At 48.5% G+C, this 130,915-nt stretch overlaps 1 protein-coding gene across 2 annotated transcripts; it reads right to left on the reverse strand.

The window, feature by feature from the left end:
• Positions 1–50,555: 50,555 nt before the first annotated feature.
• Positions 50,556–121,562, reverse strand: NUAK1 (NUAK family kinase 1). Of its 2 annotated transcripts, XM_040637417.1 has the most exons (8): positions 121,296–121,414; positions 119,829–119,887; positions 89,438–89,558; positions 72,065–72,216; positions 69,332–69,397; positions 60,059–60,178; positions 57,959–58,091; positions 50,556–55,159 (listed from the first exon to the last, which is right to left on the reverse strand). In XM_040637417.1, exons 3-8 carry the CDS (start codon positions 89,508–89,510, stop codon positions 54,006–54,008), a joined length of 1,698 nt encoding a protein of 565 aa, XP_040493351.1. In that variant the 5' UTR covers positions 89,511–89,558; positions 119,829–119,887; positions 121,296–121,414; the 3' UTR covers positions 50,556–54,005. The 2 variants fall into 2 exon arrangements, with proteins under 2 accessions (XP_040493351.1, XP_040493350.1); XM_040637416.1 differs by lacking the exon at positions 119,829–119,887 and having other exon boundaries at positions 121,296–121,562.
• Between the last annotated feature and the right edge of the window lie 9,353 nt (positions 121,563–130,915).

The following is a 130,915-nucleotide window of genomic DNA, read 5'->3' on the forward strand; positions in this document are numbered from 1 at the left end:
GGCTCTCCCATAGCAGAGGAGGGAACAGCAGGGGAAACAGAGAGGGAGCAGCCAGAGAGACAGTAAAAGCAAGAGGGTAGTACTCTGAAAGTCAAGGGTGGAAGTAACTCGAGGAGAAAGTGATCAGCAGTGTAATGTGCGGTTGATAGGACAAGTAAGACAAGAACTAAGTGAGCCTGGGATATGGTCTCAGGTTGGGCATCGGGGACCCAGCCCACAGTACTTTCAGTGGAACATGGGGCAGATCAGAGTGGGCTTAAGAGAAAGTGAGAGAAGAGGAGGTGGAGACAGAGTATAGACAACTGTTCGTAAGAGCTTTCCTGCAAAGGGAAACACAGAATAGAAAGGCTCTGCAACAGGAGTCACCGGAAGTTCACGTGTTTTTAAGATAGAAGAGATAAGGGTACGTGTTGGTGGGTTTGATCTAGCAAAGAGCAAAGATTGATGATGGAGGGGCAAGAGGGGCGAATCACTAGAGATACTGTTGAGTGATCGGGTTTAGACAGAAGCCTGAGTAGCTCGTGTAGCGTAGGGACAGGGCAGGTGAAGAGGGTGGGTGTGGACCCAGAAGCAGCAGGGACGGCAGGGCAGGGAGGGCACAGAATCGAGGGCTGGGTGTGAACAGGGACACTAGCTAAACATGTTATGGTATTTATGGATAACGCGTGTACCTACTTAAATCAAAAGCCCAAAACTATAATAAAAAATAAGATTTATATGGTTTCACAAAAACGTATGATAAAACAGTAGTACTGAGGAGAAGAAGAATCTGGCTCTATAACTTCAGTTTAAAGTTGAAAGAAAAACCTAGGATGTAAGTGGTGAAGGGAGGCAGAAGAAGAAAAGATTCAAAAAATCCTTACGGATTCAGGGATTGAAAGTAATTGGCCCTCAACTCTGATAATTAGATGACTATGGATTTCAAGTATAATATCATTTCAGAGATAACAAAAGCTGTAGTAGAATATAAAACAAGTATTTGAAATCCAGATGCCCTAAACATCTGAGAAGTCTGGTCACTTGTCCCTATACGCCACGTGGGACAGGCCAGAGCCACACCCAGAAGGCGGCCCCAGCGGTTGGACGGGCTCCGTTGGAGAAGCAGAGGCTGAGAGGCTAAGCAGCTTACTTCACTTTCATTTTTCCTCTCAGGGGATATGAGTCATTTGTGAGATTTGCAAATTTGAAGGCAAGCAGAAACTCCCACACATCCCTTAGGTACAATGGACAGGTCTGTCACCTGTAGCCATCATCACTGTCATCAAGGAGCATAATCCTGGGACGTCCACTGAGGGCTGACTGCAAGAAGGTCTCTGCTCCTTCTTAAAGACAGGAAAAAGCCCATGCTCCTAATCTCTGCACTCTCCCAGAGCCCTGCTCCACCCATCCTCCCTTCCTCCCCTTCTCCCCCACTCCCACCCCTCCCTACACACACACACACACACACACACACACACACACAACACCCAGCCCCACTCCTCCCCAGCACACAAGCAGCTGTGTTCTCATGACTGGAATGATATGAGGTCTATTTATTTTGGGTTAAGAAGAAAATGTTTATAATTCACAAAGTCAATGAATGGTTTCCTAGCAACTTCTTGTATAACTATTGCGAAATAATATTCTCTCGCTTTTTTTTTCTCTCTCTCTCTCCCTCTCTCTCCCTTTCTCTCTCATATCTTCTTCCTGACCACCAAGGATTTTTTTTTTCTGTTTTAAATAACAGAACACATTGAAGGTTTGATAAAAACTGGGACTCTCTCCCTAGGAAATACATGTGAATACATACATGTTCCCTCACAATTCAGCTGCAATATATTCAATTCTATATACAATTCAAGGAGTTCATACAATTCCTGAAACCTACCCATGGACCCCAGTTAATAAAACAACTTTTCTCTGGATCTGGACCTACGCACAAAAATTTGATGGACTCAGCTCACTTCAAAACATGTTTTCCACCCTTCCCCAACATGACACATTCGACTCCCAAAGCCTCAGTGGTCCCGCCTGGAGAGATCTGATCTGCCCTCTTCTGCCTACACTCCCCCAGCCGGCCAGCACTTGGGAAATGTGAACAGGCTTTACAATGGCCTGAGGAACATGCCATTAAGATAAGGCAACTTGAAAGCATTCCACAACCCAGCAGAAATGGCATCAGTGGTCTCTTCAGCAGGCTTCATTCTAGGCTCAGCCACCACTGGACATGGACCATCTGTGAGCACCCAAGAACCAAGGCCAAGTGCAGATGCTGAGTCGCCCTTCTCTCCCTCATCCCTTAGCACAGCCCGAGGTTGACTTCATGGTTTCATGAGGCCCAGGGGCCTCGTAAATGTCAGTTGGACGGGAGTTAGTCTTAGTTCCTTGATCACATCAGTGTCACCAAGTTGGAACATCTTGACGGAGTCCTTTATAAAATGAAAAACACATTGAATAAAGGAAGATATTAACCATGATCTTCCTTAGTCCTCAGAAACAACCTTCTGAAGTATCACTTGAAGGAGTCAATATGTCTCGGGAATTGAACAGGTGGCCTCTAGAGACAGAGTCACTTGGTTGGAAACTCCTTGCCATCACATATCAGCTGTGTGACTGTGGACAAGTTGTTTCCTCTCTGTGCCTCATTTCCATCTGCAAAAGGAGAGTAATAATGTTGAAAAATATCTCTGGGATAGGATTGTCCTCAGGATTAAATGAGTCCCTACATACAAGATATCTGGAACAACCTCTGGCAATAGTAAGTTCTCAGTAACCGAAGCTGCCACCGCTCTTCCCGTTTTAAGCATTAGAGACTGAGGCTCAGAGGGCAAAGTGACTCTCTCAAGGTCACACCCATAAACGGAGTCTTTAGCAAGTGATTCTAAGGACTGGGATCATAGCCACTCAGCAATGCTTCTGACCTTCTTGACCTTCGAAACCATCACCTTTTTCCAATTAGTCTTTATGACACTGCATTATTCCTGGGATATTCCTGTCCAAAATGCAAACCTGTATCTTACTATAGAAAGAAACATCACACAACCCAAATTGAGGGCCATTCTAAGAAAATAACTGGCCCATACTCTTGAAAGATGTCAAGGTCATGAAAGACAAAGCCTGAGGATTATTCCATATGGAAGGAAATTAAAGAGATAGAACAATGAAGTTTAAGACAAGATCCTGGATTGGACCTAGAACCAGAAAAATGGGGAAGGGTTTGCTATTAAGGACATTATTAGGTGAATCGGCCAAATTTGAGCAAGGTCCACAGGTTAGATACAGCTTTATACCAACAGAAATGGCCTGGTTTTGATTATGGTAAGAGAATGCCCTTGTTACTTGAGAAAATACACATTGAAGTATTTGAGATAAAAGGACATCATGTCCACAACTTCCTCTCAAGCAGTTCAGAAAAAAATGATATTATATATAGAGAGAGAAAGAGTGATAACATAAATGTGGCAAAATGGCAACATTTGGAGAATCGAGGGGAAGAAGTTAGGGAATCTCTGCTATTTGTGCAACTTTTCTCTGGATCTGGATTTACTTCAAAATAAAAACGTTTTGGGAGGGACGCCTGGGTGGCTCAGTCAGTTAAGCAGCCAATTCTTGGTTTCAGCTGAGGTCATGCTCTCAGGGTCGTGAAATCTAGCCCCGCATTGGGCTCCAGGCTCAGAGTCTGCTTGAGATTCTCTCTCTCCCTCCATCTCTGCCCCTCTCCCCACACTCTCTAAATAAATAAATAATCCAAAAAAAAAATAGTTTTGGGAAAAGAAACACAAAGACTCAATCTTCTCACTGCCACTGACGGCCCCTGAGCCACCAAGTCTAGAGCAGAATTTCTCCTCAGTGTCTCCTACAGATGAAGCTTCGTTCCAGAGAAGGCCTCCTTGTTGATGTTAACACAGTAGAATTGTTTTTCCAAGAGGAAAAGTACTCCGAAACCACTGAACCCTTAAAAAGAGACATTTTAAAATAAGAAGATATCATTCTCTGTTGTCCAGAGGACATAGCAATTTCTCACCCCTTCCCCCACTCCTAAAAAAAAATGTCCATGGTTACACTCATCATTTGACACCCACTCACAAAACCCTTTTTTGTCTGCCAGATTTTCACAGGCTTCTAAAGAATGCGGTGAATCTGCTGTTCCTGAATGTGGTTCGTTTGCGCAAAATTCCTCAACCCCTTTTCCATCCACGCTTTCACCAACCATGCCCTTTTGTCCGGTAGGCCAATTAGAAACAGCACCACGGAATGAGCGGATGGCCCGGGCTCGAGCAGAGGCCACAGGTCGCTCCGCCGGCAAGCATTCATTTAGTGAGCACCTACTAGGCCCTGCCTACCGAGCCGGGACCCAGCAGGGATGGAGGCCCGCCTGCCCCGCCCTCCCAGAGCCTGCACTGGGGAACGGAAGTGGCCACGGCTAACCGAAGCCTGGAGGGCGTTGCAGAAGGGGAGGTACGGGGTGCTGGGGGACCTGTACGAGGGGAGCCAACTTACTCATAAAAATACACATCCATACTTTCTTGAAACAAAACAAAATAGCACCAGGGGTAGAAAAGGGAGTGATTCTTCCTTACCTTTTTAACCCACCGGGATAGACATTCCCACACTCGACTTCCCCTCCTGCCTCCCTGCCAGCATCAGGTCACCCGGCTGCACCCAAAGCTGGGTGGTCAGTGGAAGGAGAGCACCTTGGTTGGCACTCACCCATCATGGCTCATCCCAGGGCTGAGTGAGGGCTCAGCCCTTCCAGAACAGCACAGCCACCATTACGCAAAACCACATTGTTGTCCTGGTAGTGAGTACGGTGACAATGGGGCCGCTGGGTAGGAAACCAAAGGTGCCTGCCATGTCCCAAGCCTGCGTCTCTAGCCTTCCCTCACAGCTCAGACAGCCTCGGGGCGGTGGTTCTCCAACCTAACCACGTATCATTGTCACCTGGGGACAGAAGCTTCTATGCTCGGGACCCTTGCAGATGTTGGCCTGTGTACTGCTCGTCCGGCTGGTCATTTGTATCTTTGATAATGAGATAGTAATCGCGAGTATAGCCTATTCCTGAGTTCTTGAGAGAATTATCACCCAGGAGACGGAAGCGAGTCATGGGAATCCCCGCATTTGTAACCAAGTCAGACAGCAGCCCAGTTTTTGTCTGGGTACCTGACGCATCCCAATGCAGAGATTCTAAGAGCTGGATATAGTCTCCTCCGAGCTCCACACTGTTGCTCAGTCTTCCCCTTGGAAGAATTTTAATCAGTTATGCAATATGAAACCAAGGTGGCATGGCCAAAGCCAAACCCACCCACAGCCCCACTCCTGCTTCCTGCTCTTCCTCCTCCGTTCTCCAAGTCAGCAAGCTGGCGAATGCCCCGCCGTCCCCCGAACACCAGAGCCGGCAAGCTTTGGCACATCCTTGCTGCACTTTCTCCTTCATGCCTCATCTCCTGGTCACCATGTCCCAGCGATTTCTTCCTCCTACAGGATACAAATCAGCTCCTCCTCTTCTCTCTCCCTGCCTAGAAGATACCCCACTGCATTTTTCACCCAGGCCAGCTTACTAACAAGATTTTCTGCCTTCCTCCTTCAACCTTACCCGTATATGCCACCCTACGGAGGCAGACGGTGTGTTCCAAAGATGATGACAACACCATCTCCCGCGTCACCTGTTCTAGAATCTTGCCACTGTTCCATAAGAGGTAGGGTCTCATTCCCCTTCTCCTAAATATAGGTACATTTTTGTGACTGTTTTAATCAAGACAGTATGCAGAAGTAATGCGACATGATTTCTGAGGCTAGTCCTGAAGGTGACGCGGAGAAACCTTTGCCCACCGTGACACTCGCTCTTGAGACCTTTCGTCTCCACCTGTGCCTCCATGTCAGCAGTCAGCTGCCCTGAGACTGCCGGGCTGGGAAGAACTCCAAATTAGCCCACACAGAGAGGCCACGTGGAGTGGCTCTGAGGTGACCCAAAGGAGAAGAGACGCCTTGCAGGCCCTCAGGGGCTCCAGCCACTCCACTCTTCTCCAGCTGCCATTTGGCTGCAACGGCATGAGAGCCCCCCAACCAGAACTGACCCGCTGAGCCCTTCCCAAGGTCCTGAGCCAAACAAATGATGAGAGATGATAAACTAATTGTGAGGTTTTAAAAAAGATTTTATTTATTTATTTGAGAGACAGAGAGAGAGAGAGAGAGAGAGAGAGAGAGCGCACAAGCAGGGGGAGGGGCAGAGGGAGAGGGAGAAGCAGCCAGAGGTGGAGCTCGATCCCAGGACCCCGGGATCATGACCTGAGCCAAAGACAGACACTTCACTGACTGAGCCAGCCAGGCGCCCTCCAAAATAATTATGGTTTAAAGCCAGGAAGTTTCTGGAGTGGCTTTTGTATATGGCAACTGTTAGCTGGGGCAACCATCAATGGGCACCCAGTGGCCGGAACGGTATGAAGCGAGGCTTCTCAGAGTGTGGTCCCTAGCCCAGGGCTGGACTGTGAACTGATTGCTCTCAGTCCACACGGATTTTGAGAGTCAGTGCTCTTAACAGGGTGATTTCCTCTTTGCTGAATCTTGTCATAAAAAAAGGAAACAGAAGGGGGAATGAAGCCTGAGAGACTATGGAATCTGGGAAACAAACCGAGGGCGTCGGAGGGGAGGGGGGTGGGGGATTGGGATAGGCTTGTGATGAGTAGTAAGGAGGGCACGTATCGCATGGTGCACTGGGTGTTATACGCAACTAATGAATCATGGAACTTTACATCAAAAACTGGGGATGTACTGTATGGTGACTAACATAACATAATAAAAAATTATTATTAAAAAAAAAGAAACAAAACAAAACTTGGACTTGTGCTTTGTCTGGACTTGGGCATACCTGGGTTTAAAGAAACCGCTTTTGCTGGGTTGATCAGACACTGCCCCTCTTGGAAACTGCGCTGCATTGAAAGGACGAAGAGAGGCCATGGGGATGGAGGGAGAGGAAAAAGCACACTGGGCAGAGGCGGTAGTATGGGGCCGTGGGGGGGGCGGGGAGTCCCTAAGGCAAGAAAAAGCGTGATGTGTGCCTGGGACTGCAAGGAAGTGAGGTGCCTTTACACAAGGGCTCACCTTGGGAATCCCTTTAGGTGCAAAGAGTAGAAAACCCTGCTCCAGTGGCTTAAACAAACAAAGGTTTATTTTTCTCCTTGTATCAGAATATCCTCTTGGCCCTGGACGACATCTGCGCACACCAGCCCGTCTTCCAACTGCCCAAACTTGCAACTCTTTAGGGGCTTTCTCCCAAGTCACAGAAGGTCACTCTGCCACTGGGGGGGATAACTGAAGGGTGTGTTCCACACTGGCTCCCGCCACCCCCTCGCAGGACGAGGCTCCAGGTGCCCACAAAGGATTGTACGTAATGATCACCCTTTATTGCCTTTCTCCCCATCTTTGTCTCCTGTCGCCTCTCCCTTTTCAGCATTTCCTGGGACCATTTGCCAAATCAACTACTTGCATTCTATGAAGCTAAAGCAGCCGAAGCAAGATGGAGAATGGCAGGTGCTAATGCAGGAAAAGGAGGCAGGGACCAGGGAGGCGAAGGGTCAGGGACTTGCCTAAGGACACACAGAAGTTAGTGGCCGCGCTGGAATTGGCCCTCACCCCTGGGGCGGTGCACCTGTCCATCTCCGGCTGCCCTACGCTCACTAAGGTATCAAGAAACAAAATCACAACTGCAAGTTACTCCAGAACAGTCTTGGGGGTTCTTCCTACAGATGACGTCACCTGAACTCTTCTTCTCGTGGCTTCCTCCCACCAAGCAGCACCGACTGCAGAGCATTTCTCTGGTAGTGAGACTATCCGTAGACCAAAACCAAACCAAAGCAAAGACTCCGTGGGAGCCGGGAGTGCCTGACAAGTGTCTCCCCGTCAGTCAGCTTAATGTGAAAGGAAGGGCACTGGAAGTCAGACGGCTCCGTGTACATGCCTCCTGCACCTGCTAGCTGTGTGGCGAAGCGTAATGTCGTAACCTCTCTGTGCTTCCTCTGTAAATACAGGCATGCTCATCATGCTTCCGTACTGGATCATTTCAAAATAAAACGGATAGTATGGAAAAGTGCCTAGATCACGCCTGACCGCACTATACACTCTGGAATAGCCAGGCCCCTCTCATCTCTTCCTACACAACAGAACGGAAGACCGAGTAGGGATGTATTGGCCAAATAATCAACTCCATTTGTCTGTAGTTTCTCGGCCCACTTGCTTCACCCGATTATTTCAATGAGGCTACTACCTCATTACAATAACACAGCACTCGAATACCAGTGGGCCCATAAACAGAGGCCCCACTAAAATAAAACCATTATAATCAAGGCTCAGATTTAATCACTGGCTAGTGGGCTCCCTGGTGGTTTGACCAAGAGCCAGGCAATAGTCAAATAATCAAACTGCAGCTGCTGTGATAGCAAAGAAGCTTAAATTTAAGCGGTGGCAGAGGCCCAGACTGCAGCGGGGAGAGAGGGGAGATGGGGGGTGCGGGCTTGCACAAGGTCGGAACTTCCCTTCCGTGGCCTCCCAAGTTAATTGGCCCATAAAATAACCAGGCTTGTTAATGAATAATAGGCTCATTCCGGAGAGGCTCCTAGGTCAGGCAGTCACTCTGGGCCCACTGGCTGTCGACTCTGCACTTAGAGCTGAGAGGGATCCCGAGGGTGACATGAAGACACAAGCATTATGATCTCCATCCCACGGGTTGCTCACGGGCACTCGGCTGCTTGGGAAGAGGAGCCAACAGTGAGAGGGAAGGAGAGCCAGAGGAGTTTTGGTGGGCTGACGCTTGGACAATTTGGGAGCCCTCTTTGAGAAAAATAAGACAAAAACTGTGCATATAAAATATTTTTGACCATCCGGTACCATCTTGCATGAAAGAGTGGTCACCCCAACACCAGCCAACCCAAGGAGAAGGTTGAGGGAGGGGAAATGGAGTGGGAAGAGTTAGCAGTCTTAGCCCACCTTGCAGTTCAAATATCCTACAAAAACACGGGGCCACGTAAACATGCAGCTGGAGCCACTCCTAGACAAGTGGGGGGCTCTGAAGCTTCCGTAGCTTCGTGGGAAGCCCACCTCAATGGGGAATTAAGACCATGAACTCCTGGGGCGCCTGGGTGGCACAGCGGTTAAGCGTCTGCCTTCGGCTCAGGGCGCGATCCCAGCGTTATGGGATCGAGCCCCGCATCAGGCTCCTCTGCTATGAGCCTGCTTCTTCCTCTCCCACTCCCCCTGCTTGTGTTCCCTCTCTCGCTGGCTGTGTCTATCTGTGTTAAATAAATAAACAAATAAATAAATAAATAAATCTTAAAAAAAAAAAAAAAAAGACCATGAACACCTGAGTTGTTCACATTTTGCTTCCTAATGTCATTCCGTGAAACCATGAACGCTGGTGCTATCTAACTTCAGAGATGGGCTGACGTCACTAAGAGCGTGGTGAGCAGAGTCTATCCCAAGGCCAGTGTCTGAGAGCACATCAGGCTCTTTCCAAAACCAACACACCAAGGGCTTTCGAGTCCCCGGGTTGTAGTTCTCTCTGCTATCCGTAAGAAGCTGTGTCTTTAAAAACTAGGTGCTTCATGAAATAGGCAGACCTCGAAGCCCAGGGAACCTGGACGTCCAAAAAGAATTGCTGTTCAGACCCTCAGCGGGCAGGGTGTCAGTGGCTGGACACATCATGGCTAAGATTAAATTCAACAGATTTGGGTTCGAGTTCTGGCTCAGCCACTTGGGGCTCTGTGACCTTAAGTAACTTACTTAACTGCCTTTGACTTTGATGACCTCTTAACATAAAATTGAGGTAATGAAAATATCTGTTTCGTGGTGCCTGGGTGGGGCTCAGATCATGATCCTGGAGTTTAGGGATTGAGCCCCACATGCGGCTCCCTGCTTAGTGGGGAGACTGCTTCTCCCTCTCCCTTGGCTCCTCCCCCCACTCATGCTCGCACTCTCTCTCTGTCTCTCAAATAAATAAATAAAAACTTTAAAAAAATTATCTGTTTCATAGAGGTGGAAAAGGCTAGTTAAGGTCATTCATTTAAGCCATTTAGCCTCACTTCTGACACTTAATCCTAGGATCCTGAGATTCTCTGGGATTAAGAATAAGCCTTAATTTTAATCCTTAGCCTCTGCCCCCCCGCCCCCCCCCCCCATTCACACATTGAAGCTCCAGCCGCCAATGTGACTACATTTGAAGATAGGACTTTTAGGAAGGTAATTAAGGTCCAGTGAGGTCATAAGGGTCAGTTCTCTGATTCAAGGTGATTAGTGCCCTTATGCGAAAGGACACCAGGGAGCTCTCCACCCCATGAGGACACAGGGAGGAGGCGGTCATCCGTAAGCCAGGAAGAGGGCCCTCATCAGAAGCAGATCTAGGATTTCCAGCCTTCAGGACTGTAAGAAAATAAATGTCTGTTGTTAAGCCACTCATCTGTAGTATTTTGTTACGACAGCATGAACAGACTAATACACTTCGCATCTGTCTCTTCCCTAGATACAATTACTAGCCAGTAGACCCCGTATGTCCTGTCAGACATTTGCAGCCAGCATGGAACTTTCTCTTTGCACATGAGATCGGGCCAGAAGGAAAGCACCATGCAGGGACACTTTAGGCTGGTCCTTCCAGACTGGGTTCGCAGAGTCTCAAGAAGGAAGCAGACATGCACACACAACTTCCAGTCATGGCCTTCTTGCAAGGAACCTTGCAAATGGGAGGTGGACGGAGAAATTGGCACACTGAACATCAGCAGGATGATAACTGCATCTTACTCTTCTACTCTGAGATGCCTTCAGCATGACGGCAAGCACTGCCCACCAAGGCTCAGAAAGCAACTTAAGTGAAGGGACCTGTCTTCCCTAAACTGAGCCGTCACTTGTTCTTTCTATAATAAACACAAATTTTGATTATTCAGGATCCCTCCCAGGTGTGGATACACTCCTCCCCACTCCAAGTGCTCTGTGGGGACAGCCAATTCCCCCCCCCCCGCTCCAGCTCCAGGATGACCCATCAGAACACTTTATTTGCCTCTCCAACCACAGTGATCGCAAAAGAGGTAGACACATGACCTGAGCCAAGTCAGTCAGTCTTCACTGAGACTTTTCGGCTAAAGCAGTCTGGGAAGATGGCTTCCTGTTACAGGAGTGGATGTGAAGTCATGGTGTCTAGTGGTCATCTTCCTCCATCACAGGGAGTAACCTGTCTGTAGGAGGAGAGAATGAGAACCATGCAGAGAGTGAGGGAAAAGAGCAAAGAGATGAAGAAATAGAGTACTCTCCGAAGATGGCTGAGGCCTGGATCCAGCTATGCCTGAAACCTATGCAGACTTCCCAGTCTGTAAACCAAAAAGTTTTTATGTTTTGCTTGAGCTAATTTGACTTGGTTGTGTTGGTTCTTGGTGGTGGTTGTTGCTTCTGTCATTTCTATCAAAAACAGTCTTAATACATTTCCCACAACACACAACATGACTAGAAAGTTCTGGCACCATTTGGTCAGGTGGGTCACTGTGGGGTGGCAAATTTCTCACATCACTTCATGCTGAACAGTGGCTAAACTCTCTTGCAGCCTCTTCTTCTGTCTCCCAGTCTTCAGCTGCCAGCTGGCATGGGTGGCATCACACCTGCAGACCTAGGAAGGCGTGCTGCCAGCACCACAGCAGGGGAGGCAGAGTGGAAGCTATTCCAGGCACCTTTATATCTGCAAATCCAGTTTTAGTGGAGTCTGCCAACCGAGCAGGGTCAGCCGGAGGGAGCAGCTGAAGTTTTTCTGTCATCCAGATCGATGGCTTCCAAAGCGGGCACCCCATGTCCAGTGTTTGCTCTGGACAGAAATGCAGTTTATCTGCCTTGGCTCGTCTGTATGTTACGGAGAGCAGAGGGAAGGAGGAGCCGGCACCTCCATCCACAGGACACAGAAGTGAAGTCAGCTTGCATTTGAAGATCAGCCAAGCACTGTGACATGTGACCAGGGCACCAAAGCACATTCCCACATGTTTATTTGACAGCCCAGGACATACAAAACAGAACTGCTCCTGGGCTGCCACGTCACCGGCCCAGCCTTGTTGGGGACAGACAGCAGACCGGGAAACAAGAATCCAGAGCCTGATGGCATTTCCTTCCCTTATGATCTGTGAGGGGCTTTCACAGGCGTCGGCTCCCGCCAAGTTTGAGGACATGCTTTCCATGGAGAGACGGAGTTAAGTGAGATCAAATTGCTTTCTCAAAGCCAAACTGTCAGTCCCGTGCCTCACCCTCCCTTCCTCAGCCTGTCCCAGCTGTACCTCATCTTGGCCTACTGGTCTACCCACCCACAAAACGCATGAAGGAAGATTTAAGCAATCCTGCAGCATCCTGCCTGACCAGCCTGGATGGAGGCCAAAATTTCTCCAACACACACACAAGCAAACCCCTCAACACACACACACTCTTACACATATGCATATACACATGGGCATGCCCTCACTCCTGCATTCACACACGTGTACATATGCACTATGCATACATGCGTAGAGGCTGTCGCAAGCACACGTGCAAACATCCGTGCAAATACGTAACAGAAAGACACACCCACACATTCACCTCGGGTGGAGGTTAGTTACCTGGCACATTTTTTAGTCAAGTTCATAAAACCGATGGCTGCATTCCTCCATTGAGCCGAGTCACTGAGCCTGTAAATCCCTTCCTTACACCCCCCCGATTCCAGTGATTTCTTCCGGGATGAAGATCTGAGTTTTTCTTCACTTACAGCCTCTCACTGATGCTCTGAAGATACAGTTCTGTCATGACAGCCGGATCAAAATCTGTCACTAACATATGTGGAGATGCAACAGAGAGGAGGTAGGATCCCGTGGAAAGACCGGGGACTCACTTGTGCCAAAGCTAGACAAGGGGAGCACACGAATAAAAAACCATAGTCCATATTCACCAAAATAAATCATAAATTCCCACTGAATATGAACAGATCAGACTCAGCACTCTAATAATAGAAATACAAGAATCGTGAATAAGACATCTATTATTGTAATTCACTCCATTAACATTCAAAAATATTTATTGTGTTATTTGAATGCTCATTCTTTGCCAGTGTAGCATTGGCTCAATTACAGAGAAATAGAGCAGAATAGATGGATGAATATGCTTGATCCTATAAATATATAAATGGAACAGGAGATTCCAGACGCAGACCCATATAGAGGGAGCAACTTTAATGGTCAAGGTGATAATTTAATCAGAAAGAAGAAAGGAAAGACCATCCAATACGTGGCACTGGCATAACCCTTCATTTACAAGGGGAAAAATAAAATTAGATCCTGCTCAACGTCATTCAGAACAATAGATCCCAGATGTATGAAGCTTCAACATAAAAACCCAAACCAGGAAACAGACTTAACTGTAGAGAACAAACTGATGGTTACCAGCGGGGAGATGGGAGGTGGGTGGGGGATGGGTAAAACAGGAGAGGGGGATTCAGGAGTGCACTTGTGATGAGCACCGGGTAATATACGGAAGTGTTGAATCACCCTATTGTACACCTGAAACTAATATTACACTGTATGTGAACTAACTGGAATTTAAACAAAAGCTTAAAAACACAAAACCAAAAAACCCCAAACTTCCAAGTATGCCCTATGGCAAATAAATTCCGATAGTTCCCCCTTCAGCATGGTAACACTGACCCCACATTTTGAGTGATAATACTTCCGGCCCCACTTCTAGCGTTATGATGGGGGTTTAGTACACTCAATGGGAGAACATTCTTACAAGTTTAAGATGCGGAGAAGCTCTTTCTAAGCAAGATGCAAAACTGGGGAGCTGCAGAAAGAAGACCGACAGATGTGGCTAAATCAGTATTTAAAGTTCTATCAGGGGCTGGCTCAGTCGGTCAAGCGTCTGCCTTCGTGTCAGGTCATGATCTCAGGGTCCTGGGATCGAGCCCCGCATTGGGCTCCCTGCTCTGCTGGGAGTCTGCTTCTCCCTCTTACTCTCGCTCTGTGATCTCTCTCTCTCTCTAATAAATAAAATCTTTAAAATAAATAAAATAAAGCTCTACCAAATGAACACCAAGTGAAAGTTCAAACGTGAAACACTGTAAACATTCCAAACATTTTTAATAGAAAAATCATTAATAAATGTGATTACGTCATTTATTAAAAAGCCATTTTATGGAATCTTACATAGTGCTTACCAAAAAAGATGCAAAGTTGTATGCACAGCTTTGGTAAAATTTCCAAGACACAGAGCTAAGGGTCCAGAACAAGTCCCAGAACTGGCTCCATAGACAGATGGGTCCCGTTCATGTTTAAAAAGTGCACGTGAAAATCATCATAAAATTTCATGGAAAATGGACTATACTTACCTATAATGAACTGTTCGTGGTGGTTTATCTCTGAGGAGGAGGATGGGGTCCGTGGGTGAAGGATGAATTTCACTTTCTGGCCTATAAATTTCTGAACTGCTGGGTTTTTACAAAGAGAATGGATTCATGTGTTTCCTTTGTGTCGTATGTAAGAGACAAAGCAAATCATCACATTTGGAATCAGATCGTCAGGCTGTCATCCTGGCTCTCATAAATTTGAGCTTTGTCACCTGTGGCAACTGGCTCAGTCAAACCCAGGCAACAATACCTGCCTCCTAATAATGCTAAGAGCACTGAATAAGATAAATTATAACTACTGTTTATTGAGCACCTACTGTATATCAGGCTTTGTAATGGACCATTGCCTTTTAAATACACTATCGCGATGATCCACAGTGGCAGCCTCCTAACATAGCTATTGCTAGTGATTTGCATGTAAGGAAACAGAGGCCCAGAGAGGTGAACTAACTTGTCCAAGGTCACACAGCAGGGGATGGGGGGTGGGGACCTGGATCTTTTTGACTCTAAGATCAAGCCAGTTCCCCCATGTTCCCCACTCAAGGTCCTTTTGTTTTCTCTCTCAGAATGGTGCTGGCACTGGGCTTAGCCTACACCCTGGAATCAACCTTAGGCCAGGTCCCACACAGCCCCCAGGCTGGGCCCTGGAGAAAGGGGACCAGGAATTCCTGACTCACAGCCGCAGCCGATTGCTCACAGGCCGTGTCTGGAAGCGCCCATCTCCCACTTCCTCTGAAATAGATAACAGCGATTTTAGCCTCAAATGCTCCCGGCATAAACACGTGAACAGTAATAAATCTAGGCTGAAAAAAAAAAAAAGCCTCCTTGTAAAATAGCAGCCAGGGACTTGCATTATAAAACTCTCTACCCCACTACAGCCTGCTGGAACCCTACTCTGAGGACCCCTGGCCAAAGAAAGGGAAGGAAGGAGAGAAGATCAGGAGACAGGTGTCACAGTCAGTAGGGGTTAATTAGAACCATCAGTGGCAGAGGCTAAACGGATGCTAAAAACAAGGAATGGATAATTGGGTATTTGAATTGTTTACAGCAGTGTACGCAACCTGATTTCTCTTTGTAAACCTGAACTTTTCAGTAAAGCCCCCTATACCTACAAATATCAGCTAAGCCCTTTTAAGGGCTTACTATGTGTCAGCAGCTCTTTTAGAAATTTCCACAAATTAATCCATTCCATCCTCATGACAACTCATTATCCCAATTTTCCAGATGAGGAAACGGAGGCCCAGAGAAGTCAGGTAAGGTCCCAAAGCACAGACAGTCAGTGTCTGCACCCCTAACCACCACTTCGACTGCCTCGAAAACGCCCGGCATGGGGAAATTGCTTGCATTGAAATCAAGGAAGGAGCTGGAAGTCGAGTCTGGATTTACATGGTGCGGAGAGGTTAACCTCAACACAAAACTGACCTTGAGTATATCAAGGTACTCAGAAGTCTGGAGAAGAGAGTTGGACTGCCCAGGGAGTGGAATAAGCTTTCAAGCTGATCTGATCTGGATGGGAGGATTCCGGAGACCCAGCTCTCATCTGGGTTATGTTTCTGAAGGATGTTACTACTTCCTCTCCCCCAGATCACTCTCAGGGGTCAAGAAGTCCTAATGTGTGCTGAGCCCGGTGTCCTCTGGTCCCTGGCCGTTGAGGTCCTCCGGCCCAGTTCTACTATACCACTGTCCTTGCTTGGTTGCACTGGGACTTAAAGGAATCAATCTCACCTCTGCCCCACTGCCCTCAGGGCAAAATACATCTAGAACTATAAACGCAGAGGTCAGGTGGGGGGATCAACTGCCAGCTCCATTAGTGGGATTGCCTGAAAGGAGAACATGGCTGATACTCCCCCGCTAATGGGTTTCCGTCAACTTTCCCGGAAGTGGAGCCCACTGCCGTCCAACAGAATTTTCCGTGATAAAGAGAATGTCCTGTATCTGCTCTGTCCAAGAGGAAGCCACAAGCCACGTGTGGCTGTTGAGAGGCTGAAGAGTGGCTAGTACAACCGAGGAAGTACATTTGAAATTTGTACTCAATTTTAATTCTAAGAGCTACATATGGCTAGCGGCTACTGTTAGGGACAGCACAGCTCTAGACGCTGGAGCACACCCTCTGGGGAAGAGCCAGAGACTGTGACGGCAAGAAGGGGAATAGCAGCCTAAGACCAACGGAGTCTGTACTTGTTTCCTATTGCTACTATAATAAATTACCAAAACGTAGCGGCTCAAAGCAACACAACTGTGGTACTCATGGTCCTGGTTGTCAGAAACTCAACACATATTTATTTCACTGGCTAAAACCATGGTGTCACGGGGCTGCATCCCTTCTGGAAGCTCTAGGGGAGAATCTTCTCTTCCTTGCTTGGCCCATGGCCCCTTCGGCCATCTTCACAGCTAGCAGCACCATGGGTGCAAGTCTCTTTCTTTCCTTATCACATCCCCTTCCCTCTTATAAGGATGTTGCGATGACATTGGGCCCAACCGGAGACTCCAGGATAAGCTTCTCATCTCAAAACCCTTAACTGAATCATATCTGCAAAGCTCCTTTTGCCATGTAAGGTAATATATTTAGAAATTCTGGGAATTAGGATGTGGACATCTCTGGAAGTGGGAGGTCATTATTCGGCCTACCACAGAGCCCTGTACTAGTACAGTGAGAAATGGACTTCCAGATCTGCCTCAGAAGACTGCCTCTGGGGCCTGATCCAGAGGTGTTTACCTCATTGGGGGCTGAAACTGGAAAAGAATGCAGGGCACCCTGCTTAACTCTAGGGGATGCTATTTGCTCCTTTTATGCAAATGAGACCTCATGGAGTTTTGCAGTACACAACCTGAGCAGATGTACATGGGGCTCTGGGAGAAACTTCTATCCTGCAAACAGGCCCTCGTGAAAGGAGAGAGAGAAGAAAGGTAAGAGCATACATACTCAATTCCTTCTCCTGGTTTGGCTAATTAGATTAGGCCTGCTTCATCTCTTGGTGGAAGATTCAGTGAACAAAAAGTAGGAAATGCATTTTTTCCAAATACTTTTCACCTCCTAGAAAATGGAGTAAAAGTTCCTCATAGAAACATGAGGATAGGAGAAGTTTCCCCTAAAGGGCTGTCTAGCTCACAGCATCCAGCTCCTAGTTGGCAGGAGTAAACATTCTTCCCCACACCACAACACATACCCAACACCTCCCCACCCCAAATGTTCCTGGACCGATGCAGCCAGAAGACTGATAAGACCAAAAGTCCCTCACTGGCAAGGATTGCCCTTTATAGCGGGCCCACAAAAATGTCCTGTGAGGTTGACCTTTCCCCACTGTGGAGAACTGAGTGAAATCAGCATTCTTTACAGCTCTCTCTGCTTTAACCATACCCCAGCTCCCTTAAAGAAGAGGATTTGTCATTTTAGCCACAATTTCCCCCTCCACCTAGTACCAGTAACAGAATTTCTCTGGCTCTCTCCCCACACAGATGGGGAGAGCTCCAACTACCATCAGACTCCCGGCCCAGGGAGTTCTGAAACTCTTTGGGGTTGAGGGGGGCACTCACGTGTGCTCACCAATGTCCCCTCCCAGCCACCAGGTAGCATGGGACATTCTTTCTCTGATGGTCCAGCAATGACATCTCACCATTCCTCTGATGGTCTGGGTGCATTTCAGCCTCTGCGACTTCTCTGATGGTGTCTCAAGCTGGGCCACTTACAGCCTGACCACTCTTTGTTCCAGTCCCTCCCACTAAGGCCACCACCAGAGCTGCCTTGAGTCACCAGGACCTGACGAGAGCTAGCGGCATTGTTCCCTTAACCTTGCCTCCTACTTTGTTACCATGACCTTTTTCCGGGGCTCTGCCTTAGCGATAAGTGTCAGGAAGATGGTGAAACACGGAGATAAGTGTGTGACTTGAGGGCCACAGGAGGGCAATTTTAACAGAGCGGGCATAACGTCTTCTCTGAGGAATAAGATTTGAGCCCTCCCTTAACCGGAAGGATGAGAAGAGGCAGCCGTGCAAAGGGCTTGGAGCAAGAGTGGCCCAGGCAGAAGGAGAGGTTGTGCAGAGACCCCGAGGCCTGGGCACACTGGCTTTTGTGCGAGGACCAGAAAGAAGAGCAGTGTGACTGGAGCTAAGTGATCAAGGACAGAGGGCCCGCAGACCAAGTGAGAAAGCGCCAGAGTAGAAAGTGGTCAGATCATCAGGGCTTTGTCAGCCATAGTAAGACATCCGAGGGGCTCATAAATTTGGGGGTCTCCAAAACTAGGTAGATGGGGCACCATTCACGGAGGTGGTGAAGTGGGAGAAGAGAGGAATGGGCTCATGAAGGGTGTGAGGTGGAACTAGACTTTCCGTCAGAAGGAGGTAGCAGGACTGTCCGCCAGGAGGCTGGACGCTTGGGACCGTTTGCCCAGTACAAGAGATGATTTGAGCAGGTTGCCCAGTGTCTGCCCAGAGATCTCTCTGGAAGTGGCCAAATAGCCTCCCAGCTGCAAAAATAGAATGAGACTCACAGACGCACTGACAAATGACATTCCCACTCCCTTCATTAATCCCACCCTCACTGAGTCAGCTAACGGACTACTGTGTAAATCAGCCACAACTTAAATCAGGTGGTCTTGTGTTCCTGCTGAAAATCTTCTATTAGGCTCCCATTATATTTAACGGAAAAAAAAAAAATTCATGCTCCTGATCCAGGTGTTAAAGCAGGACTAGCAGCTGGATCAGGCACGTCCCCAAATCTCAGCAGCCAAACTCATTAGAAGGTGACTTCTTGCATATATGCTTTGGACTGAATGTGTGCCCCCAAAAGTCATATGTTGAAGCCATCATCACCATTGTGATGGTATTAGGAAGTGGGGCCTTTGGGAGGTAATTAGGTTCAGGCGAGGTCATGAAGATGGAGCCCTCATTATGGGATTAGCGTACTTCTAAGAAGAAGAGACTAGAGTTCTCTCTCTCTTGCTCACTCTCTCTCTCAGCCGCAAGACGATACAGCAAGAAGGCAGCCATCTGCAAGAGGGCTCGCTCCTGAGCTTGGACTTCCCAGCCTCCAGAACAGTGAGAAATAAATGTCTCTGTTAAAGTTACCCAGTGTGGTATTCATTATAGCAGCCCAGGCAGACTAAGGTAATACATAAAGTCCAAACAAGTGATCCTGATGAATGGGCAGCTGACCTTCATTAGTGATTCAAGGATTCAGGCTCCTGCCCTCTATGGCTCCACCATCTTAAACAGGTTGCTTCTAAGGTCACTATATTAGAGAAAGAGCAGCAAGCACTGCGCCATTGGAGATGCCATTGGCTAGAACTCAGTACGTGACCAATCTAACTGCAAGGAATGCTGGGAAATGTAGTCTAGGTCTGTGGCCAGGAGGGTGAGGCATACAATACCTCATGGGCTCTGCCCTCCATGCTTACAGAGTCCCTCACAATCTGGCCCCCGTCTACATCTCCAACGTCATCTCCCACAATTCTGTCCTCACCTGCCGTGCCTCAGCTTTCTTTCTGTTTCTTGCACATCAAAACCCAAACCTTCCAAGCTTTTTCCTGTCTCAGAACCTTTATACTGATGGTTCGTCTGACCTCTCACTGGCTGATTCTTCCCATCATTGCTCCCCTTCATTCAGAGATCACCTCCTCCACCCCACGAGACCCCAGCCTCCCCCATCAGTTCCCAGCCCTTTACCTGACTTTGATTTTCTTTATTCCATTTTGTGCTATCCAAAACTATATGATCTATTTGCTTATTGTCTCTTGCCTATTAAAATGGAAATATCAAATTAGTATTGTTGTCTGTCATACTCTCTGCCAGAACAGAGTAGGGGCTCAACAACTATGTGTTGAACAAAGGGATGAATATCCCCAGGGTTGCCTCTCTATCAGTGGTCCCCTCTGCAGTTTCAAGGCAGTCTGGACTAGGGCTTAGCAACCAAGCAGCCGGGAATCAAGTCTCATTTCCACATGATCTGGGATGATAAATACACACGCCTCTAAAGTCTTAGTTCCCTTAGCGGTAAATCATAATTATCCTGAGGATTAGAAATGATGTCTCTAAGATGCCGGAGACTTCATAGGAGCTCAAATAAGTGGTAGCAGCCTGCCATGGCAAGTGTCGAGAGAAATAAGTTGCTATTTTAATTACCTTTTATAGAGATCCCACTCCATGCCAGCCGCTGGGCTGGTAAAGGCCATGAGTGATGAGAGGGGGGTGCTGCTCTTTCCTCTGTACAAAGTAATAGGGTTGCCAACTTTAGAGAAAGAAACACAGGATACTTGGTTAAATTTGGGTTTCAGACAAATGAACGATTATTCAGCATAGGCATGTCCCATGCAGTATATACCTACATACATACCCGTGCTGTAAAAAAATGAAGCACAACAGTGTAACTGTGTTTTACATTGAAATATGCATTGCATATCTTACAGATGCCAGGCATGGTCCAGTAAACCAAGGTAATAAAACAGAATCCCAGCCCTGGAGGAATAATGTTGCCCTTGCTGAGAACATATGGGTCAGTGTTTTGAGGGGAAATTTTGCAATGAATGTCAATGGTCTTAAAAATATTCTTATTCCTTGACCTAGAAATCCCACTGCATATGAATTTCTGAAGTATTCATTGATTTTCTATGTCCTTAGTATATTTCATAATTTTTTGGCACAGGTTACATCAAGCTTCATCAAGAAAAATAAAAAAGAAATGATTGGAAACAAACTGAGGGCTTCTGGAGGGGAGGTGGGGGGATGGGGTAACCGGGTGATGGGCATTAAGGAGGGCATGTGATGGAATGAGCACTGGGTATTATATACAACTGATGAATCACTAAATTCTACCTCTGAAACTAATAAATAAATGAATAAACTTTAAAAGAAAAAAAATGAAATGATCCAGACTAATGCTCTTATAGGAGATTGGGAACTATTATGGATTGAAATAAGAGTCTTTACAGAGACAATAAAGGTAACAGGAGATCATTAGGATGGACTTTAATTCAATATAACTGGAGTTCTCATAAAAAGCGAGACCCAGAGACAGACACAGGAGAGGGCTGATGATGGGAAGAGACGCAGGGAGAAGGTGGCCATCCACAAGCCGAGGAGTCTGGGGCAGGTCCTTCCCTCACGGTCCTGAGAAGGACCAACCCTGCCAACACCTTGATTTTGGACTTACAGCCTCCAGGACCATGAGACCGCAAACATTGTCTAAACCTTTCTCTGTGTGGTATCATGTTATGGCAACCCTGGCAAACTAACACCAGAACATCGTAGCTCAATTTTCAATTTCTGGGATGAAATAGATCATGAGTTTCTTTTTCTTCTATTTTGTTTAATTTGGCACATGATTTGAAACCTGTCTTCTCCTTGGGTTAAACGAATTGAGGTGCGATAGAAAACTTCGCAGCCATAGCTATGAACAACAGATTAGGACGGCAAGATATTCCCATCTATCGTCAAATGAAAAAGGTTCGGGGTGAAGCTTCCAAGATTCAAATACTGGCTCCATCACTCATGGGCCGCCTTATTTAACCTCCCCCTGACTCAGTTTCCTCATCCCTAACCTGGGGATGGTCATATTCATACCTACCTCATAGTATTATTTTGGAAGATTAAGCAAGCTAAAACACACACAGACATTAGAGAAATACCTGCACATGGAAGGTCCTCTATAAATACCAGCTTTACAATTAGTACAGTTTGAACCCATATTTGGAATCAAAAATCACTTATATAAATTATATAGAGGGTGTCAGGGAGATTATATATATATATATATATACGCAATATATATACATATATATATTCTAGATAAATAACAGCTAATCGTTCTGGATGGTGGGGTTACAGGTGATCTCTATTTTCTTCTTTTTCTTTATATTTATTAACTGTTCTACAAGAAGCATGTGTTGCTTATACAACACATTTTAGGGAATGTTTTTATTATTTTAGAAATGTTCTTTTGACATTCCTAAAATTATATTGCAACACAGGGATATACAAGGAGTTGATCGACAGCCAGTTAACAAAAGAACATTTCGTCCCAGTGACCTGAGCTTGGGCTTTTGGTGGCAGGGAGAGAAAGGACTACACGTCTGTCACTGGCCGAGCTTAGCTCTTCTTCCCGCTCTGCGGCTGGTTAGCCCGCGGAGGAGGGCTGCGAGTACAAAGGAGAAGGGCTCGTAGACCACAGCCCGTGAACAGAGGGAAGAGCTAACCTCTGCTGGTAGGTGACCTGACCTTTGCTGAGTGCGTCCTCTGTCTATGGTGGGTGTCTCCACGAACAAGGCTTCAAGCGTTTACCCCCTTAGTGCATTCTATTTATGCATATTCAAGAAGCATTAAGGAAGGCTGTCCTACACGCCAGGTCCTGTGGGAAGGATACAGAAGAGGACCCAGAGGTAGTCCCCGCTCTCAGAAAGCTCTCACCCCAATGCCAAAGACAGATGACAGATGCTACGCCATGAGCGGTGACAATACGCACAGATTGCTGAAGGGATGACCCACGGGGGAATGCAGACCCTCAGCAAGGCCCCTTGAGCCACAGAAGCTGTGGCCCCCAGCTCTTCTCCAGGACCCCTTCGGAGCCCGTCTGGTTGATTTGGCGTTGTTAGGCCCCCTATCGAATCCCCGGCACCCCTAGCCCAGGGGAAGGGTCAAACATCACCCTTGATGTTTTGTTCTTTGACATTTACACAACCAGCGGAGGAGAGGAACCCACACATTTGAGAATGAAAAGCATTCCAGTCCCACAAAAAGCAAACGTTCCATTTTCTGACGCAGGTGTGCCCCTGCCAGGTTAATAATAGCTAATAAAAAACATTGGCAAAGCGCTTTGCAAATTTGATAAAAGGCATATGAAAGATCCTGGTCAGTGTCGAGAGATATGTAAATGTTCAATAACAAGCTGTAATAACTGGAGAGCATTCTGTAAACTCACTCCAGAATCTCGGGCCTTGGACCAAGAAAATGCCACTGCTTCATGTCACCGTCTCCGGGGCCCTGCCTTCCTCCCAAATGCTGAGCCGCCTCCTTCTAAAAAGCTCGCCCTGTGGGTTGTGCTCTTGGCAACCTGCACTCCCTGCTACCCTCCAGATGCCTGCAAAGACCCAGGGAGGGGCTCTGAAGCTGACGTAGGTCAGAAAAGCAAACAAAGATCTGAGCTTGGGAAGGAAGGAGGAGATTAGTGAGTCCTCCTCATCACCACCAAGGTCAAGGCCACCTTCACCATCATCATCCTCTCCTGGAGGAGATTTCATTGAGCACCAACGCTGTGCTCAGCATTCCTGGGGCTACAGCGTGAGCGAGACGGAGATTTCTGCCTTTGTGGAACTCCCATGCTCGTGGAAGAGGGACAATAAAAAGTTATCAGAAAATTCCAGACAATGGTAAATGTTTGAGAAGAGGTAAAGCAAGGTGGTGTGCTAGAGAGGAGCTCAGGCAAGGAGAAACCTCAGTAAGGAGATGAGAGACCTGTCCTTGGAGGGTAGAGCCTAGTGGTAAGAAGGGGCCATGAGGCCAAAAACCCATGAGGAGAGGTCTCAGTGCAGAGGGAACAGCATGTGCAAAGGCCCTGAGGTAGGAAGGGGCTTGGCATGTTTGAGGAGCTGAAACAAGACTGGTGTGCTTGCACAGTGTGCAATAAACTACTAGAAGAGGGTAGAAGACAGGGCAGGGAACATACACAGGGCCAGACTATGTGGGGTTTGTAGACTGTGACCAAGAGACTGGGTTTTGCTCATAGCTTTATTGTGTCCTACAAGGCAAGAAACAACAAATGTTGGAGAGGATGTGGAGAAAGGGGATCTCTCCTACATTATTGGTGGGAATGAAGCTGGTACAGCCACTCTGGAAAACAGTGTGGAGGTCCCTTAAAAAGTTAAAAATTGAGCTACCCTATGACCCAGGAATTGCACTCTGGGTATTTACCCCAAAGATACAGACGTAGTGAAGAGAAGGGCCACATGCACCCCAATGTTCATAGCAGCACTGTCCACAATAGCTAAATCGTGGAAGGAGCTGAGATGCCCTTCAACAGATGACTGGATTAAGAAGATGTGGTCCATATATACAATGGAATATTACTCAGCCATCAGAAAGAACAATTACCCAACATTTGCAGGAACATGGACGGGACTGGAGGAGATTATGCTAAGTGAAATAAGTCAAGCAGAGAAAGGCAATTATCATATGGTTTCAATCATTTATGGAACATAAGAACTAGGAAGATTGGTAGGAGAAGGAAAGGAAGAATGAAGGGGGGGTAAACAGAAGGGGGAATGAACCATGAGAGACTATGGACTCTGGGAAACAAACTGAGGGCTTCAGAGGGGAGGGGGGTGGGGGACTGGGATAGGCCAGCGATGGGTATTAAGGAGGGCATGTATTGCATGGAGCACTGGGTGTTATACTCAATGAATCATGGAACACTGCATCAAAAACTAAGGATGTACTGTATGGTGACTAACATAACATAATAAAAAATTAATATAAAAAAATAAAGTTTTGTTTAAGAAGTTCTTCCCCCAAAAAACAAACAAACAAAAACAAACAAACAAACAAACAAACAAAAAAGAAAACTATTGTGTCCTAGGCCTTTTAGAGACACTATCTCTTTAAATCTCCATGTTAACCACCCAACGTTGACATAATGACCACCACGTTAGAGATGACAACAATATGACATAAGAGGTCACAGCATGTGTTTTATCTCCCACAGTAAATGGCAGAGCTGGAATTTAAGTCCACATGTGTATGACTCCAAAGCCCATGCAGCTAACCACTACCTCATGCTTGGTAAAAGGGTAGGATGTTAGTGGTGACAGCGCCTCTGTGGGTTCCCCCTCCTCCCTCCTCTTCACAGCCCTCCAATGCCTGTCCCTCCTCGTTTCCCCGCTCTTCCCCTCAGACATCTGTGGTATGCGAATAATTGGAGGGCCAGGGCAAGAGAGCCTCCCTAGAACCTCACGTGACTCCCAGAGCCCAGGACTCCGCATCCACGCACAATCCTGATGTTTCCCTCCATTCAGCGCAGGAGCTCCCCTAGGGTAACTCTCTCAGCTTCCCTGGACCCCTCTCTCCCCTCCCTCCAAGGAAGAAGGGGTGACTTAACATGCTTGGAGAGGTGGAAAGGAAGCCCCTTCCCCTTTCCTTCCCTCCTCCCCCCTCTCCATTCTCCTTCCCTTCCCCGTAGGACCACGCGGCTCACGTGCAATATTCGTTCTGTTCTCCTACGTCGTAGGCTCTGACCGCACCGGGGAGGAGGTCCAGAGCTGCCTGTGGCTGGTGGGTAAATCTGTCTATTGCAGGGTTAGTTTCAGGACACACGAGTCTGCTCTCTGATTCACAGCTAACCCACTTCCGCTGCTTCCTGAGGAACAGACAGTGTAGTGACAATTGATGTTCAAGGATGCGAGGCCACTATGAGGCCGCCAGTGCCTGCCACCATCATCCACGGGCCTCTGCTTAAGTCCCCTGAGCAGTGGTCCCATAACAGGAACAGCTGAGTGAATATCTTAGCTCTGCTTACCTGCCTACGTTACTGTGAGAACGAGCCAGAACAAGATAGTGAATGACAAGGTGGCCCTTGAACCAAGAAGGCCTATTAATAAGGGTAGAGGGAGAAGAAATGATTAGTACAAAGAGACAGACATGCTTGAAGTAAAAGGATCTCCAAGCCAGGAGTAGCCAGAGAGTGTGATGAGGAGAGAACGTGGGGCAGCATGCCTCAGTTGGACCTAGCAGAGGGGCAGGGCGTTGGGGTTCAAGATATGGGTCAGAAGTTTGGTAGCTTCCCTGACCAGCTGTGACTTAGGCAAGTGATTTAACCTCTTGGTCTAAGTCTCAGTTTCTTCATCTGTGAAATGGGTGAGGCATCTGTTCTTCTGCCCACCCAGCATCCATGCCCCTCTCCTAGTAAGAAGTTCCTGATTTTCCTTGTAAAATCACCTGCCCCCACTCTCAGGCCATGGTCTAAAGCTGATCTCACCCTCAGGCCCAAGGTGGGCATTTGACAGAGACCTGAACAATTTGAGTAGGAAATTGGACTCATAGCCAAGGTGAGGTAGCTCAGAAACAGACCCATGAATGTATTTGCATTCTGAGACTTTTATTGACATCCTTAAGAAGAGGGAATGTCTTCTGATCGTGAAGTAGGGGGATTACAGACCTGGAGCTGCTGGAAGAAAATTTGTCACAACAGGCAGCCTGATTGAGAAGCAGATCCTAGGACTTGATGACATTTTCTGAACTCCTGGATCTAGCCATACCTGAATCATGAAACTTTTCCAATGCAAATAAATAAATTATCTTTACTTTGATGAAGCCAGTTTAAGATGTCACCTGTTACTGAAGGTTTCAACTAATAGAGCATTTAATTTAGTAATAGATTCCAAGTGCTTTAAGCCACGCCTGGCACACAGTAGCTCCTCAGAATCTGAAAGCCATTATCCTCACGCTCATATGAGTCCACCTTGGCGATAAGGCCTGAACCGAAGGTCTTAAGGAGGCTTAAGTTAAGTCTGTGTTATAGAAAGCAAAGGCAACACTGGCCCCCTTTACAGCTCCTTGCCTCCCGCACGGAGCCTGTGAAGCATCTCTGATACTGCAGCCTCTGGCTGCCGACCGAGTACTGCCACCCTAAAGTTCTGCCATCCTTGGGGCACTGAAGGAAAGGTCCCACCCCTTCCCGTACCCTAAAGCAGAGCCAGGGACTTCCTTCCTCAGTCACATCTATGTCAGGGTTTCTTAACTTTGGTGTAATTAACACTTTGGGCCAGATAATTCTTTATTATAGAGACCTTCCTAGGCATTCTAGGATGTTTAGAACGTCCCTGGGCTCCATCCCCTGGGTATCAGTAGCGCCTCTAGAACTGTGACAACCTAAATGTCTCCAGACCTTGACAAATGTCCCCTGGGGTGGAAATCATCCCTGTTGAAAACCACTAATTTAGACCAAAGCCATGAATGTTCATTCCACTGAGAGTAAGCTTGGTGGTGAAATGTGAAACGCAAAGACCCCACAGTTTTCAGAGGCACAAGCTGTGTGAGGTTTGGAGAGTTTAATGGATGGCTTAGAAATGCAAATTACATGATAGTGATGAGAACAACAACATGGGTAAAAAATACAAAAACGCTTCTAAAGAATGGTCATTGTCTGACTACGTGGGGACCCAACAAACACATAGCAAGAAATGGCTATCACAGGGAAGCAGACACGTCTTAAGTATCAGCACAGAGATGTGGAAGCAAATAATATATTAGGAATGCTCGACGCGGGGCGCCTAAGAGGCTCAGTCAGTTAAGCCTCTGCCTTCAGCTCGGGTCATGATCCCAGGGTCCTGGGATTGAGCCCTGCATCGGGCTTCCTGCTCAGTGGGGAGTCCGCTTCTCCCTCTCCCTCTGTGCATGCTCTCTCTCTCTCACTCTCTCAAAAAAATAAATAAAATCTTTTTTAAAAAAATAAATTAATTTTTAAAAAAAAGGAATGCTTGATGCAATGTGTTACATAGAACACTAAGGAAATAAGACTAGAAAGGTCAATTGGGGAACATGCTAAGGGGCCTGACTTTATCCTGAAAGCCAGTGGTTCCCCAACTATTTTGCTTGCACACCCCATCAGTAGCAAACTTTTGTTCATGCATCCACCCCTAATGTGTATATATATACACATATTTGCTTATGTATAAATTAAATTATACCAAGAGCTACTATTGTAATATGCTACACTCATTAGGAAACAAGCACTAAAAGACAAATGTTAGAAGATAAAAATGAAATAAGTAATATTTTCCCCCAATGGAATTATTTTTCATTAATTAATATCTATTAATATCTATTAATGTGGACCAATGTTATCGATCAATAACTTCAGTAACTTCCATAATCAACAAATGAATATACTATGCTTCTGTTGCCAAAAAAAATTAAAAATAAAGGATTGTCATTGTCACCGTCATCGTCATCATCACAAACTAGCATGTATAGGGTGCTACCGGGCACTTTCCACTTATTATCTTTTATAATCTTCATGACAGCACCATAAGAGGGACAAATATTAGACATAAATCACAGATGGGTAAACAGAGCTGTAGAGAAGTCAAGTAACCTGGCCGAGGTCACACAGCCAGCAAGGGCAAAGGATATGTCTGACTTTACAGCCCAAACTTTTAACCATGATGCCATCCTTAGATTTTTTTTTTTAAAGATTTTATTTATTTATTCGACAGGATAGAGACAGCCAGTGAGAGAGGGAACACAAGCAGGGGGAGTGGGAGAGGAAGAAGCAGGCTCCCAACAGAGGAGCCTGATGTGGGGCTCGATCCCAGAACGCCGGGATCACGCCCTGAGCCGAAGGCAGACGCTTAACCACTGTGCCACCCAGGCGCCCCCCATCCTTAGATCTTGTCTGAGATTCCATCAACTGAGTGCTGAATTTATTTGATAATAATCATAGGTGACATCTAAGGAATTCCTGAGACATAAGCCTAGATAGATAGACAGATAAATAGATAGATAGATGCATAGATAGATGATAGATAGATAATAGAATCAGAAATACGGAGCCCGAAAAGGTGCTAGACATCATTACGGTCTGAGTCCCATCCTGGAGTCTGGGCATGCCAACTTACCAGATGCTGATTAGAAGCCCCATTTGGCTATCAGAGGCATCAGAAGAATTCCTTAAATGTGATTTCATTATATAATCAGAAGTATTTCTGTATCTGAATCATAGATGGCAGGAAAGAAAATTGGTTTCTATTTAGCAAATAGCCCAGAAGACAGTATCTTTCAGAACATGGGAAGGAAAAGAATCAGGAAAAAAAAAAAAAAGTCCCAGGTACTAAAAAGTGTGAGACCCTGCTCCAGTCCAATCTTGTTGCTTCCCATGAAGGTGGGAAATTATGTGAGCCAACTCGGACAAAACCATGAAAGGAAAAATTCAATTTTCCTAAATTCGTAGTCCTGAGGACACTGTCAGAGGAAGACGTATGCATACAAATGTATTTCTTTTTTCTAATTCTATGTAGATGGAACTTTCCAAAGAACTTCTTGCTATGGCCAACCAGTTGGCCAACCTCTCTAGAAATGGAAACATTCCCATAGAGCCTCATAAGGTGATCATGTGACCAGCAGGTGGATCTGGAGAAGGCAAAAGAACAGAATCACCAGCTTCCTGCATCCTGCCCAGACTGGGGCAAGAGTCGGAAGAAAGCCTGGCTTGTCCAGTTCACACAGACCATCCACGTGACACATGCACATCTATAGTTGGAAACTATAAATCTTGACCGTTTTGCCTATTTACTGATCTCCCCTCTCGAGGACGATTATAACCTCCTCTTGTATCTCCAGTGCCCAACACATTTCTGGCCATACAGTAAGCATTCCATAAATGCTGGCTGAATTAAGTCATCTGTATAGAAATGTATATCGCATTAGTCAACAATGATTAATACGGACTTAAAAGCCCTGGGTTCATTGGGGCGCCTGGGTGGCACAGCGGTTGGGCGTCTGCCTTCGGCTCAGGGTGTGATCCCGGCGTTATGGGATCGAGCCCCGCATCGGGCTCCTCTGCTATGAGCCTGCTTCTTCCTCTCCCACTCCCCCTGCTTGTGTTCCCTCTCTCGCTGGCTGTCTCTCTCTGTGTCAAATAAATAAATAAAATCTTTAAAAAAAAAAAAAAAAAAGCCCTGGGTTCAAATCCTGACTCTTACTTGAAAACTTTGTGATCCCATCGAGGCCTCATTTCCTTATCTGTCAAATGGGTAATTCATAAAGTAAAAACTCGACAACATGTTGGTGGAAAGGCCAAGGATTACGGACGCGTCAGGAGGCAACCCGCCAGCCCTAAGTGAGATGAAACGTGTGCATGTCCCGCTGCACACACACATCCCAGAGAAAGTCTGGCTTATGGTAATGGGCGACACCAGGGGAAAGACAAAGTTGAATGTAATGAATACGGTCTGTGGGAAGCAATGGTGCAAAAAAAAGCAAGAAACTAGACATCCCTAGAGCAACGTGCAGAGATTTCCGCACAGTATTAACATGCAAAGCAGGCAAGCAGCCAGAAACACATGGAGAGACCTACACAAATAAATAGAATGGAAGCGACCTAAATGTCCAACGACAGGAAAGGGTGGAAGAAACTATCGTGCTTTGTCCCAGTGGAGCACCAGGCAACTGGAAAAAGAACGAAGATCTCGATATACCAATTTGAAATAACTCCGGGATCTATTGTTAAGTGAAAGAAAAACTAGCCTAGAACGGTGTTTATACATCCAATATATTTCCTAGAATAAGAAAGAGGAATACGAATATATATACATATATATGTAGATGTGCTGCTTTTTGCCAAAAATCATCACCACAAAGAAAAACCAATATTAATAATGGTTACTCTTTTTTTTTAAAGATTTTATTCATTTATTCGACAGAGATAGAGACAGCCAGCGAGAGAGGGAACACAAGCAGGGGGAGTGGGAGAGGAAGAAGCAGGCTCATAGCGGAGGAGCCTGATGTGGGGCTCGATCCCATAACGCCAGGATCACACCCTGGGCCAAAGGCAGACGTTTAACCACTGTGCCACCCAGGCGCCCCAATAATGGTTACTCTTAATGGGAATGAGAGCCAGAAAATAGGATCGAGTGGGAGGGGTGGAAGGAAGATACCTCCAAGCGGAATTTGTAATTTGCTTTTGTCTTTTCAAAAAACTATGTGTTTTACATAGTCAAGAAATAAATAAAAAACGTGGGGGAGACACACTACAAAATGGAACGCAAGCCTTTAACACAATGTCTTAACTCTTCATCCTGAGTGGGCTCTATTCTAAGAACCATAACAAGAACCCAAGAATTTTGCAAAGAAATCTTAAACTTCACTCAGTAGCTTTATCGTGAGTAATAATATTTGTGTTTAAAAAAAACACAACATAGTATTGGGTGAGAAAACAAGGAAAGAAGATTTATAGCATAATGCCATCTGTGAAAGTTAGAAACACATACGCTGGTACTATTTTACAAGGACACACCCCTATTTGAGGATGGAGTTTGAGGGAGTGCCATTGTAGGAAGAGAGGAGGTCATGGGTGTTAGGAAAAAGGGGGGAAGTGGAGCAAAAGAGTCTTTGCAGGGACTAAGGGTGACAATGTGCTATGAGCTGAGAGGAGTGAATTGCAAGAGTCTCTGAGCACGAGGAGAAAGGTAGGACGGACATGAAATCAAGTGAAATGAATGGGCTGGCTTGAGTATTGGCAGGAATAATTTCTCTTTGCTCTCATCTAAATTTTAAATAAAGAAAAATTGAGAAGACCATGAACTACATGATGTCATTCTTTTGCTTCCAGACCACAGCTGCTCATGAAATGTACACCGAGGAGATGCTCGTCAGCTATGACTTGCACTCGACTGCCACGTGGAAGATGTCCAGAGGTAGGCAGTCCGGGACAAGTATGGTGGATCCCTGGTCATGAGGGACACACACATTCATCTTTCTGTTCCACTGACCCCATCCTATAGCTTTTGTCCTCAAGGTCACTTCATGGTCCAATATGCATGCCAGAGTGCCAGCCATTTCATCTACCTTACAGGCCAGATAAAGAGGGAAATGTGAGAGACCAAAAAGAAAGAACAGTTTGTCCTTCCTTTTTAAGGAAACTTTTCAGAAGTACTAAACAAATTTGTCGTTACATTTCACTTGATAGAACTTACTCACTTGGTCGCACCTAGATACAAGGGCCCAGTAAGGGAAGTTCGAAAACCTAGTCCCTCATTCTGGATGATGTGCCCAGCTGGAAATCGGGGTTAGTTACTGAGGAAAGATAGTGACAGCTAACAGGAGTTGGGTGGGCAGCCAGTCGTCTCTGCCCCCGGAGAAGGAAACAAGACTTTTCGAGTACCTACTACGTCCCAGGTGTTTAACAGAATTTATACGCCTATCCCACGGCCGTACTGCCTGGGAACACTCACACTAAAAAAGTCTTGTTTATCTGAAATCCAAGTGGCATTGGACAGGCTGTATTTGGTTCGCGGAGGCTGGCAGTCGTATACCTTTCGGGTGTGGTGGAGGTTAGCAGTTGACTGGGCGGCGTGTGGCTTAGTGTTAAAGCGAGCAGACTCCAGTTCCAATCTGCACTGATGACATGCACTGGAGTCATTTCTTAGCTTCTTCCTATGCTTCGGATTCTTTAAATGCAAAATGAGGGTAATAATAGTCTCCATCTCTTAGGGTGTGGTCGTTAGGATAGGATGAGCCGTGTGAGCAAAGGACCTAGGACAGACAGATGCAGGAAGTGGGCTTGGGACAGTGGACCCCATCCATCATCTTGTAGTCCTGCCTCTAGGACGCCCCAACAGGCTGTGGTCCAGGTACCACCTGTTACCGTTGACCTATACATTTCACAGTTTTTACTATTACTAGTAATGATGATTAATCATAACAGCAATTTTAATCATCCATCCACTGCACTTTGCAATGTAGGAGAACAATCTCCCTCGCATCAGCTCATGCCCTCAGTCCCCATTTTACCATCTATGAAACATCAGGGGGACATCCACTTCAGAGGCTGATGCGACGAGTGGAGGAGAACCTGTGTGCTGAGTGCCTGGCACGTAGTAGGTGGTCAGCATTCAGCAATCCTCGGGCTTCATCCCCACACGCTACCGCATAGCCCTGGGTGTGCAACAAATACCAAAGATTTATATATTGGATGTTTCTTTTCTATGTTTCACTATTAAATGTATATTTATATGTGTATTGAATATGTATGTATATATTAAATATTTACCAAAAATAAACATCTAAATGAGCCCGTTCTTGCCAGTGCTACTAGTCACCCTCGCAGATGACTTTTATTGGGGTTCCCCTACTGGGAGTTCTGAGCGTGGCTTGTTTCCATGTAGCCTGGCCCTCACACCAGTGTAGTTAACTCACACCTCTTCTGATCAATGGCTTGTGCCTGGACGTGCTTCAGAAACCCCGAGTCCGGAAATAGGAGGGCTTTTTTGGTTCTTTGTGGTGCTGGCCTGGCTCAGAGCTAAGGGAACATAGGGCAGAAGGAGAGAACGGCATGAAGGTTGTCAGACGATGTCCAGGGCGCTGGACGCACCGTGATCCACGAAAGCTGGGATTTGGTCCCGTCCGGCCCAGGCACAATCCCGGCTGAGTGGGCTTCTCAGGTCTCCATCTCACCTCCTTGGCAAGGCCAGGTGGAGAAGGACAGTGAGCAGGGGAGGAGAGCTGATATCCAGTGGGGTGGGCGGGACAGAAAGAAGGGGGAGCCCTCCCCATGGCAGTCTCACCAGAAGGGACTCAGACGTCCCTTGTCTACCTGTGGGGTTGACAGAGGGCAGGCCGTGTCACACAATACTAGTAACAAAAGGGGACAGACTCAGAGTACATGTTAGAAGGTGTATTTCACCAAATAGGGAAAATCAAGCTCTGCCATGCCCGGACCTCACAAGCAGACGGGTCAGGACCCCATTCCTTCCTTCTCCCCAGAGTCCCCTGAGCCAAGGACTAAACGGGGTCCACCTGGCTCCTCTTTCCTCAGAAGGGATCTGAACCTTGACTTTCACCAGCTGAAGTCACAGCAGGGCCATCCCATGTGATGAGCTCAAGACTCAGGTGAGCTGGGTTCAAGTAGCTTTACCACCCCAAGGGGACTCAGTTTCCTCCCCTATTAAATGGGGATAATAAGAGCCCCCTGCTGGGTCATTAGGTGGATTCAAAAAGATGACATTGATGATTCATCATTCCTTGTGGGTCAGTTTTTGGCTTCCCAGCATCCGAAACTTCTAAGTCTATGACCCAGGTCAGAGCAAGCAGACACTTCTGCCCAGGATTTCAAATCTCAGAGTAAGGATCCCCGGAAGCAGGGTAAGGGAAGGGTTCATTTTGTCCACTCTGACCTGGGCCGTCTCATTGCCTAGGGCAGGGGTGCCCCGTGGCCAGAGGTCCGACCAGGCCGTGGTGGCAAACAGCCAAGAAGTTACTAGTGCTGGTCTTCCCAGCACATGGGCTCTGTGGCCCGATTTTGGCTCAGGTCTGGCCACTTGCTTTCTTTATATTCCCAAGCCTTTACTTGCCAAGCCTTGTTTCCCAGACTTTCTGGAGATTCTGGGGAGTTGCCTCATATTCTTTCATAAATTCCTTTTCTGTTGAGATCATCTGGAACCCCTTCCTGCTGCTTGGCGTTCAGGGCCCAGTCTGGCCCAACAGTGGGAAGGACCGGCCACGGCGCCTGGTCAGCGGCAGGTGCGCTGGGCACACTCCTTTCCCTGGGAACTGGCCTTCTGTTTGCATGAGTTAAATTTAGGAGCTTAACACAACACCCATTCGCTATCTCACAGCTCTGTCGTTCCAACGACTGGCTTGACGCGGCTGACCTCTCTGTTCACGGGCTCACAAGGCAGTAAGCAAGGTGCTGACAGAGCTACATTCCTTTCTGGAAGCTCTAGGGAAGAACCCACTTCCGAGCTCATTCGCAGTGTTGACAGAACGCAGTTCCTTGCAGCTGTAGGACTGGGATTCCCGTTTCCTTGACCTGTGGCCCCCTCCATCTTCGAGCCAGCCATGGTGGCCACCGAATCCATCTGGTACTTCACCTCTCTGTGGCTTTCCCTTGGCCCTCCTCGGCTGCTATGAAGGGACCGTGTGAGGGTACCGGACCCATTTGGGTGGTCCAGGATCATCTCCATATCTTAAGGTCAACTGATTCTCACCTAAATCACATGGGCCAGCTGGAATCTCGTGGGGGCCCCCAGGGTGCCCACCATACCCTCTTTCCCAAAGTCACTCTGCAAGGTGTCAAATTTCCCTCCTTGCTAAGACTGTTGGTGTCACCTAGGAGATATTTTGAAGTGAGGTCCAATCTGTGTTTCTGAAAGACAGCTCCCAAGGCGGCATGCCGGAGAGAGGGGAGAAGGGGCACAGCAGTTGAGGAAACAGCCCCATGAAAGAAGGTAAGGGTGAGAATGAAGGGTGGTGGCAGTGTGGAGACAGAGAGGGGGAGGGGAGGGGAGGCAAGGAAGCAAGGCTGGCTCTTCCCAGGCTTCTATCCTGTGCCTCCGGGGCCATGAAGCAAAATGGGAAACCGACAAGGACGGGGAGCAGGTTTGCTGAGTGGGAAGAAGTGATTCGGATCTGAACGTAAGGAACTGGAGAGGCCTGACGTGTATCAGCGTGCACATGCCTCCCCAAGCCCTGGGGGGCTGCAGGCGAAACTTGAGAACACCGAAGCCAAAGCAAGAAAGAGTAGAAGCAAACTGAGGGCCTCAGAGGGGAGTGGGTGGGGGAAATAGGATAGACTGGTGATGGGTAGTAAGGAGGGCACGTATTGCATGGTGCACTGGGGGTTATACGCAAGTAATGAATCATGGAACTTTACATCAAAAACTAGGGATGTACTGTACGGTGACTAACATAACATAATAAAAAAATTGTTATTAAAAAAAATTTCTTGCCAGCAAAGAAAGAAAGAAAGAAAGAAAGAAAGAAAGAAAGAAAGAAAGAAAAGAAACAAAGTGGGGAGGGAGGAGGAAGCAGGAGAAAGTGCAGCGAGGCAGGAAGGAGGGAAAGCGTCTCAAACATATGACAGCGCTGCTGGGGAGTCAGATGCTGCTGGCGCCACCGACATGGGACTTGAGGCTCCCATCTGCTGCCGCACCGGGCATGCGGGCCTCTTCCCGGAGCACACGGCTCAGCTCGTAGGCTTCCCTGGGAAGCTGAAGCCTGGCACGGCCTCTCCTGATTTTGCAGGAATAAATGCTGCTTTGGAACTTGATGGGACTCCAGATGGCACTCTGGGATTCCTGCCCACATGCCTTATGCTTCCCAGGCCTGAGAGCATCGTCACCACCTGAATTTCTCTCCATTCCTGCCGACCTTCTCCAAATGTCCCGCTCTCCTTCAACTTCATCTTGCTCTCCTTCCCCCTTCCTCTCCCTCCTCATGCCCCCGCCCCATGATACAATGGAAAGACTGTGGGCTCTGGAATCCAATAGACCTAGGTTAATACCTTACCTAACCAGCTGTGTGACTTTGAGCAAGTTACTCTACCTCTCTGAGACTGAGATTCTTCACACATAGAATGGAATCCGTAATACCTGTCTCAATGGGCCTCCACAGGGAACCTGCCTAGGACCCTGGCACAAAGCAGAAACCCAGCTGATGTCAGTATCCATCCTCCAGCCGGGCGCACAGGCCTGTGGGTCTCTTGGCAGAGGCGAGAAGGTGCAGCCAGAGGCCCCAGGGCCAGACTGACTGGTGACTGCGAGCTTTATAGTGAGGGGAACCCGTTGCCGTCTGTCTTTGCCGCTTCCTACAGATACCATCTTGGGCTTCCTACAGATACCATCTTGGAACGGAGACGAGTGGGCCAAGGTGGTTATTTCCAAATCTTCCCCCTGCAGAATACCGTGCACCAGCTCCAATCCCGGCAAGGACTCGAAACCCTTCAGCCCACGGCATCTTGGTATCGGAGTTGCAAGAAGAGCACAGAACAGCCAAGTACTGGATGGAACAGGGCTTTATGCACACGGAGAAGAAACAGAACAAGGTCAGCTTCCATAGCGGGCATGGGTCCCTCAGGGCCAGTAGGTCTCTCCCAGTGGCTGATACAGGGAAACTGGCCTCCATGTGCCCCTCTGTGCCACCGCAGAAGAAAACTGTCCCCTCCCCTCCAAGGACAGATAACAACTGTGGGGTTGGCCACATGCCACAGGACACACATGCTTTGGACAAAAGAGTAGCCATCGTGCCTGAAGCCGGGAAGATATTCCCACACAAGGTGATAACCGGGCACAGGCTGTGTTGAGTCCTTATCTCTCAGGAAGGAAGCATTCCAGGCCCGAGAAGTTTCTTCCATGGCGAAGTGGGGCCTGAAAAACTGCTCAGGAGACAGCCTTTCCCCATGGTCACCTCTGGCCAGCCGCTTCGCCTCATGACAGCTCCTGTCAAGGAGGCCCTGCTGACACAGCTGTGTCCTTGCAGCCCAGGACCCGCCCCGTCCTCACACCTTCCTCACCATCCCTGGGTACCGTGTCTCCCTGGCACCTGCCCTACTTCCTGCCCATCCCTTCGGAAATTGTCCTTTTATTAAAATCTCCCCAAGTGATCCTATTTCATGCCAGAACCGTGCCGGTGAGGAATGAATGAATATATGCCAAGGGCTTAGAACATTTGCTGGCACAACACACTAAAAAATGTTCACTCTGATTGTGTTATTTCATCAGGTTTTCACGAAAATGCAATGAGATCACTTTTATAAAGTGCTTAGGAGCATGTCTGACGCAGAGGAAGATCCCAATTAATGATGGTACCAGGAGAGCACTTATTGCTTCTGTTTTGACAAAGGAGAGAGAATGCCCTTCTTACTCAACAGAAGTGAATATTTTTAAGAGGGGCGTATATTGTCCTTCTCTTTATTCCTGTCTCCTATGGTGCACAGTGATTATCTGGCTAGTAAGACCAGAAAAGGGGAGTAGAGCAAGCTCGCCGGGAGCCATTTTGGGTGACTCTTTGGCTCACTACTTACCCACAAGACTTCCAGTTTCTTCCCTTGGTCCCAGGGGACACCCAGCTTCTCTGCCTCTCATGGCTTTGCTTGAAGAGAGAAAAAGCAAAGATACCCGTATGGCTTGGGGTCCAAGCCATAGTCTCTAATTTTGCTTTATCAGGAATAAAACTAATAATGAAGCTAACACGGGGTTGGTTTCTCAATAGACTCGGAGCCTAGAGCAGAAAAATGAGATGATTCATTACCTTATCAATCTTAAACAGAAGTTGATTTTACCTCGTGGTTATGAGGATGATTCTACTAAAAGGTAATTTGCAAGCAAGAAAGAATCAGCATTTGAGATGTGGGCTTCATGAGGAAACTGGCCACATGAACCCACTTTGCAAAGCTTGTCCAACCTGGGTTTTCCATGCACCATACTTAGCTGTTTTTGTAGTTGGGGCTGAAGATGGTGTGTGCTTAAACTTAACCTTCCCTAATACGGTCAACAATGTGGGTATCTGTCACCCGAGCTGGCTACCTAACATTTTTAAGGCATGTCCTATGTCCAAAGAAGTTCCCGTCTTATGAAGCATAATGCAAGGTAGAGGTTACTAGAAACCAGATGGTCACTTCCCTTGCCACCAGAGTGCAGACATGGAACCCAGAGCCCACCAATGAGACAAATCCATGCTTACCTTTGAGCCAGAGCCAGACCCCACAGAGGGGTCTACTCCGGGAAGGGTATGGTGGCTACCTCCAATTTTCAGAGTCAGCCACTGCACCAAATACTGTTATCAGTGGCCTGTCCCCAGCATCACCCTGTCAGATGTTGGCAGTGCCGGGGGCAATGTCTGTGACCACTGGGGGGAGCCGGGGATGGGGGATCTCCAGCTGACAAGTTCCACAACAGAATTCTGTTTCTGCACCTGTAGTCTCAAAGTCTGCTTCTGTGCTTACTGGATAGCCTTCAAGAATTTCCATTTCTGCAAAAAAGGAACTGCAGAACTTGTGTCTGCAGTGTCTAAACCTGAAAACCCGGACTGACAGAGCCATTGAAGTGACAGCCCCTGGGACCATGAACAACGTGAGGGCAAGTTATCTTCACCACCGCCGTACTGCTTACGAGTTTCTCTTGGCTTTTTATTCCATGTTATGTTCAGAAACCATATCAGTCAAGAATCCTTTGGTTGCAAGGGACAGAAACCCAAATCAAACTAACTGAGCCAAACAAAACAAAACAAAACAAAATCAAGGGCTAAGTCTCATAACTGTGAAGTCCTGGGTTAGTGTTTGCTCTAGGGACAGCTGGACCCAGAAGTTCAAGTGAAGCCAGAGTGCACTTTTAATTCACTTTCTCAGTCCTGCTTTGTTCTTTCCTGGCTTCTTTCTCAGGCCATCTTTCTTATCACCTGGTGATAAAAACGGCCGCCATCAATGTCTCTAGGTTTACATCATTCTCGTGGCAATTTCAGAAAGAAAAGACAGAAGGAAAAGAACACAATCCCTTCGCCCCCGACATCCACACCTAATCACCCAATTGGCACTGGTTGGCCTTGTTCGGGTTTCGGAGTAAACCCAGGACCTGTGGCTGGGGCCAGGAGAAAAAGAAATCCAACCGATTAGGGTGGGTGAAGAGTTCATTCCTACAGGGCAGGAGGTGGTTACAGCCAGGAGATGCCCCACTGGAGCCCCCCTGCGTGGGGAGCGCTAGGTCCCCAAAAGAAGTGGTGCAGAACCAACAGAGAGAGCAGATTTCTACTACTGTCAGCGAGAGCATTATTCAATAAAAGTTACTAGAATGGAAACTATAAGGGGTTCTCCTTCTAAGATTAATACCTCTCTCTTTCTCCTCTCTGTCTCTCTCTAGGTGTCTCTCCCTCTCTTTCATTCTTTCTCTGTCTCCCTCCCTCCCTCCATCTCCCTCCCTATCTCTCTATGCCCCCCCCCACCGCCCCCATCTCACATACGCAGACAAGGAAGAAGTTTCAAACAGCCCCTGTGGCACTAACAGGGAAATGGCCGTGAGGAGCCATCCCAGTATTACTCGGGGGACAGAGCTAAAGTCTCTGGTTACATCAAGAGGAAAAGAAAAATCATGAACTGAAGCATAAACTTCCGAATTGTAAGGACCGTGATGGGCGGGCAGACAAAACCTCCTGGTTCTCCAACAGACCATCACCTCCAGGAAGCCTTCAGTACATAACCTGCTACTTTGTTTGACATGAATAAAGTGAGAAGAAGCGAGCTGTGCTGCCCCAGGAGAGGCTGAAAGAGAAAAACAAAGCTCGCTTCTGGTATCTCTTCGCGTCCCCCTCCAATCCAGACACTGAACTTGAAGCACCACCACGAGCCAAGGATCATATTCTCGAAAAATCTGCCAGACATTCCTGCCATTGCAGCTTTATTGAATTACTATGGAGTGCAGGCTGAGAAATATAAATCACGGGGAAGCAGGAAGTGCGTTTATTTCATTAGCCCACGTAGCCTCCATCTGAGGCCGGCCGGTGCCTCTCTGAGAAACAGCCTTGCAACCGCGCCCTGCAAAGAGATGGCATTTTGCTCTCCAGCAGCAGCAGCAAGCCCGGGGCTTTGTTCCTGCTTCTCCTCAAACGTGCTCTCTGCCCAGTTCCGTTGCCCAGATGTTGCGCAGAGCTTTAAGATGACATCTTCGCGTTCTTTCGTTTCTCATCTCTTGGTCTCCCCGGCCGCCGTTGGCCAGACCTGCTTTTCACCTCCATTCCCATCCGCCAGCCACACAGGGGCCACAAACATCTGGAGGACATGTGAGAGCCCTGAGGACCTTTGGCGCAAAAAGCAGCGCTCTGCAGAGGGGCTGCCCATGCAAACTGCTTCACGAGGGCAGGGGTGAAGAAGGCAGAGATCGTCTGGTCAAAGCAAGCGACTCTGCACGCTGAGATGACCCAGCGGAATGAGGGTGGGAAGCCCCGGAGTCAGACGGACTGAGTTCAGATCTGAGCCACGCACTTACCAGCTGCATGACTTGAGCCCCTGACTTCCCTCCTCCAAGCATCCATTTCCTCAGTGGTATTAAGGTTTACTTCCAGGGAGGATTGAGAGACAGCCGCAGGGACAAAATGAATGTGTGTGTGTGGGAGGGGGACCTGTAACCTGCAAAATGTCACTCACCTTTGTCGCTGTTATGACCCCCAGACCAAAGAAGGCGAGAGTCAGATACTGAAGTGGCTCAGCATGAGGCAAAATCCCCCTCTTACCTTGTCACCTTCTTGTGCGAATTCCCTGGCCTTCACATCCTGTCCTGTCACTGCCCCCCTCCCAGGCCTGTGCTGTTCTCCATTCTTACTCCCAGTTCACACTTAATGAATCTCTCCCGAAATGTTAATGGCTGTCCAAGGTTTAGCTGACAATGGCTTCATGTGTGATTCCTCCCCAGGGTACTGGAAAGAGCCCCTAACTCTGTCTGAACCACTCAGAAGTCCCCCCCTCCCCAGAGTCCAGGGAGACATCTCTAAAATGTCACCATCTGAGCCCTTCCCACCTGATCACGTTGCAGGTTTGGGAGAGCGAGCCAGGAGAGGGGGAAGATAGCAAAAGAAGACCTTTAGGAGTTTCTTCTTTCCCAACGTGCAGAGAAGCCTAGTGCCTGGAACGCGGTACGTGTTCCATAAATAAGCGTGAGTGGATAGATAAATGATAGAATTAGTGAATGAGTCAGCAAATAAAGGAAGAGCTGCCCTGTACTTTCTCCACTCACTCACAAGGAGAACTCATTCACTTCACCTCTGAGAAGTAGCCCAGCGATAACAGCACATTCCCCAGCTAATCCTTTTTACTGTAATTAACAACAAGTAGAATAACCAATTTGCTTTTCACTGATAGGGTTTTTACCTGACTTCTTTCTGGAATGCGAGATTTAAAAAAGAAGAAAAAGGTGTGTAAGGGGGAGAACAGGATCTTGATAAGAGTGAAAAGCATAGGCTTTGATGTTTGTCATATCTGAGTTTAAGACCGTGTTCTGCCATCACCCATCTCTGTGATTGGGCAAATGGCTTAATTTCAACTTTTACTTCTATCCATGAAGGAGAAACTCCTATGAAATGCCCCCTCCACCCATTGAAAATACAAAATACAAGACAGAACAGATTATATGAAACAATTACTGTTTTAGACAACAAACAACGTAGAACTAGGATCCCCAATAGAAAGGAAAAAAAAAACAAGGGAAACCCTCCAATTGCATCAGCTTATCCTGGGGGCAGTTTCTGATGAAAATCTTTTCACCAGAAGAAGGAACCCAAACAGAGATCATGGAGGCCAAGGTCAGCCAGATTTGGGGACACAGAGCACTAGAAAGGAGGGCACTACGTTAACAAAGAGCTCCAGAAATCTACATAGGGACACTCTGAGTCTTTAGCTAAATACTAATCCGCTCATGTATAGGGAGAAAGCTGATGAAGCTGTGCAAAGAAAGAGAACAGAAAAAAGAAGAAGGAGGAGGAGGAGAAGGGGAAGAAGAAGGAGAATCACTGGGGAACTGCAAGCTGAACAATTCCGAGAGCTCACCCAGGGCTGGAAATATTCAAGTTCCCACCAGCTAGAGTACAGAGGCATTGCTGAATGCATATGTATACCAAATGGAACTTTTAGGGATGAAAAACACAATATATGAAATACAATTTCACTGGATGAGATTAAGAGCATATTAAACACTACCAAAGAAAAGATTAGTGAATTTGAAGACATACCAAAAAAAAAAAAATCCAAAATGAAGCACAAAGATAAAAAAAAGACTGAAAAATGTTGACGCCTTATCGTCAAAAATGTCAACAATATTAAGTGGTATAGTATGTATGTAACTGGAGTTCCACAAGGAGAGGAAGGAGAGGAATAAATATTAAAAGTATTTGAATACACAATGGCAATTTTAAAAATCCAAATTTTGATGAAATCTATAAACTTATACATGTAAGAAGGTCAAAGAACCCAAAGAAGGATAAACACAGACCAAAAAAAAAATATCAAGAGAGATCATAATCAAATTGCCAAAGGAAAAAAAATGATAAGTGGAAAATATCAGATGTTTCACAGAAAAAAAAATGTTATGCACAGAGAACAAAGAGAAAAATTACCAGGGACTTTTAATCAGAACCTACCCAAACCGAAGATAGTGGAGTGGTAACTTCAAGGAACAAGAGGTAAAAGCTGTCACCTAAGATGTTATAACCAGAGAAAATATCTTTCCAAAATAAAGTTGAAACAAAACTTTTTATTTCAAACAAACAAAAGTTGAGAGAAGTTGTCGCCAGCTGACCTTTACAACAAGAAATGTTAATGAAAGTTCTCCATGAAACAGGAGAACAATACCAAAAGGCAGCTTGGAACACAGTGAGTGAGAACACAGCAAACATACAGTTATGCATAAATATGAAAGATACTGTCTGGTTTTCGATTTTTTTTAAAGAAAAGTGGATTTCTTTAAAGATTTTATTTATTTATTTTATGAGAGAGAGAATGAGCACAAGCAGGGGGAGTGGCAGACAGAGGGAGAGGGAGAAGCAGGCTCCCTGCTGAGCAAGGAGCCTGATTCAGGGCTTGATCCCAGGACCCTGGGATCATGACCTGAGCGGAAGACACATGCTTAACTGACTGAGTCACCCAGGCCTCGCTGATTTTCAATTTTTAAGATAATTCAATTTTTTACTTAGTTATTTAAAAGATAATCTGAAGGTTATTTAAAACCAAAACAGTACAAATGTATAGTCTTCTCAACAAATTGCACTCCAACAGCTGAAGATATGTGTGCAGAAAAAATGAAACTCAACCCTTTTCCCACATGGTAAACAAAAGTTACTTCAAAATGGATCATACCCCTAAGCGTAAAAAATTAAATGTAAAGCTACTAGAAGAAAACAGAGAAAATGAGTACAACATTGATGTAGGAAAAAATTTCTTAGGACATGAAAAGCACAAACCATTAAATATTTTACAAAATGGATTTTGTCAAGACTCAAAACATCTGCTTCTCTTTTACTCTGTCAAGAGATAAAAAGGCAAATCCGCAGAATGGGAAAAAATATTTGCAAATATATATCTCAAAAGCCTGTGTCTAGTATATATAAAGAACTCTCACAATTCTATAATATGAAGATGATCAACCCAATTTCTAAAATGGTGGGCACAATACTGGGGAGACACTTTACAAAAGAAGATATTCAGCCCAAAAGCACATGAAAAGATACTCAATATCATTAGCCATCAAGGAAATTTACATTAAAACTGTAATGAGATACTACATACTCACTAAAATGACTAAAATTTAAAAGACTGACAACGTCAAGTGTTGGAATGGATATGGAGCAACTGGAACTCTCCTCTGTATGTTTTTGGTAATAATGTCAAATGGTACAACCACTATGGGAAACTCTGTGGTTCTTTTAAAAGTAAGCATCCTTGTCCCATATAATCCAGCAATTCCACTCCTAGGTGTTTCCCCGCGAAAATGCTAACATATGTCCACATAAGGATTTTTATACAGATGTTGAGAGAAGGTTTATTTTAATAACAAGTTGTAGTGTGTTCATACAATGAAACAGCACCTAGCCACAAAAAAGAATGGACTACAGCTACTCGTGACCACATGGATGGATCTCAAAAGTACCGTGCTGACTACATCAAAGACTAAGGATATACTGTATGGTGACTAGCATAACATAATAAAAAACTATTATAAAAAAAAAAGTACTGTGCTGAATTAGAGAAGCTGTACACAAAAGAGTACATGCCATGTGCTTTCGCTTATATGAGATGGTGTCAGAAGGCAGATTGGTAGTTTACCTAAGACCAAAGCTGTGGAGGGGGTCAAACTGGGAAGAAGTACTAGAAAGACTTCTGGATGGTGAAAATGTTCCAGATCCACACGGTGGTGGTAGTTGCAGGCATATATGTATTTTTCAAAACTCCTCAAAACCGAACTCATGTATGTTTTATAGTATGTAAATTATGCCCTGATAACGTTTATTTTTAAAAAGACACCTTTTTCATAATTGTGTGGATAATGAAATGATAGCCTCTAGCCCTCTAGGTTGTGGTGGTGAAGACAGAAGGAAAGGCATGCGAAAGACAGTAAATGCCAGGATAGAAAGTGAATTATTTTCCCCCTCCAAAATGTTCTCTCAGGAAAGAGATGGTCGCCCATTGTGCTGTTCACCTGGCATTTCCACTGTCCCAGAATAGGACTGCATTTCCCTGTCCCTCTTCAAAGGACTGCATTTCCCGTCCCTCTTCAAAGATGGGATACGTCTGTGTGACTTGCACTGTCCCATGAGACGTGAGCCCCACACCACGCTATCACTTCCAGTGGAAATGTGAAGAGCCAGGATGCGTTTCCCACACTCCCTGTCCACTGGGCACTGGACATAGAAGCCCATGTCCAGAGGCCCTCTCGTTCTCAATCGTGACAGCATCATCCCACGACTCTGGATCCCGAAAGGATCTGAGCATGTGATTATGAGTTGTTTCTCTGAAAAGGGGAGTCAATGTTTCCTAAGCATCCATGACTCTTTACTTTATCACCATGGTGCCCAGCTTTACATGTTTACCAGAAGCCAGTCTGAGCAGCTTCCATTGCCAGGAACCATCTGTACCTCATAGGGACTGAACCCACAAGCATGGCCTCTTAGGAGCTGACCAGCAGGCCTGGTTCAGAGGTCTGCATCTGGCTTTCTGTTCTGCACACATCCTTCTGTCTGGGCTCCAAAGCCTGATGGCTGAAGCTTCTGGAATGCCCCAGGCACTACCGCATCAGATGTTTCTCAGCTTCAGTGATTCACAAATTCCTATTTGAAGGACTTTCTCAGGATAGCTATATTCTTGGAGCCCCTTTTATCCAGCTGCCTTCAAAATGAGCTCTTGCCCACCCTCAGATTCATCTGACAATGAGGTGTTCCTCTGGAAATCGGATTTGAGGCTCTGCCTGCATCATCACCCCACTCTGGGCTTTGAAGACATGGCAATGTTCTGTTTTTCAGGACAGAAGTTGTTGCTGTGCCAGATGCCAGGAAGGTCTGTACAGCCAGCCTGGCAACCTGTGTTTCCATATGGCTCCAAAGCAGCTGCTTTGAGCTCTCGGTCCCCAGAAATGGGGCTCCCCTGAGGCCCATCAGCACAGGAAAGAGTCTACAGAGCACGGTTGGGTGTGTGTGAGCACACAGCTTTGGACAGAAGAAACCCAGCCACTGAAGGCCCACTGCCCCACAGCATGTGCTCAAGATGGAGAAAGACTCACTCCTCCATCCTGTTCCACTCTAGAGGAGTTAAGAAACCTAAACGAACTCTATTCATTTTATCTACTGAGACTGAATCTTCTAGAACCTGACACCATATATGTTTGGACAGTGCACTGACTTGGGTCAATGTCATCATCCCTGATGGTGTCCATTTAGCTCCTCCAGGAAAATGCCATTTACATGGACAAGGATGGTGACAAGATGGGGCTTATGATCAAGAAACCTGACTTAAGAATCATCCCAGGGGCACAAGAGAACAGTTAAGAGCTTGGGCTCCGAAGCTGGTCAGCAGGCTTGTATTTGAATCCAGCTCCACATTTAATAGCTGGGAGACTTCAGCAAGATACTGCACTTTCCCAACACTGTTTCTTCATCTGTAAAAATGGAGATCAGGGAATATTGAAACATTAAAGGAGCATTACAAGAAATGATGCATGTAAAGGATAAGCAGACTGCCTGTAGCTCAGTAAACACTCAGTCGATATCTGTTGATATCATGCTGGCCCTCCCTGTGCGAAGCAGACGGAAGCTGTAACAGAGCCATAGTGATGTGCCCATCTGACTCCATTATACTGTCGACTTTTTAAGTACTGCAGACTCAAAGACTTCCCAGGAAGTCAGGTTGGGGTCAGGTGACAGTTGTGGCCAGTGGTAGGAGGGTACACCTGATGTACCCACATTCAGGCCTGACCCTTAACAGATCCTCACTTGTGCTCCCTCTATCCCTCATTTGCACAGCTAGAAACAGAGGACCCCAAGATGGCTGACCCATGGGAAGGATGAAGCTCAGATCCCTGAGCACCTGTGTGGAGAAAACATGACAAAGGGAGCTGTCCAGTGTGTACTGGACTCGGTGATAGTAAGAACAAATCATTTACCATATTGAGCCACTGCCATCTCAGGGCTTGTCACTTTAGCATAATAGAGCCCACCCAGACTAACGCACAAATGAAAACTAGCACAGGGAGTGGATGGGGAAACTAGCAGGTCAAGACACAATGTATCTTTCCAGTCAGGTGGAGATGAACACCATGAATTTTTCATCACTAGGACAATAATTGCCACAATTTTTAAAAAATTGATTGCTCACGTCCCCCACAAGTCCCCACTGCAGCCAGACAGTTGTGACAGCATGTGGCAGGTTTGGTGACATGAAAACTTAGTTTGCACTTTCCAGTCTTCATAGAGCACCACTGCTGTTCCACTTCATGCCCCAAGCTTCGCATGATTCTGTGGATTAAAAACATCTTCTCCATAAATTTCAATAAATTGGCAGTGAATTTCTGCTGTGGAAACATATTCTTATTTAAAATTGCACATCATGGCATGTATCTCATCTGGGGACCACCTGTCAAAGGAAGTGGTCATTTGTAATTAAGGGTACACAAAGTCCTAAATGATCATAGCCAGTCCACGTGAGAACTCGGCCACATATGTTTAGCAAAACACCACACTCCCTGAACCGTGGTTGTCCAATGCCAATGGACCAAAAATTAACCCTATAAAGCTCTGTTTTGAAGACTCCAGGGCCTTTGCATATACAGTTCCCTTTGCCTGGAATGCTCGCTCTTCATATAGCTAATTCTTCAAATCTCTGCCCAGTTGTCACCTCTCCAGAGATGGCTTCCCTGACTACTCTTTCTGCAAGAGGTATCTCCTCCCTTAATTCTCTGTCTCTGCACCCTATCCATTTTCTTCACAGCACTTATTATAATCTGTGATTTGGGGGAGGATAATTTGTTTATTGTCCATTTTCCCACTAGACTTAAGTAACCATGAAATCTATCTTATTTCTAAAATTCAAGGCATATGAGCTAATAAAACCCTTTCAGTGTTTAAGCTGGTTTCAGCTGGATTTTCTCATATTATAACTAATTTGACAGGTAAAATCTTCCTAACGAATATATCTGCTCTCTATAATTTTATATTGTTGTCTCCCCTGACACTATAGGTATAAACTAGAAATCTTCTAACGTCAGACCATCTGGGTGGCTCAGTTGGTTAAACATCTGATTCTTGATCTCAGCTCAGGTCTTGATCTCAGGATCATGAGTTCAAGCCCCATGTTGGGTTCTGCTGCTGGGCATGGAGCCTACTCCAAAAAAAAAAAGAAAGAAAAAGAAAAAATTTCTATGTGTCAAGCCCTGTATTAGGTACTTTATTTTATTTAATTTTCACAGTAACTCTGAAAGCCAGGGATTATTTAATGCTATTTTATAGATGAGGAAATTGAGGCCCAAAAGGTGTAACTTTGCTTTCTTAGCTCTGCGTCCCTTCTCTGGGCAGAGCGCCCTCCCCTGACTTCTCATGTGGTTCTGAAGGAGTTGTCATTCAAGTATACCACAAGGGCGGGCACGTGATCCAGGAGGGCCAATCAGAGCCTCTCTCCAGCTGGACCCTAGACTAAGCAAGAGGGAGCAAAGCCCCAGCAAAGCCGATCACACTCCTTCCTTGGCACATAAATGCTAGGATAGTAAGCATCTCTCTCTGACTTCAGGATCACACACTAAAAGGACCTCATAACATTGCTACTACCAGAAGCTATCTTACCACCGCGTGGAGAGAGCCTGCCTAAGAATGAAACCCACATCCGGGGAGGGTGAGTAAAAAAGGGGCAGATGGCATCTCTTGAACCCCTGGATCTAGCTGTGCCTGAGACATACTCCTTAGACTTCTCAGTTACATGAAGCAGTAAATTGGTCTTGTGACTTAACATGGTCTAAGCTGGTTTCTGCCACTTGCCACTAAATAAGAATGAAGTGAACACCCTGTAGAAGCTCCATGTTAGTTCTCTCAATCTTCCTCCTTAAAGTGACCGCTTCTCTTTAACCTCACCAACCTGTAAGTTGACATGTAAGCCATGCCACTCCAGCCGCTATTTCCTGCCTATCCCTTATATGTCAGTGAATGTTGCTCTGTAATGACAGGATTATGGCTTCCCATTCATAATGAGTTTTATACTCAAGGCAACCTCATAGAAATTCTCTCATTCCTTCTTCATCGACCCGTTAAAGTTGGGTAATGATAACAATCCATGTACCCATCAGACAGATGAGAAAACAGAGGCACAGAGACATAAGCAGTTTGCCTCAGTAGCATAAAGCAAGTCCAAATTGGAGTTGAGATTCTTCCCACCACAGCCCAGCCAGAGAGGCACAAGACAGGTCCTAATTCGGCAGGCCACATCATAAACATCCATTCCCCAACCCTCTGGTCATTTTAGCCAAATAAGCTCCGTCAGATTGGGTTGCCAGATAAAATATAGGAGGCCCAGTTAAATTTGAATTTCAGGTAATTAATTTTTTTTTTTTTTAGTATAAGCATGACCCAAATAGCATGGGACATACTTATATTAAAAAAATCATCTATTGTTGGGGCGCCTGGGTGGCACAGCGGTTAAGCGTCTGCCTTCGGCTCAGGGCGTGATCCCGGCGTTATGGGATCGAGCCCCACATCAGGCTCCTCCACTATGAGCCTGCTTCTTCCTCTCCCACTCCCCCTACTTGTGTTCCCTCTCTCGCTGGCTATCTCTATCTCTGTCGAATAAATAAATAAAATCTTTAAAAAAAAATAGTAAAAAAAAAAATCATCCATTACTTAACTGGATGTCTGGTGGTTTTATCAGTTAAATGTGACAAGCTGTATCAGATGTTCTCCCAGTAGACCAGATAAGGTGTGTAAGTTGCAATTTCTTTGCAATGTCAGACTTTTCTTGCACAGATCCCCAAACACTGCTATTCAGCACAGGGCATGACTCTAACGTTTGATACTAAGGTAGGGTTTGATGTCATTTGCTATAGTGACTGGGATCCAGTCTTACCCTATTATTCATCCTCTTTCTAAGAGCTTCCTGGAGGGTCTGTTCTTGTAAGGAATAATGGTAAAATGGGACTTAGGATGCCATTTTATCAGAAGCAGAGCAGTAGCCTTCCCCATTGGGAAAATGGCCCATTGATCTTGGATTCTGAGCAATCACATTAGCAGTCTGGCTGCCCTGGGAACAGAGGGGGCTGCCGAAGAAGGGACAGGCAGAGGAAGCTGAACCAGAAGAGAGCATGACTGGGTGTTATCCTTTGATGCTGTCTCTAGTCCAATTTGAAGGAACCCAGTCAGGCTTCTCCCCTGTAACCCAGAACTGAGAATATGTAAATTTGGAAGCTGTGGGGTAAACCAAGGTGGGTCATAAAATCAGGGAGAAAGCTAGGCTACAAAAGGAGGAGGAGAAGAAAGTTGGTGTGGAAAGGGGAGCAGAAAAAAGGGCCTGTAGTTCTCTTGGCTCCTCCTTCTTCAGGTCTCGTTCCAGCTGCCCTGCTAGCTGCATTTCCTTTTCTAAAAACTTCCAATAAATTCCCCCTTTGTGCTTAAGCTAGCTTGGGTGGGTTTCTGCTACTTATGCCCATTCTGTCACTTACTTCATTAACTAAGAGGAAAACAACCAAATAAAGAAACAAGGTCCCAGTTTAGTTCAGTTCATTGCAATTTATTTAATTAAAAAATAAAAACAGAAACAAAAAAAACAAAACAAAACCGAAAAAAAATTGAAACGAAAAACAAAAGTCAGTTTCCAATGAAAATACAAACACTTTGGGTAGTTATCCAGCTTTTTCCCCCCTGTAGGCTGTTCTGGGCTCGAATCAATCAAATGAACAAAAACCAATTTTGACTGGAGCCATAAAGCATGTTGCACCAATTAAATTACACCAATATATTATTATAATACCTTTGAAATGCCTTTCAGACCAATAAATTAAAAAAAGACAAATTCAAATAAAAAAGTCAACTTTTTATTACCAAAACAAAAAAAAAAATAGAAATTAAATAAAAGTCACAACACGGATTTAAAAAAAAAAAATGTGCAGTCAAGTTTCTCTCTCGCTTTTTTTTTTTTTTTTTCTTCTAGGAATGATACCATGCCAGTAAATCCCTACAGAATGTTTCCAGTTTGGCAATAAGCAGTCAGTTGATCATTCACATTTGTACTCAAGACAGCAGGCTGGGGCGACACTCCCCTGAATTTCCCCCTGAAAAGTGCTCCCCGTCATCTGAAGAAGCAGCACCTTATAACAGGGATGGAAAGTCAGGGAGCACTTAGCATTTTCATTTCGCCTAGGGTCTGTCTTGAAGCACTTCCTGAAAACTGATCATGCCTTAAAATTTACCTGTAAAAAGAAGTATAATTCTACTCCTTTGGCAGACGTGTAAACTAAGACATGTAAAGGCCCGCAGAGGCCAGGAAAGGACCAGGAGAGCTGACATGGAAACTCCTGCTTGGTCCATCAGGTCATAAAAGTGTCTTTCACTTGTAATTCCATGGAAATGAATCAAGCGTGACTTCCTTGGTTGGGGATTGGCTGGTATGGATGATAGGACTTAATCAGGAAGCAGGGAGCCGCGTGTCAGGGCTTTTCTCTCTATTCCAGGTTTTTCCTTGAAAGGACAGAGTCAACATGGCATGTAGAATCAGAGGATGTTAGCAGGATGTCAGAAGCAGGCAGGGCCTGAGACACGGGCTAATCCACCCCTCCAGCCCTCGTTAAAGGAAAAACTTAGCCCCCAAACACTGCAGGTGCCTCAGGTCACCCGCTAGTTAGCAGCACACCCAGGACTCAACTCAGAACCTCTGCCTCGGAGTGGAGGACTGTCTTTGCCACAATCCACTGTCTGGGTTGATGGACAAAAGAGAACATGCATGTGTGGGGTTTTTTGGGGAGAAGGGGAGACGTAGAATGATTTTCCTTAATAGTGTCATTTTAGAAGGATGGAAAATACTAAACAGACACAATCACTTGGCAAAAGGAAAAAACACATCACCCAGTAGGTAGGTGTTATACCGTAGGCATTCTGACAGCTACCAACTTGGGCAGCTGCCACGCATGCGGGGCCAGCAGTGTGGCAATACAGGCTGTCCAGAACAGATTTCATAAAATGAGACAAGAAGTGGGGAGCGTGGAGGCTGCAAGATGCCCTCCATGCACCCACACTTCCCACACACACAATTTGCTATCTACAGACTTTTTTTCCCTTTGAACCTATATTGGAGCTCAGGAAGGAGGTGCAATTGAATGAAAGAAAACGGAGAAGCTTCCATAACACACCACTCAGCTCGACCTGAAGGCATGCGTAAGCCACGACCCCAGAGCTGGTGGCAAGGGAAGAAACGGAGCCATTTCCTTAGGAAAAGAGCAGTTTCACTCCAATGGATGTTCTCAGTGCCTTACAGTGAATTCTTTCCCATCTCCCTATGAACTACTGTCTGTTGGTTTTCCCAAAAATATGCCCCCCCAAGACTAGTCCTCCTTATATATCTTTGTGGCCAGCAGAAGTCCACCATCTTGAAATAAGGCTTTCAATTTGCCCAGGCCAATAGGATCTGAAGTCTTCCCAAATTCCCCAATGAGACCATTCCAAACCCAGTATCTGAAGATGTCCCATTGTGGGACATCTTATCACCTGTAATCTGGGAGTCTAGAAGTTAAATACCTAGTTATATTACTTTTTATGATAAGAGTCCTGCTATACCTCTTCCCTGCCTCCTCCAGAACCATCTGGATGGCTTCTTGGGAAATGTTCCCTCTTCTGTACGCTTCCTCCCAACCCACTCTGCTCTTTCAACACCTTATTCATTTGAATGGGTGGAACTTTCTTTTCCCCCAAAGCCTAGGACTTCAAACCCGCGACAGAATCCCTAGATATGGGGAGAGCACCTTATGCCTACCTTTCTTTTCCTCGTCCAAATATCCCACCTACACACTAACTCCCTAGAAGCCAAGTCGCCCGCCTCTGTGGATTCTACACTTGGTGGATAGGGAAACTGTTTGCTATTAGTAAACATGGTAAATGGTCGAGCCAGTTACTCCTTTGGAGACTGTGGACAGCATTGCATCCGATTCGTGCAGGTGAGAACCCAAGAGGCAGCATTCCAGTTAATAATGAGATGTTAAAGAAATCGACAAGTTGCCCCCTTGCTAGTGTAGATCAATTTCCATTCATCTGCACAAAGACCACAGAGGGTCCTGAGCTCCGTTACACACCAGAGTTTTGACCTCTCACACCACCATTCTTTTCCCTGTCCATCCTCGGGGGATTGTGCTGAAGAGCAAGGCAGACATCAGGAAAGAAGTGGGAGAGAGCAAGAAGCCCAAAAACCACCACGGGCCGACTCTTAAGTCCTTAGCGGTGTTCAGGGCATTCTCCCTCTGCCCGAGGCCCTGTCTTCCATTCCAGATAGAGTAGCAAATTAACATAGGCCACACTAGTAGCATGAAAGACAAGCACAGATCCCATAGGACGCCTCAACCTAACACTTTCAGGGTTTAGCCAAGTCAAGGATGGCCACCGTGTGGCAAGAGTGCTACTGCCCCGCTTCCCGGTCCCAAGGCAGTCATTGCTATTCAATCACAGCACTCCTTCCCATGTGCCTAGGCTACTCACACCAGCACACCCAGCAGCCACTACCAATCGATCACCGATTCAAAGTTCAGGTGGCTGAAATCTACCTGAAGAGGGAGGAAGCGAGGTCTGAGCTCACCCAAGGCAGATGGCCCCAGTCTCTCTTGCCCCTCCTCCAGGAGCCTTTGGACGACTTTAGGGATATGTTCCCTCTCCCATATGCTTCCTCCCCACCCTCTTAGTGCTGGCCAACACCACCTCCCCTGGACAGCTGGTCCTCTAGGAGGTGCCACAAAGTAAATGCCAATTAGGACCCAAATTCTGACTGGCAGTTGGCAGAACTGGCAGAGAGCCCACTTCTCCCTTTTAGGTGCTGGCTCAAGGCTGCAGACTGGGCCAACCAAGATGGCACCAATCCTTTTTCAGTCTATTGTCACAGCCAGCAAAGAGGTAATCAGCTCCCTAGCACAAGTCATTGCTCCCACGCTCCCCCGCACCCACCCCCAAGCCAGCCCCGCACCCTGGGGAGCTAGTTCAGCTTGTTGCAGATCTCCAGCGCTTTCTTGTAGACCTGAGTCACATCGTCCATGTCCATGAGGAGGGAGAAGCTGCTGTCTCCCAGCCGGTTCCGGTACCGCTTCAGGTACTGGGGTCGGGGCCGGTTCTGGAGCCCCTCAAAGTCCTGGATCTGGAGGAAGTTTTCAGCAGAGACACAGCTGCGGATGCGCTGGCGGGCAGGGCGGTTCTCCTGCAAATCCAGCAAGTCGAAGGAGTCGCTGGACAGGACGCTGTCATCACTGATGACGCTGGAGGGCCGGCTGTAGCTCCGGGACAGGCCCTCGGCGGGGACACCGGGCTCCAGCAAGGATTCCAGTGTGGGCGTTTCAGGGCTGACGAGGGCTGGGTCCGTGGTCCCCGCGGAGTACTTGCTGCTGTGTTTCAAGATGCCCTTCCTGCGGCAGGAGAGGCCATGGGACGTCCCCCTGGCGGGGTCCGGGGGGCTGGGGGAAGGGAGGCCGCTGCCCAGCCCGTCGTTACTGTCCAACAGCTCCGAAGACTCGCTGCGCTCCGGGGACGAGTAGTAACCCGACTCTCTCTGCTGCGTCTTCTTCAAGATGCCCTTCTTGGGCATCGTGGCCGACTGCTTGGGGCTGAGCTTGCCTGGCGCCTCCGCCTCGGGGGAGCTCGGCAGCGGCACGGCGGTCCGGCACAAGTCGGGCTCCACCTTGAAAGCAGCGGGTAAGGCGGGGCTCACGACGCCTTCGATGAAGCCGGTGCTGTGGGAGCGATGTTCGCTGTTGCTCCGCTTCTTCAAGATCCCTTTGGGCCTTTTGGAACTCAGCTTGGATGGGCTCTCGGGTACCGAGTCCTGGCCGGACTGCGCAAAATCGTTCTCTTTCTTGGACTTTTTCAGGGACCGCTGCCGCTCCAGCATGACCTCGGAGGCCCCGGGCTTGGCCAGGCCCTTGATTTTGGCTTCAGCCTCAGCCTGCAGCCCCGTGGAGCGGTGGTGCCAGTCGATGATGCGAGCCAAGAGCGGCGACTCGGAGTTGTGGAGCGCGTCGCAGTCACAGACGCTGCTCTTGTAGCCCCAGTTCACCCACCAGTGGTTGGCGATGTCCTCGATGGTGGCCCGGCGATCGGGGTTCACCATCAGCATCCACCGAATGAGTCCTCGGGCGTCTGTGGCACAAGAGAAAAAGAAGGATGCATCACATGGAAGCCTTTGGCCTTGACGGGGCTGACGCTGCAGGGGTAAGGGGATGTGCTCACTCCGGCAGGAGACCCGGTCCTGCCACACCAGGGAGCAGGAGCCGAAGTCTTCCAGACAGTACACGGGAAAGCATCATCGGGACACAGAACCACAGCCCAGTGCACCGTCACACCCTGGCATGTTTTTCCATAGAAGCAAAGGGATGTCCTAGAACTACTGAGCTCTCCATCAGCTCAGATCTTCATTAAATGGGGAAGGCCAGGCAACTGGATTCCAGCCCCAACCCCAAGCAGGGCCCCACCATTCCTTCGGTGGATATCATTTTACCAAAAGGGAAAACAGGGGGAGATGACCCCGGCTTTTCTGTAGTCGTCCAAGGTGGGCTTGTAAAAACACGCAGTGCTCAAGGTCACCGGGAAAGTGTGTCGGCATGAAAAGGACATCTCAGGCTGAAATGGTGAGAAAGAGGCTCCTTATCAAAGAGGGAAAGAGAGAGGACGGCACATGTGGGAAGTGAAGGGGCCATCCCCAAGGCTGGCCTGACCCCAGGCCTTCACCAGGTCCTGAGACCCATGCCCAGTGAGCTCACCTCCTCTCCCTCTCTGACACAAGCCGTAGCCCACCGAGCTGTCAGCTCACAGAACCCACCGAGATCTGCTGTCTGCTTACGGCCTGGCTGAGACATTCCATGTGCAAATTTCTGCTGCCAGAGAATTAGGGGAAAGCCCCTAAGGGATGTTGACGAGGCCACAGGAACCAACTGACTCTCACAGCTTATAAACTGACTTTTAAGATCAAACTGTGCTCCACCAACGGGAGGTGAATTATATCCTGGGGAGGCACCGCCTCCCCCTCAGCCACTTATGTGGGCTAATGAGTAGCTGGCAGGGGTCAGGCAATGAGATCAGGGGTGAGCTGCTCCCCCGAAAAGTGACAGGATGTTCCTTCAGTCATTCAGTAAATATTTTGTAAATTCCTGCAATGTGCCAGGAGCTGTGTTGGTACAGGTTGGGTCACCTGAAAATTCTCAAAAAAAACCCAAAAAACAAAACAAAAACAAAAAACAAAAAAAACCCAGGCTGGCCTATTGAAAAAAATAAAATGAAATGAAATGAAATGAAATGAAATGAAATGAAATAAACAAGTAAATATATATATATATATATATATATGCATATGTATTCATTATTCACAGATTCTGTATTATAAATTCTCCTGCTCACTAAAACGTATTTATAGCCCCAAAATCAATACCCGGGCACTCTCCCTGTCATTTGTGTCCATTCGCAAAATGGCAAAAAAGTTGAGTCACCCCCAGCGTGTACGTATGTTCCCAGCTAAGGTCGAAGGAGGCGACACTGCCCTGCTTCATTTCCACTCTCGTACTGTAAACACGTGTACTTTTCACAGCCTGTATCGTCCATGTCTTCCACATCACCACTTGCTCGTTGGTGATTTCACTGTGTAAAATGGCCCGAAGTGCTAACTGCGGTTCCAGAGTCTGAGAAGCCCGTGATGCGCCTTGTGGAGGAAATGTGTGTTCAGTGGGCTTTGCTCAGTATGAGTCATAGTGCTGCTGGCTGTGAGTCTGACGTGAATGAGTCAACAAGATATTTTAAATGAGGTGTCTCTGGACAGAACTATACATAAAACAAGGTTATATATTGATCAGTTGACACCAATACTGTGACCAGAGCTCGAGCCCCATATTTGCCCTAGGAGCAGGGCTGCCTCAGTATTCACTCTCCCCGTGCTCACAGCAACTCTGTGGAATGTAACTACCGCCAAGGATGGGAAATCAGCTGTGCGTGTGCGCGTGGGCAGCGGGCCTATACACGAAGGTCTGTGTTAACAACTTTCCAAAGATGGCCACCTGGACACACACTTTCCATCCACACATCACACTCTCCTAGCAAGAAATGGAGCTTATTATGATCTTGGTTGCTTTGACCCATAAAGCGTGGCAGAAGTGACATGATCTGCCTGCCCAGCACAGAAGGCCTGGAAGCTTCTTCTTCCTCCACCTGAGAGCCCTGAGCTTCCACGGAAGAAGTCCAGGATTCCTCCTAGAAAGAGGGGCCCTGGAGAGGCACCTCATGGAGAGGGAGCCCACGTGAACGAGCCCTGAGCAGCTGTCCCCCAGGCAGACCCAGCCCAGCTGCCATCTGAAGGCCACTGGAGGAGAAGCCCAAGCAAGGCCAGAAGAACTCTAGCCAACCCAGGGAATGGAGACATATGGTACCTAGTTGTTGTTTCAACCACCAAATTGGTTCAGGGCAGTGGGGGAGGGGGGAATAGAGTTGTTCTAGCAATAAATAATGCAACAGGGCCCATGGGCGGTGCCCCTGGCTGGAGGCACAGTGGTGAAAAAGAGCAGTTGCCACCCTTGTGGCCCTGAGTCTAGTGAAAGTGGTTTATATGACCACAGGACTAGAAAGGACTTCATGGGATATCTCTTCCAAAATGTTAATTTATAGTGGAGAAACTGAATCCACATGGTAAGGGTCTCGCCCAGGTTCACACAGCAAGCACACAGGACTCCTAGCTTGCCTGGTGTAGAGGACATTTGTTCAAGAAAGTCCATTCGGGAAGGTGTGGGCAAAGCAGCCTAGCAAACCAGCTTTGCCAGAAGGCAAAAACCTGGAGAGAAAAAGAAGAGGAAAAGCAGGCGACTCCTTACAGATGTTAAAACAGAAGCAAAAAAGTGTGAGCTACAGCAGGTAAGCCAACCACTCCCGCTTAGCCTCTGACCCTCTGAGGGCACACACCTGACGGCTGCGTGGGCTCCCGGTACTCTCCGCTGCTGATCTGCCGAATGAGGTTTTTGTGATCGAAACCATCGAAGGGCATCGTTCCATAAACGAGAGTGTAAAGCAACACGCCCAGGGCCCAGCTGTCCACCTGGAGCAGAGAGACAGGACATACAAGAGCTCAGAAGCAGGTTCCGGGATGCATCACAGCCTGTGAGCAGCCACCCCCAACGACCCCAGGAACAGAATTCAGCACCTGGCAGATGGGTTCCCAGCTCAGCCTGACAACTGCTATGCAGGGTGGCCGTGGGCTGCTGCAGAGCCTGACCTGCCGTCTCAGAGACCAAGAGTCCCAAACTGTATAAGGACTTTCTTAAAAGATTATCTCCCTGGATCCTCAGTACGATGTTATGAAACAGGGAGGCCTGGATTCTTTTCAACCCCATTTGACAGATGGGAATACTGAGGCCCAAGAAAGCTAAATGATTTCTCCAGAGCTCCTCTCTGCCTCCAGGATGGGTGCCACACTGGGGCACGGGGCTGTTCACTCCGAATCCAGGTGTCAGCGCCTTCCTGCACCTTCTTCCAATGGATCGGGGGCTGCCAATTCAAATGCTTACAAGAGCCAGGCATGCAACCAAGATGAACAAAGCAAGAGAGAATGTGGGGTACAATGTGGGAGTGCGCGGATCACCTGACGTATCAGGCAGCCTCCCCTTGGCTAAGTACTACCACATAGGAACGTAGGCCCAGCACGGCCAAATCCTTTCGGGAAGTCAGAAACCAGACTTTTCTGTGAAATCTCCCAATTATTGAATGTTTAGTTCATTTTCTTTTAGAAAGACTAATGTGGCCAGAAAAAGCAAGCTTGCTAGCCAGATCACAGGCTGTCAGCTTAGAACCTCAGAGAGAGGTCATCAAAGATCAAAGAAACATTCATTGCCTACGATAAATGGACAGTGTCAGGTTTCTAGAGTTTTGTAAATTGAATCCAATGTTCCTCCCTTACATTCTTATTTTAGAAAGAACTTCTCCTCACTGCAATTGGTAAGAGGCCCTTGGCATCCTTCTCTTCACCCTCCAGCCCTATCTTCAAAAACTCTCCAACAGATAAATATTTGGAGGGAAACATTTCAACTCACTGAGCAGCTGCTATTTAAAGGATAAAGAGTGGATGAATCCTTGTAAAGAGAATAATCACTCGCAATCACCCATTTTCAAAATAGCATTTTCACATACACATCTCTTACGGTGGCCCTGAGAGCTTTAGGCTTATAAAGAAATGCGTTTCTCTTGCATTAGAAGGTGTGACTCAAATTGTATTTCCTTAGTGGAGGCTGGGTGGCTCTGTCAGTTGAGTGTCCGCCTCTTGGTTTTGGCTCAGGTCATGATCACATGGGTCGTGGGATCAAGTCCTGAGTCGGACTCTGCCCTCAGCGTGGAGTCTGCTTGGGATTCTCTCTCTCCTTCCCTCTCTGCCCCCACACTCATGCTCTCTCTCTCTCAAATAAATGAAAAAGCTTTTTTAAAAAAACTATTTCCTTAATCAAGGAGACATGCTGTCAAAGATATATGCAAAAAGATATTCATTGCAGAGTCAGGGTTTTTTTCCTTTTTTTTTTGGTTTGTTCTAACAGGGAAAAACTGAAAACAATCTGTCTAAATCTAGGGAAGTGATGAAATTATGGTATATTCATACAATAACATTATATCGTCCTCAGAAACCACATTTTTAGTAATAACAAATTCAAAAAAGGCACAATATAATTTTAAGTCAATAAAAGGCCATATATACATATGTATACATGTATATATAATGATTGCCACTATTTTTTGAAATGCAGAGATCGACACTGGAAAAAAAAGTCTAAAAGAAAAGTCACAAAAATAATAAGTGGTTATCTCTTGTGGGGGAAACTGCAGGTAACTTTATTTTCTAGATTGTTCAAATCTTCTCCCAAGTGTCCACATCGTGGCTTTTATTATCATATAAGGAAAAGCTTTCTCCGCTTGCTTGCTTTTTTGTTTGTTTGAAGTATTTCTTATATCCAGTGTCTGCCTTCCCTCCTCCCTATCCTCCCCCACCCCCACCCCTATACACCCCAACAACTTACTCACCTCCGGCCCGCGGTAGGGTCTCCCATTGACGATCTCAGGAGAAGCGTAGAGTGGGCTCCCGCAAAAGGTTTGCAAGAACTTGTCCTTCTGGTACAGGTTGGAAAGCCCGAAGTCAGCAATCTGCAAAGGGAAGCAAGACGCAGAGAAGCCAGTTAGCGTTCCAGGGGGTGCCTACATTGGATCCTCTGAGCACTTAGGGCACCTGGGTCGGTCTGCCGGCTGGGTCACCATTTTTTCTCTAGTCTTTGGTCTTCTTAAAAGAACCAGTCCACCCACAGGGCCGGGCCAGTGACCCCCCAGCTGCAGTCCTTGGCATCCAAGACAGATTCTGCTGTATCTGCACACTACACGTTGTCTTACTTACTCAAAACCACTCCCTGCATGGACTTGACCTTCGCTTCGGTTTAGACCCGCTCCGAGAAATATCCCCAGAATCATGGGCTTGACGTTTCCGACGCACGGGACGGTACACAACTCTTTATCTGGGAATTGTCCCTCCGTAACCCACCTAAAATCACATTGCACCCACAGTGACTTTGGAAAAGTCACACTTTGGAAAACCACGACCAGGGCCACTGATACCACCCCCTTCTCATCCACCCCCACTCTACCCAGAACTCTGTTTTGCCAACATTGTGACCCCAGGTGAAATCTCGGACCCCAGAGTCCTAGATTTTCAGCCCAAACTCTGCCACCAGTCATCTCTGTGACATGGAACAGATCCCTGAGCTACTCTGAGCCTCAGTTTACCACCAGAAAATGGGAACCCAGGATCCTTTTCTGTTCTGGATCACAGGATTAGTGTGAGAAAAAAACAATCAGTCGATCAATCAACCAAGAAAAGACCATGAATGTAAACCTTTAAGTCTTCAAATTCCATACGATGTTCCCCCTAGCCCTGCTTCTCTGGTACTGCCACCCCTTGGAATCACTCTCTTCTGTCCCGGTTTCTCGAAGCCTTTTATTCGTTATCCTTTGTGGTAGCACTCTTCCCTGTGTGAGCGTGGGCGTGCACGCATGTGTGCATTAGTACATATAATCACATGGAGACACATGACATCTATACGTATAATGTTATGTACGTACATATACACACATGTACCACATATAAATATATACGAATAATAAATTCTCCTTGCCCATTAGACTCTGAGTCCCCTGAGGCAGGTGGCATATTCCACACGGTCCCCCAACTTTGTGTCATCCACTGCTTGGCACCCGCCCCCACCCAAGAAATACCTGTCACTCGAATAGGCAAAATACTTTGAAAAACACAAGACAAGTAATAGAATATACAGAAGAAGAAGGAGAGACTCGGTCACCTCGTAAGGAACAACCTCCAATTATCAGGCACTGTTCTGAGCACTTCCCCCTCTCTAATCTGAGCCCATGTGCTCAATACCGTGAATATACTTCACGCCGCTGAACGGTACAGCTAACCATGGTTAAAACGGCAGATTTCATGTTCTGGCTAATTTGCCGCAATACTTCAAGCAGATCGGGGAAGTGGGGTGTAGGGAGATGTGGTGAGGCCTCTCAGGAGAGCTGACGAGTGGGCAGCGTGAAGCCGAGCCTCCAAAGCCCACTGCAGCCGTCCGAGGTGAGTCACCACGGGCTCCTGCCATTCTCCAAGCGGATTTCCACTGGAGGCTTAGAAATAGCCTGACCGATTCCCATGCCCAGAGAGCAGCCCAGCCCCGATGGTGAGGCTCTGTTTTGAATGCAGCCCCAGAATAAGCCTATTTTCTAAAAGTCGCCCCTGAATGAATGAATGGAATGCCATTGAAAGCAGCTGGTGTATAACCGCCCTCAGAAAACGCATTCTCCGGGCTCAGATTGCATTTAATTGCCCTGAATTCCACTTTCTTATCAAGGCCTCTGATTTGCTTGCAGGAAGTTGGTTGGAAGCTTATGAAGTGTGCCCCGTCCATCAGAAAAGGAACGGAATGGCCGCAGCCCCGGAGCACGTCCCAGGGCTTTGTCCTCGGCAAGCACGGCCCAGGCGAGGCCCCAACATAGTGCAGTGGGGGAGGCAGGGGGAGAGATCCCCTTCCCACCCCGCGATGTCCGAGGCTTCCAAATACACGCACCCCGGAGGGGTACCCAGCACCGCGGCGTGCGAATGCCTGCACGCACACACTCACACCGGAGTGCTCCCAGGCCGGGCGCCCTTGCTCTCTCTGCAGCCGTCCTGAGAAGCGTGTTTATGTTAGGGCCCACTCCCATCCCCACAGACCGATGTTTATCAGCCTTTCCCAGTAAAACTATCATTGCCGCTGACAGAAGATTAATAGAAATGTAGATTAGCCTGCGTTCTTGGCACCTCAACGGAAAAGAAAAATTAATCAACACACACACACACACACACACACACACACAGAGTTCTCAAACCTTGAACCACCTAAACGGGGCTACAGCTCTCAGGTTTCACGCCCGATGGAGTGTCTGTCGACTAGAAGAGTGGAAATGGTCACTGGTTATAAAACTTCTCCCAGCCTCAATTTCTCAGCCGTAAAGTGGAGGTAAGAACAGCACTGACCTCCACAGTGTTGTAGTGAGAACTAAACAATGAAAAGTATGCACAACGCTTAGAACACTCACTGGCACAGAGTCGGGCCTCGAAAAATCTTTGCTTCCCACCGTTAAATTCGTTAATAGTAGCTTTATCAACCTCACGATACTCAAAACAACACCGGCTTTTCCATTTCAGGTAATTATTTTAAGACTTCTTTCTCAAATAAATATACTTTATAGAAGGGAACGGAACTAAATAAAAAGATTAAGTAAAAGAGCGCAGGAGATTCGAGGAAAAGGCAAAAGCCAAGAAGACAGTGAAAGAAAAGAAATTTGGGAAATTTGAAAACGCTGAAATTTGGGAAACAGTGATTTTAAGCATAACGAAACAAAAGTAACTGAATGAAAGTCCTACTTTGCTGACACATGGGTAACCTCTGGAGAAAGGTAACTACTCTGCGTTTTTGCTGGTCATGGGACTGTCCCCCTGCCCTGTATGGGCTCCAAACCATGTCCCCACACTGGGCTGATACCCCAGGCAGCCTGGGCTCTGGAGAGGGATCTGAGAAGCCAACACCCAGGTCCTTAATTTTTGGAGTTTTTGTTATTACCAAGCCGTCTAGAGGTGTGCACTGCTGGATAAAAATCAGAGTTAGAAAGATAAAGTAGGGGCACCTGGGTAGCTTAGTCGTTAAGCATCTGCCTTTGGCTCAGGGCGTGATCCCAGGGTCCTGGGATTGAGCCCCCCATCGGGCTCCCTGCTCCGCTGGGAGCCTGCTTCTTCCTCTCCCACTCCCCCTGCTTGTGCTCCCTCTCTCACTGGCTCGCTCTCTCTCTCTGTCAAATATATAAATAAAATCTTTTAAAAAAAAAGAAAGAAAGAGAAAAAAAAGATAAAGAAGGAAGTAATTATTCACATTTCCAAACTATTAGCCTCACTACAACATGGGTGCACCATGGAGACACCAAGCTAAGTGGAGCGAGCCAGACACGGAAGGATAAATGTTCCATGGGTCTGCTTCTACGAGGTACCTAAAGGGGGGTTAACCTCAGATCTCTGTGAATAATCACTGTGAGCTCACCAGATGAAAAAGAAAGTATCCGGTTGCTGGTGGGTAAACGCTGGGGGAAAATACTGATGAGGTTGAGAACATAAGCGACGGGCTTTTGGTCTTTTGCAATGTCTGAGAGGAAGTACAGTGGATGGACAGATCAGAAGAACCCGGGGCTGGCCTTGGACTTGGCCCTACTGGGTGATGGGCAGGTCCTGCCAAGTCACTCGGTCTCCTCATCTGCAAAGTGGGAATAAGCATAGAACCCAACTCAGGATGCTGTGCGGGGACCGAAGAACAGACATGAAAAGCCCTTGGAACAGTTCCCGTACCAGCTGACTCTAGATGACAGCAGTTGCGACACGGCTGGTGGTTTGATCTGCTTAACAATTGTTTGCTAAGAGCCAGGGCCCACCCCAGAGCCCAGAGAAATTATCGTCACTCACTTCTGGAATAGGCCTGCCCAGAGTGAGAGGCTGCACTGCACGATGGGAGAAGGAAAGGATGCAGGGCTTGAGGGTTTGGGTTCAAATCCCAGACCGACCTCTTACCAGCTCTGAACTTAGGCAGTTAACTAATCCTTCTCTGCTCCACTGAGGTCCGTGGACCAGCAGCTTCGGCACCAGCTGGGAAATGGCACTAAGCTCTTAACTGAGGGCATCTCCAAGAAGCAGTCTCTCAGGGGACCCTAATGAGCCACCTGTCATGACTCACCACACATTCGACTCGGGCATCCCTACATGGGGGCTCTGGCCACCTGCCACCTGCCACCTGCCACCGGCCACCATCAGCACTTGGAGAGGCCCTCCCGGGAACAACTGTCTGCAAGCTGCCCACAGACACGGTAAGGCAGCCTGAAGCAAGGACCCACAATGGGCGCTTGTGTGATGCTCTCTGAGATTTGGGGCAAATCTGGGGGGTAGCGGTAGAGGGTAGACTTTATCAGGTGCCTGGTCCTTAGAGTCGAATGGCCTTAGGTTTGCAGCCAGCCCCTTTGCTAATATTAGCTGCAGGAACCTCCTCACCCGTAAAATGGGGGATAATCAGACCCACCCTGGTGGAGACATTCTGAGATCCAAATGAGATAAGGCACGTAGAAGGTCTGGCACAGGACTCCGGCTTCCAGCAGAGGCTCAGTAAAGGTTACTTTCCTTTTCCAGCCTCCATGCCTGGTTCCTGTGCTTGCTGCTCCTTCCCTGTAGAAGGCTGTCAGCACATTTCTTTCTATCAAACTCCTACCCAGCCTTCAAAACCCAGTTCAAACACCACTGCCTCAGCAAAGGCTTTTTGGTCCGTTTACATTTAACAGACCCACCACTGCCTGCTCAGTGCTTCCAGAACACATTACACAGGGCACTATGAGGCACATAGCAGGGCCATCCGGCCCTGCCAAGAAAGGAGGATCAGGGAAGGCTTCCTGGAAGAAGAGGCATTCAAGCTGAGACTGAAAGGAGGGGCAGGCAAAGAGCAGCGGGANNNNTACTAAGCACAGGATCCATGTGTGCAAAAGCCAGGAAGCCAGAGAGAGCTCAGCGGACTTGAGGAGTGTGAGTCCTACACAAGTTGCTCTCTCTGACCACCCTAGCTAAAACAGCCCCCGCCAGCCTCCACCCTCACTCTGCATGGATTCTCTCCGCTGACAATTAGTTCTGTATTTATTTGTCTGCTGCTTGTGTCCCCAACTGGAATTCTAAGTCCACTATAGGGCAAGTACCTTGTCTTCCTCACTCACCTCACCTCTGTATCCTTCTCCTGGCTGAACAACTGTGAGATTCCGAGCTCCAAGACAAGGACCTGGCTGTCTGGTTCACCGTTAAATGCCAGCATCCGGCACAGGGCCAGGTGCATGGTAGGAACTTAGTAAGTGTCTGTGGTCGAGTATCTACTGCCCCCAGGAGATTCCCAGCTTGCTGACCGCGTAAGTGCAGGAATAGATGAGTGGATGCGGGCATGTGTGGATACACACGTGTACACAAACACATGCATAACGGGATGAATGAACAAACAAACCGAGGGACTAATTAATGCACGAATGCAGAGTTCTCACACGCATATAATCAAAGCCCAGAGGCCATATCCCGAGCTGCCCCATTTGGCCTTGTTAAGCCTCCGAGATTTCTAGCTCATCTTAGCCCTGGCCATTCAAAGCTTCTTTTCTTGTCCGCAGCCGCCGTGATTCCATTGTCATCAGGGGCAACAGGCCATTTCCCCTCTGCCCCTCTCCTCTGAGCCCTGGGAGCTCACCAAATTCCCAGCCCTCTTTGAGGAGGCGAGCTGACCCCAGTGCTTGGACCTCTTCTTATTGTAAGACATTTTTACAGGACCCTTCTATGGGAATTGTCGGCATTCCATTCTCCCAGAGAGTGGGATGTGAATCTGGCCCATTTTTATTAATTGCAAATTACTGCTATGCTGGGTGTCTATTTTAGTAGACATAAGGCTTTAGCAGGCTTCTCTGGAGCACGGAATGCAACCCAAAGAAGCACATTGCTCTCATTCTTTCTGCCAACAGACTATGTGAATATTTTTAGAAGCCACACCCTCTCGCACTAGCCAGATAAATAATTTCCAATGCCAGATGTGCTCTTTGCAAATCAACATCAGGCAGAGAGGAGGGGAGGAACGAGCTACATGGCTCACACCAAACGACAGCACCATGTGACAAGTTTAAACCAGTAGCATTTTTACAGGCCCCCCACCCTTGGAATAAAGAAGATGGAACCGCAGCTAGAGAGGCACCAGAAGGGGCTCCAAGAGGGACCTGGCTGCTCATATCCCACTGGCTTTCCCTCCCCACCCCCCACCCCCCCAAGGGCCAGACGCTGATGCCTCGGGCTCTCCTGAACATGGAGGCCGACGTGTGGCCATGTGTCCGCTGCCTTTGCCACCGGTGTCCTTTCTAAATATGTTTCCAGCAAAATGCTGAGTCAGGAAGAGCCGGGCAGATACAGCCAGAAGACCAATCCACACCAGCTGAAACGCATTTTTTAAAAAATCTTGGAAGTGCATGAGAGATGATGAAAGATAATTTGCCCAGAAGTCAAACATGGGAGTTCTCCTCCTGGCTGTCATCCCTTCACCCCAAACCCAAACAACTGAAGGGTACCTACTGAGTGGCGAGCGCTGGGCCACACTCCGAGGAAACAGAGACACAGGAGCCCACAGTGATTCCCTGCGTGTGACCTTGGGCCTGTCACCTAGACCTACGGGGGCCGTCCTCATTCAAACAAGAGGCCTGGAAAACGACCCTCAACGTTCTTCAAGCGCTAAGATTCTCAGATCCCAGCAGCATCCCTTGAACAAGCAGAAGGGAGAATTAGTGCCAGGGAATGGGAAGGTCTGGTTTCCACGTGTGTGTACGCACGTGTGCGTGTTTTACCCTGGGAAATGCCAGGAGCAGAGATTAAGGAAAAGACAAGGAGAAAAAAAAGAAGCATGACCCAAAGTTCAATTTTTATAATGTGTCTGCTATTTACCTATACGATGGACAGGGAGCGCAGAGGGAAGGACTGGGTCCTGGGAGCTGGGAGTCCCAACACCACTGCCCCATTGGTCATGCCCCTGTGCCATTTCCCGGGGCTCCTGCCCCATTGTTCCCAGCACAATTGCTTTCAGAATTCTAACTATTCTTCTCCTCCATGGGGAAATTCTATGACTCCATAGGAAGCTATGTGCCTTATCACTGCTGGGACTACATCATGGGACCCAGAGGTCACACTGTCCCACAGAACCCAATCCCCCAGCCAGAGGCTCACATTCCAGGCCTTGTAAAGACTGCTTGTCGTTAGGAGAGCTCTGGGGGCAGGTGGCAGGAAGAATCTGCAGACAAAGTTACCAGGGTGGATGACACGAACCCTTAGAAATGTGCCCCTCAGACCAGAACCCACCACTCCCGAGGACCCAGGCACCTTCAGGGCAGCTGGCCAGTGTCCTCTCCGGTGACCAACTATTGGCGAAGGTGCCTTGGATACTGAGAGTTGAGTGCTAAGTGCCCTGTGTATTGTCTAAAACCCTCACATTTGCCCTTGACTCCCAGGCGCCCCAGGCACAGAGCACGGCACACATTAAGTGCTCAGGAAATACTCACTGAGAAAATGAACAAATAGACAGCCAGCCCCAGAGGCAGGACTGGCGTCCCTACTGGACACACCAGAAAACGGAGTGTTAGGGGAGTCACTTCTCCAAAACACGGCCATTAGTCAGGGACAGAGTCGCGATTCAAATTCAGACTGCAGGCTACCCAACTCCAAAGCCACCGCTCTTGATCTTGACCCACTGCACAGTGCTCAGCTAAACACAGGGTATCTTGTTTAGTCCTGAAAACAAGCCTGTGAGCGTTGCCGTCACCTCCGTTTTACAGTCACAGAAACAGGCTGAAGTGGCTTTCCCGATGGCCAGCAGCGAGGAAGCCACACAGGAGGGAATTTTCTGGCTAGACAGCCAGTGCTCCTGCTAGAATAATCCAGAAAGGGAGAGACCTTGAGATCTCACTTCCTGATCCTAGGAAGAACTGCTTTGACCAACTGTTTCCTCCGTATTCTGTGGACTAACACAGAAAGAGGTGACCGTGGTCAACTACTCGCAAAACCAGGAGGTCATCCTGACGTGACTCCGAGGACCCTCTCAAAGGACAATGGTAACTAATGGTCCCGCCATGATCCGCAAACAGAATCCAAACGCGGAGCAAGGAAACAGTCTCCCTGTGATGCACCCCGTCCACTGAGAGCGAGAGGAACCAGGAAAGGGGACAGCACAAGGTCATTCCCATGCTTTGTCCGGGGACCAGGGATGAGGCACTAACGTCACCAGCCGCCAATTAGAGGGATCCCCTGGTGTCGGGAGTACTGAGGCCATTTCATAATGAAACCCATGCGGCAAGCTCCGTTTATTTTGAAACCGTATTTGCTTATTTTGCAGACGTGATCAAAAGGACATTCAGAGGATTCTGCAGGGGGTGCCTGAACCCCGTGGGCCAGGAGAGCTTGCTTCAACTCCAGCGGCAGCCAGCAAAAACACTCTTCGTGGAAGTAAGCCCCATCACCGGACGGTACGCTCCTTCCCAGCAGCACACACAACCATAGCCAGGTTCCCAGTTCCACCGCTAGTTTGGGGGGTGGGAGGGCCGGGAGAGAGAAAGAGGAGGCAGGGCACGGCAGTGACAGAAGGCTGGCAGGGACAGAGTTCCAACTCTTACATAACCTGGGGCGGCGCTGGCAACTCAAGCCCTCGTGAGTCAGACACATATGGGCTCAAACCCCAACGCCACTTACCGCTGTGTTACCTCGAGTTGGTAACTTAACTTCTCTGTGCCTCACTTTCCCTATCTGCAAAATGATGTCAATAACAGTGCCCACCTCATAGGGTTGTGAAAACTAAAGGTAAGCGATAGCAGGCAAGCATGTTATGAAATACACAGGCAATATGTTCCGGTCATAGGTGTTTCCACAGTGATGATTGCAGACTACGAGCTTCCCGAGGACAGGGGCTGTATTTTAATCATCTTTTTATCCCAGCACGAAGATCAAGGTCTGGCATGTAGTTGGGAGATCAATAAATGCTCATCGAACAGAAGGGCTGGAACTGAACTGAGGTGACTCCCCTGCACCCGCCTGCCGGGGCAGGACTCCGCGGCCTAGTTCCGAGGCCGCAGCCTGGGGCACCTTGAGGCCCCCGCCCTGCGTATCAATCCACCAGGCAAGAGCTTTACCTTAATATTGCAGCTGTCATCCAGCAGGATGTTTTCCAGCTTCAAGTCCCGGTGGACCACGCCGTTCTGCAATGAGAAGACAGGCGGGGCGGTGAATGGGGCGCCGGCAGGAGACACAGAAAGGGGGAGTGCGAGGGTGAGCAAAGGGAGGTATTTGACAGATTAAAGAAACGCGCCGCCCCGGTGGTCTTTGCCTCCATCCTTCAGGGCTCCTCTCCCTGTCATGAAGCTTCCCGCCAGCCAGCGACCAGCGACAGGAGAGCATTAGTCACTTGCTGTGTGGTGAAGGGAAAAATGACTGGAATCCCTTCTCCCCCAGAGCCTGTAAAACAGCAGGGGGATTCTTCGTGGGAATGTGAGTCCACTGTGTGAAAGCAGCAGAGTCGGGGGCGGCGGTGAACAGCGTCAGTCTGACCTGCGCTTCTCAGGGAAGCAGATTTCTCTGCTGGAGACTCAGAATGTGGGGCTCATGGGCCTCACTTGTCTGTCTGTCTGTCTGTCTGCCCACCCCCACCCCCCCGCCAAGGCTGGGAAGGGGATTCACTCAATCTATTATTCTGACCCATGAAACGACTCCAGATCTGTCCAGAGGGTAACAGAAGCCCCCCCACCCATGCACGGGCAGTTCCTGAGCAGCTGGGAAGGAAGTTCTGCAAGTCCCCCTCTGCTCAGCTAGACTCAAGGGTGAAGGGTGAAGGTCGGAGGGGCTGCGGAGACCCTAGCCACTGGGCAGACCCTAGCCACTGGGCTGAGCCCAGCAGGTCGCTGCCCTACCATGGGACCTTTCCATTCAAGCAAACCCTGGCAAGGCTGGAAGCTGACCTGCAGGGACGGGCAGACAGCCCCGCTGAGGCTGAGAAGGACTCGTTAACCCATAGGCTGCTGGTCTATCCCACAGTAACAACTGGTATGGACACACAATTCTTTGTAAAACCCAATGATCTTTTAATGGCGGGGAGGGGCACAGGCAGAGGCGGAACCCAAAGAACCAGCTATGTACCTTGGGCCTGGGCGGACAAATAGCGGGCAGTAAGTTTTTCCTATCCTTCAGCATGAAGGACATTTACAATTGAAGCTGCCCTTTTAAGCAAAGCAACTGGCTAGAACATCTCTGTCTTTCGATAGAGATTTCTTTAGGCCAGAATCGGCATGTTTACAGTTGGTGCCTTATTGTTTATTTTCCTTTCCATTTGATAATTCCCACTATCTCCAAAAGCACAGGCTGAAGGGATGGAAGCTATATTTCTACTACTCTTTTTCTAACGCGCACCTTCCAGGATGTGTTTTGACCTAGGGAAGGCACAAACCAAGGCTCCTGGGGGAGAAGGTAGAGAATCAAAGGTCCCTGATGTTTTTCTAGTTTTAAAGATTGGGAGCAGTTTTGGTTTATAGTATTGCATTCCTGGTTTTCAGAGTAGGATGGAATGAGTCTGATGAAGACCCATTCATGCAAAATCCCACGTATTTACCCACCTCAGAAAATGAAAATATGATCTGAAAGTGCTTTATGGTGATGCCTGATGATAAAGTGCAAAATACTGTTTGATCTCAGTCATCAGTGCCTTTTGAGTCAGCAGAGAGAAGTCCAACGGTGTTGGCAAGGGTTAAGGGTTTTAGATTTGAATAATATCTTCTAGTTACTTACGGAGCCGCTCTCAACCAGAATATTTAACAAACCAGAAGGCCCCATGTTGCAATCATTTGAACGAAGACGCTGACTCTATTTTGGTTGCCATGTTGGATTCAAGTCACTATTGCACTCAGCGTGAAAGACTGTTCCAGGTGTGACCGTGCTGGGGGAAAGTGCAAATACAATAGGACTCATGAGTATCATGATTAATAACGATGATGGCTGAAATAGGTCTTGGAATTAGCTGTGTACTTCACTTCCTTCTCCAGAGACAAAGGGTAGCTAACCTGGCTGTATTATGAGCACATCCCATTAGGTGTGTTGCAATAAAATGTATGTGTAGGTATGTAACCTATGTGGATATGACCTATGCAGGGAAAGACAGCAGGAGCGCAGGAAAGTTCACAGCCAGTAACTCCACTCCAGGAATCGCCTTCAGGTGAATCATTCAAACGAGAGGAAAAGGTTACTACAGAAAGGTGTGGGTCACTCTATATATTAACCAGAAATTGGAATCAGCCTTCAACGTCCAACAATCGCAATAATTACAGAGAACTTCTAGTAACATAGGAACGTGTTCAGATTAAAATACTGAGTGACGAGGCAAGACACAAATGTAAAAATACACACACTTTGGTACTCTGGATCTTGAAGTGGAGAAAGGTCATTGGCAGAGAAACTGGGCAAATCTAAATCAAATCTGGAGTTTTGTTAATAACAGCGCCCGAATGTTGGTGTCTCGGTTTCAACAAATGGACTATAGTAATGTAAGCTGTTCCCATTAGGAGAAAGCGAGTGAGGGGCATACGGGAACTCTCCGTACTAGCTTGGAAACGTTGCTGTACAACTAAAATTATTCAAAATAAGAAGTTCAAATAAAAAAACAAACGTTGGGAGTAGGAGGAAGAAGATGGGAAAGAAACGAACGAAAACGTCCATCATGGGTTATGCCTGGATTCCAGAATTATGGGGGGATTTTCTTCTATTTCATAAATTCTCCATGCAGATGACAGTGAACAGATATCACCTGTATTCTGTGGAAAGAACCACATGGCACCATCACAACCGTCAGTGACCAAAGCTCTGGCGGGGCGCGGCCGTACCTTGTGACAATAGTGCACGGCGGACACGATCTGCCGGAAGAAGTGTCTGGTCTCCCTCTCGCTGAGGCGTCTCCGCTCGCTGATGTAATCATACAACTCCCCCTTGCTGGCGTACTCCATGATGATCACAATCTTATCTTTGTTCTCAAACACTGTGGGGGGGACAGCAACACACAAACACCCCGTTTATCCAACAAGCTCACTTATGACTCCAGAGGGTGCGAGGGAGGACAACGGAGATGTCACTGAGCAGGGGCCAAGAACAACCGGTCAGGACACAAGTCAGGCCATTCCACGTCACGAGGAGCTGGGCGAGTGTTCCAGCCAGGTGGACAATGACACCACCACTATTGTTACCAGACACACCTCTGCAACCTTACTACGCGAGGAACCTCCATCTGCCCGTCTTTTCTGAGGGCCCCACGTCCCTCACCAGGATCCTTCTCCGGACCCCCCACCAGAACGGCCCCCCGTTGACAGGACAATGGGTGATAACAAACAACTAAGTTCTATCTATGAACCCTTCGATAAGGACCAGTTACCCGGACCTCACAAGCTACTCTGAACGCAGAATGGGCAGCTGGATTTGTCACCTCTTTGCTCAAAACCTTCTCGAGTTTCCATCTCACTCAAAATAGAACCCCAAGTTCCAAATGTGGCCCAGCAGGTCCTGTGTGATCCCGTGGATCCCCCCTAGCCCCAGTCTGTGTATTCCGTGTATTCGTTTAGTCTCCCCCACTAGAGTATAAACGAGGGTTGGTCTATTTCATTCACGGATGTCTCCCCAGCACTCCGAACGCTGACAGAGGGGCTCAATTCACAATTATCCAATGAGTGAACTCCAAACTTCCAAACTGCATTCTGGGAAATTACAGGAAATAATTACGTAGCCCTTACTGTGCGCCAGGCTCCTGTAAGGTTTTGAGTACCTGACATGTACTGACTCATTTAGATCTTGCAACAAACTTTCAGGGAAATACCACTAATTTTACCACCGGAAAAATGGGGACACTGAGGCCTGGAGAAGTTCAGAGATTTGCACGGTTTGGCTGAGACGCCAGACTGGATGGGGCTCATCTCTGGCTTCCGGCATGGATGGGGACCCATGATGCCACAGCCTGGTGGTGTGTCAGGACCCCTGCAATCACCCCAAGCTGGGTTCCCTGCTTCAGCCCCTTGCCACCCAACCCCCACACCACCGTGGAAATTGTTTTCCCAAATGCTTGTAAATGCTTCTCTCTCCCCAACTCTGATATTCTAGCGGTGATGTTCACATGCGGCTTGACTAAGTCGTGGGAGGAAGGGCCAGGCAGATGCCCCTAGGGGCGGGTTAGGGGAAGCCAGAGCACAGGCACGATCCAGGTCCTCGACACCACCTCCACCAAGGCCATCCCCTTGCTATCTGTTTCCTACTTTGGGCTTTCACATAGATGTCCTTTGAGCAAAGAAAAAATAAATAACTGTTCTGAAACCCATCCCTCCCATGGTATATATTTTATACATGGTATAAAAACTTTTGTAGGGTACCCAAGATCATTCCTGAAGGACCCCTGCCTACGTCCCTCTGTCTCGTCAGCTTCCACCATTCCCCATCAGGCCCCCGATGTTCGCAAATGCTGGACCATTTGCTGTTTCTCACAATCCTGTCTCTGTCTCTCCATCTCTGTCTCTGTCTCTTTCTCTTTCACACACACACACACACACACACACACACACACACACACACTGCTGTTTCCAGCCTCCTTCTCTCTGCCTTTACCTGCCCTACTTGTGGGGGGAACTCCAACCCATCTGTCAAGATTGAACTCAAATATGACTTCTGTTTTGCCTTCCTCTGCCTCTCGCTGTGCTACTCGTTACTTGTATGATAGTACTTTCAAACCGCATGGGTTCATTTGCTGGTTTACATACCCATTTCCTCTGCCTGGACTGTGAGCCTGGACTTTTAGATGTAAAAAGTTTAGTTTTAGAATCAGATACTCCTAAGTAGGATTCCTGGATCTGCCTCTTACTTGCTGTGTGACTCTGGGGGAGTTGCTTGCCCTCTCTGTGCCTCAGTTTCATCAACTGTAAAATGTAAATAATACTAGTAAGTACTTCTTAGAACTGTTGCGAGTGTTTATTGATATTGGATATGTTAAATACTTAGAACAAGGCCTACATTTACGGCATGCACTCCGTGATATTAGCTATTATTGTTACTATTGATATTATTGGACCCCAGGGCCTTAGCACTGAACCAGACTCCTAGACACACTCAATGAGAATGGAATTGAACTGGAACATGCCTCAGGCCTGGGTCCTCTGTCCTCCCACACCTTGTCACTGGCTGTTAGAAGCTCAAGCCCCTCCAGTTCCTTCTTGGCTCCTTCAAGTGCGGCCAAACCTCTCTGATAAAAGGAAGGGGAAAGGAGGAGGGCAGGGGGGAGGAGGAAAGAGAACAGCCAGATAAAATTGGCTGCTCCCGTGTCTGCTGGCCTCGGTGTACCCTGCAGCTGTGGCTCCTGCCAGGGATTGCAGCCTGTTATGCCCTTTTCATTAACAATAAACTTTGGAAACTGGAAAAGCTGCCTCGGGATGCATGGCTCCGGCTCCAAAAATGATGGAGTGATAGGCCCGGGGAGGGCAGCGGGCTTTCTAATTTTAAAAAGTGGGGAAGGAAGAAAGAGGGAAAGTACTTTGACAGGGAAATAAACAAGGAGGCTCACACCCCCAAAAAGTCTGATGTGTCCCTAAAGGAGGCCAAAGTCACTGGTCCCTTCAGTGACTATGAGAAAGGATGGATCGCTGGTCTCATGAGGACAAAAGGACTGTTTTGGTGACGGGATTCCTCCCCTTCCAACTGGCCCGCTTGGTATCAGGCAGAGATAAACACGATTCATTTCAACACCAACTATTTTACTATGCAAGGAACCTCCATCAGTGAGTCCTGCTAGGCCCAGCTCTAAAATGCATCCTGATTCTGTCCCCCTGTCTGACATCCCTGTGCACCCCTTGCTCTGAATCTCCATCCTCGCTGGTTTCCTGCCTTTCTCTCTTGCCCCTCAGCTGACTTTCTGTATTGAGACGGGGCTGGGGGACAGTTCCAGGTGCACGTGCCATGGAGCACGGGTCCTGCAAGATATTCTGGAGGAAAAAAGTGTCCTCTGATTAAGCGTCTGCAAAATGTGTTTTGCACAATGCTAATACCTGATTGCCCTTGGAGGTCTGGTGTCTTTGACTCTGAGTTTTGCAGGTTGATTGGGCCATTTCAACATCCCTCCTGATATCTAGAGGAACTAACGGGGAGCCAGTCTGGTAAACAATGGGTGAATGAGAAGACAGGCAGGTCTTGTGGGCAGCCAGGTGAGAGACCTGCCTGAGTGGGCACGCGGGGCTCTGGGACCCCACCCCCACCCATCCCACAGAACAGAACAGCCAAGTCTCACGTGAAGGCCCTGACTGTAACCCTCGATTAACTGCAGGCAAATGGCAGTTCCAGACTTGATACATCAATGATTCATCAAGAAGGCCTCGTGGTGTTAGGTATGAAGCTTCTAGTCCTTCCTGACAACAGCAGCACTTGCTGAAGGCCTACTATGTGCAGGCACTGAGCTAACAAGCACTTTGTATGAATTATGTCTTATGGCTGAGAAATTCTGAGTACAGCCAGGTTAGCAACTGCCATGGCCACAGAGCAAGTCCGAGGGGAGCAAGGCCTAGGCCGGCAATCTGACTACACCATTCAACCTCGGTCTCCTCATCAGTCAGACACAGGGCACTCGGTGAGCTCACGGGTCCTGCTCCTTCGGCATGGTGCCTCGGCCAGGGCTCAATTACTCAACTGCCCCTTAGCCAGCTCCTGCAAAACAAAGCCCTAAGACTTTTCTCTCCCCACTGCCATCACTCTTTAAAACGTGTTATGGCTGGAGCACCTGGGTGGCTCGGTCTTTAAGTGTCTGACTTGGTTTCAGCTCGGATGGTGATCTCAGGGTCGTGGGATCGAGCCCAGCTCTGCACTCAGCATGAAGTCTGCTTGGGTTTCTCTCTCTCTCTCTCTCTCTCTGCCCCTCCCCTCCGCCCCACATGCACACCCGCGCACTCTCTCTCACCCAAATCAATAAATCTTAAAAAAAAAAAAAAAGAATGCCTACTTCTGAGAAACACTTGCACATTTTAAAAAAATAAAAACAAATTTTAAAAAGTAAAATGTGGTGTGGCTGCCACAGAATCACAAAATTTTCGAGCAGGAAGGGCCTTAGAGATCAACTATTATTTTTCCAGAATAGCCCAGGAATTCTAATGTATAAAAGCAAGGCCTTGGGAATTTGTCCTGAAGAATGACCAGCTTCCGCACTCTTGGCCCAAGACTCCTTGCCCACGTTAAGGTCACTATCAGCGAGGTGATAGGCACACTCTTGGCCATTCTTCTGGCAAAAAGGGCTGCTTCCCTTGGGCACTTTTACAACTGGTTATTTATAAGCCCAGAAATCTTGTCTGTGTTTATGTTATTAGTCACTAAGCAAAAGCTTATTTTCCACCAGTTGGGAAGGGTTTCCTTTATGAAAAATGAAAGCCTGTGTCTCTTGGCCAGACAGTTTTACCCAGAAGCCCGGTGGCTCCAGAATGGTAAGGAAAACTATGGCCCTTGACATGCCAGGCCTACCAGGAAAATCAAAACCCTGAATAGAAACTTAGCTCAGCCTGAGTCAGCTCCCAGCATGGGGGCCGTGTCCATGGGCTGCAGATGCAGGTTTTAGTTCTAACAATACACTTGTATAAAGTACCCGCTAGGGGACTGGCACTGGGGATACTGAGAGAAGACTTTACTAGGGGAAGCAGGGGGAGGCAGGCCAGGCAGAGGGAGCAGCATGAGCGAGCGAGAAACAGGAGCAGACCCACCCGTGGTTGGCAGGTGCTGGGAATTAAGGGACAAGAAAGGAGAGGCCGCTATGAATGAGCCAGGGAGGCCCTGAACACCCACGAGGCGCTCTGTGGGGGAGGAGTCAGATGGGCCCAAACACTGCCAAGAGCAATAAATAGATGGAACAAGGGACAGGGTGGCACCCAGGATCCTGGGCCTATGAAATAGCTCAGAGCACTCTCCCTCCCAAGAGCCTTCCATGCCAGACAGTGACCTCTCCTTCCTCAGCAGGCTTATTTGTGGTAACAACAGATAACATATATTGAACAATTACTGCATGCCATGGATTGTCTCATTTAATCCTAACTATCCTAGGAGATAAGTATTAACATTACCCCTCCTTCATCAATAGGGAACCAGCACTCAGATGGAGAAGCAACCTGGCCAGGACTGGGCAAGGCCTACCTTCTCCATGTCTTCTTTCTGACACTAACCATCTCCCCAAGGATATACATAAGCCGCTACCATGAATAGGATGACTGTAAGTCAGTACCCTAGATAAATGTTGCCAACTGTCTAAAAATGGAATCATGCTGAATATTTTGTTTTGTGTCTGGCTTCATTAGCTCAACACTGTAAGAATAATCCACGTGTGTTCTGTGTCATGGAAGACTGGTCGCTCTCGTTGCTGTAGAGTACTGTGCTGTGTGAATGTACCACGGCTGGATCCACTCTACTGTTGGTGGGTATTTGCGTTGTCTCCAGGTGAGGGTCATTATGACGAGTGCTGCTGTAAACATTCTTTCAGTGCTCATCTGTATGCATTTCTGGTGGGCGGATAACCAATAAGCTTTGATCCCAAATGTATGTGACTCAAAAGCTTCTGTTCTTCCCACGACTCCCCACCACCTGCCTCCATCATCCACTTACTTTCCTTGCATAATACTCAATAAAGAGTCTCCTTCATTAGGGGCGCCTGGGTGGCACAGCGGTTAAGCGTCTGCCTTCGGCTCAGGGCGTGATCCCGGCGTTATGGGATCGAGCCCCACATCAGGCTCCTCCGCTGTGAGCCTGCTTCTTCCTCTCCCACTCCCCCTGCTTGTGTTCCCTCTCTCGCTGGCTGTCTCTCTCTCTGTCGAATAAATAAATAAAATCTTTAAAAAAAAAAAAGTCTCCTTCATTAAAGAGACCAGCATCACTGTTTTTTCTTAAAATCCTTTTTTTTTTTTTAATCAATCTGGAGCATTTTCTGCTTTGTGTTAAAGGGGATACAAACGCAACCGAAGGAGCAGTCTTTGTCCTGGAGGCGTTGCAGTGTCGCTGGATACCACCAGTAGTGTTTATAAAATAAATGAAAGGCTAACCTGTACGATACAGACTTTAAGTCCCTAGGTGATCGGAGAGAAAAATCAGTGAGATAACACACATGCCCTGAGAAAGTTCCTAAACAAGCATACAACTGAACTGCCCAAAATGCCTTTGGTTTTGCTCGCTTCAGATGGTTTTACCATTGTTTCCGCATAGACTGATATGCAGACTCTGTCCGCTTTCTTCTACTGTCCCACAGAAAGGCCTTCTTCCCAGACACCAACTTGAATGATTTCTCTTGTTTTCTGTTTATTTTCCATTTCAAGGGAGAGTGGGGATTGGTTCCTATAGCAACGGCTACTTCTCCAAATTAATTCTGAATTTCATCAGATGTTCGGTTTGACAGTCCAGCTCTGCCTTCTGATTGTCTGGCTTTCCCAACCCCACTAATTACCCAACTCCTAACAGCTCCCTCCTGTTGCCCCAGGGTGAAGAACACAACTTGTATAACTTGAGCAAATGCGGATTACAAAACAATGCTCTGGCCTGGGAGAAACGCTGATGAGTGAGGAGATCTTGGGATTTAAACCGCCTGCCAGCCGTTCTAGAACCAAATATACGAGGCCATTTGGAAGAAAATGGGCTTGGGAAGGGAGAGGGTGGGAATCCCTTTATAGGACTCTCCATGGACAGCAGGTTAGAAAAAAAGGAGGATGTCTTTCTGGTTTACATGTAACCTCAGAAGAGGAAGATTCGTTTGTTAGTTTTAAGCAAAAAGGCCGAGGGCCTAGAGAGGACCAGTCAGGATTCTCCTCATGCCTATGCCTTCCATTAACTCCGTGTCTTAAATTAGTCCATTCTTTCCATGGGGTTGCCTCCCCACATGACAGCATTTTACTGCCTTCCCGAAACCTCAGACAGATGGACAATTCCACTCCTCAGGGGTGGGCTTTTGTTAAAGGTCGTATGATCTTCATGGAAAGTAGCTTATTTTTCATTGCAGAAATGGAGTGATCTTTCCTTTGCAAGAACTGTCTGCAACCTAATTAGGGCCTTTAGTCAATGCAAGATCCATTCTTCAAGAGTTTCCTCCCCAGCACTAAATTTCAAGCACCTCACAGGCTCAGGGCTTCACAAAATGGTCTTCTGATCCCTTAAGTTTGAAAGCCCATGGCAGTGAGAGTGAGAAAATTATACTGGGCTGGCAGCTCTCCCACTGTCAATGAGTTGGTCAGAGTTGAATCAATGTGTTTCCTGGTTTGGACAATGAAAGGCTCTGTAGTTCACTAATTGTCCTTTCTTAAACCAAAACTCTCTCTGGATGTCGGTTGGCATGTGCAAGGAGAACCATAGCCAACCAGGCCACCCACTACCAGCACTGGACTCCACAGAAGGCAAAAGAAATGGTAAGAAAGTGTATAAGTTACCTGCAGAAGAGGGGATGCCAAAGTCTTGCCAAGAACCATTCATTCCTGCTAAGACCATTAGTGCTATTTGGGGGCCCCATAACAAATCCTAGGCGGGCAGGGGATGTGGCCAGGATAAAGGAAGGAGCTACATGGGAGAGAGAATCAATGGCGCCATGTTGGCCCAGCCATTGGATTCCATCCTCCTTCCACAACCATCCCTGGTGGTATTTCCATGGAAACAAGCAGGACTGTGAGGTGATACGCTCCACCAACCATCACCACACACTCATCAGCCACACCCCACAGTCTCTCTGATCATTTTCTTTATTGCTTTGTCTGGGCTTTTCTCTCTCACACACACACTCAGCAATCCTGAATCTGAGAGCACTGACAATGGGTCGGAACAGCTCAGAACCACCCCAGGCTAACACTAATGCTCTTATACTTGACACCGTGAACTCTGAGAGAAAGCAGGCTCCTCCAATTCAGGCAATGAATGTGGTAGAAATCTACCCTCTGTGAAGACAGCCTTACCGTTCCCCTCCCCACAGGAGGCTTTGCTATAAGCGGCTCCCCCCCTCTACCAGCAGCCAGGCTGGCAAAGGCAGCCCTGTGGTTATCACACCTCTGCTTCTAGCCATTGCTTGCCCGGGCGTGTATGGCTCAGGACTATCCTGTCAGCTCTAAATTCTGGTCCCTCTCATCGTGCAACGCCATGTTGTCGTGAAGAGGCTGACTCCCAGAGCCAGGCTTACCTGGGTTCAAGTCCAGGCTCTGCCACTTACCAGCTAAGTGACCTTGGCAAGTTCCCTAAACTTTCTGAGCCTCGGTTTCTTCATCTGTTAAGGTGAAGACCACCGACCCTCGTTGTGAAGGTTATCACAGCACGCGGCTGTGTGTTAGGCTGTTGTTAATAGGCAGCACGTCTGAAGCAAATCCAGGATTATGAAGGACAGGTACTGGCAAAACCCGCACCTGAGCTCACACGCGTGCCCTTGAGGGGCGAGACGGAGGTGGGAGAACAGAGACATAGTAGACCAAGACTCAGGGACGTCAAAGGACTTGCAGCCAAGCCTGAGGGGGACAAGCTCAGCTCTCCTATTTAGGGTCCGTTCTTCAGACCCCAGCGGTATTCCGAAGCATGGCTCTCACCCTCAGAGCCACCCTGCCAGGTGAACCCACTGTCAGAAATGATCTGGGGAGCGGGCCGCTTCCATACCCCACGAGCCTTCCTCCACGCATGCTGCCGACCACCGAGGCCAACGAACAGAGCCGTCACACTTGAGCTCGAAAAGATCCCGTATTACCAGACAACACGGTTCCATTTTTTTTTTCTTTAAAAATTAACTTCAAGTACAAGTGGTATTATTCGAGGCACTCGAAAATAGTGAATTCCAGGAAACCCGAGAGGGCGAGGCAGGACAACTAGGGGGTAGCGTTGGTTTTCAGTTGGTTTATTTCTAATCTCCAGCCTCTAGAAAAATGACTTGGGTGTAATCAAATGGAAACAATGAAAATAATACACTTGGAGGTCAAACAGCTAACTTAATAGGAAACTCATTAGAAACGCGGCTGGACAGCTTCACAGCTGAGAGCTCGTGCGTGTGACTAAAAGTGAGGGAGACTCTGGTGCTGTTATTAACCAGGGCGAGTCCTTCCTCTTGGATCCCCTCTGCAGAGACTTCACGTGGAACTTGCGGATCCGGCAGCAAGGGGAGTGTGCTAAAATGCTCAGCGATTCGCCATGGGTTCAGAAGAGTAAACACAAGCATAATACGCCGCTTTGCCAAGTTCAACAAACTGTTTCATGGGGCTCTGAGTCCCTGATGAGGGCAGCAACCAAATGGCTAAGTAAGTAAACCCAAGCCCAAAGGTATCACTCACTGCTCACTGGTGATCGCTGCCAGACACACGTTCTTCTCCGGAATTCACTGATGACAAATGATCAGACCAAGACAAGTTTTGAGCGCAGGGCTCATTTCCTCTTGGTTGCAGGATTAAGTCCATATTTCTCAGTCTGGCCAATTAAATCCGAATCCCCCCGGGGTGAGGCGAGGGCATCAGCATTTTTTACATACGTCCTATGAGATTTTAACGTGTATCCAGCACTCAGAATCACTGATGTAGGCAATCTGGCCACGACCTTCTCTTCTAACCCCTCCCGAGAGAAGGTGATATTCCAGCCATTAAGGACCTCTCAGAGCCCTAAACATCACAGCAGGGATAAGCAGTATTGTTTATGGAGCGTGTATCTGCCACTGTGCTTAGCGATTTTATTCCTTATCTGATTTAATCCTCACAACCTTCTCTAGAAAGTAGTGAGCTATTGGCCCCATTTTGTAAGTAAGAGAACCGACCCTCAAACAGGTTAAGCCCCTAGCCCAAGGTCACATAATAGCAACTGGAAGAGCAGTTGGTTCCCTCAAATCAAAGCCTGCTTGATATGATAAAACCAGAACAGTACCTGGGACATAAGTACTCAAACCATTTTTGCAAAAGCAATGAGTGATCACATGAACGAATGAGAACACTGGGTAGAAGTAATGACCAACAGCCCCTATCAGATCAACTCAGCCATCCCCTGCCTTTGAAAAGGCTTCAATCAGGATAGGCTTGCTGGCTGAGAAGGCCGGGTTAGGGCCCTTGAACCTGCAGGTCCAGGGTCCCTCTGAGACCATGCATTGCTGGGCACTTGATCACGCTCCTGCCACTCTCGAGGGGTTACTTTGCAGGGGCAGCCACACTCTGGGACTCTGGGACCTCTGCTATATCCTGTGGACATGTCCTGGACCAGCCCCACTGCCCCTGGCCAAAAGTTGAGGGGGAAGGAGAAGGCAGGAGGTAGAAAGCCCTGTCATCCAAGCCTACAGCTCACAAGACAGTCTCTGGGCTCTTCCACAGACCCTGTCTCTTGGTTTCTCCTCTGCATCTCTGGATTGTTAGAGCAGTGATTTTCACCACCAGGCAAGAACCATATGCCCTTCCAGAAAAATCTGTCAAATTCTCAGAAGGCACAGGTAGCTTGAAAAAGCATATTATCATGTATACTTCTAGGAAGATGGAAGGATCTTTTAACTGATTAAAAAAAAAATGCATCCAAAGTGTCTTTATAGCAGGAATTCGGAGAATTTTCTAGAATATGGACTCCTTTATGTCTTCTCCTAGGCAACAGATTTAAAGCTCACCAGACACACATGCTTATCAAGGGAGGCACATTTGTTTGTTTCATTTGGCTTTTTCAAGTTTCAGAAACTCTCCAAAAGGTGAGAGATCACAGCTGACCAATGTCCAATAGGCTTCCCACTTTGTTCCAGAAAGGCAGGATCAGGGGCGCCTGGGTGGCACAGCAGTTAAGCGTCTGCCTTCGGCTCAGGGCATGATCCCGGCGTTATGGGATCGAGCCCCACATCAGGCTCCTCCGCTGTGAGTCTGCTTCTTCCTCTCCCACTCCCCCTGCTTGTGTTCCCTCTCTCGCTGGCTGTCTCTATCTCTGTCAAATAAATAAATAAAAATCTTAAAAAAAAAAAAAAAGAAAAAGAAAGGCAGGATCAACCTTACCTAAGACAAGGGACATGATGAAAGGGTTGGCCCGTTCTAGCATATGTCAATGCAAAAAGCCACTGAAGCAATGTAATCTTGCAGGGCCAGGAAGGGAGATTTCCAGGAACACAAAATAAGGGCATACAAGTGAAGGCAGCAGCAGAATCTCCCCCACTCACTCCCCCGCCTTTTCCTTCCCCTCCCCCTTTCCCAGCGGGACTGTTACCAGATGGGGTGCTAAGTTTCCCTAAAGTGTTGTGTGGCAAGACATTCATTCTCTCGGTTTTGCAGACTGGGTCTCCTAGGTTTTCAAAGGGGAAGCCAGGGCGAGACAACGAGACAACGTGCCTTTGATGTTTGCGCTCGGGTCCTGAAATCAGAACGTCAGGCAAAAACTGTTTTTATCTCCTTCCACCCTAGGCAGCCAAGTTGAAAGCTCTGGCGGGCACTTCCTTTTCAGCTGTTCTTTCCATATTGTCAATTCCCACCCTGCTGAGAGAATGGAATTCCTTTGACTGGAAACAGGGGTCCATCTCAGAGATGGTGCCAGAGATTTCTCTCTTCCTTTTCTTTCTCCGTTAGGTTATTACCCTTAGCATCACACACTAGAAGGTGTGTGCCCACCCTCTTTTATTTACTTAGCATTAGAAACCAGTCATGGCTTGTGTTTACACAGAGTCGACAAATTTGAGGGTTAATCACCTTCACCTGCAGGTCAATAGGAGCGTAACCCCTGGGTCTAGTTCGAGAAAGAAACATTTGAAAGGAATTATTTTTGAGATTTGGTGAACAGCAGCGTTAATTCAGTGAAGCCGCAGATTTCTTGAGCCTGTGGGTATTGTGAATAATGTACAAATAACTTACATTTCCACAGTCTGCAGTTTAGAAAACACTTGGATCTTTGAGTTGACCAGATTTGGGCCCCAAGCTTCTTCCTGAGATGTATGCAGAAATATTTTCTAAAATACCCACGAAGCTGGCATTCAATGCCCTCACGTATTTCAGACAACAACCCCCATGAACGCCAAGAATTCTCTGTATCACAGGTTCCAGAATAATGCTTGCCCCCAGTTAGGGGTCCGTGCAGACCACCAAATGACCTGGCTTGTCTTAGGCCCACGAGCTCCAGAGTGACTAGGTTCAGAGCTTAGATCTACCACTTCTTAGGTGTGACTTTGGGAAATGTACTTGGCCTCTCAGATAAAATTTCCTTACCATAGAATAGGGATGTTAACAGTTTGCATTTCAGGGACATAAGGATTAAGTGAGATAATACAAGCACACATCCTAGCACAGGGTAAAACTCAGTAACTCCTAGCTATTATTCGTATTATTTTAAAGTGTAAATAAAAGCTACTTTCTTCCTCAAAATCAGTGGCTTTGCCCTACTCCTGGAACAGAATCCGCAGCCCTCCTTAGCCAATCTGGTCAAGATCCGGCCCTCCCTGACTTCCTCTCTCCACCACCTTCCTACTCACTCGCTCCCTCAGCCTCACAGACCCTTTGTCACTTCTGCCCACACAAGCTCCTTCCCTTCTCTGAGCAGTGTTTGTTCGCACATGCCATTCCCTTTGCCTGGAATGCCCAGGTCCTGGGGGGGGGGGGGGGGGGGGGGGCGAGGGGGGGCACTCACTCCCCGATCCATTCAGTCCTCAGCTGGGTAGCCACTTCACTGTGGGCATTCCTATTCATGGAATGTCAGCCCCATGAGACCAGAGCTTGTCCTGTCCACCCCAGTACCCCTAGTGCCTAGAACAGGGCCCTGCATGTAACAAACACTCAATCTGTACTGTGGTTTTTTGTTTGTTTTACTGAATGAATTGCCTTTTCTCTGGAACTAGTATTCAGTATCACTGGATAGTACAGTCCAAGATGGTGCTTTCCCGCTCTGGAAAGCCCAAAGTTCCTAAACACACAGGGTTAGACACACCCTTGCTTTGCCACGTTGCTGCTTTTGCTGCTGCCACTGCTGCATGGGCGTCTGTGAGTGCGTGTATTTTAAATCACAAAAGTCCCAGCTGAAGAAGAACTCGTAGGGTTCTTCCACAGTTCCATTCACTTGGCTAATGTCCAAACAGCCAGTTAGATGGCTGGGCACTGATTTTTCATTCAGCAAAATCTGTGCGGTCTTGCACACCGAAGGCTCCTGATTGGCCGGTCAGACAACCAATCAGCTTCCAGGGAGAAGGTTCCCTTTCACACTGAGCTTGGCCAGGAGACCACAGACTCGGGCTCCCCACCATTGCTGCCACCACACCGTCCCTATCACACCTCGGGGCAGAGAAGGAGTGAAAAGGCCAGCCTGGGAGGGGTGGGGGTGGGGGATGCCTGGGGCACGCAGGTGGGTTGCCGAGCCAGCAGAACAAGACACTAGATCAGAAACATAGCTCAGAGGCCCAGTGGAGGAAAAACCAAATGAGGTCAGGAGCCATGTGTGCCAGGGCCACCAGCTAGCCATGGTACCCAGTGTCATGAATTGAATGGGGTCCTCCAAACTCATATGCTGATGTCCCAACGCCCTGTACTTCAGAATGCGACCCTGCTTGGAGACTGGGCCTTTAAAAAGATAATTAAAGTTAAATGAGGACATCAGGGTGGGCCCTAATCCAGTATGACTGGTGTCCTTATAAAAAGGGAAATTTGGACACAGACACAGAGGGGACAGCATATGAAGATGTGGGGATAAGACGGCCATCTATAAGCCAAGGAAAAAGGCTTGGAAGAAAGCCACCCTCTGATACCTGAATCTCGGACTTCTAGTCTCTAGAACTGAGAAACAACACATTTCTGTTGGGCAAACCACCCAGTTCGTGGTATTCTGTTGTGACAGCCTTGGCAAACGAATATACCAGGCGAGTCTTAACGTTCCAGGGCCTCAATCTGCACAGCTGCAAAATGGGACACCTGGCCTGCCCCTCCTACAGGTAAGCTGTAGGGATTAATTGAGGCCTGAGGTGGGGGAGCTTTGTAAACTATACAGAATTCCACGGATGACCTCGGGAGGTCATCACTCTCAGGGCCAGGTCCTGGGGTCCTGGGCAGCAAAGCAGATAAAGTCAGAAGCCCCTGGAGACTGTGGGGTCGCAGTTAGAGGTGCAGAAGCTGGAACCTCGCCTTGGCAATCCCCTGCTCCAAACCTCCGGAGAAGGGAGGGGGGCTGCCCTCCTCCACAGCTATTTGGTGGATGTGGGAGAAACAGAACTTGCGTGGGAGAAGGGAAAGAGAACAGAGCAGAAACCAGAGGTTTCTAAGAAATGGAAAAAAAAAAAAAAGCCACATTTAACTCCCTGGGAGTTTTCTGAATAAAGACAATATATTTTATTTGTATGGTACTCTGCAGGTCACAAAACACTTGATGGCAATAGAGATTTTTTTTTAACCTGTTTGAGGTCAGGAATCCCTCTGACAATCTGATGAAAGCTATACACCCTCTCCTTAGAAAAAATAAACCCATGCACTCGACATCTAAAACATTATACACCAGCATGGTCCTATCCTGCAATGATGAAAAAGTTCTGTATCTATACTATCCAATATGGCAGCCACTAGCTGCATATGGCTATTGAGCCCTTGAAATGTGGCTATAGTGGGACTGAAGACTGAATTTTTAATTATTTTATTTTATTAATTTTAATTTAAATATCCATCTATGGCTCATGGCTTCTATATTAGACAAGGCAATTATACAATATTCCAGAGGACTTACAGACACCCTGCAGTTCCATTGACCCTTGCCAATGGACCAAGTTAGGAACCACTTGTAATGATTATACAGTCTTCACAATAATGACATTTTTGAGTTTGCCAGAACATGTATCATCTAATTTAATCCTATCAACAACCCTAAGAAAGAGGTAGAACTGTTATCCCCATCTTATAGGTATGGTTACTGTGTCCCTGAGAGGCCCCCCAAGTTGCCCAAAGTCTCATGTCAAGGCCACAGTGAAGGATTTGAGAGTAAAACCCAAGAGCCTGATGTGGGAACTCAAGCTCTTTCCTGATTCCCCAAAACCTGTTGATAGGGTTTTATGAATTGAGGTCCAAGCTTCCACCTGACGTCTCAATGGAAATTATTTCCAGTCACCCAAAGAACTTTAAATTATGTGGTACCTATCTTTAAAGTTATAAGCAAGGGTCCTTCTCTATGCCAAGAAATACCAAACACAGCACTGCTCACAGAACATGTGACCCATACTGGTCCATACTGTAGAGGTCATCCTTCAAAAGTGCCTTCAAGTTCCCATGGTAACCAGGCCACCGGGAACAAAAACACTGAGAATTTTATAAAACTCACTCTCCTCCTGCATTGTATATCTCCACTCACTTCCAACGTCTAGAAGTTCCCCTCATTTGCAGGCATATTCAGAGGTGTTTTATCAACCTGGAAATCTACTTTCCCCAATTCTTCCTCAAAATAACGCCTTCAAGGCCCAGCCTGTATGCCACGAAAACTTCTAAGCTCCAGGACTCCATGGTTCCAGAATATGTTGCTTGCATATCTACATAACATTCTTCTGTCATGCCTTGTATGGTGCCTTGAATGTGGGGTCCATAGCCTGTTGTCTCTTTCAGTTTCTAACCACACTGAACACAGTGCTTAACCAGACACGGTCACTTGGTAGACCAGTGATTCCACACTTGTCAAAACATGGACTGCAGGGCCCCATCCCCAGACCTGCTGAGTCAGCAGGTCCTCTTTAGGGCCCTGGAATCTGCATTTCTAACAATCCCAATTTATACGGATGTTACTGGTTCAGGGACTGCACTTTGAGAATCGCTGCAAGAGATGTGTGTGGAATGAATAAATGATTGAATGAATGAAAATTTCCCTTAAGCACCCTCTCCCCAAGGGCTCCAAAAATGAACTTTAGAAAAATCAGGATAAAAATTATTACCCACATTTACTGCTAGATAAGGAACAAAAATAGAAGCAACGGTGGCGGGCGCGGGGAATGGCCAAAAACAGCAGGGAACCAGGAGAAGGAAAACTTAAGATAGATATCAGAAAAACTTTCAGGTTACCATCTGGTTTCCTCTTAGCCATTACTGTGTAATGTATTATGATCAGACCATAATTAAAAATACTATAATGAGACCAAATTAAAAATAGGTTCATTTTTCTGACTCTACCATATATTTAAAAATATTATGGAGAAATACTCTGACTCAGTAAGTCCAAGCCTCGAAAATTTTTCATAAGAAAAAAAATAATAATTATCAGAAATGAATATAAAAACGATTATGAGGGTCACGAACGCCCTGCTTATAATCACCAGAAATTTGAAGCAACTAAAATGTTTAACAAAAGGAATTAGATTCAATAAATTATGGCACATATATAAATGGATTACTCTAAAGCCTTTTAAAACGTCCTTACAGGGAATATTTATTGACATAGAAAGAGATGCGTGATATAAAACATGAAAAAAAAATTAAGTCAAAAACTAGTATAAACAGTATGATCCAGCTTTGGATAAAAATCATACACAGATATAGAGAGATAGATAAAAATATAAATACAGTTAGAGTGCTATTTATCAACCGGGGGGTTAGAACTGAAATTATTCTGAAATTTTAACTTGTGTATTTCTGCAACAAATACATATTGCTTGAGTAATTTTTTTACAGATATTAAAAAAAAGAGAGATAAACTAAAGGAAATTTATACTCGCCATTTCTTCCCAGGAAGGTTCAACGAGTTGAAGCACGAGCATTTTTGTAACTTTCTCCCAGCCCCACTTTCCTACAAACACCAACTACAACTTGGATTCCATTGGCGAAGCATGTGCCCCACCAAGAGATCCCTCTTCTTTCTTGGTACTTCCGGGAGCTGCTCAAAGATAATTTCCAACTTAAAGAGCCTCCACTTGGAATAGCTCATGACTCCACCACTGGGGCATCTGCCTTAGGGAACAACATTGACAATGGATCCACCGTGACCCTGGCCACCCAGCAAACTGCCATTTTTCAGAAACCATGGCTGTCTCTCATACTGGCTTTTAATAAGGCGGGTTGCTTAGCAACTGCCAAGAACTGGCAAAAAGGCAGAAGAAGTCACCAGCCGGAGCTATTTTATGACCAAAGTGAGCTGGGCTACGTATGTCTGGTTGCATTCAAGGTAACCCAATAAGAGATAACACCCAGCTATTTTTGCATCATGAGGAAAAATACTTGGCTCTTGCCCAGGAGGGCAATTACCTAAAAATCTTGGCAGGCCCCATAGTATGAGAAATGGTAACGGATACGCGGGTGAAAAAAAAAAAAATCACTGACCTTCATAAATACTGATGATATGAGGATGGTTGAGGGATGACATGATCTCAATCTCTCGTCTGATGTGAACCATGTCTTGTTCATCCTTAATTTTGTCCTTACGAATGGATTTTATAGCAACCTATAAAGTCAGGAAATGAAATGTTACCCAGAGAACTAAACAGATGCAAATCAGCCATTGGGGGAGTTTGGAAAATAAATACAGATGTTACTTGTTGGCAGAACCGACAATAACCAAAACAAAGCTTCGAAATACCCCCTGTCACGTCTTTCATTTATAGCAAAAACACCCTTCTCCCAACAACAGAAAACATCAGGTTCCAACAGCCTAGGGTTTGGGATGCTGGGCTGGTTTGTTGTTTTTTTGAGGGTTTTTTTTTTTTTTTCCCATAAAGCGGAGGCTGCTTCACGCGGCCAGATCCATTTACTCTAGGAATCCTGATCCTTTGAAAAAAAGAAAAAGGAGAGCTCAGTTTACAGGGTATCGATGATGGAACATGGATGGGTGAAATCAGTATAACTCAGCTCCACTGGGCAGCTGCCTCAGCAAAGGCTAACGAAAGCTCTACTGCATGGGGCTTCTCGAAGGCCCGTTCTGCTCAAACGTACGGTTCTAAGACTCCAGCCTATGCTGCGTGTTTGTGTGATCGCTCTGTGGCCAAGTTCTTCCTTCACCCTTCCTCTTGCCCAAGGACCTTTGATGCACGTGATGAGACAAAAAGTCTCTGCTATAGAAAAATCAGGATCAAACAAAGGGAGTGACAGCCAGACTCCCTGTCCAGCCCGTTGATTCCCGTGCCAGTGTCTGCAAATGCAAACTGTAGAGGGCTGCCAGGGCCAACGCACAGAGCGGTTACTCAAAAGAAACACATAAATAAAAAAAGCATTAAATGACAATGGGAATCTAATAAGGAAAAAGGTGTTTGCCCATGGATTCATCTTTGCTCATAAACAAGTTGCTTCGTCATTTAATCCGCCCTGGCTTGAAGGGAGGCAAAAAGTACTTTGGAGGGGGAAGGTGTCCCTGGGTAAAAAGGCCCATCAACCAAGGTGCTGCCACCTCCAAAAACCTGCTTAGTCCCCTCCAGAGTGGTCCTTCTGTGATGTCAGCTCTCACCCGCACCACCCTCTCCCAGATGAAAGGTACTCAGCCCGTCCCCCTGGATCGCAAAGGCATGAAGTGCTCCTTGTTACCAGGAGGCCACTGCGACACCTGGAACTGTCAGCCTCAGCGGGAACGTACTTCCATCTGTGCACGTTAACATCTTCGGGTTTACACCAGGTCTCCACCAAGCACGATACTTGGGAACGTTTGTAAAATACAACTGGTCCATCTATAACTCAGTAAGAGTTGGGCACCTACTATTATTGTTATTATTATTACTATCGTTATCATTATTATTGTTTTTGCTACTTGCTGACTTCCCAACAAGTGGGAGAAATGGCCGAGGAGGTCCCCATATTTCTCCTCTCCTCCCCAGCTGTAATGAAATTAGTATTCGTGTCATCACTTGGCTCTATACCAGTGGGGATCTAATTCACTGCTTTATCTCCAGTGCTTAACTCCGGGTTGGCACGTGGCCGGCCTGAGAAAAGCCTTAGTGTGGGCAGGTGGGGAGGTGCCAGGTAGACAGAAAGGAAAGGGGGAGGGAGGAGGGGAGGGGAGGAGGAGGCGGGGGTGATGGGTGCCGTGAGGTTATGAGAACCTAAACTGGAGAAGTGACAGTGGAGTCGGAGCCGAAAAGGAAGGACCACCCTAGACAGACACCACCGGCGAGACAGGCACCCTAGGAAGACGCTTACTTTCTCTTTGACATCCTACCTGCAAGAGGAACAGAGGAATGGACAAAGCAGACCGGAAACACGGGATGGGAGGCCCTGCTGTAAACCGAGGGGCCGGCACCATCGTCCCTTAGCCTGGGGGCAGACCCCGAGACTGCATAAAAGGAGGCTGCCCAGAGATGAAGGAGCTTCCAGCTTCAAGGCCCCTTTTCACCCGGGTGCCCGGCTCAAAGCCGCGCCAGGCCCTCCCGACAGCCCCATTCCGTATGCAGCAAGAAAAGCCTCTCTGTGCTTACGTCAAATGTAAAGATATGACTGGAAGGCTTTATTTTGTCTGAGCTGGGACTGTGATCCTGGGAGCTTGTTCTCGGAGGAAGCAGACAGTGAACACATACAGGCCGCGGAGGATGTGGGTGGCTGTTGGACCAACTCCTGCATTCCTCCAGGAACTAAAGATGGGCCAGGGGAGAAACCACCCCTTTGATTATGCAGCAGGCTGAACTTGGCCTCAAGGAGGCCCTATTGTCAAATGGCAAGAGGCATAAATTTCTTCCCCCGTCCAGGGTCAAGGGAAGGTAGTGACGTTCTGGGGGGTAAGAAAATAAGCCCACTTGTCAGTTCCCCCCAACAGTGGAGCAGGAGGCACGTCTGCCAGGAGGATGCTTCCAGGCCAGTAGGAACAGGAAAGTGCTCACATTCTAATAAAACCCCACTCAGCACTGAGGAAACTAAAAGGGTCCCATAAACGTTACTAACCATGGTGGCCGTTGGGCCACAAAAGCTTCCCTCTTCCCGCAATGAATCTCCTATTGAAAATGTAAAAGAGGGCTCATTCTGCCCTTTCAGAGGGTCGGGAGGAAGTCAGCTGGAGACAAATGCTAGAAATCGCTTAGAACCATGCAACTGTCAAGGCCGGGGAAGGCTCTCAGCTCAACTCCCAAGAGCAGGGGGCTGTCTCAGCCAAGGCTGCAGAGCCCGTCATGGCACAGCCCGGATAACTGCACGCTGTGTAGACCTGGCGGGAAGGGCTCTTCGCTCCGCGGGTCTTCACAGCCTCATCCAGGCGTCCGCGCCAGGATGCCTCGCGGCGGCCCTCCCCGACCCCCCTCGCCGCCCCTTCCCCTGCTTTCTCTTCCTTGGGACCTATCACGCCATCTGACATTCTCCTGCTTCTTCGTTTGCTGCGTCTTCAGCCTGTGACCAAATCCAGCTGGTGGCCTGTTTCTGTAGGACCCAGAAAGCTAAGAATGGTTGTCGTATTTTTAAAGAGTCGTTTATAAAAGGAGACAGAGCTCCATAAACGTAGCTCCTGTAACGTGAGGTGGTGCCTGCTTCACGAAGCCGAGGGAGAAACTGAGCCAGCCACGCGGGGAAGCGGTGTTGCGTCCCGGTCAGGGGCATGGCTCTGGGTCCTGCTGAAAGCACGCACGAGCGGCTGTGTGACCTTGAGCGGGTTGTGCAACCTTTCTGTGCTCCAGCTTCCTCACCCATCAAGGAGGTACCCTGTGAGGATTAGGGTGAACAGGGGAATAAGATATTCCCACTCGAACCAAAAATCCATCTCAAGATACCCACTTCTCTAGATTTGGACGGTTCGTTCGTTCACTTCTTTTTCGGAGCACCTACCAGGTACCAAGCACAGCACTGGCACAGCCCAAAAGGGACCCAACAAGGTTCTGTCCCAGCACTCAAGGTTGGGGGGAAGTGAGGGGTGGCAAAAATTACACAAATAATTACGTAATTTTCCTCCCGGCCAAAGGCTACCGAAGAGACACACAGAGGTGTGGGCATTCTGGAGAAAACTTCCTCTCCAGTTTTCCTCAGTCCTCACCCACATCGACAAAGAAAGATAGAGGGAAGGAAAGGGCCCAGCAGGAAGAGATTACCAAATGTCTGAAATCATACACCCTCCAAAAAAAAAAAATCCAATTTGTTGCACCACATGCCAAAAAGATGTCACTCTGCCTGCAAAGTGACGGGAACTCACGGGCAGTACAGCCACTTTCATAAATGTTCCCAAGTCTAGACAGCACCGTGTGCCTTATAAAACGGTCTGCCTTTAAATAAGGCCACCCTATAGTTTAATGTCTAAACCGTATGCAGCAGCAGGCCTGGCCGGGGACCTGTGAATTCTGCCCTGCGGTGCCTGCCTCCTTCGGAGGCCAACTCAGCCCAGCCAGCCCCCAGCCCTGGTGAAACGGAGCCGGCCCCGCCTCCTCTTCCCTTCACGCACTTTTTCCTTTTTGGAATAATCACCACAAACCACCTGTTCTGCAGCCTGCTGGGAGTCCTTGCCCGCAGTGGCTGCCGGGAATGTTAAGAGCCTGGTGGCTGGGCAGGGATCTGGGAGGCAGCGGGGTACTGCGAAAGCTCAGGCTTTTGCTGGCTAGCTGACTTCGGGGGAGCCCCAGCATCACAGGTCTGTTTCCTCATCTGTAAAACGGGCCTGGGAAGCCCCCCTTCCTTGGGGCTGTTGTAAGGAGTGGGAACAATGTGAGTAAAGTATCTGGCACACAGTAGGTGTTTACTGAATGGTGGTGATGATAGATGAGGCCTGGCAGATACGGGGTCCCAGACCATGCTTTAGGGGGGATGAGCCCCCAGCAAATCATCTTATAGGCCTTCCCCCTCCCCCATTCCCCACACCTACCCTCTCCTTCCCCACATTTGTACTGAGGCAAGAGCAGGTAAAATTCATACCCAGCCTGCCTGCCCGCAGAGACTGGGGCAGCCAGCCGTGCTCCTGGCCCGCTCTGGGGAGTCGGGGACATTCTGGACAGGCTGTATGCTTGCCAGCCTCTAACCACGAGCATCACCGCCCTCCTCCCTCTAGAACCACTTCCCGTGGATGCGCGTTCACTGCCATATGTCAGCCTGCAGGGAGTGTCCTAGGACGCTGTTTCTCAAACAGGGGACACGCACACCTTGTTAAAATGCAGATTCGGAGTCCAGAGGTCTACCGTGGGGCCAGGGATTCTGCACTTCTAGCAAGCTCCCAGGCGACGACCGTGATGCAGGTCCAGGGCCCACGCTCCGAGTGAAGAGTTCTGAGTGCTCTGTGTTGGGCCCTGACGTACCCACCTTTTAACACAAGTGGCAATATTCTTAACAATGGCAGTAACTACCATTTCTTAAGTGACCTTATCTCATTTAATCCTAACTACAACCCCATTTTACAGGGGAGGAAACTGAGGTACAGAAAAGACAAACACTACCCAAACTCACATAGTTTGTAAAAGGAACAAGCTAAGACGCCCACTGAGGCTGCTGATTCTAGAGGCTCTGGGTAAAGCTGGCATGGACGGCAAACATGGCGGGTGACAGAACCTCTCCACGGATCTCAAAGAGTCTCCAAAACTTGGTGTGAGGGACCTGTCCAAGCAGATGAAGTTTTATGGGGTCCTATGTGCGGTGCCAGGAGGCAGCATTTGGGGTCTGAGTAGCAGGGAAGAAATAGAGCCATAAACACGGCATTAGCATCCTTCGTAGAACAAGCGTGCGTTCTAATCCCGGCAACAGGAGCTGGCAGCCTCCCCGCCATTCACAAGGTGTGATCTCACCCCCGGCCACGTTCCACGGGAGCTGCAGGGCACTGAGTCAGAGGCAGCTCGGGGATCTTTTCTCACCGAGGGGCCCGGAGGCCACTGGCAGTGGAAGTGAGCAGCCGAATCAAGTCGGAGGCCAGTGTAGGAGTTTCTACTCGTGACTGGTTGATGGTCAGAGTTCGGGGCAAGGCACAGTTCCACACCGGCCACACAAGAAAGGCTGTGCACGGCCATCACTGCGGCCATGCCACCCAGGAGGCCATCCTGCAGCCAAAGCCCCTAATTAATTAAATGACCTCCAGCTCTTTGTGAGCTGGCCAACTCAGGACAGCACTCGAGCAAGTTGCCATGATGCAACCCACCCCGCAGGGACCCAAGCCAACTCCGCCACGGGCCCATGGGCCTCTTCCTCTCCGGCCTGTTGATTCACGTCAGTACATGGATGTTTTTTCAGACAGAAGCAGATTGGGAGCCAAGAGCTGTACCAACAGGCGCTGAGGAGACGCACCCCAACGCCAGGAAGAGCGGTACGTGTAAGAAAGAGCTTTTTCTTCGAAGAACAGCATCCACCGTGCACCACCAGCAGCTCTTGAACCTTATAGAAGGTTCTGAATATAGAATCCTCTGTAAGTTGCTTCTCCAGCCTCGATTTCCCAAAACTCCCCATCAGAGATGATGTGGCCTCAGATGACGCTGATTTTTCTCCCTGTGTGAAAAATGTGTTCTATTTCCAGGGGTGCCTGGGTGGCTCAGTCGGTTAAGCGTCTGACTCTTGGTTTCAGCCCAGGTCATGATTGCAGGGTCTGGGATCGAGCCCCACGTCAGGCTCCATGCTCAGCAGGGAGTCTGCTTGAGATTCTCTCTCTCCCTCTCCCCCCTTGCCCTTCTCCCCTGCCTGCACTTTCCCTCTCTCTCTCCCCAAAATAAATAAAAAAGTCTTTTTTAAAAATATGTGTTCTACTTCCAGAATTTGAATAGCGAATCTGATTTTTATCTGACAGGCCTGCTCAAGAGGACCTCAGAGAGGCCAGGACATCTTTATCTATACCCATAGGCTCCCCACACCCCCTCTTCAAGAACGGCACTAAGCATGTCCTTATTACATGGGGTGATGCCACAGGGGAAGTGGAAGTCACGGCTCAGAAACTGTGGGCACATTTACACTTCCCTGTACTGTGCCGGGGTTTGTAAACACCAGATAGTGGCCACGGCTGACCGGGCAGGAATCAAAGGAGCGGCAGACAAAAAAGAAAAAAGGCCCGTGGAAAGTTCACAACAGTGGCGATGCCAAAAGCAAGCAACGAGCCAGCTCAAAGCACACGATCTGATTCTCTGGGAGAGCAGGTCCTCCGTCAAAGAGTGCTGAGCACACTGCCTGCATCAGATCCGGGGGTCGGGGGGGCTGACTGTCAAAATGCAGCTTCTGGACCCCCCCCCACCCCGCATCTAGTGAATTCCAGCATCAGCATTTTTTGCAAGCTCCCAGGGTGACTCTGAATTTGAGAACCATCGGAGTGAACACAGCCATGATGGCAAGTCTTACTCCGTAATTTAAACGCTGCGCAGTCATACTAAACATGAGATGATTCAGGAAAATGAATGAACTGCTCATCTATATAGAGAAGAATTAAAAACAAGCTGCTTCCCGGAGGAGCCTCTGTGACCTGAATTAATTGAACCCTGGCAAATGGAGGTTTGCTCCCGGGGGACACTTTGCTGGGCGTGTAAGGCCCCAGAAGCTGGCTGGTAGTGGGCTCCCCCTCATGCTCTGCACACTACCTTGGGGCTCCCACACCTGGAAACGTACATGTCTCCAAAGGAAGAGAGAGGAAGTGAGCCCTGGAACCTCCTGTTCGGCCTGCTCTGGGACAGAGGATCTGGCTGGGGCTTCGAGGAGCCTCCCCTTACCAGGATCCTCCAGAAGTCTCTCCAGGCTCTGCCCTAATGAATGACCCCAAGGCCCGCTGCATGCAAAGGCCTCCGGAAGCACAAGAGATGGGACCCAGGCAACAGCAGAGCCGAGGGACTGAATTCGAAAGGCTGTTTAGCTGGAACCCGAGGGGCCAAGCAGCTGTTTATTTTTGGACTTTCCCTTTTCTGAACGCCAAATGCAACACCAACTCAGAATTCTAAAGTACAGCTGCTTTTCCTCCAGGTTCCAAATGTCCCGGGAAGGGAGAGGAAGGGCCAAACCAGAGGGCCGACACTGGACAGCCTCGACCGGTAGCATCTGATTGTTCTGACGCTGTTCATAACCCGGCTTGGCTAAGCTTAGGGTTGTGCAACTTTTATTTATCAACCTCCGAGCCCAGCAGAGGCCCGGCCAGAACGGCTGAGAAACCACATCAACACCTTGGCCTTGTCCTCAGTCATAGCAACTTGGCCAGGCACCCCTGCACAGAGGTACTCAGGCCAGCACGCCAGAGGCTCAGCTCCCTCCTCTGCAAATGAGGATGCCAAGAATGCCAAACCCACAGAGTTGATGGGGGGGGGGAGGGGTCATAGCCGACTGCGTACAGCATGGAGGGCAGAGAAGGCAAACTGTCAAATGGCACAAGGTGAATGATCAGCAGATGTTAGAGCTGCAAGGACCTCAGGATGTTCCATCCCAACCCCCTCATTTTACAGGTGAGGAAACTGAGGCCCAGGGAGGTTAAAGCACAGACCCAGGATTCACAGAGTTAATAGCAGCACCGGAGCTCCAGTCTGGGCTTAATACTCCCGGCAAGGAGTGCTCACCAACTTCCAGGCTACAGCTAGCAGCAGGACTAAAACTGCCACCCAAAGATTTACCATGCACCTGGGAGGCAGGTCCCAGTGCGGCCAGGCCCCCGGACTGCCGCATTATGAACAAGCCTAGATGGGGAGCGACAGGTACTCCTAAGCGTGCTGGCGAATTACGACCCAGTTCCCAGCATGCCACCTCCCTCTCATGTCAGGGGCTGTCCTCTCACAGGCATGCCGGAGACACGGTCTGTAGTCCAACTTGGTCCAAACCTCGTTCCAATTTCTGAAGCCTGACTTGATATCACATATGAGTAGGCGTACTTGGGAGGTTTTTATTCCATTATTTCTTAATTCACTGAAAACACTGCTTTTAAATATTAACTTCGGGCTGCTATTGAATCATGGACCTTGGGAACAATGAACAAGGGACACAAAAGACCTAAGAACCAACATTAGTTTTCCAAAGGGGGGGGAAAATTAGTCAATTGAATTTAGCTGACCCAGATGAACAGAACAAAGAAAAAAAAGTTTTTTAATTTCTTAAGATGGTAAAATATATAAAACATGCAAAGAAAAAAAAGCACGGCTTTAAATTATATTGCATATTTTAAGCATGGATGATTTTATAATTAAGTGGAAGGGAAGATTCTTCAGATGTTATTTTTACCCTGACAAAACTCTTGCTTGGAAAGCTGATCCGTGGCAATGGGAGTGTGCGAAGACATGCCGGACAGGTAAGGAACAGCTGTCAGGCTGTAATCTGTCCCCCTGGATGCCTCCTTCAGCATCTCCTCCCAAGACAGAGCTTCTTTTCCTTCTAAAGGAAGCTCTCACTGTCCATTATGCAGAGAGCTAGCGGGCTGGGCCCTGCTCCAGAGCCCTGCTGCAAATCCCCCCCCCCCACGATATTTAACAGCCCACTAATTAGCCCCTGCAAACCTGCCCGGGAAGCTCGTCACAGCAGCGCCTCCAGCTATGCACGCACAGCCCCAGGCAATGCCAGCCGGACCCCCAAGGAGCACGCTCAGTCCCCCCGGGCATTTCCTGCCACCCCATGAGGGAGGTTAGCTCTGCGAGCTTCATCCAACACCCACCACTCAGTTCCTACCCTCAGGAAGATCAGGACAGGGGTCTGTGGCTCTTATGGGACCCCAAAGAACAACCTGGGCAGAGAGCGAGGCACTCCTGGACATCCATGCTTGTCATTTTCTCTGCTGGGACCCCTCCACACCCGGTCATCTGCAACGAATGTCTTCAGCTGACCAGCTCCTCCGTATTCATCCCCGGCGAGGAGCCCCCCTAATGCACATACAGGTCTGCTTCCCTAACCTCGGTCGCCATCCACACAGAGACCATCTCTGTTGTTCACCGTCTCTCCAGTGCCTCGCAGGTACCTGGTAGATGCCAAAAAGCTGTGGCTCAAATGGGCTCCAAGTATTAAAAAGGACCCTTAACATGTTGCTAAGTGAAATAAATCAGACAGGGAAAGGCAAAACCTGTACGATCTCACTTACTCGTGGACTCTAACACAGCCAACCTCATAGAGGTAGAAAGTACACGGGTGGGTACCAGGGCCCGCGGGGTGCGGGAAACAGGAGATGCTGGTCAAAGGACACAAATGTCCAGCTCTAAGCTGAATACGTTCTGGGGCTCTCATGTGCAGCACAGTGACTTCAGTTAACAATACAGTCTTAGGTACTTGAAAGTTGTTAAGGGAGTAGATCTTAAATATTATCACCACGCATGCGCACACACACGCTGATGATGAGGTGAGAGCATGGACGTGTTAACTAACCTCACAGTGGTAGTCATTTTGCAATATATCAAATTGCAATTATATGCAAATGTGTCAAATCATCGCACCATACACCTTAAACTGACATACGTTGTATGTCAATATCTCAATAAAGCTTGGGGGAGGAAGGACGCTTAAAAAAATGTAAAATCACAGCAGGACATCTTATCATTCCATAGCCACCGGCCTCTGAGTCTTCTTTTACTTACTCATATCTCAAGCATTGAAACCCTACTTGACCTGAAATCACTGAGCCTGAACTTGCCCGTCTCTAAAATGGAGATAGTATGATGGTGTTTAGAAATGGGCCCTTTTGGGGTTGATGAGGTCCTGATGGGGAAGCTCTCATGAAGGGGATTAGTGCCCTTCGTAAAGAGACCCCAGAGAGTTCCCTTGTCCCTTCTGCCAAGTGAGGACATGTGAGAAAATGGTTGTCTGTGAACCAGGAAGGGGGCCATCTCTCCAGACACAGAACCTCTGGGTGCCTGATCTTGGACTTCCACCCTTTGAAACTGTACAAAATAAATTTCCATTATTTAAAAGCTAATAAATAAATAAAATGGAGATAATAACAGTACCCACTCCAGAAGGGCTGGGAGATAATTCACCACAACAGCTAACAGTAATCCTAATAATTACCAGCTATCAAGCCCTAGGAGCCAGGCACTGGGCACCATTCTGTTGCTCAATCTTTCACTCGTAAAATTCTTGCAGAAACATTATTATTTCTGCCTTCTCAATGAATATAAACTGAGTCTGAGGCAGGTGATGTAACTTGCCCCAGGGCACACAACTAATAAAAAGGGAAGCTGGGTCTCACAAAACCCCATAACCGTACTCTTAAGCTCCAGACCGCACCCACGACGCAAGTGCCACGGCACCCAGCACACAGCGGGGATCTGATAAATGTGAGCTGAATCCGAGTCCCTGAAGACACCACCTTGTCTCCGCCCTAAGCCTTGTTTTAAGCTACTTTTTAAACTGCTTCCATCTTCAAAACCACATCCATTGGCGTTCCTTGCTTTTCTCTGTGAGGCCAGCCAACACAGTTGGACAGAAAGCAGAACCGGAGAGGGGGGTCTGGGAGGTGTGTCCCTAAAAATGATGCAATCATGAGTCAGTTCTCCAGCAAGCGATTGGGGCAAATCTGCTCTGGATAAGGCACTGATCCAGGCCCTGCAGAACATGATCCAGACATTCCCTTCAAGTGGCTTACAATCCTACTGGAAAGGCCAGTGGACATGGGGGCTCCTCCCTGCCCTGCACCCATTCACCCTTCTACTGATGGAAACACCCTGACTTTGCTTTGGGGATCCCAGTACATACAGTTTTAAAGAGACTGTCAGTCAAGATGAAGCACCCTCCCAATGCCAACAGGTGGACTCATGATCCTAGGATTTGGCTAAGATGCTCTTTCCCCAGAATTGAGTATTGAGTGGCCTGAAAATGGCTGAGCCATTCATCCCAACAGCAATCTCTGAAAAGATCTGGTTCCTTGGGGTTTCCTTGGGTTTTGTCTTTTCCCCAGCCTGGTCCTGTGGGATACACCAGACCTTCCAAATTCATTTTCTCCTTAATGAGTCACAGTGTCCATTTCTGTCACTAGCAGCCAAGACCCCTAACTTCTACGGAGGCATCAATGGGTCGGCATGGGAAGAGAGAACAAGGCTACTAGGCAGGCAAGCACCCGCTGTGTTTGGGACTAGAGAAGTCAGGGTGGGCTCCTGGGAGCAGGTGGGATGGGGCACTGGACCAGAAGGTACACGGGCTTTGGCAAAGACAAGGAGACAAGCAGTCAAGATACTTCACCCTCCTCAAGCCAATAGGCAAACACATGAGCTTAGAGTGGGGCCAAGATGATGCGTTTTCTAGGACTCAAGACCCTTCCCAGCAAAGTGTCTTTTTTTGAGCTCACAGGTGAATGGATGTAGGTGTGCAGGGGTGGGGGCCTCCTGACCAGTCCTTCTGTGCATCACCCCCACCATTTCTACCTCTGTGTCTCACTCACGCTCCTAAATAACACCGAAATTGAGTCTCACTTTGCTCATTCATTTTTCCATCCCTAAAAAGGACACATCTCCACTGTCCCCTTTCCTCACACATACTGCTTGTCTACGCTCAGTCCTCTCCTCCATGAAATGGGCCTTGTCTCACTTGACTGGTATGAGTCAAAACGCCAACCTTCAGGGACCACCCAGATGTAACTTTTACAGTAATTTCCTCTCGTACCACAAAACAGCCATATTAAATTGTTGTGGAGTTTTGCCTTTTTTTTTTTTTTTCCTGGCTGGTTGCAGGTTCCGTAAGGATTATTTTGACCTAAGTTGCAGAAAGGTGGAGAAAGTCTAGCCATATTCTCTGCCAAATAATGTTCACATCTATAGGTACCAGTTGTTATAGACTGAATTGTGTCCCCCCAAACTCATATGTTGAAGCCCTAGCCCCCAGTGTGACTATATCGGAAGGCAGAGCCTTGAAGGAGGTAATTCAGGGTAAAGAGGCCGTAAGGGTAGGACCCTGATCCAACAGGACCGGCGTCCTTAGAAGGAAGGAAGAGACACCAGGAGCATGCAGCACACACCCACGACAGAGCATGTGAGGACGCAGTGAGGAGGTGGTGGGCTACGGGTTAGGAAGACAGGCCTCACCAGAAACCAACCCTGCCGGCACCCTGATCTCGAACGTCTAGCCTCCAGACCTGTGAGAAAATTAATTTCTGTTATTGAAGCCGCTCGGTGTGTGGTATTCTGTTACGGCGACCTGAGCACATTAATACCCTCGTCCTTGTCCAATTGGCCTAAATCGCAGTCAACATATAATCCAACCAAAGGGAGGGTCGTTCACGGTCAATACCAAGCAGGGCAAGCAGAGCCTACAGGACGGAACCCTAACCGCCTTGTTCGTATTGTTGAGTTGAAAGTAATATCATCTTAACTTTTATAAGAATGAGAACACCCATCCACTCACTACCACCCACTTGGCCCAGTAACTACAAGTTGCTAAAGTCAGACAACCTACCCAGATGACATCCCGGATTCCACTCGAGTCCACATCACTTCTGTCCCTGTGGGAAGACCACAAACCCAGGGATGCAAGACCAGGGTGTGTAAGGGTCCCCCCCACTACGTATACAACGCCATCCCACTTCACTGTACTCTCCCCACCAGCCCCTGAGACAGGCCCCTCATTTTGCAGGAGAGGAAAACTGAAACTGAGATGAAGGGACTCCCCAAGTCACAGGTCATAAAGGCCAAGTGTCAACTGGGTACGTAGATTTTGTGGCCAATGCTCCCTCCGCTGGCCCACACCTGTTCCCACAATTTCATCAAATCTATAGAACCGCAGGGTAAGGAAGAAATGCCCTGCATCCTGGCATCGTGATGCTTCCTTTCTCGAGAGGTTAGGCCTGGGGGGAAACTAGCTCAGATATCAGACTGCTCAAATTTCGTGGACGAGCCAGCCGGGGAGCTAATCAGAACAATTTGAGCGCGCGGCTAAACAAGGACACCCCTTCCTGGATCAAGCACTGCCTTTATGGCAACACTTCATAAGAACCATTCCCTTACAACAAAACTGTCAAACCCAGCAACCGCAGGCCAGAAACGTCCCAGCTGAGCCCCACCAAGCTGCTTTCTGATGTCCTGTACACACAAATACCAGTACTCCCCAGATGTTCTCTATGTAAAACATTTGGTTTGAGACACGGCCCTTCTTTCCCAAAAACCCTTACATTTGTTTAATGGACTCATACAGTTCAGCTAAAATGTCCTGGATCAGACATCTGAAGCCATCCCGGCTCTGATGCAAGCATCCCATCTGCAGAAAAGACGAACAAGTAAATAAGACAGTCTCCCCCAAGATTTATGCGCCCTGCATCTTTAAGCAGGTCATAAAATGTAAGCTATGTACGGCTAATAATGCAAGTTGCTTTCAAGTGTGTTTCTGAGTCCATCTCCGAATTAATCTAAGACTGCTGTTCCCACAGAGAGTGGGTCTGGCCGGCTGAACAAGAGGCCACATTGGGCTTCTTACTCCTGCGGGAAAGAAGTTGACAAAGATCTGTCATTTGAGCAACATTGAGGTAAGGGTGGGTTTTTCCTGGTTTTAGTTATTCAGATACAGTAGTATCCGCTTTGTTCCAATGCCACTTACCCCCTAACCCACGCTTCGAAACACAGGTAAGAGATGGTGAAATGGAAAATGTGCTCGCTGAGCGACCCTGGCCAGCCCTACTCCCCTCTCAATGGCTCATCCTGTCACATGAGAAACGGAAGTTCACGAGATTCACAGTCAGGGCCTGTTCAGCTGTGAAGATTATAAGAAAAAAGGAAATAAACCCTTAGAAAAGCCACCCAAGAAATGTCATTGAATCCACGCACTAAGCTCTCCCAGACGGCAACCCACAATCTTCCTACTAATATTTATAATAAGCTTGGTCACAGCAAATCTTTGGGGAAGTGGAAAAATGGAAGGAGAAAGCCGTCAGAGGGAGCCTCACAGATAGAACCATGACAGGACAACTAATTTCACCTTCCATCTTTAACTTCTGAGTCTTGTGAGTTTTCAGTATGGGGCAGTCATTACTTTCGCTATCGGAAAGAAGAATTCTATCCTCTAAAAAGGTCACAGAAAGGAATGAAAGTTGATGAGGGAGAAGACAAACTATAAATAGCAGACATGAGAACCCCAAAATAAAGTTCTGAGGACCAGTTAGGAGAAGTTCCCCAAAGACACCAAGAAGAGGTCTAACATTCAAGTACTTTGTTTTAAGAAGGAAAGAAAGTGTATGTACACTTGAAAAAGATTTCCATGGGGAATGGCTATAATTTTTTAAAAGATTGGCCCTTAAATGGGTACGCTCCAATCACCTGGAAAAACACACTTCAAGCTCTCTGTGATAACTCAGTATGTCCACTTACCCAGGGCATCAGATTAACCAGTGTTCTCCATTTCTGTGACTCAAGCTCATGGCAGGTTGAACACCAGGGGCTCTTGTTCAATCAGCCAATGACCAACCACCACCCCAGCCAAGTCAACTGCCCCAATATGGTGGCCTCTACAGTTCACGGAACTCCTCCTCCTCCAACAAGGCCAGCAAATCGTGACACGATTGTAAGCCCTTCCATCCTCAGGATAAAAAGCCCCAGCTTTCAGACTTTTCTTTACTCTCTCACTGCCAAGAAAAGGCAAAATGCAAAAAGATAACACACAGAAAATACCCCGCAGGGGTCCCAACAACATTCAGTGCTCCAAAATGCTTTTACGATTATAGTTAGCAAAGAGCCCTTATGCAGAGATATATGTAAGTAAGAAAACGACTCCAATGAGACCTTCAAAATCTTGAGAGGTCGAGAGGACAGTGTCAGAGGGCAGAGTGAGAAGGGGCTGGGGGAAGGGGAGCAGCTGGGGCCGCTTTCGAGAGGACATTTCAGGTCACCCCACTAAAAGAAGTCCCTCCAAATGTACTTCTGTAGCCCCCAGGGAATTGATTTTGCAGGACGGAATTATTTCGCTGAAATAAACAGACACACAAAGGTCGCTTCAACTGGGGCCTAAAAAGAAAACAAGCCAGCTGCCGCATTTACGGGCAGCCTCTGATGCAACAGGAGCAAAAGGTCCCGGCCCAGGTCCAGGGGGACGGCTTTGGACACACCAGTCCTCCCCGGAGAAAGAAAGCATACCAGGGGGCAAGGCTGGGGGCAGGGGGGGGACTCGCCTTCCTGTGGGCAAGGTCCCCACTTGGTCAGGCATTGATGGGGGCGTCTTCAGGAGCGCAGATCTCTGCAGTCAGCGTGCGCCAGCCAGTGACCTAGGGGACTGTTTAAAAATGCTGGTGCTCGGGCCCCATCCCTAGAGAGCTTTTAAAAGGTTATTCTAATGCTCAGCCAGGACCGAGAACCAGTGGCGCAGCGGGACTCGCCCTCAGTGGGGTCGGATGGAGTCAGTGCAGGTGCGGCCTTGACCCTGCGGATGGCTCAGCTACTCTTTCCCAGCGTCAACTTCTTGAACTGCGAAGTGGTAGTTGGCAGTCACCCCATCACAAAGCTGCCGTGAAATGAGAGGACACGTGTCAGCTGCCTCCTTCGGGGTGTCTTACAGAAGGCACACATGTGTACACTCTAAGTGTCGCCCTTTCTCTCCTGCTTTCAAGGTTCTCGCAAGTGGGCAGGGAATTCCGGGACGCTCCCAACCCGAAGGGGTTTCCTGAATGGCTAAGTGGTTTAAAAAGGTGGGGAGAAAGGCACATCTTGCCTTATGGTGGACCCCCACCACACATACAAAATTCACACACACACACACACACACACACACGCACAACGAACTCCTACTGGGTGAACTGGGCAAATTCTACAGTGAAACTATGTAAAAAATCAAGAGTCACAGGCAGCAAATTGAGGGAATGCCTACTTTCTAAGATCTGCTTGGCTTTTCCTGTCCAGAAGAAAACCTACCCTGGGTGAGACGCTTTCTCAGGAAGCCCCTGCCTATCCCCCGTCTCCCCCATGAGGCCAAGTACAAGTGTCTTCCACCTGGCGGCCCTGTACAGGGCTGGCACATCGTGGCCCAAGGGAACGTCTGCCAAATGAATGAGTTAACTCTGCTCCTTAAGGCCAGGGATGGACATGTGTAGCTCAACAGAGCTCATAATGTGTTAATCCCCGAAACAGGCATTGCATAAACACACCTGAACTTTGATTCCAAGCAACTGGCAGAAAAGGATATGAAGGTCCACCCAACTCTCAGGAGGCAGCTGCTCAAAGCCCAGTGACCATGGGTAGCAGTGTCACCAAATTTCAGGGTTTGAAACCCACTCACAAGTACTGCAGATGTGGGCAAGTGACTTAATTTTCTGTGCCTCAGTCTATCCACTGTAAAATGGGGATAGTACACTTCTTAGGGTTACCATGAGGATGAATGTAGGTCAGTGACTTAACACACGTAGGCTACAGCCAGGTATAATCACCACTATGGGATTGTTTGCTATTATTATTACTCCACGGGAAGATATCAGGCAAAGAGACCTCACGCTTCCGGCCCACTATAAGAACCCCAAGATCAGAGGGCCCTCTGGTTATCACGAGAGGAGATGTGGACTGAAGAAAATGGGGTGCTGGATCCCCAGATGAATATAGCAACTAGCTTCCCACTGTCCAGAGCTAAGTTCTTTTTTTAAGATGTGTTTATTTATTTGAGGGAGAAGCAGGGGAGGAGGGAGGACAGAGGGAGAGGGAGACAGAATCTTAAGCAGACTCCCCACCCAGCGCAGAGCCCAGCACAGGGCTCGATCTCACAACCCTGAGATCACGACCTGAGCCAGAACCAAGAGTCAGACGCTTAACCTACAGTACCACCCAGGCACTCCAGAGCTGTATTTTCCAAAGTGCAGACCATGGACCCACCCCACCACGTTCACTTGAGTTGCTTGGTTAAAATGTTGCAGATTCCCAAGTCTCCCTAAGTCCCACCCCAGCCCTGCTGGATCAGATCCTCTGGGGTAGATGCCAAAGATGGTACATTTTGACAGGCACACCCAGGAGAGTCGCAAGCCCCCCCCCCAATTTAAGAACCATTGGATTGGCTAAGCTGGAGGAGCCATGTCTGTATCCCCTGGAGCCTCGTACGATGCCTGACACACAGCAGGTGCTCAACAAACATCAGGTGAATCCACGCAACGGTTATAACTTTCAAAGTGTTCGTTCGATTGTTTGAAGACCCACTGGGTGTAAGGCCCATGCAAAGCAGTGCTGAATCAGACCTCATTCATCTCCTCTAAACATCTTTACTGGGTGCGTGCCACATGCCAGGCAGTGTTCTAGACACACGACACAGAAACGATGATGAATGGGGTTGCTCACTACAGATAGTGGCAAGTGCCGCGTAGGGAGCTGATAAAGCTAAAGGGCAGCAGGCTACTCTCGTTAGACTCATCATCCAGAGAGCACTGCCCTTCAGAAGTTCTATGATGATGGAAAAGACCTTTTCAGCACTGTCCCATGGTAGGGAGGCTCCAGCCACAAAGAGTTATCAGGCACTTAAAATGTGGCTAGTGTAACCAAGGATAAAAGTTTTCATTTTAACTGTCATTACTTTTAACAGCCACTGTGTCCTTATTAGACAGCGCAGGTCTAGAGGCAGAAGAAACAATGTAAACGGGAAATGATAACACAGGCATTATGTACTACGGGGGTGGGGGGAAGGGGGGGCTGTGCTTAGAGCACCATGTGTTATCAAATGCCTCTCACCCAATTACCAGATGCCCTAATGTTCTCTGGCTCCGAGCACTGAAAGAACAAGGTCAGGTGCAAAGCATTGTACTTGGGCTGGAATTTTTATAGCCCATGATCAGTTGGAAGAGGTATGCAGCCCGGCCAAGCCCCAGAGACTGTGGTTCGGGAACACACTGCCGCCCGCAAAGCCTGCCCACAGCTGCCAGAGAGATCTCTTTCGGCCCCGCCGCTCTGCGGATGGTCGGTCATTCTGTCCTCCGCTAGAACGTCCCACTGGGCCCAAGACACTGCACGGATTTTATGAGATTTCTCCGCTTCAAGCCTAAGTACGAATACAAGCCTCTAAATTCCACCGGAAAATTGGTGGCTAATGCAAACATTTCATAAAATTAGAACTCATTGTGGGGCTGAAAGGAATTCAGGCTCTGCCGCCACCAGAGAAATGGAAGATATTTGTTATAATTTTTTCCTTCATGAGCTGTTTTAAGAAGCAAGTGCTTTTTCTGCTTACAATAAAGAAGGCATGCAGGGCGGGTGGGGGCCGGGGGGTGGGTTGGAGGAAGGGGAGAGTGTTTGTTTTTGTTTTGTTTTCTCTGTGGTTTGCAAAAAGCATCGCCAGATGACAAATCGGAGGGATCCTGCCTGACTCCCTCATCCCGCAGCTCGCGGAGATAATAAACCTTCCTTCCTAATCCTGGCTGCATCGCGCTCTTGTAAAGATGCTGTTTTTCCTGGAAAAGGGGTACTTCTGCTCCTTCATTTTCTCCTTGGGCTTTAGCCCCAGAATGTTCACATCCAGAGAGTTCATGAGCAGGGGGGATAGATCCGAATCATTCATTCAGGCGTGCGTGTCGCCAACATTGATTCACCAAGCACCGGACTAGGCACTTGGGATCCACCAGCCAGCAGAATGGATGAAATTCCCTGCCCAGGAGGGGGCGGGGCGGGGAGTGTGCATTCTAATGAAAGACGACAACAAGGGAAGGTTCGGTGACTGCCACATCAGAGTCATGTGGGGACAGGACGTGAAGACCCGCCAAGCGCAGACTCTGGAAGAGGCGGGAAAGGGGGCTCTGGGAGAGCAGGAACCCCATCGTCTGACAGTCACTCTCCCCTTTCACCCAGAGCAGAGCAGTGTCTGACACTCTGCTGGCCCTCAACAAATATTTGTTGAGTGAATAATGAAGCTTGACACCGAAATCTGTCCCCGAGCTCTCATCTTACAGATGAGTTAGGCGAAGCTATAGAAGGGAGGGGTCTTGCCCCAGCTCGTGCAGCTCAAGTTGTGGCAATGAGGGGACTGACCCCAAGTCTCCTGACACCACCCCCAGACTCCTGATGCCCCACAGCCATTCGGCAAGTATTGACTGCATTCTTATTGTGGGCCAGGCCCTGAACTAGGCACTGGGAGGACATAAATGAGTAAGACACAGAATAATTAAGATTATGGGACAGAGTTCTTTCCAATTACCATTTTCACAAGCTTGGAGACAACTTCTCTGAGCTTTAAGTCTGGGTTCAATGGGTATCCACCATGCAGCACGCAGGTAAAAAGCCAAAGCGGGAGGGCTGCAGAAGCTTCCAAGGTCCCAGACCCATGAAAGGCTAGGGAACCCAGTGGTTATGACCATGACCCTGACGTCAGACAGCCCAGCCCTAAATCCCAGCTCTGAGACTTTGGGCAAGTCACTTGACTTTTCTAAGACTCCTGTTCCTCATCTGCAAAATGAACATCCTAATGACACAGGAGAGGAGGAGAGAAGGCACGTCAAGTCCTCAGCACAGCACCTGGCATACACCGGTCGCTCAATAAATGTTTCCTGCTATTAACACTGTTAGGAGAGGACTCTGCATCTGCTCTGGAGCCTCCGACACACTCAAGCAGGTGCACAGGACTCAGTGGGGATTTCCACTTAACTCATCTCGTCTCCGGGATTTCTGCTACCAGCTGCTTGCACGCCCCTTCACACACCGGTTCCCTCCCTGCACGTCCCGTTCGATTCTGCCTGGGAAACAGAGATCATTTGACCATGAGGAAGATGCAAGGTAGGGTTCTCCCTAGAGTGAGCACGTCCCTGCCCTGCCTTTCCACCCAAGCACACTCACGTGCTGGGCTCGGAGCTCACCGGATCAATGGAGGGCTAGCCTCTTCCCTCCCACTGTTTCTGCTAGTTGAAGGGAAAGTTCACTTTCTAATCTACTAAGAACCCTTGCAAGGTAATTACACGGTGTCTAGGACCACTGAGAGTTTCTCAAAGTTTGTTAGCATCTTTTTAAATTGATGCTGAGAAACTCAAGGCTGCAGGATGGATGTACTTGAGGCCAAGGGATGAAATTCTGAGAGATTAGAGCAACACCCCCCCCCCCCCCCCGCCAGGGAATCGGTCTCCTTAAATGGACCAGCTAAGACAGGTAAGTGTAGACCGCTAAAAGCGGGATCTGAAATAACTTGCAGGGGTAGCTGCAAGTTCTAGAACCAAGAGGTGGCTGAGCCCCCTTGGAGCAGAGGTTGTCTCTTGCTCCTTCTCGTCTCCCCAGTGCCCAGCACGGTGCCTGGCACACAGGAGGAACTCCTCAACTATCTGAATAAATACTTAAATGCTACGTGGGAGAGGCAGAAGGAACACCTGCCTCAAGAAAAAATGACAGCAGATATTTCTGCTCCTTCTTGGGAAGCTGTCTAGGCTCGTAGCAGAGAGCTGAGACACGTGATTTTCATTCCTGCCGTGATGCCCAAGTGACCAAGAGCGTGGCCCTGGGCCTCAGTTCCCTCCGCAGTAGGTAAGAATGGCCATAGCGTCTCTCCCGTAGAACAGGTCTAAGGACGACACGGACGTCAGTGAGGTGGTGAGGTGACACACATACCTCAAGGCCTGGCAAACAGAAAATGCTCCCTAAAGAGGAGTTTGATTGATCGATTGATCAATGGACTCCCTCTTTAAGGATAAAATAGTAGTAAACACATGAGTCAAGTCTTCCTTTTAAGTGAAGCTGCCACAAACATCTCTGCCCTGGGAAGAGGCCCTCCTTAGTCTCTTCCTCAACCCTCGAGGCTTGCCGGCACCCCGCCTGCTGCCAGGCTGAAGTTGCTGAGCCCTCCCGGGATGCCGAAGGCCCCCACCACGGCGAAAGCCACCGGGAGGGTAAAGTGTTGGCTGCAGGGAGACCCACACCGGGACCCATGGAAAGCCCTACTAGACACTAGGTATCTCAGGGATAAGCAAAGATCCCTCCACGCAGCCCCACAAAACACGAACTTGCCCTCCTCCAAACCTCGAATAATCACAGCTAACATTTGTCGGGGACTGGCTACATGTCAGACACTGCTCTCAGCACCGTCCCTGGATCCACAGGACCACCTAGGAGCCATGTTCTACTATTACCATCCCATTCTGCCCGTGTGAAAACGGATAGGTTCTTAGAAAGGGAGAATCTTCTATCTCACACAGAATCTAGCGCAGAACCCACCTCACAGACGTGCTTAAGAAAGCACGACCTGCCTTGAGCTGAAGGGGAGTACGTGTGCGTCGACGGGACCGGGAGCCGGAAAGTAAGAAGGCCTCCCCAGGGCAGGGGAGACTCCACATGTGGAGACTCTCCTTACGCTTGTCAAAGCCGCACCAGACAATCTGAAAGGAGTTTTGAGAAATAAAGATACTTCCCTTCCCCCGCAACAAGCCTCCTTCTGCCAAAAACCAGGCAACAGGAAATGAAATCTACATTTCACCAATTTCATTCAGTGAATCCCAGGATTCTCTTCCTGTGAGCTTGGACACCAGTCTGGCTCAGCCCCTCGATTGACAGGTGAGAAAAGGGGGTTCAACCCTGGGGGGCCTACTGCATGTGAGACACATCGCCCAGGCTGCCCAAGGTGCAGGCACAGCCAACGGGCTGTCCTGCCTTTCCCAGGAGGGTTCCTTCCAAGGGCAACACTTGAGGAGCATTTGCTGGACACCACACACGTTTCTAAGCCCTTGACGCACAGCGCATTTATCCTCACGGCCACTCCCATTTCACAGATGAAGAAACTGAGGCAGGCTGACACTCTCAAGGTTACACAGGAGTTTCAAGGGGGCTCTCAAACCCAGGGAGCCTGGCTCAGAGGCCATGCTCACAACCCACCCTCACGCTCCCTTTCAGATCCACAGATGGGATCAGCCACTTCCCCTCCGCCATCCTGTAGAAGACACAAGAGGGTCCCTGAGAACCACACCTGAGCGGAACCCAATTCTTGATGAAATGACAAGAGCCAAGAAGGACTCCCAACCTGTAACAATCAGCTGTCTTTATGGCTTTGAAGCCACAGGAATAGGAGGAGCTTGACCCCAGCAGAGGGGATGGGGAGGGGATGGGGCCCTTAGGACGTACTAAGACAAAGAAGCAACTCCCTCTAGTTCCCTGGGAAATGGCCCTCTGGCCCTAAGCCACTTGACTGCCATTCCCCTCCCCGCCCAGGGAAGGGGGAACCTACCACAGCTGCCTCCTAGCACCTTCGCCCAGAAACTTCATGCTGTCTCAGTATCTCTCATGAAAGTAAGCAATGTGGAATTCTTTTCTTGAGTTTAAAAGGCAAATCATGCTGGTGTTTTTTCCAGACAAACATTAACTCTGCACTCCAGCCGGTTTACAATTCTTAAAGTACTCGATTTACAACCCAGGGAGAAAATGTTTTGAAAATCTTGCAAACGTACTTTGTATCTAAAGCTTGCCTACTCTGCAGAGCTGATCATCAGGGCTTCTCAGATGGGGGGCTGGGGTCTCCTGGGAAGACGTGAGAGTGTGGGAGCAGCGGCTCAGGGTGGGAAACGGCTCCCTCCTCCTCCCCCTCCTCGTCTCTGGCAGGGGTGCAGAGCTGCAGCTAACAACGCCAGGCTCTTGGGGAGCCTGGGTGGTTCCCTTGATTAAGTGTCTGACTCCTGCCTTGGTTTCCGCTCAGATCATGATCTCGCGATCGTGGAATTGGGCCCTGCGTCAGGCTCTGTACTCAGCACTGAGTCTGCTTCGGATTGTCCCTCTCTCTCTCTCTCTCTCAAATAAATAAAATATTTTTTAAAAATTAAAAAAAAAAATCCTGGGCTCTCCATACCTGTCTACACAGTGGTGAGGAGGGGGATGCGCCAGAAAGGGAAGATGGTGGGGACCCAAGGGGCCTCCCTTTCCTGCTGCCGCCCATGGTCCCAGAACCCCCCTCTCAGGATTGCTGCTGCACTTCTCGTTCATTCATTCATTCATTCATTGTTACCGAGCACCTACTAGAAGCAGGGTGCCAGGCCACAGGCCAGAAAGCAGTGAGGAGTGAGACAGCACCCCTGCTTCCCTTCTAACTGGGGAGGAAGGGGCAGGCAAACACAGACAAATCACCAAAGCTCATACTTCACATGTTCTGAAGAACACGGACAAAGGGCCACGACAGAGAAATAAGGAAGTGGGAGTCTGGACACTGGTAGGAGCCTTGAAGGACGCGGCAAATTCCAAGTTTAGTCGCCACACCACCCATGGCAGGGTTTAAGCAGGGAGAGCTGTGATCTAGGGTAAAAGAGCACCAGGAACTCGATGCGAGTACTTCTCACCGAAACAAACAGTAACATCAGTCCCAGTTTTCAAGAGCCTGCCGGGCACCAGGCTCTGTGTTAGAAGCTTCCAAATTCTATTTCTCGTGGCAATCCCACTTGGTAGGATGCTGGTAGCCACACTTTCTAGGTGAGAAAACAGAAGCTCGGAGAAAGCGTGTAGCTTGCCAAGTAGCAGGGATGAATTTGAACCCAAGTCTGTCTGGTCCTACAGCCATGATTCCTTCCCCTACACCTCATTTAGATACCTTGCATCGTTCCCAGATTATTCCAGATGTATGACTCCCATGCCCCAAGTAAAGTCTCAGTATCTCGGCGCAGGACTTGTCATGTTCTCTGAAATTGCCGGCAGTCCTGAGCGCTTAAGAGGCACTCACTCAATACATCTGGTTTACTGCTAGATTAAAAGGAAAAGGAGACATGCCAACCCCCAACATATGCTGAGTCTCTATTATGTGTTTTTAGTATGTTGTGTCTGAATATTACCGCTCAGCCGCAGAGCAGCGAGGAGTGGTGGCCAATAAGAAGAATGAGGAAGGCCAACAGCCGCGCTGCCAGGTAGGGATGTGGGGATCACACACAGAGGGCGACCCGTGGAGAGACAAGTGAATGGCAACCTGTTCTCCCAGAGCCACCAACCGGGGGCTGCTTCGGGCCAGGAGGGGAGCCTTTCCAAATTCACCCACCAAGAGGAAAGCCGTTTTCTAATTCAGACAAATGTACCTTTTAGACTAACCACAGCCCCAGGCGCATTGAATACTCATCTACTCTGTGTCAGGCACTGGGCTAAAGGCTCAGCCATATCACATCATCTTACTAAATCTTCTCAACAGCCTGGAAAATAAGAACTAGTGTAAGCCCCGGATGAGAAAACAGAGGCTTCAAGGAGATTAGGAACGAGCCCAAAGTCACACCATTGTCAAGGGGTGGGATGGAATGTGGACGCGGGCATCTGGTTGACCATGGCACACGGGACACTGCTTTCCACTTTCAACACAGAGTGAGCGTGAGAGTTCTGGGGACCCACAGATTGGAATCTTGAGGGCCTGACAGACATATGGCTTCCACACTCCTATCCCCACTCCCCACCCACTACCCTGAGCCCTGCCTTGCTTTGTTGGGTTTTTCTTATTTTTTAATAATAGCTTTATTGAGATCTAATTTACATATCACAAAATTCACCTATTGGAAAATGTACAACTCAGGGACTTTCAGTATATTCACAGAGTTGTGCAATCATCATCACAATCAATTTTAGAACATTTCCATCTCTCCAAAAAGAAACCCCGCCCCCATTAGCAGCTATTTCCCATTTCCTTCCAACCCACTCAAGCCCTAGGCAACCACTCGTCTACGTTCTGTCTCTCCGGCTTTGCCGAATTTGGACATGTCACAGAAATGGGATCATACAACGTATGATCTGTTGTGACTGGCTTCACTCCCTCAGCATCGTGTTTTCAAGATGCATCCGTGTTGTGGTGCGTTCGTAGAACTTCGTTCCTTTTTACTGTGGAACAATAATCCCTAAATATTCCATAAATAAAATTACGGAAGGGATCGTACACAATAGTCCATAAATACACTGAACACACCACATCTGATTTATCCGTCCATCAGCTGATGGACATTTCGGTTGCTTCCACTGGGGGCTCTTAGGACTCATGCCACTAGGAACATCTGTGTTCACGTTTCCGTGAGGACGTGTGTCTGCATTTCCCCCGGGCAGGCCTGGGAGGCGAACTGCCCATCCCCATCATAAAGGCAGTTACAAGTTTACCGAAGAGCCCCGCCGTGAAGTCAACATCTGGCTGCTCCTGGGCCGTTTCCAGAGAATTTTATCAATACGGCCAGACTCCACTCACGGGTGGGTCATCTGGCCGAGCCCCTCCTCTTCGGGGGCCTGGGATCTTCTCATTCCTGCACCGTACAGTGTCGTCTGGGCCAGCGCAATGATAAATGCATTCTGCTCTGAAACAGATACTTCACAAATCATAGCTTACAGATGCTCCGGGACTTTCATGTGGGAAACACAAATGAGACTTAGGCCGTCTGACTCCGGAGCCACTGAGGACAGGAAGCCACGGCCAGGAAGCCGACAGGCCCTGGACGGACGTCTCTTTCCCTCACGAGTGCATGAGCGCATGTAACAGACGGGGAATCCGTGCACGGAACCGTCTGCCTGGCTTCGCAGACTTCGCGGTGTAACCCGCCATTCATTCCCAGCCCGTTTTTCAATCCCAGCAAATCTGAGAGCTCCTTGAGGTCACAGACGACGACCGATGCCCTTTCCATGTCCTAAGATAGCCCATTGCTCGGCGTATTCACATCAGTGTCCGTCCCACAAGCCTTTGTTGAGGACCTACTATGTGCTAGGCAAGCCGCTAGGCACGACAGGAGGTTTAAGACAGTAAGACAGGCAAGACACCTGGCCTCAACCCCCATCTCCTGCTGCTTCCCAGGAGGAAGTGAGATGTCCTGCGTGGTATGAGTGCATTTCTATCTGCAGGCAGGAAAGCGAACTAGCTGACCTCTCCAGGCCTGCTAGGGATTCCAGAATCCGAGGCTACTCAGGGAACAAAGAACTCAGTGTGTGTCCAGGTGGAGAGCTCCCTGACTGGATTCATTAAAACAGACTCATGGCCCAACAAGCAGACAGCTCGCCAGAAGCAGACATATTAACGCGGTTCCGATCCTTATCTTCTCATACCTCAGCTCTTGCGAAAACCTCTAGGCTAGCCTCTCTGCTCCAAGCCAGCACACCAGACTGCTGGGCCCCGAGCCCCGCTGAAACCAGAGCCCAGCTCAGCCCACCTACAGGAAGAGATATGGTCAAGGTCTCTGCATTCACACTGCCTGGGTCCAAACCCCGGCCCTGCTGCTGCGTGTGACCATCACGGTCTGTGACTCAGTTTCTTCCATCCAGAAAATGGGATAATAACAGGCACATTATGAGAACCAAATCAGTTAAGATGTACCTGGCGATGTACCTGGCCCATGTTATAAACACTCAGAAAGTATTAGCTACTCTTACTATTATTATTATTATTACTACCCCCATCCTACCTTGTCAATCTTGCCTCCCACTGCATCCCAGCACAAACCCTGCATTCTACGTAATCTGGCCTGCTCACCCTAGAATCCCCCTTTGCCTGACATGCCCCATATCTCAGTCTTTTGAAACCCAAAGCAAGCATCATCTTCAACATCATCTGCCCTCCCTAATCCTCCAGAAGGCCGCAGCCCCTTCTCTTTAGCCCTTTCCTGAACAATGCAAAGAAACCCCGCCATGAAAACAATCACCCCATGGCTGGTCTTCCGACACCATGAACAAGGTACCACGCCCAAATCCAGAGGTCACCCGTTGTGCAACATAAGGAAGGTTCTCCATTTCTCTAGCGGCACTGGGTTTCGAAACAGACCACTTGACCCTCCAGCTGTATGACCCTGGGCAAGTTACTTAACTTCCCTGTGCATCATTTTGCCCATCTGTTAAATGGGTCTAACTCGAGTGCACACCTCTCAGGCTTGTTGTGAGTGTTAAATGAGAGAAGATGTCTGGAAAGCAGTTAGCACAGCATGACACATGCCAAGCTTTCAAAAATGTCAGCTGGTAGTAATCACAGCAGCTGTGGCCACGCGGGGAGGGGGTGTTCCTGTCCAGAATCGAACTCAATTGAACAAACTAAGCTTCAGTGAGCTACATTCCAACTGGAAAATCACCTGATATAATCCAGGCCTATATAGCAGAGGCACTCAGACCTAGCAACTGCTTATTGCGTCTTCCACCAGATGGGTAGTTCCATGGGCCTCGGTCACGCCTGTGTCCCAGCATTTAACGTGGACAGCAGCACACGGGAGATGGTAATAAACCTTGCAACTACACGGAACTAGCTCAACATCTGTAAGTACATTTTATCTTGGCTACTAGACTACGAGCTCCTTAACAGTGAGCATCATGGCTTGCTTTAGTAAAGATTTATTAAATGAGTGATGCAAAAAATACCAAACCGAGAATCAGGTTGCTTAGACCCAGCTCAGTCACTTATCAGCTGTGCCACCCCAGAGAAGTCCCTTAACGCTTCTCTGCTTTATTTTTCCCCTCTCCAGGATGAGAAGTTTAGACCATATGTTGGCCAACGCGCCTTACTCCCTGAAACTGGGTTTGGGCCTTTGTTGCAACATGGCACCCGAGCCACCACAGATGACGGCCATCTGGCTCAGCAGGCCAGCTTACCATACGATAGCAGCCCTCATCTGCAGTTTTCCAGCACCAGGCAAGGAGTAACTTTGGGCCAGTGCTTAAAACACCCATTTGTGGTCAAATCACTCCCTTTGCTGAGTGGGGACACCCCATCACCCACGCTAGAACTCTGGTACCCCGGGACACCAATGGCAAACTGGGGGGCACACTCTGCCCACTGGTCCTGCCACTCCCATGCCAGACCCCTCCCAGAAACCTCGTCTCCTGCTCACACCACTCAGCGTACTGCTCATAAGAGATAACCTGGTGCAGAGGGAAAGTTGAACCTGGCCCTTGATGGGGAGGTGATCACATGACACCTCTCCTCAAAATGTTGTTTGTTTTTGGGTTTGGGTTTTTTGGCAATAGTTTGTGCAGCCTGAAGGTCCAGGCAGTTTGGCTCAAAGAAGACGCATGCCGTGTTCTGCCACAGGGGCTCCACTCAACAGCCCTGCCCAAAACTGTATCAAAACAAAAGTTGTGCAAGAAACAAAGCCCAAATTCAAGGCTTTAGAAATGCATGCAGATCCTACCAGAATCTGGCTGATGGTCTTGGCTTCTTATGGGCACGCTTTTCTGTGAACCTCGCATTCCCTAATTAACCCGAAAAGTGGATTCTTTGCCCTACCACTCTCTGAGTGATAGCACGCTGATTTGTCCAATGTACCCTGTCTCTCTGATGGTCTTAAAATCTAAGGGAAAAGTCCACGGAAGGAACTAAACTGGCTAATTCCACCTTTTGAGGCTTTCCATAGATTATTTTATTTAATTATTACCCAAGCCCACAAAACTGGTACTATTGGTAGCCCATTTTACAGATGAGGAAGCTGAGGTTTCAAAAGCTACAGAGCTCGCAGCAGCTCATGAAGCTGGTGAAAAGTCAGGATTTGAATGTCCGCCAGGACTCTTAGCCCTTCTGCAAGAGTACTTCCTTGTGGGGTGTGTTAATCTCTGGAACAAGCCACTTGGAGTCCTTGTGTCATGGACACCCTCAGGCAGTGGCCACAAACCACATTCAGGAATTCAGAGGGGAGCGTGCCTGGACTAGGCCAGGCCGGGGGCCACTCCGAGCTCCTGATCCTACAACTGTCTTCGGAAGTGGCTTCCCAGAACACAGAAGACGCTGCTGCGTGGTGCTCTGTTTGATTCAGAAGGCCCTTCCAGATGTGCAATTAAAAGCCACAACATTTTCATTTTTAAGCACGTCTCTGAGCTGCTTTCAACGGGAGGGCTAATCCCACGGCATCTCGTGCCGGGACGCCAGCCACCCGCGCTGGCAAAGAGGCTGAAGGCCTCTGCTCCTCTTGAGGGGAGCCCTAAAAGACATGGGTACAAAGGACATGAAAACATCACTTTGGAATTCTACCCAAAGCCTGAAAAGGCAGACCCGAGACAGTGCTCTCCCCATTCTCCTCCACTGCACCCCAAAAGCAAGCTGTAGTAATTCAGTGCATCCTTAGAACCCATAGAAAACTCCAAGTTCATACTTCAGATGAAAATGTCTTGTTGCTCTTGACAGATTCTGAGTCACCAAGTGCTGTACAGCGAGAACGACTTGCTGACCAATTTTTGTGTGTGTTTATTTTCTGTTCAGCCAGGCACAGGGAATTTTCCACCTGACAATTCCTGTTTCTCACTTAAGTTCTTACACCATCTGTGAGCACTGTGCTCCGCAGGGGGAGGACTCAAGGCCAAGGAGGGGACTTCCCATCACCAAACCTCAGTTTTCCCATCTGGTTAACGCAACCCTTTCACCAGATGATTCTGCTAACATTCTCAGCTTATCTACCGAAATAGAAAGGAGTTTGAGGATTGCCAGCTTCTGAGCCTGGATCTGCTACCAGATTCAAAAATCTTTACATAATTTTTGAGTAAAACAAGAGATTTAGCTGAAATTAATACCACAATAGGAAAGGACCCTAGCTGGACAATAACAGCAGGACTCGAGTCTCCCTATGGAGAAGTGAGCCTCTCCCGTTCTCGGGGCGCCCCCTAGTGGCCATTCGACTAAGTCCCGACGGAATGTTCAGAGTTTCTGCAAATAAAGGGAAAAACACCCACCAAAAGAGAAAGGCAGGCTCCCGTCTACTGATGCAATCCCTTTCACTCTAACCTCGTCTGTGGATCAGACAGTGAGACGAATGCCTAACAGGAAGCCCCAGTGAAGCTCAAAGCAGTGTCTGCCTTGAGACAAGATTTCATTCTTTCAAACAGTTGGCGGCAGCTCCCCCGCATTCGGGCTTCTGTGTCCCCTGGCAGATCCCAGACACACCCTTACCACTCAACCCCTCGCGAGCTCACATCCTCAACCTGCAGCTCCCACCGCGTCTGTTTTTCATTATTCCGCTTTCCAACTTCCCAGTGCGATTCTTCAACAGCTATTAAGACAACGCGAGCAAGGAGCCAGGCTTAGTTCTTGCTTATTCAACATCCAGCCTGGGGAATATCACCTCAGAAGAAAAGCATGAATGAAGTGCACGTTTTCTGCCTCTTCTTCCACAGACCTGAAAGTGTGTTCCTCAAAGGACATCTCTACAACCATCTCCTCCTTAAAATGTTCAACCTACAAAAAAAAAAACAAACATGGCACCTGCCCAGAGTGAATTCTTAACTACTTGCTGGCTATCGGATTTGTTTATTGGAGACCGCTTTAAAAATACAATGTATAATGTCTCAAATTTCCAACTAACCTATAACAGACTTTTTTTCTAAGCTAGGGAATACGGTTGGATCAACAGGAACAATGAAGCTTAGGATGAGGGAGTTATCTAGGTATCCAAATATTTGAGAATTCGGGGGCTAAACCTTCTGATTGGGGCCCCATTTCCTCCACAGAACGGTCCTTATACAGATTGAAAAGAAAAATACCAACAGCAATCTACCTACCATTTCATTCAGCAGTTCATTTTGCTTTTACCCTGGGGTCATTCATTAAGTTTATAAGCAACCCTGGGCCCCAAAACACCCCCAAAAGTGCACACGAGGCGTACCATAATTAGTTCCTGACTTTGGCCCTAAATCGATTAAAATACATCTGATCTGCTTCAAATCAAAGAACCATGTTAATTTTCTGCCACACACCACACAAAATCTTTCTGCAACAGTCAGTCACTTTGAACCCAACCCTCTGGCCACAAGCAGTGTGGATTTCAAGGGCCTGTTCCCCAGAAAGGTAAAGGACAACAAGCCAAGTTGGGGACCACGCAGAGACCCCATGGTGCTCGAGCCTCTTCCAAATGGGGCTGGGACCCTGGCAGGGTTTCAGCTGTCACAAAGAATGGGGCGGCTGGCCCAGTCTCCTACAGCAATTCAGTAGCCCGGCAACCGGGGCCTGAAATGCATGGGGTCTGCTGCAATTCAGCATGCGTGGCCACCCTTGCCCTGGGCATTTCAGTCCTCCCAGAAGCGGGACGCGAACTGTCACAACCCTCAGGCATGCAGCAGCCTTTACTTTTGCTCCCTAACCTCCTCTCTTAAAAAAATAGGCGTTTTTTAACAGCCCTCTCTTGCAGCTACAGCGGCACCACGGTGGTGGGGAGGAGGAATGGGAGGGTGGGGGGTCGTCTTCACGCACAGGACACGGGACTCCGGGGACCAGCTCCCCGCTGAGGATGTGGGTCTGGTCGGAGTTAGAGCAGTAAGGCATTCCAGGGCTTGGTCTGAATGCGTGCCCGCGAGGGAGACCTCCACGGTCCCAACGCTGCAAAGTGTTTGCAAATCATAAACACTACTTTGCTGCTGGGAGAAAAACCCCCAAAATATGCGCAGACAGGATGTAACAAGTGTTTCGAGAGAGAAACACGCCTGAGTCACGGGGAGCCGGGGAGAGAATGAGGAGTCTGGCTGGGGGCTCCCGGGAAGCCCCTCTCGGACAAGAGAGTCTCAGTGCCCCAACCCCACGGCCCGCGCGCCCTGGGTCCGCAGCCCCGTCTGGCCCTCGCCCCGGCGGGGGGGGGGGGTCCCCCACTCACCACTCGGCCCGAAAACCTCTCGGTGGCCCTCTTGACTTTGCCGTAGGTGCCTTTGCCCAGGGTCTCCTGCAGCTCGTAGCGGTGCTTCAAGTTGTGCTTGTGGTGATGCCGCTTCACCCCATGCGGCTTCCTGGGCTCCGGGGCCGCCGCCGCCGCCGCCGCCGCGGGGGCTGCGGTCGCCCCCGCCACCACCTCCGGGGGAGAGCCCGGAGCCCCCGGCCGCAAGTCGGGGCCGTCCCCGGCCGCGAGAGCCGCGGCCCCCTCCATGTCGGAAGGCAGGGCGAGCCGGGCTGGAGAGGGCAGGACCGGGCACAGCGTTCGCGGTGTCGGGGTCCCCGCCGAGGAAGCCGGGGCGCGCTCAAGGTCGCCCCCGCAGCATCGGGGAGGTGGCCCGGTCCCGCTCGGGCTGCGGCTCGGTCACTGGCGGCAGCGGAGACTGCACATCTGGCGCCCCCGGCGCGCACGGTCCGCGCACCGCCCCCCGGCCGCTGCGAGCTGCGGAGCGTCGGGCGAGGTGGCGGCGGTGGCAGGGGGAGGCGGCGGTGTTTGCAGGAGGGAGGGGAGAGGGGTGGCTCCGAGCGCAGGCGGGGGAGTGTTATGTGGGGCGCCGCGCCCCCCGACCCCTCCCCGGGAGGACGCGCAGACGGGGCGGGGGCGGGGGCGGCGCGCTCGGTCGGCCCCCGGGGGAGGGGAGCGAGGGGCGGCGTGGCCGGGGCTTCCCCACCTCCCCGCCGCCACCCGGGGCCCGGGGCCACCCGAGCTGGGAGGGGGATGGGTGCGTGTCGCGACTCGCCCTTTGTGCCGCGCGGGGTAGGCCGCAGCGGCGGCCAGGGGGCTTTGTCCTCGCTCGGCCGGGACCCGGACCGGAGGCTTCCAAGCCCGGGCGCCCCCTCCCCAGGCTCGCCCGCCGCAGCTACCGCGGGCCCGCCGCCACCGCCGTCTCCTGCTCCGGCCGCTCGGCCTCCCCGCCTACTGGCGCCCGGGCGGCGGCGGCGGCGGCTCGCCGAGCCCCAGGGCGGGGGAAGCGGGAGCGCTCCGAGCCAGAGGCCGCCGGGGCTCGCTGGCGATCCGGCCGGGGGCGCCACGGGCCCGGGTGCCCCTTCATTTTGTTTTAGGTGTCGCCGCGGCCGCCAGGCCGGAGACGGAGGAGAGGCTGGGGGAGGGGAGCAGGGCGGGTGTTGGGTTACAGGCGGTGAGTCACGGCCCCTCCGCCGCAGTGCGCACCCCTCCCGCCCAGCCGGGGCTGGCACCCCGCCTCCGAGGCCCCCTCCTCCGGCTGGGGCGGCCGCGCTCTGCCGAGGACCCCAAGAGGAGCGCCTCGAGCCGGGCCCCGCACCCTCGCCGAGGAAAGGCGGAGGCGGGAAGGAAGGGAGGCCGGGAGGCTGAACCTGGGACCCGCCGCCGGACTGCCGGCCCTCCGACACCAGCCGGGACTCGGGCCGCCAGAGAAGGAAGGACAGTTGGGGGCGTGGAAGACGTGGGGCGCTAGGGGCGCGGGGACGGAGCCAGGCGCCCACCGTGTCCGCGACGGCTGCCTTCGGAGGTGGGCGAACCGGGGACCTCAGAGGGAGCAGGGCCCGGAGCCTACAGAGCGAGAGGCGACTTGCAGGCCTCTTGGCCCCCTGGGGCCTTGGGAGTTTTCCCTGGACTGAAAGGGCCGGATCCTGGAGTTGGTAACAGCGCCTGTACCCCACGAGTTGAGGGTCAGGCAGGAAGGGCGCCCGACAGCGGTGAAACTGCCCCCTCCCCCACCACCACCACACACACACACACACACACACACACACACACACACACACACACACACACACACTTTCTCCTCAGAAGCTGCAAGGCAAGAGAAAAAGAGGCCTTAGGGATTTTTTTTTATAATGGTGCAGTAGACTGGGATAGGAAGAGTGAGGTATGAAGAATGTCTTGTGCCTTTGGTTTTTACTTTTTCACCAGGGCGCCCCTCTCGACCTTCCTCTGCAGCTCTCAGGTCCATCCCCCCTGCATTCCTGCTGTCTTCACTCACGTCTCCCCCTTATCACCTTACCCTGGACTCCTGCAACAGCCTGTCCTGCCCTTGAGCCCCCTCCCCATTGCTAGAGGAATGGCCTAAAATGCTGCCATCATCATATCCCCCATACCCATGCCTCTGCCACACTCCAGTCCTTATCTGTCCAAACTTTTCCCCTAAGGATGCTGACATAAACCCCTCTCTGCCCCTTCCTGCCTTCCCCAAGAGCACACTGGTCATTGCATAATACAAAGACAAAGGCCATGTCTATTCAATTCCTATGCTGTCCTCCACAATTGCAGGGCCTCTCTGCCCCCATTCTGAAAGCAAATTCTTTTTTTTTTATAAAGTCTGTAGACATTGTGCATGTAAATTAAAGAGTTGGGGTAAGCAAAGTGTGGGTTGATCCTGGCTCCCTGGTGGACAGGCTGTGTGACCTTGGTCAAATGACTTAACCTCTCAGCCTCTGTTTCTTCTCCTTAAAATATGGATTAGCAGATCTGGTTTTACAGGCAAACAGACTGTGTCTGTGGTGGGAATTGAAACTGTTCACCAAATATTTCCTGGTTCTTTCCTTCCCAAGGTTGCGGTAGGAATCCACTACCCTATGACTCACTTGGGCCAATGGAGTGAGAGCAGAAGTAATATGCATTGCTTTCAGGTAGACACTTCTAAGGGCCAATGGGCAATCCCAAGAGTTCAATCTGGGCAATCGTTTGTTGTGAACCATAGAAGTGCAACGGTTGAGCCTCTGCCAGCCCACGCGGGGCTCTGTAAAGATGGCTGAGCAGGCACAGCTACCCTGTATTAGAAAAGTAGCCTGAGAAAATGTTAAACTTGTGTTGCATTAAACCAGTGAGATTTGGGGTCGTTTGTTACAACAGCATAAGGTAGCTTATTCTGGGTAATATTGTTGCTCCCAAATGCTTGGGGCTTCATCAGTATTTGTGGAATGAGTAGCATTCTGATACTATTCTGACATTATCCTGATACTATTTTATGATAGTATCTGATGCTATTTGATAATAGTAAACCCTCCGCTGTAAGGTGGCTGTGATAGTCCCTACTTTCAATTAAGGACACCATATCAGAAAAATGAAGTAATTTGCCTGAAATCGCACAGACCATAAAGAGCAAGGCCAGGATTTAAGCCCTACCTGTGCAGTTCCAAAGCTCACACTCCTCCTCTTTCTACACATGCCATGCTATGTCTCCTTAAATGGGAAGGATGGAAACACCCAGTACAATGCCTGGCACACAGTCCTACGCAAGGACTGGGAGTTCCTCTCCAGACTGAATTCCTATAGCATTTATGATTTGAGCCACACTTCAGCACAATGTTATCGTGCATTATGCTCAAGTGTTTTCACATAGATAAAGCATTTCCTCCGGCAAGATCCCAGGCTGTTTGATTGAGAGCTTGCGATCTAGCGTCAGACCGCCTGAGTTCAAATCCCTGTTCTGCCACTAGTAATTGACCACCTTGGACAATTCTTTCCCCTCTCTATGCCTCCATTCTCTCATCTTCAAAATGGTAAGTGGTATTAGGGGTGCTATTAGGGTGATATTAGGGGTGGTATTAGGGGTGCTAACAATAATATGTGCGAGGGCTCATACGAGGATTAAAGGATACAATATACACACGCAATAAGTCATGGCTATTAATATCATACTTGTTTTATTATACTTATTCTTTATCTTGCATGACTCCTATCAGCATTGAGGGCGTTGTAAGCCCTTTGATCACACTACTTATTTGATTAGACTCTGATTTCTGGCTTCACTCTCGTTACGTGATAGAAGAAATAACATCCGAAGTTGGAAGCATGACATCCTCACTGCCCTACAGCTCATATTTACATAAGGCTCATTACTTGTTCTTTATTACACTTTTCTATTTTCCAAGCAATTTAAAAGAAAGTGTGCTTGCTTTCTTGAGAAATATTTGTTCAGAAAACATAGTAATACCAAGTATCATTTATCCATCTACTGTCTGCCAGGACCTTTATATGTGCTGCGTCTAATCATCATCATAAAACCGTAAGGTGGATGGTATGAGCCCCATTTGGCTGTTAAGAACAAGGAGCCTCAAAGAGGTTAAGGTGCCTATGACCAGACAGTAACTGCCCAAGTCAGAATTTGAACCCAAGTCTCTGACTCAGGTTTTGCTCTGAGCCCCATTCCAAGCCGCCCGACATCCCAGTTCATACCAATGAATGCCTGTGCTTTGGTTGACACTCATCTTCCATTTTTCTAGATGAGGTTTTGGAAAGCTACCTGAGATTGTGACTTTTTTTTTTTTAAGAGAGAGAGAGCGCGCATGCACACATGCGTGTGAGTGCTGGGGGAGGGGCAGAAGGAGAGGGAGAGAGAATCTTGGGCAGGCTCCGTGCTCAGTGCAGAGCCCGACGCGGGGCTTGATCCTATGACCCTGAGATCATGACCTGAGCCGAAACTGAGTCAGATGCTTAACCGACTGAGCCCCCAGGCGCCCCAGATTGTGTCATTTCTAACATAAGTATATTGTCTGAGAGACATCTTACACTAAAGAATGACCTGAGAAGGTATGTATTCTTCACTGTGGCAGAAAATTGCTAGCTAACCACCAAATAGTCATGCTTGTCCTTCCACAGGCGAGCTGACAGACAGCTGCTCAGCTGGGGATAGATCTCCCAGCTTCCCTTGCCTCCAAGCCTGGCCATGTGACTAGTTCTCTCTAATGAAATATGAGCCGAGTGATGTTCATTTTTTCCTAGGCCAGGGTGTTTAAAAAATGCCTAGCCGGCAGCCGAGGACTCCAAGGCACCAGTGCACAGTGATGTCACTAGACAAAAGAAGCCCATGTCCCTGAATGAAGCCACCCTCTGGGCAGGACATTGGACTGGTCCATGAAGTGAGAACTAACCTTCCTCGAAGTCCCTGAAATTAGAGGGTTTATTTGTTACAACAGCTAAACTGCCCTAGTACATACAGCTTACACGAAGTCTGTATTTATGCAGGAAAAGCAAAATGGAAGATCACCACAACCGTCTGAAGAGTTGGAACCAAAAATGCCACATGTATGTTTTCTGTCTACTTGCTGACTTAAGGAGAAAGCAGATTATTTTGGGCCAGAATTTTTCTTTTAGTTTTTCCTGGATTACATGTCTCCGAGATCAAAACAGAAAGCTGTGCTTCTTCCCCTGCTGAGCAGCTAGAGAAACAGTTAGAAGGGTGGTTAAGAGCCTAGTCTCCAGAGTCAAAACCAGCTCAGTCCAAATCCTGGCTCTACCACTTTCACGGTGTGCGATCTTGGGCGACTTGGTCTTTGTTTCTCCATTGTCTCACCTTTCAGGTGGAGACATTAATAATGCCCCGCTCAAAGGGTTTTTGTTGAGGATTGATTGAGTTCATGCAATAAAACGGTCAGCACGAGGTAGTAGTGGCGCCCCATAAATGGCAGCTCTCAATATGATTCGCCACCTTCCCTATTCTACGTTATATTCTATTTTGTGCATGCAAGGATACAAGGGAAGGCCAGGCACAGAATCATGAATAGAATCAGTTGCTATGACAAGGGTTCAACTGAAATAATCCAGACTGAGCGTTCACTTGCAACGTGTCTCATCTATTTGGTGACTGAGAGGGCAGAGGACCCCGTTGGGAAGGAAGCGTATCGGTCCAGGCGTCCACCATAGTATGGGGACAACCAACAGGACAAGACAGGGCTTCTAGTCCCTGCTGTCCCGGGGGATGCCACCTCGGGCAGGTGCCTTCTCCTCTCTGTGGAGTGACATCACCAAGCAAGATGCCCTCTGATGACCTGACAATTCTTGATTCCTTTTGGACATGGCAGTTTCACACCCCTTGCACGTGCCTTCTTCTCCTCCCTTTGTTGCCCACGTGGGCAAGCAGACGACTGCCCACAGTTCCATTTGCTTCGTTTCCTCTGCCCTAAACATCGTACTGAAAAATAAGATAGCTTCTCCGTGAGGGAATAAAACAGTGGGGAGGCACTGGAAGTTTCTCTTATGGAGAAAAGAAACCAAAATGTGATAAATTCCCCATCCCAGGAGAAGCACCGGCAGGACTCCAGAGTGGGAAATGACACCTTGCCACCCCTGGAAAGGGTGGCTGCCAGGAAGTCGAGAGTAAACATGTCCCTTGCACGGACACACTGGGGTCGTGTGGGAGAATAACTCTAATCAGCTGCAATGGAAGAAACTTTGGGTTTCATTGAGGTTAAATGTGGGGGGGGGTTCCATGCAGGAGTGGGGGGATATAAGGAGCTCATTTCTACATGTTGCTCCCTGGATGGGTGAATGCACTCAACCATATTAGCTAAGTGCTTACCGCAGGCCCATCACAATTCTAGGTGCTGGGGATACAAAAGTGAACAAAAACAAAGTCCCCGCCTTCAATCAGGTTGACAGATAAATGGTGGGCCATGGACAAATAAATGTATTTCCTGTCGGGTAATGGTACGGGCTGGTGAGAATAAATGAAGTTAAAGAGGCAGAACATGTTGAGGGTAGTAGGGAGAAGACTTTCTGACAAGGTGACATCTGAGCAGAGGCCCTAAGAAAGTGAGTGTGTGTACAATCTGGATATCTGAGGGATGATATGCATATCTGGGGGAAGAGCCTCCCCTGCATAAAGCCTCATAAGTGCAAAGGCCCTGAGGCAGGAATACCCTTGGCATGTTCATGAAACAGCACGTGAAGTGAAATAGGGGAGAGTAGTAGCTTTTGAGGTCAGAGAGTTACAGGAAGACCAGATCCTGTAGGCTCTGTGGAATGATGGAAGAACTCCGGGTTTTCTACTGAGTCAGGCAGGAAGCCATTGGTCGATTCTGATTAGAACAGTGACATCATCAGACTTGGATTTGAAAAGTCTCCCTCCAGCCATTGTATTAAAAATAGACTTGGGGACGGAGGGAAGAGATGGGGGCATGGGGCTCTGAAAAAGGTTAAGGAGAGGCGTCTGTGAGAACTACATATAACACCTCAGTCTCCTCAGTGCCTTCCTCCTTGTGCTCACTGTGGTTCGTTCCTAAAACACACATCGTGTCTCCTTCTCTTAGGATTCTGCTGATCTCCTGTGGCCGGCAAAGTCCAAACTCTTAGCCTGCTGCTCGCTGGGGAAAGCATCACAGGGTAGCAAGGGCATTGGCGTTGGCGTCAAAAAGACCCGGATTAGAATCCTGACCTTAGCGCTCACGAGCTATATGACGTGCCCAAGTCGCTGGAGCTCTCTGACCCATTGGTTCTCTTTCCTCCTAGTCCTGGATGTTATCACCTGTACGTCGGCTCCATGAGGGCAGGGACTCTGTTTGTCTTGCTCCTTGCTATATATTCAACACGCAGAACAATGCCTAGCACCTAGTAGGCACTCAACAAATATGCGCGGAGTCAGCGAATGAGCTAATGTAGGAGACAGCATCCAGCAGAGTGGCTAGTGCCCAGTAATTGCACCTTTCTCTTGCTGATTCATGCTCATTGCCCCCTCCCCGCGTGGTCTGACCTAGCGGTACCCTCGTGATCCGTATCCACGCCACCTCCTCCCGCCAAGCACCATATATTCCAGGAACACCTCTGTTTCATGCTGTTCCACCTTTGCACACACTGTGCCCAATGCCTCGGATGCTCCCTTTCCCATCCTCCAGATAACAAACTGCTACTCATCTTGGAGACCTAGCTTAAGACATCACCTCCCCTCTGACGCCGTGCTAGACAGAACTAAAGACTCAGTTCTCTGTCCCCAGAGCACTCAGTTCCTGGGTCTCTTACAGCACTTACTTCATGGTATTACAATTATTCAGCTATGTGTCCAGCTCTGCACAGTTGCCTGGGAACTCCAGGATGGCCAGCGCGAGAACAGCACTGTCTGACAGAAATATAATGTGAGCCCCATATGGCATTTTAACTCTTCTAGCAGCCACATTAAAAACAAGTTTTAAAAAAGAGAGAGATATTAATCTTATTAATGTACTTAATTTAACCAAATATGCTCCAAATAAGATAATTTCAATATGTAATCAACATAAAAACCCATTAATAAGACAGTTTACATACTTCCATCTGTACGAAATCTTTGAAATCCATTGTCATAGTTTACGCTTACAGAAAACCTCAATTCAGAGCTAAATTTTCAACTGAAATATACCCTAGTGAAACAATAAAGTTGTATTTCACAGAAAAATATTTTACACAGCTCTGGAGTTTTTTAGCTTAGATTTCAGTGAATTGCGTAAAATTTAGTTTTTAGTTTCCCAGTTACAGAGTCTCATTTCAAGTGCCCGGATATCACTAGTGGCTACTGTTTCCAATAGTAGAGATCTAGATCCTATTCTTTATTCTAATAGAAGTATAGATTTGGCTTGTAATATATAAACACTGGAAAGATGGATGGATGGGTGGATGGATGAATTTTACTAACTGTACACTCTCCCTAGTTTACCTTCCTATTTCTTACTCTGGAAATGCAGAGCCCCGGAAAGAGAGGAGGAACTTAAGGGAAAGGTGAATCCATAGAAATCTTCCTTGGACTCCAATTTTTCAATCTGTCCCATGGGACAAAGTTCAAAGGCTCAAAGCTCTACTCTCTGATCCATCCAGCTCAGCAACCCAGCCTATTCAACTCTTGGCTTCGATGTCAAAGCAAAGTGGGGTTTTCACTGACCACCCTGTTTAACACTGCAGCCCATCCTCTCCTGCACCATCCCGACGCTGGTGCTCCTGACCCACCTTTACCCGTTTTCGTCTTCGCCATCGCATTTACCAGCGTGTACCGTATGACACAATCTGTTTCTTTGCTGTGTTTGTCCCAGAAAGCAGGGATTTTTATCTATATGATTCTCTCATAAATCCCCAGTATCTGGCCTGTAACGGGTGTTCAGTAATTACGCATGGAATGAATAAATGGATAGATGAATAATTTGAGTTGCAGCTTTTCATCTGCTAGCTCTATGATCCCAAGAAACAATTAAAGATTAAACCTCAGTTCCTTCATCTGTAAAACGGGTGTATAGTAATATTTACCTTACAGAGTTGTCTGATATGATCCTACAGGGGTTCATGCTTATAGGACTGAGATGATGTCTCTGAAGCATTTAGCATGGTACCTACACGGCACTGACGAAGTGTAGCTGTTCTTATTCTGTTAAAATAATAATACTAGATTCATTCTATCAGGTCTATACCAACCGTGTAAAGCAATTACAATTCCCCAAGTGATTCTGTCCCAAACAAAAAAACTAGGTCGGGAAAAAATAGTCTTGGGATCTAGATTTCCTACCCGATTGCCTATATTTACCTGTCCTGTTTGTATTTGTATTTCTAACGCTGGGATACAGGTCCCTCAGCCCTGCCCCGCCAAGACTCAGGGCAGCTCTGTGTCAAGCCCGCAGCCACTCTGTTTACGGTCACCAGGGACTTAGGCTCGAAAAGCAGGCACGAGAGGCAGGCATTCCACGCGAGTCACCAGCCCGCCTGTGACGGCAGCAGCGCTTGGCCCACCTGCTCGGGAGTGTCTCCCGGGCCTTAGATGGCGCAGCGCCTGGCAGCTGGGCCCAAGCGGAGCCAGGCTGCCCAGGCGGCCAGCTGGTGAGGGATGCATTAGCCGCCCCCCCCCCCCCCCC

Source organism: Ursus maritimus, unplaced genomic scaffold, assembly GCF_017311325.1.
Source record: "Ursus maritimus isolate PB19 unplaced genomic scaffold, ASM1731132v1 scaffold_21, whole genome shotgun sequence".
NCBI classification, from domain to species: domain Eukaryota; kingdom Metazoa; phylum Chordata; class Mammalia; order Carnivora; family Ursidae; genus Ursus; species Ursus maritimus.

Bases quoted from the DNA above. Each gene is read 5' to 3' on its own strand.
- NUAK1 (XM_040637416.1), bottom strand. From the start codon at position 121,562: ATGGAGGGGGCCGCGGCTCTCGCGGCCGGGGACGGCCCCGACTTGCGG. The intron at 89,559-121,295 runs GTGAGTGGGGGA...CTGACTTTATAG, and splicing joins AGAGGTTTTCGGGCCGAGTG to GTTGCTATAAAATCCATTCG. The intron at 60,179-69,331 runs GTAAAGCTCTTG...TTCCCTTTGCAG, and splicing joins ATGACAGCTGCAATATTAAG to ATTGCTGACTTCGGGCTTTC.